We start from the raw sequence: 112,360 nt of genomic DNA, 5'->3' as shown, positions 1-112,360 counted from the left end.
TACCATATTATTGACTATATTCCCTATGCTGTACTTTACATCCCTAGGACTATTTTGTAACTACTAACTTGTACTTCTTAATCCCTTCCTCTTTTTCACCCACCCCCATTGGGTTCTTTTCTAACTGATGAGTTTTGAGAGCTCTTTATATATTCTCTTTCTCTCTCTCAATATAAATATTATGTGATATATATATATATATATATATATATATATATATATATTTATTTATTTTTAAATTTTTTTTTCCTCTCTCCCTGTCTGTAGCATCTTTTCATTCTTTTTTTTTTTTTTTTTTTTTTTTAAGGAGGGCACAGCTCACAGTGGCCCATGCAGGGATCGAATCAGCAACCTTGGTGTTATTAGCTCCACGCTCTAATCAACTGAACTAACCAACGACCCTATCATTTTCTTAATAGTGTCTTTCTGGAAGCAAAATGTAAAAATTTTGATGAAGTTCAATTTATCTTTGCTTTTATTTGTGGTAAAATACACACAATATAAAATTTACCATTTTTAAGTGTACAATTCAGTGGCATTAAGAAAATTCACAAGTGGTGTAAACATCACCACTATTTATTTCCAGGGCTTTTTTTTTTTATCACCCCAAACAAATTCTGTACCCATTAAGTAATATACCCCCATTCCCCCCTCTCCCAGCCCCTGGAAATCTCTATTCTACTTTCTGTCTCTTGAATTGGCCTACTCTTGATACCGCATATAAATAGAATCATACAATATTTGTCTCCTGACGGAGAAACTCAGCCACGGGAGAGTTCTTATGCTTATTTCCCTTAGCTGTTTTCTAGGTTCTTCTGTTTTAGCATGTGTCAGACCTTAATTCCCTTTTATTTCATTTTATTTATAATTGTGGGAAAACACACATCATATAAAAGTGAGCGTGTGAAGCGTGCTTAAGTGCACAGCTCTGTTGTTCAGCTCATTTACATCGTTCTGCAACCATTGCCTCTGTCTCCAGAACTTTCTGTCTTCGCAAACTGACACTGCGTCCCTGCTGAACACTCACTCCCTCCCTCTCTCCAGCCCTGGCACCACCATCGACTTCCGTCTCTGAATCTCACTCCTCTGGGGACTTCATACAAGGGGGATCACACAGCATTTGTCCCTCTGTGTCTGGCTTATTTCACTGCTCACACGCCCTCAGGTCTATGCATGTGGCATCAGGTGTCAGAAAGTCCTGTTTCAGTCTGAATAATATTGCACTGTGTGTATGCACCACATGTGTCGGTCCTTTCCTCCCCTCAGGACCCTGTGGGTGCTGCCAGCCAGGTTCGGCCAGATAAGCAGCAGCAGGAGGGCGCACGCCCTCCAAGGTGGAGGGGAGAGGAGTCGGGGGGCGGAGGGAGACGAATAGGAGGAAGGTCGCGGGTGGAGAGCGGACTGGAGAGCGGACTGGATAGCGGACTAGGAGGGCGGGGAGGACGGAGAGTGGAGCGGGGGAAGACAGGGCGGAGGAAGAGGAAGGCACAAAAGAGACAAGATAGAGCGCAGGCGGGACCCAACGCCAAAGCGGGGCGCAGGCGTGGCCCCGCCTCCAGGACCCGGTCCCGTCCCGCGGCCTGCCGGGAGACGTAGTCTAGAGCCTCTCAGGAAGCGGGACTCGGAGTCCCAGCGAGCCCCGCGGCGCGCCTGCGGGCCGCGACTCCGCCCCGCCCCGTGGCCTGCCGGGACTTGTAGTCCAACGCGGGCAGACGCACAGGCACTGGATGAGCGGCCGGACTCGGTGTCCCTGAGAGCCCTGCGCTGGGCCACGACGCCGCGCACCGCCCTCTCCGTCGCCGCCGCCGGCCTTTCTCCGGCCGTCGCCGCCGCCGCTGCTGCTTCGCGGGCTGGAGGGTCCGGGTGTCCCCCGGGCGAGCGGAGGCTGCGGGTGGGAGCCTGCGCGGGCACTGCGGAGCGGGCCGGGGGAGGCCGGGATGGAGTCCCCCGGAGGTGGGCGCGCTGCTGGGCGAGCCCGCGCCTGGGGCGGTTGGGGAGGGGGCCGAGCGGTGGCGAGTGGGGCAGGGGACGGTACGGGGCGAGGGGAGAGAGGGGCCCCGGCGGGGGGTGGGCGCCGGGAGCGCTGGCCTGGCGCGGGGCGCGGGTCCGAAGGCAGGTCCCGGGCGGGGCCGGGTGGGCGGGGCTTCGAGCGGTGCTCGGGTGGGCGAGCCCTTCGGGGGGCGCTGGGCCCAGGCGGGGCGGCGGGGCTGCAGTGGGGGGTTTTCCCGGGGCCCTTCCCGACTCCAGCGCGCCGCCCCCCTCGGGAGCTTGTTTCCAGGTGGGCGGACGAGGGGGCAGCCGCTTGTCCCCGACGCAGCCTCGCGTGCCCTGGGGCACCGAGCGAGCGGGCCTGCTCTCCCTCCAGTTGACTGAAGCGAGCGAGCCGGGTTCCCGGGGCCTCCCGCGGTTGCGACGGCTGCTCTGAGGGCGGCGCAGACATGGCCCACCTCAGGGGGTTTGCCAACCAGGTGAGGGTTCGTGTCGGGATTGTGGGAGTGGGAAGCTGTGTGTCCGCGCGCCTGGGCCGCCGGGGACCAGAGCAGCGACTGCCGAGTCCGACAGGAGAGGGCGCGGGAGGAGAGAGTGTTCGTGGGAAACCTGTGCTGCTCACCTGCGGGCAAAATGGGGCGCAGCCCGAGGCGCTCAGGCCGCTGGGGCTCCGGGCTGACAGCGTGGCTGGTGCAGCGTTTTGGGTGCAGAAGCCCACAGGCATCTCACCAGCGCGGTGAGAGGTCAGTGGAGGGCGTGGGAGGCCCGGCTCGGGAGGGGCGGGGTGGCTTGGGCAGGACCCGGTCTGCACCTCTGCTGGGATTGCGATGCCGGGCTCCACACGGCCGGGGCCTGGGCTGCTGTCAGTCCGGCGGTGTTGGGCTGGGGCAGGGACGCGGGCGGACCCCTCGCTGATGGGCGGTTGAGGGGGGCTGGGAAGGGGATCAGGCAGCTCTTGGGTAGGAGTGGGGGACACGCATGAGTGTTTCCATTGAGGGGCGGTGGAGTGCTGCCTGATGGTACTGCCCTCCTTGCTTTGGCTGCTTCTGAGAATTCCCGGTATTCAGCCACCTTGAGGGGTCTGACTCACTGGCTGACTCTGGGGGACCCTCTGCAGTGTGCCCCGACTTTGCCTGGAACGAGGGCCTGCTGCTGCCACCTGGAAAGGAGGGTGTGTGTAGGGGGGCAGTTGGGAGGCTTGTGGTCTGGACCTCCCCTCTTTTTTGTGAAAGAAAGTGTGATTGGAGCTGATGTGGAGTAAACCACCTGGTGGCCAGGTTTTCCTGTGTCCTCGTTATTAGTTGTTACCTAGATGCGATTTAAGCCAACTGCGTAAGGCGTGGGGGTGGCCTCTTACAGACAGGAGTCCCACTGCTGGCTCCCATGTTCTCAGTCGGGGAGCTCAGCATGCAGGAGGAGCAGGAAGCTGGTCGAGTCGTGCGCAGGGAGGAGCCGCCCGGAAGCCGCATGCAGCTGCTGGGCAGGGCTGTTGGGCAGAGCATCCTGGACCAGCTGTGGCCACAGATGGGACGGGGTTTGCTGACTGACGCTGAATGATGCTAACAGACTTTGCGTTTATGTTTGACATTTTGTGTCTGGTGGAGTATGTGGCTAAGGCGCTGGGAGAAAAGTCCGCCTCGAGCTTGTTTTCTAAGAGCTGGAGGAGTAGCCGCCATGGGCCCAGGGAGGAATTGGAGCGGGGAGCCGCCCCTGTACCGCTGTGCTGATGGCACTTGATGCTTGGCCTGGGTGTCCAGTCAGGCCCGGGGAGGGGGCGTGGGCGCTGAGGAGCTGGGAAAGGGACCCCAAAGGAAGGAAGCCCCCTTGTCCTTTCAGGGGCGGAAGACTCAGCCTTGTCGGCAGCGGGAAGCCTGATAGGTCTGCATTTTCTCTTGAGACGGCTGTCACTGTGGCCTCGTGGGTGGTCCCTGTGTGGAGCAGCGGGCGAGCTCCCCCACAGCCTGTGCTCCTGCTCTGATGTCACCCCGCCTACAGGCCAAATGGCTGGGGGTGCGAAAGCACCATGTGCTTACCAGCTGTCACCTGTCGTGTGGTGGTTGGGGACGGCTTGGCTCTTGTTTTGTGGGGTCAAACTAATGGCAGACAGTCTACCATGTGGTAGCCCCAAATCTGGCAGTGCCAGGGCTGACTTGAGAACAAGGGCCTTGACCACCAGAGCCAGTTGAGCCACCTGAGCGGTTGTCCAGACCACGTGCCTGGTCTAGAAGGGCTGCCGGGCCCCCAGACCTGAGAGCTGCGTGTCGTTCCTTCAGCCGGTGAGGCTGGGAGTGGGTCGTCCCTGTGATAGGCTTGTAGGGTCCGTGTTAGGCAGGAGTGTTCCTGTCACACCCTGTCTACTCAGTTGACTGATCCGCAGTGGTGCCTGAGGCTCGGGGCCCTACTTTCTGTGGAGCCTGGACTCTGGGTTAGGGGGTGCGCTGTGTTCTCCTGCTCGAGGCAGTGGAGGTCTGAGCGGGCCGGCTGGGGTTCCTTTGGCGACTGCGGGGGACCAGATCGGCTCTGGCCAAGGCCGGACAGGGGCAGCGAGGTCCCCACGTGGAAGCCAGTGGAGCAGGTTTTCTCTCCGTCAGGAAAGCCTTTTTGTGCTGGTCGCTCAGTGGTCAGCGGTATGGTAGGTCACACCTGAAGACCTGAGCAGCTGTGATTTGAAGCCTGCTTTCCCTTGACCTTGGCTTTGGGGTCTTCTTGGCAGCAGGCTGGCTGCAAGCTTCGCGGTTGTTTCTCTTCCATGTGAACTGGGCTCCCAGTTCCAGTGGGGACGGCCGCATTCCTTAACAGGCTGAGCCTCAGTGCAAGGGACACCTCACCACCGGCATGGGGCATCTGCCTCTGGCTGTGGCCTTGCCCAGCTGCCTTGTTGGGGAGGATTCTGTGTTGAGACATTGCTGCTGGCCCCCGGCCCCTGCCCGCTCCCCGCCAAAGCACCTGTCCCCGTGCAGCCTTCACTCTTCTGGCTTACATGGCGTGGCGTGTTCACAGGTGTGGGCCTGTGTGTGTCCCCTTCTTTTTGGTTACTAACCCTGGGAAGGCAGGTAACTGCATTTTCTGGTTGACATGCGGCCTCCATCTGCAGCCAGGCCAGCCCAGCACGGAGGTGAGCTCAGGCCCTGGGGAACCCTGAGACTGGGGAGACACTCCCTCCCTGGGACGGCCCTCAGCACCGGGCACAGCACAGCCGGCGGAGCGTGATTTTGCCTTCACATTGGCTTCGTGGGGGTGTGTGGGAGAGTAGGGGGGGCCTCTTCAGAGGGAGGTGTGCCTGATGCATTTGATGCCTGTGGGGCTTGGAAAACCCCTTCCACCTCTGTGGACAAGATGCCAGGCCTCCACCCCCAGCGCTTCTGGGGCCTGCCCAAGGCACCCGGTTCCCCCTCGTCGCTGGTCTGTGAGGACTGCCCCTGTCTTTCTGAAAGAGTTCAGTGTTCCCAGGAGCCCTGGGGGTCAGTGAGGATTCGGGTCAAGGGTATGGTTCTCGGCCTGGCCACTGTCTGCACCCGCGTCTCTGGCCTGTCAGGCCTTGTTTGTGTTGCAGTCTGAGGGCCAAGTGGGCCGTCTTCTGTGCTGTTTGAGGGTCCAGGCTCAAGCATCCAGAAACGCAGGGCTTTGCAGCTGGGTGCTGGTGTGGGGTGGAGCGTCCTGAGGACTGGGTCTGGGTGGCGGAGGAAGCCCTCTCTAAGGTGTGGCTGACAGGCTTGCAGGGAGAGGTCAGCTCACACAGGCTGGGTGTGTTTTCTTAATAGACTGTTTTTTAGAGCAGTTAGGGTTACAGGAAAATGAGCAAGTCTCCTCGGTATTAACCTATTATCAACGTCTGGGTTAGGGTCATGTGTTTGTTACAACTGATGAGTCAACGTCAACACATTATTAAGCTCACGGGTTTCACCACGTTCACTCTTGGGGCTGTACATGCTCCACCTGACAGCACCACACAGGGGTGTCTTGCTGCCTAAAGTCTCCGAGCTCCACCTCCTCGTCCCTTTTAACCCTCACTGTGCCTTGCTTGGTCTCCCCCACCTGAGGGGGGCCAGCAGGGGTGACCTTCGTGGCCCTGGCCCCTGAGCTGGAGCCAGGCGTCTGTGCTCTCAGGGTCTTTCCCTGGTGTGGAGGGTACATTTACGTTTTCTGAACAAAAAGGATGCAAGAAGGAACGAGCAGAGCAGAGAACGTAGGGAGCGCGCTGGCTGGCCTGGTGCTCGGCCCGGCCCCTGACGGCCCCCTCTCCCCAGCACTCGCGCGTGGACCCCGAGGCGCTCTTCACCAAGCTGGACCGCATCGGCAAGGGTTCCTTCGGGGAGGTGTTCAAGGGCATCGACAACCGCTCCAAGGAGGTGGTGGCCATCAAGATCATCGACCTGGAGGAGGCGGAGGACGAGATCGAGGACATCCAGCAGGAAATCACGGTGCTCAGTCAGTGCGACAGTCCTTACATCACCCGCTACTTCGGCTCCTACCTGAAGGTGCCTGCAGGCGGGGTCTCCACCCAGAGCGAGCGATGGGCCCAGGGTTCTGCGGGAGGCCAGGCCTGGGCCGAGGGGCCCCCCAAAACGACAGTCCCAAGGCCAGGCAGCTGTATGGGGCTACCTGGTCTCATCCTTAGGAGAGCCCTGGCAGTGGCCAGGCACGAGCAGGGTCTGCAGGCGCAGTGGCTCTGGATTGGCTGTGTGACCCAGCGCCTCGCCTGGCTGCACCATGTCCCGGGGCTGGGGCAACCCCCACGGGGCGGCATCTAGGAGGCCCGGATGGTAGCACTGGGAGCGAGCCCTGCAGCTGGAGCCCAGAGCCCAGCGCGGGCTGGGGGCTGCGTAGGGACACCTGGTTTGCAGGTGTCGAGGCCAAGTGCGGGCTGGGCAGCTGTTCTCCCAGCCTGGTTTTTGAAGGGTTGTTGGCACAGTGGACTTGGTTGCCAGTTTGAGCACTTGGCCGGTCTGCAAAGCTGCCGCAATGGGTGTGATGGGAAGGGAGGTCGGAGGCTGCTGGAGCCCTTTGTGGGAGGGCCCTTGAGGGGCCCCAGGGTGTGTGTCGTGGGGTCTGGGGGCTTCTTGCTTCCTGCCATATACATGCTGACAGGCACTTCTCTGGTCCCAGAGCACGAAGCTGTGGATTATCATGGAGTACCTGGGCGGCGGCTCCGCGCTGGACCTGGTGAGGGGCAGGTTGAAACGGTGGGCGGCTTGCCAGGGGCAGCACCACACAGGAAGGTCGCTGTGGGGTGTCCCACCAGCGTCCCTGGACCCACCGCCCACGGCCCCTGGGCTCCCAGGGTCCCCTCTCCTTTACTGCCCTGGTGTGTTAGGTGTTAGGAGCTGTTTGCAGCCCCACTGGTTGGTGCTGAGGGGTCTTGGGCCTCTCTGCTGCCTGTGAGGGACAGGTGGGTTAGTGCCCCCAGATATACAGGCTCAGGAGTGTGGCAGAGACCCATTCTCATCTGTTAGCTTTATAGCAAAGGTGACGGTAGCACCTGTTCTCTAAAAACAGGCTCCTCACAGCCACCTGCTCCGCATCTGAAACTTCGTTTTATTTCAAAGTAGTTGATGGAATAGGAAGCCCCGCCCTCCGCAGGGTCACCCGTCCTGTGGTGGAGGGGGTCGAGCTCAGGCCTTGGCGATGGGTCTGGGCAGTTAGCTGCTGTCCCGTCTGCCTGCAGCTGAAACCGGGCCCCCTGGAGGAGGCCTACATCGCCACCATCCTGAGGGAGATCCTCAAGGGCCTGGACTACCTGCACTCGGAGCGGAAGATCCACCGAGACATCAAAGGTCCCTGGGGCGCGGCTCCTGCACGGGCGAGGTGGCAGGTCGCTGTGCGGGGCGCGCTGGTGGCGCCGGGGTCTGGGTGTGGGGCCCTGTAGCTCAGCGCTCCTGGCCTCCACTCCCTGCGGCGGCTGGAGCCTGAGTGGCACCCCCAGGCCCGTTGCCAGACGACACTGCCAGCAATGGGCTGAGCTTCCTTAGTTCCCTGTGTCCGTACGTCACATACCAGCTGCGCTTCTAGTGTGAGAAGGGAACCTGTTTACACTGAAAGTGTGCGTTCTTATGTCGGGGGTGGGTTTGAGCCCTCTTGTGGGCCAGCCCTGCCAAGTGTCCCTCGGGAAGGACGTGGCCGAGGGGCCTAACGAGATGAGTGGTGGAGTGGGAAGGGCAGTTTGCCAGAAAAGGGCAGTTGCTCTGTTCTTGGGATCTGTCATAAGAGGCCAGCACTTGGGAGGGGAGGGGCCCTCACGCTGAGAGAACTTGCCGGCAGTGGCCTGTGGCCCTGGGCCCGTCTGCCTCCTGGGTGGAGACAAGCCGAGGTCCCGGGGACAGCCCTGAGGCCAGGTGGACAGGGATAGGGGCTTCATGGTTCCGAGTGTGAGGCCTGCTGTCCTGTGTTGAGCAGCTGCCAACGTGCTGCTCTCGGAGCAGGGTGACGTGAAGCTGGCAGACTTCGGGGTGGCGGGGCAGCTCACGGACACGCAGATCAAGAGGAACACGTTTGTGGGCACCCCCTTCTGGATGGCACCCGAGGTCATCAAACAGTCGGCCTACGACTTCAAGGTGGGCATGACGGGTGTGAGGGCAGCTGTGGTGGCTCAGGCCCCAGTGGCCAATGTCCTGTGTGGCTCTGTTCAGGCTGACATCTGGTCGCTGGGGATCACAGCCATCGAGCTGGCCAAAGGCGAGCCTCCAAACTCCGACCTGCACCCCATGCGTGTCCTGTTCCTGATCCCCAAGAACAGTCCCCCCACGCTGGAGGGCCACCACAGCAAGCCCTTCAAAGAGTTTGTGGAGGCCTGCCTCAACAAGGACCCCCGATTCGTAAGCCTGCAGTCTCCTGGCTCTGGGTGAGGGGTGGGGGGTGGGCAGGGCGTGGAGGGGGTGTGGTGTGGCCCTTCTGTACCAGCTCCTACCTCACCCCAACCCACCCCCCATCCAGAGTGGGCCCTGCCAAAGCGTCGGACAGCTTGTGGAGGGTGCTCACCTGGGGGGATGGCATGCAGTCCTGCCCAGCTTCCCAGTTGCCCCCTGCCACCCCGGGACCCTTCACTGAGTCCTCCCTGAGCAAGAAGGCAAGGCCACACCACACCCCAGCCGGGTCCAAGCTCCTCCCGGAGATTGAAGGGCAGAGCCCACCGTCCCCTTGCCTGCTGAGCCATGTCCGACCCCCGCAGCGGCCCACCGCCAAAGAGCTCCTGAAGCACAAGTTCATCACGCGCCACACCAAGAAGACCTCTTTCCTCACCGAGCTCATTGACCGCTACAAGCGCTGGAAGTCGGAGGGGCACGGCGAGGAGTCCAGCTCCGAGGACTCTGACATGTAGGGGCCTTGCTTGTCCCGCGGGCTCCCAGCCCTGGGCGCCAAGGCACCAGCGGGGTCCCTGCTCAGGGCAGGGAGGTGGGGGCCAGTTGATAGGGACCTGGGTGATCACCTGGGCCCTGCGGCCTGGGTAGGACCCTACCTGGCACTTAGGGCTGTGAGGCTGCCTTGGCAGCGGGGAGGCTGAAAGGCGTGTGCTTGGGACGCCCCTGAATCCCAGCACCCAGGGCCCTTGTGACTTCACCCCCCTCTGCAGTGATGGAGATGCTGAGGACGGAGAGCAGGGCCCCATCTGGACATTCCCTCCCACCATCCGGCCGAGCCCGCACAGCAAGCTGCACAAGGGGACGGCCCTGCATGGCCCCCAGAAGGTCTGGCCCACCAGGCCAGGCCCCTCGCATATGTTGGGAGGGTGGGGCCTGTCAGTTGACCCAGGAGGTGGCTGTGGGGTGGCACCTCTCCTGGGCCTTGTGCTCCCACAGGTTGCGCCTTCCAAAGAGGCAAGAAATGGGGTGGGGGCAGGGCACACCTGTCCTGACCACTCCTCCACCGCCGCCGCTCACCCCCTGTGGTCTTGCTCTTGCAGTCTGCAGAGCCTGTCAAGAGGCAGCCGCGGTCCCAGTGCCTGTCCACGCTGGTCCGGCCTGTCTTCGGAGAGGTGAGTGCGGAGCCGGGGGTCCTATGGGGCAGCTGGAGCACCGTGGTGATGGGGGCTGGCCCCACCTGGTACATGGGGTTTCCAGGTCTGGTGGAAACCACTGTGGTTTTACCTGTGGGCTGGGTATCCTGAGCGGGGGCCTAGAAATGGCTGGGACACACTGCCCTAATGGGACCCTTGCCAGCTCCATGGCCTCTGGGACCCCAGGGTGGCTCTGAACTGCAAATGTGTGGGTAACCAGAAGAGCCGGCACATCTAGTTCTTGGTGCAGGGCGTCAGGCCCAGGGCAGGGGGCTCACGGGCGACTGACCCCCAGTGGCCACGTGACATGGTGTTTGTCACCTTGGTAGCACCCCCAGGAGTATGGTGTAGCCAGGAGCTCCCACACCCTGGACTCAGGGCCAGCAGTAGGTCATGTGACCAGCTCCCACCCAGGAGGGACAGCAGCATGTGGGGTCCAGCATGTGAGAGCGTGGAGGCAGCAGTCCCTTCCTGAGGGAGGTGGGGGCATCTGGGCCCAGCAGGCGTGCTCCAACCCCCAGGAGCCTGGAATTCGAGGGCGAGGAGGTTGGGTAGAGTTGGTGGGGCAGAGGGACTGTCATAGTGGCCTTGCAGGCACTTGGGGCTGCACAGTGGGAACTTGTGGGGCTTGGCTTGGACAGTTGGATCAGGGGCTGGTCCTCACACTGGGCCCCACGTGGGGTGGGGCCTGGGGAGGTGGCAGGTGTTGGAGAAGAGGGTCTGGCTGGCATCTCCCAGGGCTGCTTTGCGCATGTGTAGTGGACCGTCTTAGAAGTTGGGACACTGTAGGCTGCCAGCCTTCGCACTGTAGTGAGCTTAGTAGGGAAGCAGAGTGCCACCCTGGCAACCAGGGCCACTGCCTGGAGCTCCGGGTTCTGTGGGCTGGGCCTGAGCTCAGGCTGTTGGGTAGGCTGTCCTGGGAGGCATGCGTCTTTCCGTTTCTGTGGGCATGAGGGGTGTGGCAGGGAGGACCATGCTGGCCAGTGTCCAACCCCGCCCCCAGGTCAGCTGGAGAGTGCGGCTTCTTCCAGCCGGTTCCCACAGCTTGGAGCAGCAGGGCTAAGGGGACTGCTGGCACCCTGTAGCCTCAACGGTCAGAGCTGGCAGTGTGGCTGTGCAGTGCACTCTGGGAGTTTTGGGGGTTTGTTTTCTCAAGCTCACTGGACCAGAGCTGAGAGTTTCTGTGACCCACAATTGGGAGGAAGCCCTGTGGTTAGCCGGGCCCCTCTTGAGAACCACGATCTGAGATTCCCCAAGAGGCAGCACCTGCCTTCAGGTGGCTAGGCTTGCATTCAGAACCCTCAGGTGCTCGGCGCCACCCAGCTGTCCTTAGCGTGGCGGTGCGAGGAGCGCAGAGGCTCTGGTGGGGTGGAGGCCTGCTGCCTGGGACCCCCAAGTGCAAGGTGAGGGGCGGCGTGAGCCTCTGACCAGGAGAGTGTGGAGTCGCCCTCTGCTCAGTGGTCCTTGTCGGGGGCCTCCACCCACGGCCTTACTCGGTCCCCACCCCTTCCTCCTGCCCACCTGCTCGGTGGTCCCTCCACAGCTCAAGGAGAAACACAGGCAGAGCGGCGGAGGAGTGGGGGCACTGGAGGAGCTGGAGAATGCCTTCAGCCTGGCTGAGGAGTCCTGCCCCGGCATCTCGGACAAGCTGATGGCTCGCCTGGTGGAGCGCGTGCAGAGGTGAGGGGGGCGACCTGCTTCTGAGGGCTGGGGCGGGGCGGCGGGCCCCTGCTGCCCACAGTGGGCCCGAGCCACCTTGTGGCTTCCCACAGGGCCTGCACTGGGGCAGAAGCGTGACAGGGCCTCTCTCCTCCAGGTTTTCCCACAACAGAAACCACCTGACGTCCACCCGCTGAGGCCACTGTTTTGGAGGCGGACAGGAGGGTCTTTGTTCGGAGCTCTGTGAGGATCTGGCTGACGTGTCACCGCCATGTGGGCCTCACTGTGGGCTCATGGCCCCCCACCCTGTGCAGAGGGCTGTCCCCCTCCCCCTCCCGCCGCAAAGATCCATGGGGAACCAAGCAGCCCCGTGGAGACGGCAGGCTCAGTCTTGTCCAGACCCCCTTGGTGGGGCGGCCGCTCAGACTGATGCGTGGAGACTGAGGCAGATGAGCCTTTGTCCCCACTCGGCCGATGGTGGCCATACATTTGCCTTGTGGTGTCACATCAGGTGCCGTGTCTTCTGTAAGCACGTGTGTCAGCCAGAATATTTTGTTTGTTAAGAAAACTGAACTTCCTTCCTTCCCTGTATATCCTGAGGTTACAGTGTTAGTTTTCATAGAACATCAAGAGGCTCCTGCCACTTTCAATAAAGACCTGAATTGGAAACGTGCTGGTGGTGGGTAGGGACCTGCACCTGGCGGGGTCCCGACTGCCCGGTCTCCCCCTTGGAGTGCCCAGTTTCTGGCTTCTGAGTCCTCGTCACAGCACATGGTGACCTTGGGGTGACCCCACACTGAACAGGGTGGCATGCAGGCACAGGGAGATGCCCTTTATTTTTAGCTACACGCACATCTGCATGAACAGCGCACACGTGGGCTTGCACTTGTTACGAAACACCAGGGTGCTAAGAACTGGGCCCTCGTGCTCCCAGGGCCACGTGGGCACTTTGGTTTCCACTCCCCCAGAGGTATGTGGGGTGGGCACCAGACTGGCTTCTGCTGGTCTTCTGCTGTGCTCCGCCCCTGATTGACCCAGACTGAAGGACAGGCCACCTGGGCCTGAGCACAGCACGTGTCAGGTGGTGCGGGGCCACCTGGTTCCTGTTCAAAGCCAGTCCCCAGTGGGGCCCTACTCTGGAAGAGGAGAGGGCAGGGGACTGCCACCTTTGGTCATCACACAGGAGCTGGGCCTGTGTTTCCACTTGCGGGCGTGTTCTGCACAGGGACCGCCCTGGGTCTCAAGGGGGACGATGCCCCCCCCCCAGGTGTCACTGTGAGGCCCACCCACAGTTGGTCTGTTGTTGGGAAGCCTGGACAAGCAGTTGTGGGGCACGTGCTGACCCCTTCTGCTCCCTCAGTGCGCTCGTTGGGCAGGATGGGCTTCATGCCTCCTCCTCGGGGGGCCCAGCCCTCCCAGGCGAGCTGCTGGCTCTCTCAATCACCTCCATCCACCTGCAGAACAGGGTGGCCTGTCAGTACCTCAGGATGCCCCCCAGGGCTTGCGCTCAGACCCCTTCCTGGCAGTGGTACCAAGTGGGCCAGCTAGAACCCGGGCCGCAGCGCCCAGCCCTCCCTCTGCAGCCCCTGCACGCACCTCCCACACGTGTACTTGCTCTCGGCCCGGAAGAAGTAGACGTGGGACCTGAACTGGAGCTTGAAGACGTGCTCCTTGTGGATGCCATCGGCCTCCCCAGGGACACTCACGCGGTAGCCCAGCAGCGGGAGGCTGGCCAGGGGGTAGTCATCCTGAGGACAGTACAGGACGGCCTTGGTGCGGCTCGGGCGCTCCCCAGCCCCCACACCACACCGGCCACCAGCGGGACGCTGGGGCCCCCAGCTCCGTGAAGCTACTATACCTGGTGAGTTTTGTAGAAGAACAAACAGAAATTGGTGAAGACCACCCAGAGCTTCTGCCAGCCATTACTGTTCTTGAATTTTCTTAACAGATACCCTGAAAGCTGGTTCTGACAGAAAAGGAAAATCATAAGTAACGGCACCCGAGACCCCAACCCCCAGAGCGCTCACGCCCCTGACCCGGTCGTCCCATGGCCTCCCCAAGCATCCGTGCTGCCCCCACAGGCCTCCTGGCGTGGCCTCGGTTTTACCTGTGTGGCCATGATCAGCTTCCTGCAGCAAAACTGCTCCTCAGTAGTTAAGCTAACAAGTCTCTCTCCCCCTACATCACGAATCCCCAGTGTGAGGCGAGGATGCCGTAACAGATCACATGGGCCAAGTCTAGAAGGTTCTTTCGTGTGGCGGGAGGCATGGAACTCCAGGCCTGAACAGGGTGCCCAAGTGTGCCGTCCACTCTGCCAGGGGAGGCCTGAGCTGCCCTCTCAGTGCTGAGCTGAGGTGGGCATCCTGGCCGAGGGGAGGCCTGCTCTCTACAGTGTCCCTCTCCTGCCACCCCTCCCGCCCTCTGGCCGGTGCCACCACTTCTCCCCTTGTACCCTCACCCGAGCACATCAGTGCACAACAGGGCCCTCTCCAGGACCCAGGCCTGCACCCACTGACAGATAGCTGAGGAGGTGTCCAGGACCACTGCCCCAGGCTCGCAGGGGACATACTCCCCCCGTCACATACACCCTATGTGTCGATCCCACCGTCCAGGCCCCCAGGTTCAACAAGCTCAAAACCACACTGAATGGGAGGTGACCTCCGCAGTGAGTGGCTGGAGTCCAAAGTGACGCTCCAAGTGATGGAGGCAGAGGGGAGGCGACAACCACCCGTGACAGGCCCACCTGAGAGCTCTGGGGTCACCACCCTCCTGGCTCTTGCCAGCACACACCCACAGTGCTGGCAAAGCCTGAGCTGCTCTGTCCAAGGGGCTTTTCCAAAGTGACTTCCTGACCAAGGGAGAGAGCAGGCTGCAGCTCAGCCCAGCCGCCTGGGATCCCCTCCCCAGCAGCCAGCGCGAGCAGAGAGGGTGCTGCACCTTGACGGCGGCGCTGTGGTCGGCTCTGGACACGCTGGTGTTGCGGTACCAGCACACGTGCACCGTGGCGTTGGCCCGGTGCTGGCCCTGCGCCTCCAAGGAGCTTTGGGCGCCATGAGCATCTTCTTCAGACTCTTGCTCCACAGAGCCCTCGTCGGAGGATCCTGGGGGAGAAGCCAGCCCGGCTCAGAGGACCCAGACCAGCCTGGGCCAGCGCATCAGGGGAGCCGCCGTGCCCCAGTCAAGGGCAGACAAAGAAAAACCACACAGTGCTTTTGCCAGAAGAGCTCGCGGCCCCTTCCCCCCGGGCGTGGCCTGGAACGTTCCTTATGAAAGGACCGTGTGCTTGGCAGGCAGACTGTGACCAAGGAAACCAGGCTATAGAAAAGCTTCCTTAGGCGTAGTGAGGACTCCCGGGGTCTGGGCCAGGACTCACTGCGGGGAGGCGCGCACGCCGTGCTGCCGGGCAGTGCCGGGGTCATGCCACCACCGCCCTTGGCCGCTTCGATCGCGGTGTTCAGGTCATGCATCCACTTCTCCTTCTCTAGCTGAGTGCTGCGGGGGGAGGGCCGAGGCTCAGAGCCGGCTGGCAGGGCACCTTGTCGCGCCAACCTCTCAGGGACAGAGGTCAGAGTCCCTGTGTCACCCCTGCATCCAGTCTTGTGGGTCCAGAGGGCTGTGGGAAATGCTGCTGGTGGCTAAGCCTGCATCCCCCTGGGAGCTGCTGGGGTGTGTGGAATGGGATTCTTTACAGGGTAGTTTGTTCCAGAAACAAGGTTAAGTTTGGTGCTTAGGTACAACATTGGTTCCTCGTTCATTCGTCACTAAGCTGCCAAGGTCCCTGGCAGTTACATGTCCGGTGCTCTCTGATGGCAGCCAGGACACAGCAGGGTGGAAACCAAGAGTCGGATGCCCGCCGGAGAAGGAGAAATGCACTGGGGACACCCGACTCTCGCAGCAGAGGGACTGCTCACAGCACAATGACCAAGGTGGGGCCCTCCCTGTCGCCTTTGAGCTCAGGTCGCCTTCCCGTTGATCTGATGTGGGGAGGTGAGAAAGTAGCCACTTGCTCCTGCTGCCAGGCTCTTCCCACTAGCCCGCTGGCACTGCCCCTTGACTTGAATGTGCCAAAGGGCTCATGCCCCTGGAGACTGACCATCCTCACAGGCCCCTCACAGGTCAAGTGCTATGAACCCGAGATGCAGGGAGCCCCTTGACAGCACCACAGCCAGTGTCTACGGGGACATTCTCAAGTCAGGCTGCCCCCAAGCTCCCCACCAGTGGAGAAGCATCGCTTAAGGGCATACGTCACTCCTACACCTGTGGGAGTGACACTCCCACAACTTGGAGGGGACTCTGCGTCATGACAGGGAGACCCCCACTCCTGGGACCCCAGGGCCCACTGCAATGCAAATGTGGAAGGCTCTTACCTGGCTGCCACCACAATTGTTTTCTGAGCTGCATAAATGGTAAAACAGTGTGGAACAGACCATTCATTCTCGCTTTCTTCTACCTGTGGGTGGGAAAAGAGGCAGAAGTCTGGACCAGGAGAAAGGCTGGCTGCAGCCAAGCTTGAAGCGCACCACAGGGGACGTGCCAGCTCTGTGCTGTCCAAGTCTACGCTGAATACGAGGTGCTATGGGAGCATGAGGGGCCCCCATGCCATGGCACCTGCCACCCATGTGGGTGAGCTGTGGGCCACAGGGCACCCAACTACTCACCGGTGGGTCCAGCACTATCAGCTGAAAATCAAGCACAGGAAAAAATGTTGAGAGTTATCATCACTAAAAAGAAAGTTGGACAATTAATCTTAAAAACTAGGTAACAAAACCTTATCAAATTAGGTTCAGAGAAAAACCTACACAGATTAATCTCAGTTATAAATGATTAAATGAAATAACTCCAAAATAAAATGTCAGCTAATCGACCTGAAAGCACAGACAGGAAATTTTCCTGTGACCAAGCAAGGCTGTTCTGGGACTGCAAGGATGGTCTGACATTAGGAAGCTGATAATAGAAATAACCCTGTCACAACGTTAAAGGGAAAAAAGTGATAATTTCTCTACAAGCTGAAAGCACCTTTGCTAAAATCCAACATGATATTTCTGGTAATATCTCTTAGATAGAAACAGAAGGAAGATGCGTTAACACAATAAAGATTATCTTTCTCAAGCCAAGAGCCATCGTCCTTTCCCAGGACCAGCCAGTTACGGATCATCTCACAGAATGGACAGCTTCCCTGTGCAGGGCCTGCCGACATCAACCACTGAGCCTTGCTCTCCACATAAAAGATCTGAAATTCACATGAACAATGGCCAGCAGGAGAAGGTGTTCAGATGTTAGCCTTCCCCTAAGTTAATATGTAAATTTATAGCTAAGTACCACATAACAATGTTTCGGTCAACAACAGACTGCATATATGATGGTGCAACAACAGCCTCAGATGTTTCGTGTTTCGTGTTCACATAAGATTATATTGGAACTGAAAGATTCCTGTCGCCTAGAGACACCATAGCTGTCATAATGTCCTAGCACAATGCATTCCTCACGCGTCTTGAGGTGATGCTGGCGTAAACACAACTATTGTGCTGCTGGCTGTATAAAAATGTAGCAGATATAATTATGTACAGTATGTACACTGATGATAATAAATGACCTTGTTACTAGTTTATGTATTTACTATGCTATACTTTTCATCGTTATTTTAGAGTGTACCCTTTCCACGATTAAAAAAAAGCTTGCTAAAACACAGTATGCTGTTACACCACCAGTAGCCTCATATGTTTCGTGTTTACTGTGTCTTTTGATTGCATTATTTTCTCTTGTGCTTGATGTAATCTCCTGTTGTTTTATAAATTTCGCGTAGCCAGAGTGTGCAGTGCGGATAAAGTCTCCAGCTGTGCACAGTCACGGCCTAGGCCTTCACATCCACTCACCCCTCACTCACTCACCCAGAGCAACTTCCAGTCGCAGGCTCCATTCAGAGGAAATGCTTACACACATGAACCATTTTTTATCTTTTTTCCCCCTATTTTTTATCTTTTATACCATATTTTTACTGTACCTTTCTGTTTAGATCTACACATACTTAGCATTGTCTCACGATTGCCTACAGGTTTCACTATTGTAACGTGCTGTGCAAGCAGGTAGCCCAGGAGTGGTGCGCTGGCCCATGCAGCTCAGGTGTGTGGGAGGCTGTACCACCTGGGTGTGTAGCTGCCTCTGTGGAGTTCGCAGAACGACAAAATCACCAAATGACACACTTCTCAGAACAGACTCTTGTCATCAAGCGGCACATGAACGTAATATAATTTCAATAGCAATCCCAGTGGTGGTTTTCGAAACAGTTTGATTCTAAAATTTATTTGGAAGAATTAAATACTTGAGAATAGCAAAAAACTTTTTAAAATGGAGGACGAATAAGGGGTGAGACTCACCCCCATAACTCCACAAATCAGAGAGTGGGGCTGATGCTGGGACAGAGAAATGGCACAGAATGCCCAGAAAGAATCCAAGTGTGCCAACAGGTTGTTTATATGGTAAAGGCAGCTCCTGAAATCAGTGAGAAAATAAAGGATCCAGAGAATAATGGGAAACCAACTACATGGGTAGAAAATGTTACATCCCAATCTACTAATAGCCAACAAAATATTTTAGGTAGATTAATTAAATGAGAAAAGACTTTCTGAGCTGGTATCAAGGAGAGAAACTGTAAAGGAAAAGATGGGCAGATCTGATTACATAAAAACATCCGAAGGGGCAGCCAGATGATTCAGTTGGTTAGAGTGCGAGCTCTCAACAACAAGGTTACCAGTTCAATTCCCGCATGGGATGGTGGGCTGCGCCCCCTGCAACTAAAGATTGAAAACGGTGACTGGACTTGGAGCTGAGCTGCGCCCTCCACAACTAAATTGAAGGACAAAGACTTGGAGCTGATGGGAGAAACACCCTGTTCCCCAATATTCCCCAATAAAATAATAATAAAAAACGTCCACATTCACTCCTTTAACAAGTATGTGCCAGATGCTGTTCTAGGAACAAGATAAACACAGTCCCCGTCCAGATGGAGTTTAAATTCTGCAAGGTATAAAACCAAACTGCAGGCAAAGGAAAAAGAAATAACTAAGTGGGAAGAGCATCTGTGACCTGGGAGGGTTGGCTGGCATCTTTATAAATGTTTCACAAATGTGTATGAAAAGCTAACAGACCACGGAGGCCAGAGTGACAGACACGCATGAGTACCTCCTAGAGGGAAGGCACAGGATGCCAAGAGACGGACTCAGCCAGCCTGCTGACTGGCCCAGGGTCACCAAACTGGAAAAGAGGAGGCAGAATGAATCCCCAATGCTCCCCAAGGCCGTGGGAAAGACGCCGATTCCGACACACTTATTGGGATGGTCAAATGGTGTTACGGCCAGGTAGCAGTCATACTCGAACCATGAAACCAAGTGTACACTATGCTTAAACAACGCCTTTGGGAATTTATCTCAAGGACATAATTAAGGATGTGTAGAAAAACCAATGCAATGGTGTTATTTCTAATTCTGAAAAACTAGACGCAGCCAGCATGCCCAGTACCGGGAACCAGTTAAGTAAACCAGCTGGAGCCTGGCTCCCCGATGCACTGCTCGTCTCTACTCAGTGAGGTGGCAGAAGCACAGGGGACACGAAAGGAATGTTTGTGATGAAGTGCGAAGCAAAACCAGTGCAGGTCACAAAACTGCTGGTAAAGGTGGGTCCACTGTGGTGGCAGAAACACAGATCCACACATGAAGCCAGAGGGCATGTCGCAAAAGGCCGACAGTATTCATTACTGGTTGGTAAAATTGTGAGTTATTTTCGGTTTACATTTTCAGTTATTTTTTTCTACAATGAAAATGTAATTTTTAAAAGTATACTTTAAAACAGATGGGGTCTGCTTCTAGAGATGGCAGATGAGCTCATTCAAACCAATGAAGGGCCTGTCACAGACACCCACAAAGGCTGTGGCGCTCGCTGGCAGGGGGGGCCGTGCTGAGGAACTCAGGCCGAGAAGGGCCAGACGCCCTTGAAGAAGACGGGTGGACATTGCTCTGTGCTGCGGTAATCGGACCAGGCGAGCCAAGCACGACAGAGCAGAGCATGGTCGGGCCCCCGCCCACGGAGACCGGGACAGGAGGCCTGGCAGGGCTGCGGGAGGTGCTCTGGGCCGATGGCACCCCTTTATGGCTAACCCTGAAATTGGCCTCCTGTCTTTGCTGCTCCCAAAGATGGGTTCCCGGCGGAATGCAGGTTAACACTGGAGGGCAAATGGAGAGCAAGTGGAGAGCACGTGGATGTGTGTGAGGGTTGCTCCACAACCTTCAAACACTGTCCTCATTGGGCCACAGAAAGCACTGAACACACAGGAGAAGGTGGACAAACTGGATCATGTTAAAATGAAGAATTTCTGCTCATCAGAGACATTGTAGTGTCACTTCACGCCGGTGACGGCGGGGGACATGGACACGCCCTGACAGGCGTGTGGTGTGCATAGTGCTCCCGGGGCAGCAGGACCGCTAATGGCCCAGGGACAACAAGGCAGCGGACATGGGGCTTGCGACTCTACATGAGGCCACACAACTGACTCAGTGGAGGGACCTCACAGTGACGTGGAGGGCAGAGGCTGGGTGCCAGGCTCCCTGGGAACTCCCGACCCGTCATGCATTGCAGCCTGCCCTCTCACAAGTGGTGATGGTGTCTAACAGTTTTAAAGCTGTGCGTGTGTGTGTAGTATCTAGTTATGAGGCCACGAAGAGCAAAAAATTGTCAGTGAAAGGAGATACAAATGTAAAAGCAAAAAAGTAAAAACCCTACAATCATAAGAACTGGTGGCTCAGTTTTCTCTCTCAAAAGCTGTGTCAGCCCCAGCTCTCCAACAGCAGAGTGGCCCCAGTGCCCGCCTGGGGCTTTTATTGTGTCTTCCACCAAGGCACAGGGCTCCCTAGGTGTGCAGCCGGTGGATGAGGTCAGCAGGTGCTGGCGGTGACCACAGGGCTGAGTCTGGAAGGCCCTGGAAGGGCCGCAGGGTAACCGCAACAGGTGGGAACAGAGTGAGGAGCCCGGCAGTGCTCTGAGGCAGCAGACCTGACCCCCCCAGAGCCCCGCCCAGCACTCACCAGCAAGCCGTGGAGTGGAAGAAGGCCTCGGATCCGGAAGTGGCTGGTCCCTGAGACACCTCTGCTTGTGTACAGCAACATATCTGAGAACTGAGCCGGGAAGCTTTAGACAAACACATTTCAAAAGTAACAAGGTTTGAACGTCTTAACTGTCAGACAAAGTTCAACTCCAAGGGCCCTTATGTGGTTATAGGATCTATTCAGCCTGCTGGAGATTTTTGGCAAAAAAGGAGTTTATATTTCATACAATCATTTCTGACCAGAGGTAACTAGTAACCACATGATGCAGCAGACGTCTTGGGCCAGTTACCCCTCATTCCAACTGCTCGGGTCTCAATGTACTGACAGGATGTGAGAAGGGAGTGGATAAAAGGAAACCTGGTGGCAGCAGGGAGAGCCTTGGCTCCCAGAGTCAAAGCTGGAGAGCAAGACCCTTCGAACTGGCCACTGGCAGGAGCAGTCATCCCTGTGGCTACAGGTGCACGGGCTTTTCTAGCCTCTGGCTTTTGCTCACCCTGCACACCGGTGCCCACAACCCACAATAAGGAAGGCGGTGGGCCCGGACTGTTTCCTGCGACCCTCACCTGGCTCCTGTCTGACTTTGAGGCTGCCTGCCTGGCCAACGTGCTGGCACAGCTCCCCTCACAGAGCCACTGGCATCCCACCTACCAGAAAGAACATTCTCTGCTGCAGGCCCTTCTTGGTGAGCTTGTGAAGGCAGCCCTCGCGGATGAACTCCTGCAAGATAGGATGAGGTCACCATTTGTGCTTCTCTGAGCCCATCCGGGTGAGGCCCATGCTCAGCGGTGGCCTCCTGCCCAGATGCCCAAGGACCCTCTGTGCCTTTCTACCTTCCTGCCTCTTGTCTGCCCCTTTGGTTCCTGTCCAGGTGCCAGTTAACTCAGTCCCCAGACTGTCTGCTGAGCACCTGCCGCTGCGTCTCACCGCAGGCCGGCTACGCTGGGGGCCACCATGTAAAGCAAAGGGTACTGTTCTTATTGAGGAGAAGCTTTGGAAGGTTCAGCCATGGAGATAACATCTGAGCTCAACTTTGGGAAAAACTGGGCAGGAGCAGCTTGAGAATGGGAGGGAGGAGGATGAGCACACCTGGCCCCCAGCCAGTACTGGCGGCTCATTCATGGTAGCGGCCGCACGGCCTTTGGAAAAAGCATCCCTAGTATTCACAGGCGTCACAGCCGAAGTGGGGCTGACGCTGCTGGAGGACCGTCCATGCTGTGTCCCGGGCAGTCCTTTGTGGAAAGAGGAGGGCCGGGCCCATGAAGGAAAAGGAGACAGGGCTTTGCCCCTCCCTCCAGAGCCTGAATGCGTCTCCAGGACTGGGGTGGGGGGGTGGGGGGGAACCATGTCCTTGTGCTTCCCCATCCATGCTGTGACCCAGGCCCCACACCTCTGCCTCTGACGACACAGATAGCAAACAGGCCCCAACAACATGCGCTGCGGGCGGAAAGCGAGTATCCTGGCAACCCCACAGACTTCTGGTTTCGACAATTTCTGGAGACCTTTTACTGTCTGTTACTCCTTTCAGACAAGTAGGTGCCTGAGCTTCGTGCCCTGAGCACACGTGTGCGGACCCTGTCACAGCAGCCCTCCAAGGACCTGTGTGAAGCACAGGAATCCTGGACAGATCCGGTCACGGCAACATGAGTACCAGCCCAAACGGAGCCGGCAGCCCTAGCAGACCAGGAGGTGTGCACAGCCGGGCTGGGCCACCTGTTAAGCTCTGGCCCTCACTCCAAACCCGGAGCCGGCGCTGCTCCCACAGGCGACAGGTCCCCGAGGCTGCAGCAGCGTGTCACCCTTGCAGAGCCAGCTTCACTGGCCCTCAGAGGCCCAGGGACCCTAAGCAGCAGCCCCAGGCCCACGGGTGTCTTCCCCACTGGGTTCAGCACCCTCCCCAGCCCTCATGGGACCTGCTCCACAGTCTGCCCCCTTGATACTTCACGGTTCTTCTTATCTTTCACCTTGTCGCCCACTTTCTTACCTGGTTGACAAGCCTTGCTCTGAACTGCCTCTGCTGAAACACCTGCTGTGGGTTGTTTCTGACTGATACACACATGTAACTCAGGGAGACCAGGAACCCTGGGTATGAAGATGAGGCTTTGGAGCTCTGACTAATAAAAACCATTACGGCCCAGCAGCTACTTCATGCAAGGCACTGGCCGGGCAGCTGACTGATATCAGTCCCCTTGCCATCACCCGGGACCCTCCATCTCAGAGAGGTGGGGCCCAGGCCGCATGGCTGGGGAGAGCTTGAATTCCAGCCTTGCCTCCAGAGCCCACCCGGTCCCTGCTCTGTGGGGCTACTTCTTTTTGTTTTTTTGTCCCTTCAGTGACAGTTCCCTGGGCCACATCTATAAGTCACGGCATGGGGCGCTGGGGAAGCCACCATGTGTAACAAGGGCCCTGCCGACCTCCAGGACCTTACAGCCAGCAGCATCACCAGAGCTATGGAGACAAAGGGAGACATGAAACGGAGCTGTCCGGCACCAGAAGCCCCAACTCCAGAAGGGCAGGCCCTCCGGATGTTTCAGTCCTAGTTCGTTTCTTTGAGCTCATGGTCCCACGCTCTCGGTAAATTTTACCAGGCTCACACAGAAACATAATTTACACATCCATACTCCATGACATGTATGTTTGTGTTGAGACAGGAAACATCCCCTTAAAACACTTTCCTTATGTGGATAGTACTGAGTTCAAAGCAAAACACACTAGTGATAGAAAGTAAGCAGCCCAGTAGATATGTATAGACACATGGGGCAGAGTTGGGAGTTCAGAAATAAATCCACACATCTATGGCCCATTGGGTTTTGACAAGGGTGTGAAGACATTTGAACAAATGGTGCTGGGACAACTGGACATCCACATGGAACAGAATGAAGTTGGGCCCCTACCTCACACCATCTATAAAAATGAACTCAAAATGGATCAAATGTAAATGTAAGAGCTAAACCATATGAAACTTTTAGAAGAAAACACAGGGGTAAATCTTCACGCCTTGAATTAGGCAATGGGTTCTTAGCTATGACATCAAAAGCACAAGCAACCAAAGAAAAAATAGATAAACTGAACTTTATCAAAATTAAAACCTTTCATTTTGTAAATGATACTATCAAGAAAGTGAAAAGACAACCCACCATACAGGAGAACATTTCAAAATAGTACTCTGGTGAGGGTCTGGTATCTATAGTGAATAAAGAATCTCACAACTCAAAGGAAAAAGACAGAAACCCAATTAAGAGATAAGCAGAGGGCCTGAATGGGCATTTCTCCATAGAAGGCAAACAAATGGCCAATAAATACATAAAGATGCTTGACATTTGCCATCAGGGACATGCCAACCACCAGATGGTGAGAATGAAGAAGAGAGAGGAGATAGGGAGAAATCCGAACCCCCAACACTCCAGGCGGGAATGTAAAATAGCGCACTTTGGAAAATTCTGGTAGCTCCTCAAAATGTTAAGCATAGAATTACCCCATGACCCAGGAATCCTACTCCTAGGGTACCCAGAGTTGAAAACACACGTCCACACAAGGATTTGTACAAGTGTTCCCGGCCGCACTAGTCACAAAAGCCAGAAAGTGAAAACCGCCCCGCGTCCATCAGCAGACAACTGTGTCCAGAGAATGGGGTACTCCTCAGGCACGAAAGGGAGCGAAGCGCTGAAACATGCCACATGAATGACCCTGGGAAAGATGATGCTGAGTGAGCAAAGCCAGTCACAAAGGCCACGCACTATAAGATTGCGTTAGGAGAAATTTCCAGAACAGGTAAATCCACACACAAAGCAGGGACGGAGAGGGGCATGGAGTGACTGCTAACAGGTATGGGGGTTCTTTTGGTGATGAGCATGTTCTGGAATTAGATAGTGGTGATGGGTGCACAACCTTGTGAATATACTATGAACCACTGAATTGCACTCTTTGAAAGGGTGAGTTCTGTGGTACATGAATTACCTCAATCAAAAACCAAGAAGTAAGCAGCTTGAAAACTTTCTCAAATAATTACTCACCCTGCCCGGAGCGATGAGGTTCTCTATACCAACCAAGTCCCGCTGCAGCTCTGTCAGCTTCTGGAGGTTCTCCAGCCGGACGAGGCTGTGTTGGAGCGTGGAGGTCACCTCCGTGATGACTTTGAGGGCATCTGTGTGAAGAGACCTCTCAGTATAGGCACCGAGGCGGGTGGGTCACGGGCGCACAGAAAAAAACTCTCCATCTACCTCTTTGTGGCAGGAAGTGGCATTTTAAAAAGGCACTTTTAATTAAAGGAACATTCTACCCAGACTCCTCACAGGACTGCCATCCATGGTTTTTGACTGCCAGGCACAGCAAGTGCAGGTCCCTGCACATGACCCGAAACTTGGACTTGTTCACCCTGCCCTGCTGACTAGTTAACACACAGGTGTGGAAAAAGAACTGCTTTTGCAAATAACCATTTAATGTTATGGGCAAAACAGTATTTGTTCTTTAGGAAAAATCATTTCCTACAGTTTAAAGTCTAAATCATTTGCACCTTTAAAGCACTGTAATTTTCTGCTTGAATGGAGGAGCAGATGCTAATCTTACAGTTCAAGCAAAGTTATGTAAATTTAGAATCAGGAATTGTACAGACGAAACACAAAATCAGACATGAAGAGTAGTCCTCAGAGCATGGGCCAGGCCACACTGGGAACAGCTGCTGGGCCAGACCTGGTCCCGCCCCGGGATGCAGTGACCACATCTTCCTTGTCTCCTTGTTGCAGCCACTCCTGGGGACCCTGGATCTTCCCATCAGGACTCCGGCTGACTGCCTGGCTACAGTGCCTTGTGGTCCCATGAACCACAGCAGATGTCCACTCCCCGGGCTCCGCCTGCCTCTCAGCTCTAACCCAAAAGTCTGCTAGAGCAAGGTTGTGTGACTACTGGCTCATTTCCTCTTCAGGGGAGGGGACAACACCTGCCTCACAGCTCTGATAAAGTCATATCAGGGAGCACATGGGGAGATGAGTTATTCCTTCATAACTGACACGCACTAAGAGCCTTGGTGCTGCCACCACAGGTACTGACACCTGGAGTCGGCTCCAGGCAGACTCCTGAGCTCCGGCCCGTCACCTGGCCTCGTCATCCCTCAGGCCCAGCTCAAGTCTTAGTGACACATTGTTGGTGGAGACTCTCTTCACTCTGCTTGTTCACTGCAGGCTGCCTGGCCCCATGTGTCAGCCCTGGGTGGCACCTTGCCCTCAGATGCCGTGTTTGCATGGAGTGTAGGGCTGGAAGGTTTCGCTGCCACATGGGTTCCGCCTTGCACTTGGGCTGGCCCTGGAAGCTGCCAGAAGCTGGGGATGCACTTCAGGCCTGATGCAGGGTTGCTGTCAAGGGTGCCACCTGTGCCTGGGTTTCCACAGAATCAGTGTGATGCTGATAAACCATCAACACACACTTAGCACACACTTATTTGAATGAAGGACAAAATTAAGATACAAGGCCACTTTCTCTAAGCCCCAACCTAAAGGTACCCCATTTTTCCAACAGGTTCAAGCTCAAGCTCTTGGGAAGATCAAAATGGCTGGTAACATCTGCACCCCAAGGGGCCTTCCTCTGAGGGGCTGGGGGAGGGCATTGTGCTGGGAAGGGACTCCGACCACTGTGGTCAGCTGAGCTCCATCAGCAGGATTCTCCTCACCTTCCAGAGATGGCTGGGGGCTGAAGCAAACCCGTCCAGTTGCCAGTTAGCGACACCATGTTGTATTAACAATTTACAAGGCACTTTCAGAAATGCAGCCTCATGTGGTTTTGGCATCAGCCCATGTGATGGGTTTTACCAATGAGGAACATGATGGTAGTGAGCTGGCCAGGAATGACCTCCCCTGATGACCTGGGAGGGGCCACACCTCCTCCCAGCACTGCCCGCCCACAGTTGACCATGGGGAGAAGGCTGACCATGGGGAGCATTTTAAGTGGGCTGCATTTATTTATTTTCTTGAAAATGCTTGGAAATGTTTTTGACAATTTTGTCTTTTCCTTTTTAGCAAACACGAAACACTTGCTTTTAGAATGGAGAAGAGAGTTGTCAATATTGTGTGATTCATTTTGTTTCTTGTATATTAGAAAAGTGTCTTATTTATACCCACTCACGACTATGGGAGACCAGCTAGAAGGAAATGCTAGTCTTTCATCTTATACTTTCAATGACAATGGCAAGTTTCCTTGTAAAAACCTTCTGACAGACTCGTGTCCTACACTAAATTACATTACAATTAGAAGTCACATTTGTAAGTTGAAAAGGTCCGGGTTTATTCCTTTGTCCTTTTAACACACACACACAAAGGACAAAGTCCATCTATGGCAGAAACCTTTAACAGGCCACCCTGGCCCAAATGTTTGCATTTTGGAGCCAAGGCTTCCAGGACAGACATGCCCATAGGCAGCACGTCACTCTGGGGGTACACTTCACCCTCCAGTGCAATTGTGGGGGCTCTGCCGTTGTCACAGCACACACTCCCTGTGATCAGACCTTCCCTCTGTCTTGCCCCAGGGTGGTGGGGCTGAAAGACCAGGACGTCTCCCCTCCACCAGCCCAGGGGTGGTGGCCAGGTCTGCCTACTGCATACTCGGATCTCTGGGGAGGAGCCAGCGCACCCTGCGCTGCCCAGGTAAGGGAGCCAAAGCCTTCAGGCTTGCCAAAGGGGCTCCTAAGCACACAGCCATGGCAGCCGTAGCAGGGTGGGGCCTGGTGCCGTACTCACCACGGCAGTCAGCATAGTCACGGTGCCTGGGAGCATAGTGCCCACACAGCCGGCTCAGCAGCAGGCGGTACTGCACCAGCCGCTGGACGGGCTTCAGCAAGAACGTGTTGAGAGGCAGGTAGCAGACTTTCTGGAGCTCGAACTCTCTGTACACTGTCTCCAGCTTCTTAAAGCGTTTGGTTGCCTTTTCCAGTTCTGTCAGGACCTCATCGTGCCTTTGGAAGTAGCTGGTAAACTGCTGTTGAGGCATGAAAGGGGGGCCTTTAGGTTCAGAGACCTGGGCGAGGGTCCAGTTGGCACGCAGCCTGTCTGTCTAGATGGCATTCCCAGTGTGGGTGTAAATTACTAGCTGGACACTCCAATGGGCAGAACAGAGAAAAATGGCCCAGCGCGTGTCAGCTGGGGCTTTCCAGCCTCCATGGAGTTTGTCCTGTCTCACCTGAGACGCCACCCCAACCAAACTTCATTGCAGACAGGAGGGCGGGGGCTTGGCCACAGCCACTCACCAGCACTCACTGCTGACTGGCTGCACGTCTCATGCGGTGAGTGGACAAAGGGCTTTCTCTCCACTTTATAGATGAACAACTGAGGCTGAGGGGGTTGTAAGGCACCTCGTGTGACACAAACATGAGCTCTGGGTGGGAGTTAAACAAACTGCGCACTCGCTCTGCCCTCAGGACCTGGGGGAGGCTGCTCTCACCCCCACTCCAGAGTGGAGGAAAGTGTTTGTCGACCCAGGTATACTGACGTTTTACTCCTGACAGCACAAAGTGCACACATGGATTTGGAGTGTTACACATATTAGACTTAGCTAGTCCCTATCTTCTGGAAGGTTTCTAATATTAAATCAGTTTGTTTTAGTGAACATTGCAGATGACTTACGTGGTATGATAAGCTCAAACAGATTTGTGTCTATTTTGATTTGAAATTTGTGTAGGTGCTTTTGGGATAGGTAGAACTTACTAAATAACCACCTGGCTCTAAAAACCAAAGAAGTGTCAGGGTAAAAACTGGGGCTCCAAGCAGGATGGAGCTCTTCTGGTGGGGCTCTCTGAAGACAGAAGTAAGCGATCCTGCAGCTCCCTCGGGTTTCTAGGTATGCAGTGGGGTCTGGAAGACGGTCAGAAATGTGGCTGGATTGGGTCAAAGTGGGGACAGGCCTGAAATGGAGGTGATAGCCAGCCTAGTGAATGGGCACAACAATAAAGGCTTGGGGACTTGGAGTGATGCAAGCAGGTGGGGGACTGAGGTGGGAGGGACTCCAGTTTCATGGCTGGATGCCGCAGAGCTGCCAGGATAGACGTGGGGGCAGGACAGGTCCATCCTGGGTCTGTTTCACAAGACTAAGACCCCTCAACAGTGAAAGCACAGCCTGCTGATTCCAACTCCTGTGATACCGGTCCTGACGAGGGGACACCTCACCTTCCCCACATGCTGACCCGGGCTACCTAGGGTTACCCCTTTTATACTTTCCCTGGCACATTTCCTTTATGGAACCCTAATGCCTTCGAGGAAAAAAACTGAACTATGAGCCCAGGAGGAGAGTGGAAACAACCCCCAATGGCAGCCCTGACAGGCTCCACGCAGTCCTCTGCAGAATGCTGAGCTCAGCCAGAGCAGCAACTGCACATGGGCCAAGGGGCTCATGAGCCATTGTGAATCACAGCACAGATTTCAGGGAGCCAACCCTCAGCATACTCTTCCTCTCTGAGGCTGCTCTGAGGATCGTAATTTCCTGACGAGAAATATGCTCTGAAGGGAACACCATCATGAGGGGAATGTTGTTGTGAGGAGAATGCTGTTCTGAGGGGAGCACCCTACTGAGGGTGATGCTGTGCTGACAAAAACACTGTCCTGATGAGAATGCAGCTCTGAGAAAAATGATGCTCTGAGGGGAAACCTGTTCTGAGGGGAGCTCTGTCTTGAGGGAAACACTTTCTTAAGGGACAGTGTGTTAAGGAAAACACTTCTCTAGGTGAATGCTGTCCTGAGGGGAATGCTGTCCTGAAGGAACACAGTTCTGAAAGAAACGCTATTCTGGTGGCAATGAACCCTGAAGGGACCGCTGCTCTGAGGAGAATGCTGTCTTCAGGGACACACTGTCCTGTGGGAACACCGCACTGAGGGCACTCTGTACATAGGGTATGAAGTCTCGATGGGAACCCTGTCCTAAGGGGAATGCTACTCTGAGGGAAATGCTGTGCTAAAAGGAATGTTGCTCTGAGAGGGGTGTGTCCTGATAAAAATGGCTTCCTGAGCCTCATGTGGCCTGAAGGGGAATGCTGCTCTGAGAGGAATGCTGTTTGCAGGGGACTCTGTCCTAAGGGCAACGTGGTTCTGAGGGGAACGCTGTTTAAAGGGGGACACTGTTTAAAGGGGAATGCTGTCCTGAGGAAAACACTGTCCTGAGAAGAATGTGTCCTGAGGGGAATGTTGTCCTGAGAGCATCACTATCCTAAAGGGGACACTGACATGAGGGGAAAGCTGGTCTTAAGTGAGTGTTCTCTTGAGGGGAACTTGGATGAGGGAAACACTGTCCTAATAAGAGGTTGTCTAATCAGGAACATTGTCCTGAGGGGAACAATTTCATGAGGGGGAAACTGTCCTGAGGGGAACGCTGTCCTTAGGGAAACACTGTCCTGAAGAAAATGTCCTAAAGGGAGCACTGCGCTGAGCAGAAAGCTGCTCTGAGTGCTGTCTTGGGGGAAACTCAGCTGAGGAAAACACTGTTCTGAGAGGATGTTGTCTTGTCAGGAACATTGTCCTGAGGGGAATGCTACTCTGAGGGGAGTATTGTCTGAAGGGACACACTGCTCTGAAGGGAATCCTGAGCTGAAGGTAATGCCATCTTGAAATGTATTCCATTCCTAGGAGAATGCTGCCCTGAAGGAAACGTTCCTGCAAAGGGGGTGGTGTCCTGGGAGGAACACTGCTGTGCAGGGAATACTGTCCTGAGGAGAACGCAGCCCTGAGGGGAACACTCTCCAGAGGGAAACAATGTGCAGTGCGAACACTGTCCTGAGGGGAAAGCTGCTGTGAGATGGGTGCTGTCCTGAAGGCAACTTAGCTGAGGAAAACACTGTCCTGATAGAACATTGTATTGTCAGAAACATTGGCCTGTGGGGAATGCAGCTGTGAGGGGAACACTGTCTTGAGGGGGACACTGTCCTGACGGCAAAACTATCGTAAGGGGAAAGGTGGTCTTACATGAGTGCTGTCCTGAGGGGAACTGAGCTGAGGGAAACACTGTCCTGATAAGATGTTGTGTTGTCGAGAATGTTGTGCTGAAGGGAATGCAGCTCAGAGGGGAACACGGTTCTAAGGAGAAGAGTGTCCTGAGGGAAAACTTCCCTGAAGAGAACACTGTCATGAGGGGAACACTGTCCTGAAGGAAAACTGTCCAGAGTGAAAAGCTGCTGAGATGAGCACTGTCCTGAGGGGAACTCGGCTATGGGTAACACTGTCCTGATAAGCTACTGTCATCAGGAATGCTTTTGAGGGGAACACTGCCCTGAGGGGAACACTGTCTTAGGAGAACACCGTCCTGAGGAGAATGTTGTTCTGAGGAAGACATTGTCCTGTGGGGATGCTGTCCTGAGGGGAAAGCTTTTCTGAAGGGAACACTGTCATGAGGGGGACAGTTTCCTGAGGGGAACAATTTACTGAGGAGACAGGTGCTCTGGGATGAGTGCTGTCCTGAGGGGAACAGTCCTGAGGGGGACACTGTCCTGAGGTGAATGCTGTCATGTGGGAAACACTGTCCTGAAGGGAATGCAGCTCTGAGGGGCACACTGTCCTCGGTGGAATGCCGTCCTGAGGGGAACACTGCCCTGAGGGGATGTTGTTTTGTCAGGCACGTTGTCCTAAGGGGAACGCTACCCTGAAGAGTCACAATCCTCTGGGTATGCTGGTTTCAAACCGTCAGTTGCTAGGCCTGGAGTCACCGCACAAACCCAAGCTACCTTTAAGTGATGCATGTTCCTGAGTAGGACGTCCCCGATTCGCTGATGACTGCCTGTGGCATGGGTATTGGAAGGTCCTTCCCTGAGTAGAGATGGAAAAATATGGTCAAAAACTTATGTAGGCTTATGAGACTCACTTCGGTTGATCTAGTGTGACCAGCTGTTCTAGTCATAGCCAGAAGGGCAATGAGCTGCTTCAAAGGGAAGCCGGTACTTGACAAACAATTATTACATTTTTGGACATTCTTGAAAGATGGTAATCAGGCAAAAACAGGATCATCTACTTTTAACTTCCTTTTTTACTTTTCTGGCATAGGATGAATAAAAGTGACTGTTACAGGCTTACTCCTCCCTACAAGTGTTAAAAATAGACTTCAATGAACTAATGGTTCTTGTTCGTTAGTTTCTGAAACCAGGACATTCCAGGAGGCAGTGATGGTGATGAGGGTGGCACTGCCCATGTAGGGACCCAGAGCGTGCGGGCTGCCCACATTGGGGTCCAGGGCCTGTGTGTGCAGGGTATTACCAGAGTGCCAGCCGCTGCTCCACCTCACGTAGGAAGCCTCTGTGGAACTCGTAGATGGGGTCTATGTTGGAGAAGAGCAGGGTCATCAGGTCTGCAGGCATGGCGTCCTCCTTGACCACTGCACTGCGGAACCACTGCGGGAAGAGTTCAGGGTGACTGAGGGAGCTCACCCCCGAGGGTCTATGGCCATAAGACACGGAGCACTGACCCCAGAGTCCTGTGAGGACAGTTCAAATCAGTGCTACAGCTGTCCTCTTGGCTGACCACCAAATTTTCACGATATAAGCAAACAATTCTGGATGAAAAGCTTCAAATGGATACCTTCCCAGTTTTACAAAGAATTGGACTCTACATGCTGACCTGTATTAGACATGTTTTTAAGGCAAATATATTTCACCGAACATGTACACTTAGATCTCATGATGACCAAGAGCTATTTTTTACGAAGGCTCTTCTGTCTCTGGTTTAGATTTGAGAAACATTAAGAAAATCAAAGTAATAAGGAATTGGGTTCCATACCACGGTAATAACTTCTAAATCCTTCAGGTATGTTCGTTCTGTAGCGAGAATCTCCTTTGCTATGAAATAGGCCTCATCTGCTCCCACACACTGCAAGAAGCACAAGACAGTGTGAGCACGTGTCGGTTGGCCATGTCACCCACGTTCCTAACACTTGCTCTCGTCTGCTCCAGTTAACATTGTCACGCAGTTGTCATCCATAATTCCTGAAGGGATTTACTTCTGAGTAAAAACATAAGGCAGTGGTAGCTCCCTCACACATTTTCTCATTTATGTTATTCTTTTTGCGAAAAGAATGGCTGTTCAAACATTGACACGTATTGAAGTGTATGACTGGTTCTGTGCAGATTCCACTGCCAGAGGCATGGCTGGTTAACACACAGATCCATGAGTATGTGCGTATGTATGTGTGCATAAACCAGTAAGGCCGACTCACAATGTCATCACAGTGCCGCCGGACAGTGCAGCTTCTAACTGTGCCCCATGTTCGAGCACTAGGTGGCTGACGCACTGGGTAGGAGTACAGGGCCAGAGATAGCCCAGCCCTGGAGCTCTGCCTGATGTGCAGATGCTGGCAGGCAAGTCAGTGATGACAATGAGGCACCTTCAGGAGCAGGAAAGCCCCGCTAGCCCAGCTTCAGCCTCCTGCAAAGCACAGGCCTACGCTCAGGCCAGGCCAGGGGCTACATCTTGTCCCACCCTGAGCCTCAGCCTGGCTGAGCCCCGCTTGATGGCCCCTTCTCCATCTTCCCTAGCCTGAAGACACTGGTCCTGCTCCTTCCCTGCACGCATGCCCTGTTGCTCCTCCACTAGGTGGAGGACTTTAGAGACCAACCGTCCCCATGGCTGCCATGCAAACAACCCCAACAGGCACCTGGGATGTGCCCAGGAACGGAGGCCCCTGTCCTTGAGCTGATGGCCTCCCAAGAGGAAACAGCACGAAGCAATGCACAGGCTAACAGGGAAGTTAGCCACCACAGCAGAGAAGTGGGGTGGACACAAAGCTGGGGGGGGCGGGTGGGCAGCAGTCTCTAGCAGAGCGACAGTCTGCCTCCAGGAGAGGGTGGGGCTGGTGGCTGGTGGGGCTAGGAGGTCACGGATGAGGGGGAGGAGTAGGAGGTGGGCAAGCTGGTTACTGATCTGGAAGGTAGGTGTCTTTGGGGTGGTGGCTGGGACCCCAGGATGAGCCTGGCTGCTGCACTGAGAGCACGTTGGGAGGGGCTAGCTGAGGGTCATCAGGAGGCCGCTTCCCACTCAGGCTGTGCAGTAGGGGAGGGGAGTGGCGTGATGAGGGGTGGGACCCCGACACTCTGAGGGTCAAGTGTTTCTATGGGTGGAGGTGTGGGAGATGGAGGAGGCCAGGATGACTGTGGTTTTGAGCCCAAGTCAAGGGGAAAAGCCACTGACCCCTGCAGGTGACAGGTTTGGGAGGAAACCTGCAGCGGTCAGGTTTGTACCTAGGATTTCATATGCTTTAGACTTCAGCCCGAGAGAAGCAAGCTGGGCAAGGTCTGCGGCTGAGAAAGGGGGACTGAAGTTTGGCGGCCCACATCTCCTTCCCTGTGCCCCCTGCCCACGGGATGGAGGTGGAGACAGAGGCCTGAGGGGTGGGGGCTGGCTGCAAAGCCTTGACCATGGAGGGGGCACTGGGCTGGAAGCCAGGCCATGGCATGCCACCTCACACAACAGTTCAGGGGCTGCTCTGACTGCAGTGGCTTCAGGGGGACCCGGGTACCAGGAGGAATGTCTGATGGAGGCCTCGGAAGGGCTGTACCCCACAGCTGAGGAACCTCACGTGTCTGCAGTGGCAGCCCTGGACAGAACATGCTGTCTTTGGCCCATTCGTGATGGAACAGTGGAGTGCTGAAGTCCTCACGATGACAGCTGCCCCATGTGACAGGCACCTGTGAGGCGGGGTGGTGGGGCACCACCCGGGGCCCAGCACCACCTGGCCTGGCTTGCGTGTGGGGACCTCCGCTCACTGAGAACAGGAGGTTCCTGGCTTCCTCTCCCTGGGCCAAAACAGTGCACAGCTCATTTATCTAACTCCTCTTCCCCAAACATTCCCTGGGCCCTTTGTTCTTCCTTGTGTGCACCCACAAAGCCGCCTTGCTGACTGCCTTGACCACAATGTCACCAGGCATAGATGAGGGCCCCGAGGCCACGGGTGCCACTGTCTTTGGCCATCGCCTGGGCCTCGAGCTCCGTGCTCTCTACTTGACCTCTGGGTGCCTGCCTCACTCCCATCCCTGACAATAAACAGAAACCCGCAGGGGGATTGCCTCCACTTTCCTAAACCTACACGCCCCACGCATCCCCCTCTTCTGGCAACAACACTCCTGGCTGGACCCCACCCACCTCCGGGACACTCCTCCGGGACCCACTCATCCATCAGCCCGAATGCCTCCCCTGACCGCCCCCAGACAAGACAGGTCCCCAGCAAACTCTCCCTTAGCACCAGACCTCCTCCCAGTCAGTTGGCAGAGGGCTCCCCCAGGTCCTGCCTGTTCCCACCACATTCCCAGAATCCAGCCCAACACTTGGAACCCACGGGTGCCAGAAACTGTTACAAAGGTCCCTGATGAGTCCCAAAAAGTGATGGGAGGATCTCAGGGTGAGATTTCACTGGGGTGGCCTGCCCACCATCCCAGGGGTCAGGGGAGTGTGGGCACAATCCCCCCCACCCCTCGCCACCCTCAGGCCTCCCAGCCCGGAGGTTTGCAAACACAGGCCCACCAGCAGCAAGCCCTCCACTTGGGGCGGTGCCCACCTTGTGCTTCATTTCCTCATTGTCCATCTTGGCTCCGCCAGCATCGCTGAGGACAGGGCTCAGGAGTGGGGATGAGCCCTGCTCAGCCGGGCCCAGAGTCACCTGAAACGCAGGGCTCAGGCTCAGTGGGCTCTTCCAGGTGGAGGGAGAAAGCTGAGGACTGTCCATAGAAAAGCCTGGAATTGAACGGGGCAGGGGATGGAGTGAGAAACGAGAAAGGGCCATCATGCGGCCCAGATACCACATTTCTTTCCAGGAGTTAGCCAACATTAGCCTGACACCACCACTAGGCACTTTCTGGAAACTGTAAATAAAGCTGCCATCACATGCAATTTTCAATGTGACATACAGTGAAAATGAAAACAGGTTGATGGCTGATCAATCTGATTTCATAGGCACCAACCACAGGCATTTGGACCCCCAGGACTCTGTGGTTCTAGGGGTTTCCCTTTGTTCTAGAGAGGATACAACTGAGAAAATAAGCCTATGGGACAGGACCAGCAGGGAGGGGCACCCTCTGTGTAAGTGCTAGAGACGTGTCAAAATGATACTAATACAGCTGGAAAAATGTCTCTTTTAAGGTCATTTGATCGTTCATTAAAAAAAACTGGATTATATAAAATGACAACTCATTATACTGCTTCCTACTTCCTTGAATTTTTCATTAATAAAGGTTTTATTTTGGTTTTCTAAATTATACCACAAAAGTTATTAATACTTAATTTGCTTCCCTTCTTAAAATAATCTTTGCTTTTGACTAGACAGAAGCCAACATTTTGGCCTAGTTCTAAGGAGGCTAATGATGAGGTTTATTCCATCATAAATTTTGTAACAAAGAAATTTTCTTATCCATTCTTTTTTTTTTTTAATTCTCAAAGGTTTATTTCTAATGTTTTCCTGTGGGAAATCAGTAACTAGTAAATGCCGTATTTTAAAGATACTGTTAAAGCAGAGTTTTCTGGAAGAAATTTAACGGCTGTTTTAAAGCTCTTTAACATAGAAATTCCCTTAAGTTTCCAAACATACAGTGTTTTAACACCCGAACTACCATTATTTCTAACTATGATTAAGTCAGTTCACAAAATGCTGGCATAGAAGTAACTCGATTTGCACCTGTGGTGCCTGCTCACTTTGCCTCCAATACCACACCAGAGGTTCCACATGCAGTTGCCTACAGAGGCTGGGTTATAAAACCAAAATTTGGTTGATTTAGCCTAAAGCGTGTAAGTGTGTGTGCAGGATGGTGTAGAGGAGTCTCTCGGGCACCCGGCAAGCCCGTTTCCTGCTCCCTGGACGGGCGTCAGCACTGAACTAGTCAGGCAGCCCTCCAACGCAGCCTGAGGTCTGGAGGGGGTCCCTATTTTCACATTGACAAATCTGGAGCTCGGGACCCCACACAGGTGCTTCCGGAGCTGAACTACCAATGCAATGACGGCAGAGATTTCCTCTGGAATTCCTCACAACCAACAGCTTAAAACATGAGGAAACATTCATTCATATTAGAGAACCTGGACAAAATAAATTATTAATGACCAGTTTATCAGAATTTGCTTTTATTACATTTAAAATATGCTAAGCAATCTTAATACAACATACAATTCCTACACTGCCCCTCCCTCAGGCCTGTGCCAGTCCTGGACACAGATTACTTCCCATGTAGAGGAGAGTCCCAGAGGTGAACTTTGAGGGTTTGCACTCCAAACCCTTTGTCCCTAAGAAGCCCAGAACTGCAGAATGAGATACCTTCACACACTGAAAATTCAAAAAAAAGTCTAGAGTTTCTTCTTCACAAGTGTATTGTTCCAGGTATGAGAGCCAAGGTGTTTTATACTCATCGGTTATGAAAGTAAGTATAAGGCCACAGTTTTACTCCTATGTCTTCCAGCACCCTACTTGGCACCTCCCTCAAAGATAAGCAGTCCCATAGCAGTTACTCATGGACAGTTTACCAGAAAGTTGCTGCAAAACTAGACTTTATTTTTAAATAGAAGGTGAAGATTGAGGTGATGGTGTGACCACTGAAGGAAGCATCGTATGACGAGCTCTCTGATCTGTTGGTCAGGGCCGACAATAGGGCCATCAGGTTAAGAATGCAACTCCCAGTAAACAGCACCTTGGTAAGGCACTCGTGAGAATGGAGAGGCTGCTCACTTGGGACATTTAAAGTCATTACTTGATGTTATCACTGTAGATAGTAGTTCATGAAAATCGTCAAATCACAGGTTAGTGAATAGATTAAAAAGTACCACAAACTGCCATTAAACATTTGCTTTTATTAAATCTGTTAGTTATAACAAAATACTATGAATCATACCTGCTTTCAATTTTGTAAACAGATCCTAAAAGATAAAGTCAACAAATCTGTGGGGAGGTATTTTTCAAGCAAGTGGCCCATTCGAGTGTGCACCCTACATCCCCATGCTCGATCCTGTGTGGGCCAGTCTTTCTACTGTGTTTGTGAGTCACTAACACACACTCCACACCCAGAAAACAAGCGTGGGGCCGTGGCTGTGCAGGCGTGTAGTCCCAGCACTGCTGTTTGGGCTGTGGGACGTGAAGGGTGCTAAGCTGACTGCTCACCTGCCTTAGAACGTCCTGTCGACTTTGCTAATGCACGTTAGCAAACATGGATGAAAGGCAGGTTCTTAACTATTTTTAAAATGCTAAACATCAAGCTTTAGAGATCACAAAATATTTTGCCTTAACTAACATGGCAAATAATTAATCTTAAATATCTATAAAAACAGACCCCGTGTCTAAGGCCCTCTACTGAAAAACAGCCAGAAAGAGTCACCATTGTTGTGAGTTGCAAGTACTCACTACAGAACCCACAGAGACAGAGGGGTACACTTCCATCCCACCCTAGTATCAACAATGACCAATTCCTTCACTTGTAGACAAGGAATTTTTACAAATGCTTCAATTTCCAAAATTACGTTATTTGAAATGGACAGATAGAAATGATAGTTATGTTTTACTGAGCTCTGCATTTCTGCAGGAGTGGATCAAAACTGCCCACTTGTGTTCAGATAGGCTCTGTTCTCAAAGGTGCAAGTTACATGGTTCCATCATCTTCCAAAACACGTAGAATTAATACTCTTGCAAACTGTCAGCAGTGAGCACCTCTGGCAGCTGATATTTTTGTGGCATTCGTTATTTCCAAAAATTCCTAAAAATTCACCTTGGAATTTCTGAAACGTCATTTTAAAAAAGCACACTATTGTACTTCGCTGCTCACCTGCACTGTACTCGTCTAACCAGGGCGTTGTATTTAGAGGAAAGTTACACTTCCTTTCATTTTACACCTTTAAATTCTCTTCTTCAGCTCTCTACAATAAACAGTACATTCTTGTCTCACAGTGGAGGAAGAATCAGCTGCAGTTTGGAAGATTCAAGGTTAATTTTGAAGGTTAACATGATAGCAGGAGGCGTAAGATCTAGAAACTCCTTTAGCTTGAACAATGGCTCATTAATCCCCTAAAAAGAGGAAAAGGCTGAATTGTCGAAAGAATCCAGGTAAATAAATAAGTGTGACTTTGATGAGTTGGCAGAGAACTATTTCTGGCTCCACTTTTGCACTAGAATGTCATGAGTCACTTGACACAAAATCTGGCTAAAAAACAACAGTGGGAGGTACAAAAATGCCCCACTACCAGTTCATGTCTTACTGTGTGTTCCCTGCAGGTCACCTCCCTGCTCCTCTTCCCCAGCCACAAAACAGCAGGTGGCAACCTGACAGGTGGCATGGCCTTTCCATAGGGCCGAGGCCTACACAAGGCAACTCCCAGGAAGCTTGGAGCAGGTGCGTGGCACACAGGGCACACGCGGTACACGTGGCTGTGGTGACTTGAAGTTCAGAGGGTGACATCAACACACACAGTACTCCCAAGAAACATTTTTCAGAGTTTTTTCTTTTGTTCTAAATAATCAAGACTCTTTCCTTGTTAATAAAAATAGGTGCCCCAACATACGATACAGTGACACTTTGGGCCATTTGTCTAGGTTGCGGTCTCCTCTGTGTATATGCATGGCAGTCTAGGGAGCCCTGAGTCTTTGTTCTAATAAATGACACATTTTGTGTAAAACTTTGAGAGGCTGTGACTTACGGATCCTCTGAACTACTGGAGCGATAATGGCAAGGTCCCCCAAACCAATTATTCAAAACTGCGAAGTCTGTAGGTGACATTCATTAGGAAAGAAATGCCCTCCGAAGGCCGTACAATTCTTACCCTCCTAACAGGTCAACCTCTGGGTCTAAGGAGAAGTGCTCTGGAACAGTTTATTGAAATCTGGATTTATCACTGAGGTGCCTCCTCGAGGATCTGCTCATTTATGTCACCACTTCACCCCCGAGTGTGACCACTGGGCAGTGGTGGCCTCGGCCAAGGAGTAGGGCCGGCCTGATGTGGGAAGGAACTTCCCGCCTACTCAGGGCTCTGGGGAATTTGTGCTGACAGGTGGAAGGCCACTGCCACCAGCGCTGCTCTAGTGTGTGACAGCATAGGCGCCTCCCGCCCCCAGCCACGCTGGGTGCCAGGTGTCCCGAAACCTAGGGAGGAGACCAGTACCCACCACCCAAGTGTCTGTGCTGCTCTGAGGAGCCTGTTCTCTCCAGGTTCGCGGAGGCTGCTGCCCAGGCGGTGGGGGCAGCACCCACCTCTGATCGATGACCTGAGTGGGGCTGGGGACACGCAGATGGCTCTGTGGCGGCAGCAGAAAATGTGCGCTGGCCGAGTGGGAAACTCAGGTTCAGAGCTGGAGTAAGACTCGTCCAGAATCTGAGCAGCGGCTGTACTTTGGGTCCCGGATTTTACTGGTGGTTCTGGCCGATGGGGAAAGAGGGCAACGATGTTCTCATTTCAGAATTAAGAAGCCAACAGCATGTGTTCTGTGCACAGGACAAGCCCAGGGACCAGGCGGTTCATCCCAACGTCGGCAACAGCGCAGCCTCGGCCAGCGGTGCCTCAGGTGGGTGCACGGCCCACGGCAGGCGCGCTAGCCCCACCTGTGCATGCTGGCCTGAGCAGAAAGCACTGGAAGAGAGCCAAGCAAGGCGCTGAGAAAAGCGAGGCGCCAGCCCCCCCACCCCTCGCTGGCCTTCAAGGGATGTCACCATCCACGTCCGAAATAGACAATCGCATCATGGTGCCTGTTTGTTGCTCAGAAAGAAGCCTATGAAGCGGGAGACAACAAGGAGGATGTAAAAATATGGAGCTGTTTCAGGATTCATTTTAACGTGCAAAATAGTCTTTAATTGTGTAAATGGAAACTGTAAGCAAGTAGAGGGAAAGAAAGCTAAAAAGCCCATTTAAAAACTCATAGCAAATATTTCCTTATTTTATTGAATAAACAATTAAAAAATTCTGAATTAGTACATATATGCAAATTTATAAATGGCAATTTCAATGGAAAACAAGCTTTATAAGTACCACAAACCAGGCAACATAATGTCTCTAAAAAATGAACAAGTTCAAATGCATAATGAAATGCCAGTTCCCTTTCTCTTCATTTCCCAGGGAAATGTAGATGCTTTCATGCAAAAGATAGCACCTAAGGACACGGCAGGCATGGCTACTATGTGACGAGAGGGGCCGACAGTGACCAGCGCACTGCAGCTAGCTGTGACAAACTATGTACCTTCAGGACAAGGGCCAAGTAAAACCCCAGCTGAGTAAGACTCCATGGCCTTGAGAAGACACTAAAATCCTCAATTGTAAGTGCCTGGGCGGATATTAACATTTTCATCTGTGAATTAACTGTTCTAACAATGGCTTTCTTTGTTTAAGTCCCATGAACCAGGAGGGGATAACCGTTCTGTGAAGACATAGACTTGGCATCAAATGTCACACACATAACACACAGGGACAGAGCTCGTGTACTACGCGTGTGTACATGCTCACAACCACTGCATGCGTGACGCTTACAGCTACTCGTTCAGGGCAGCAGACAGTGGAGGAATCGTAATATTCTTGTACACTGAAGCAATTAAAAAAGACTTTGCAAAATGACAACAATGGGAATGACATAACCAACAGGCTTAAGTTTTTCACACTGAACTGTTTTTGGTGTACTATTTTTATTGCCCACCTTTTATCATCACTACTACTTTCAAATGTGTGTCCAGTGGAAAAGGGACTCCTAATGTAATTCCACACTTGGAGAATTCCTTTGTAATACAAAAAAAGGCCAAATGATTTAAAAAGTTACATAGCACACACCATTACCTATTTTAGTGTCAGTCTTAGTGACATGAAACTGTACTGTTGTTAGGCTTAATATTCATATCCTGGCTTATGTATAGTACCTGCACATGGAAACTTAAATATAAAAAACAGACTTGATAACTAACAAAAACAAACATTGGCCCCAAATCAGAGTGTTTCGTTAGAGGTGGACTTAAGGGGGACAAGAAGCACTGCTGCTGGGGGCCCTGCAGGGTGGGGACTGCAGGACTACTGTCAGCTGCCACCCCAACACACCCAGACGGCCCTGTCCGTCTGGAGAAGGCCCTGGGTCTCGCTAAAGAGATCGACAGAATAAGAGAGAAAACTGTCAACACTTAGCAGGCACTTTTCAACTCCACACTCTCAGCAAATTGGCTGCCAATGTAAGAAGTGTGGTTACAAGTCTCGTGTTTCATTCAAGTTTGCACAACTGTCCTACAATCAGGTATCTGCTCCCCCCCCCCCCCAGGTGGTGTCACTGCATAACACAAGTGCTTTCAGCATCAGTAGCCATCAGCAAATGGAAGAAAGGCCGAAGGCTGGCTCAGGGCCCAGAGGCCTCGATCTGAACTGTTCTGGATATTTGAACATTTACTATAAACCATCTCTACTAAGACAAAGTGGAACAATGTCACTAGAGATGTGAAGAGGCAATGTGGTCCTTTGGGCTCACTTTCCCTTGGTTTCTAAAAAATTTCCTCTGGGTGGAAGGTTACAACCCACTCAAAAGTGAAAGGGGGAGCCCTGAGCAGTAACTCCAAAAAAAGCCACAACTGATTTTTAAAGAAATGATTTCACTATAAAGGAAAAAGTATAAACTGAAAAACATCATGAGCATGCTGGGAAAGAACTTAAAAAATGTCCCCCGATTTCGCCAAAGCTAAACCTGAGTCTGAAAAGAACTCCTTCACCAACAGCGTCCACAGTGTCTGGGGCGCTGGGCTCGCCCTAGAGTTGTGCTGTCCCACGCGGAGGGGCCAGCCACAGGGGGCTGTGGGAATGTGGCTGCTGTGAACGAGGGGCGAGCGGTCAGTGCAGTGCCAGGTCCAGCCTCCAGGAGTGCAGAGGCCTGCGGGGCGGCCAGACTGTGGGACTCGAGGCAGGACCACTGGCTTCTTCTACAAGTCATGGCATGAGAGGGGCTCTTCTAAATGACAGGGCACCTAAGAGCTCTCACCACATGCAGCAAGCGGATGGTGTCTGGATCCCCACTTGAACAAAGCAAGCGGGAAGGGCACTTCAGACAACTGGGTGAACTTAAGTACATCCTGGCTATTAGGAGATACTGAGGGATTACTGATTCTGTGCGATGCTGTCTGCATGAGTTATGGAAGAAGGTGTCCTTATGTGTCAATACATGCAGAAATTCTGAGGAAGGTGGTCAGCGTGTCAGGGACCCACTTTAAAATCCTACAGTGAAATCAGTCAGACAGAAAAAGTCGAGAACCATATGACTTCACTCATGTGGGATATAAAACTGAAGGCAACAAAGGAACAAGACAAGCAAATAAAAAAACAAAAACTCATAGACACAGACAAGAGTTTGGTGGTTACCAGAGGGTAAGGGGGTGGTGGTGGTAGAAGAGGGTAAAGGGGGTCAAATATATGGTGATGGAAGGAGAACTGGCTCTGGGTGGTGAACACAGAATGCAACATATAGATGACGTATTATAGAAATGCACATTTGAAACCTATGTAGTTTTGTTAACCATTGTCACCCGGAAAATTTGAATGAAAAAAAACCAAAAACATCCCACAGCAACAAAGCACAGAGAAGAAACGGTGGAGGGCACCAGTGTGGTCAAGCATTAGAGACCCTGTGTGGGGAGGCGGGTTCGTTTGTTCTACTCCTTTTTCTGCTTTCCGCTTTTGTATATTTGGAAACCTTTCTAAACAAAGAGCCAAACAATCATCTCCCGAAAATAAAGTTTCACTGAAGAAACAAACCAAACCCTTTTACAGGAAGGCCCGGGAAGAGGTCAGATCTCCGGGACAAGAGTGTGACGGGCGTGTCCCCACCAACCGGCAGCCCTGGTGCACCAGGGAGTGGTCACCCCAGCCTGGCAGCGGAGGTGGCTAAAAGCCACCACCCAGACACTAGGGTGGGTTCCCTTAAAACACCCAATATAAAAGCGACAAGGGACAACTTGGTTCATTCAGAGCACCATTAGGCACAGCAGAGGAAGGAGAGAGCGGCCATGACATGACTACTGAGGTCCAGGAAAAGCATTCTACACGTAACATGGTGACTGCTCTTCACCACACCCATCCAAGGTTTGCTTTTCGAGTGACAAAATGTCCCTAACATGCGACTTGAATGATATCACGCTTACTATCAGTCACATCATCAGCCAAACCCTACCCAGTGCCTTCCTCGTGTAGACAGTGGGTCTGAGGGACGCAGGCGGGACAAACGACAGCTGCACACTCTCCCGGCACCCGCCCTGCCGACCAGGGTGTGGTGAGGCTGTGTGTGGGTTTAAGGCAGCTACAAACATGGGAACCTCCCCAACACACTTAGCCAAACCCCTGCTGGTACCGACTGACCCTCCCAAGAGGCCTAGGGCAGCTCCAAGGGGCCCTGGGCATACACAGCAAAACCATCCCGGCAGGCGGAGTGTGCCACCCGGGAGCATAGGCGGGAGGCTTAAAGTCACCCTGGGACATCTGGGAAGAAAGTTAACCGTCAAACATGGCATTGCTCTACTAGGTCAGACCAGAAGGGATCAACGACAAAAACCCAAAGACGAAGCCCAAGGCGTGGACCTGAAGAATGCATGTCTGTCCAGGGCTGGTGTGCTGGGCGCTGGGCTGCATGCCAGCGGCCCCCTCGTGTCCGCAGGCCCTATGAGCACCAGCTCCCCTCTGCAGGGGGGTAGGCTGCACCACCGCGGGCTGCCTGTGCGGCCACCTCCCCTGGCTGCTTGTGCGGCCTGTGCCACTGCCTCGGCTAGTGACTTTGTGTCCCACGGCACCGGGCCTACAGGAAACATTCCTAAGGATAGCGCAAGCCCTTGCCATTCGGGGGTCCCCGGTGCTTAGTCTTCTCTAGTGAAAAACCTGCTCCAGGAGCCCAAAGGAGACGGCTCTCTGTGCTAGCTCACACTGCGACTCTCAGGTTGACCGGAGTCTGGCTCTGCTTTTCCTGCAACCAGATAGGAATTATAGCCCCCAGTAAGCTAACTGTTCAGTTGCGTTTTAAACCAATGCCCCTCCAAACCTGCTTTTGAAACACAACACTATTTCTGGGTCTTAAGTCATTAATGGGACGATGCCTTTGGCACTGTGCCCCCCAGGGCAGTCGCAGGGACCCCGCTGCGTGCAGCTGAAGACCACACAAGGGAGGCTGCAGCCTCTGCGCCCTCACGAAATCCGGCTCATTCGAGACTGTGCGTGGCTGTCGTACAATCAAACAAACCTCCCCCCACCAAGCCATGGTGGCCGCACGCCTCATCTTAAAAAGCAGCATCAACAGGCAGACTACACACATTCCATTAAATACCAACACGGATGAGACCTGTGTGGCACGCAGAGTGGCCGGCGGTAGCTTCTAGTTGGATGGAAGCACATGCCACACAATGAAGCTACAAAGACCAACCCATCAGCTCCCAGGAAGACAGCCAGAGATACTCATCTATTTAAACTGGATGCATCGTTTCAAACATCATTCCGAGTGACAGTGTCAATCATGACATTCGGAACAGAAAACTCAATCAGAGGATTAGGAAGAGAAAGGATACCTAGTGGTGGGCACAGCTGCTCTGACACCTGATGCCGACAATCTGAGCTCTCACCACACGGAGCAGGTGGAGCCCTCCTGTAAAGGAGCCAGGTTTCCATCTATCTGTTCCCCTGACTCAGATCCTGTATGTTACTCTGCAAGTTGAAAATGACTCTCTCCCCACTTGTCTGCGCAAATGGGCCGCTGAACAAAAGGCTCATGTCTAGGGGGACCTCGGACTCGGAGCCCCAGGAGTCGGTGTCAGAGCCGCTGGAGTCCTCGGCTGCTGTGGGCGGGTAGCTGAGCTGCTCTAACTGGTCCACGAGGTCAGAGAACTGGAAGGCTGAGCTGGCCTCGGAGCGCAGCGAGCGGGCAGGGAAGTTGGCCATGGAGCTGGCCTCGGACTGCTCGGCGGAGCTGGGTGTGCGCACAGACGAACCGGGCAGCGGGAGGTTGCTGAGGGAGCTGCTCTCGGACCGGTTGTTCCTGAGGGAGCTGCTCTCGGACGGGCTGAGCAGGCTGTGCATGAGGCTGGCCTGTGCCTTCACCTCAAACAACTCCGACGTGTCTGAGGGGTGCACGTCGCTGCCAAAGCCATGCTCCTCCTCAAATTCAAAGGCGTGCTCCCCGTGCACGGGCGCTGCCTCCGTGGAGTACCTGTCGGGGCTGGACCGGGCAGAGCCTGGGCAGCCACACAAAGGGGCCTGCGGGGCCAAACTGCGGTACGGGAAAGAGAACGCCTCGGAGCCCCCGGCAAAGAAAGAGATGTCTGCCGGATCATCATCTATGAACTCCTCGGACACCTGCAGCTGGGCGTTTGTCAATGTGAAAACAGGGATCCCCCCACTTCCCAGCCAGCCACATGGTTGCTCCCCTTTGGAGCGGGGTGAGCCCACAGTCAAGTTGCCCTCCCCACGGTCATTTCTCCCAGCAGCTCTGCACTCCCTGCCAGCCTCCCCTGCACCTAAGCCTAAGGCGGTGCCAGCGTGGCCCGCAGGATAGCTGGGGCTGCCACTCCTCACAACACGACAAAACCCAACACCTTGACAAGGCCGGAGCGCAGGGTGCCCGGTGGCCGGGGCCTGTGTCGCATCGGGGCCTTCCAGCGCGCCGCTGTTCCTCTCTGCTGCCGGCCTCTTGACGTGGGGAGCCTGGGGCCCCATTACGGAGCTGCTGCTGTCCTTGATATCGGGCAGGCCGGGAGGGGTCAGAGGGGAGGCAGGGACCGAGCAGAAGGAGGCGTTTGTTGAAGATGGGGACGAAAAAGTCCTCATGCCCTCGGTGAATGAGATGCTCTGGGGATCAAAATCAAGAAAAGAAAAATGGGAACATAATTTCACACATTACCATCAGAAAGTTGCAAAGCTAACTGGGCCCTAAGTAGTACAGCCACACATTTGTATCACAACTTCTACAGAGAAGGCAACTGATCAGACTTCCCTGTTAGAATTGAAGACCTGTAATGCCGACAGGCTTCCAAAAGGACCCAGGACCATCCGCCTATAATCCCTTATAATTGCAGTTCTCTCTCGTATGGAAGCAAACGTGTGCAGCATAGAAAATTTCCATCACTACAAACCAGACACATGTAGTCATGTCTCCTGGGCATCCATCCCGTCAGTCATCGTTTCCCCAAGGGAACGTTTCCCCGAGGGGTAACAGGCAGCTAGAGAGAAGTGAGCCATCCATTCAGCTTGCAGATCCTAAAAGCAAAGTGCTGACAGGGAGACACGCAGGGTTTTGCGGCCCCTGGCACTCATCTGTCATAGGATCACCGCTAGGGACGCAGCGCGGCAGCGCAGTCACATCAGCAACGAGGCCAAGCACCTCTGCCAGCGCTGTTCCTGGCCAGTGCCGGTGGCACGGGAGCCCGAGGCGTCTTGGAGGCACTGGAGTGGCCCCAGTACCAAAGGGGCAGCAGCCAGAGACCAAGTAGCCACTGTGTTACTCGCTACCCGATGGGCGCCCTGCACCACGTCTTCACCCACAGTCCCACACGCGATGACTCGCAGTGAGCCCTCTCTATTGGTTATATCACTTTTCACACGTCACTGAAGCACAGTCATGCTTCCAGGAAGCCCGATACCCCGTGTACACACACAACATCAAAAGGGTGGTTAGACCAAAATATAACCAGACAGCAACTTTGTGCGCAGGGAACAGCACAACACAAACGGATGCAACGGTAGAAGAAGGCCCAGCATCTAACCTCTTAGGAACAATAACACAGCAGGTCACAGCCCATAAGACTAATGCTTTCACACGTCGTAATATCACTTTTTCTTAACCATTCAACCATAGTCAATATTCTCTTGTGGCTTTTAAAAGATAGTATCAGAGAACGAAAAGCTTAGATATAATTTTTAGACTATTTGCACTATTTTAGACTATTCATGAATTTGAACTTTGTTAAAGAAATAAAAATAATTTTAATTTCAATTGACTTAACAAGGACTTCCTAAATAGGAAACATACCTAAAAGAGTTAAAAAATATTTTTATCTAAAAGACTCAAGGAAAAAAAAAAGTGTTTGGGACACATGCACTTTAATACATGAGGTACAACTGTTGCTTCTGGAAATACTGTAATGGAATAAATGACAAATTGTCAACAAAAATTAACTGTGCAGAAATAAAAATTATAAATATAAAACTATATAGCTGCATGAGGAAACAGTTATGTTATTCCACAGAAAGAGCAAGGTTCTACCTAAAAATATGCTTACATGTGGAAGTTAATATGGAAATAGGAAGCAATTAAAGGGAAGTAGATCTGAAACACAGGGGGGTCACTTATCTCCCTCACAATGGCACAGAACTGTTGGTACCACATTTTGGGACACTGTGAACAAATGATTTTCTATGAAGTGTTTGTGTGTGCCTGTGTTGTATTCTTTGTTTTAATACAGTTGTAATCATGCCAAACACATAGAGATATAAATTGTGTCCTGGTTTCCACCCTTAAGTAGCAAAAAAGGCCACTTAGGGAAGCCAACTTAAGTCAATCATTTCCCTAAGTGGCATTTAACACTGTTTCACGTTCTTATGAAAACAATATTCACTCAGTTGTTTTCCTGACAACAAAAGGCAGTGTATGTCCACTGCAGGAAACTCAAATAAATGAAAAGCACAAAGAGAAAAGTAAAAACTGCTGACAGTGACCAGAAAAAATAGTGACTGGAGCCCTATCACTTGGTCATTGTGAGGTTTACTCCTCTAGCTTGTTTGCTCTGTATACCTATTTGTCTCTTTAAATAAAAATGAGACTCAATTTCCACAGGCCACTTTGCAACCTGCTAGTTTTTCTTAGTGACATATTCTGCATGTGTCCCTGGTCACACTGTTCTTCCCAAACAAGACTCTCCATGGCTCTCGAGTTGTCCATGAAATGGACACACGCAACTCTGCACTGGTGAAGTCATCCAGCACAGATGTGGCTGCGCGGGGCGTCTGCGCGGGGCATCTGCAGCGACCAGTTACAGACACACCTCTCTGCACAGAGCTTTCCCCTTACTTAGGACTCCTAGGACTAGAACTGCTGAGCAAACGACACAGCTTTAGGGCTCCTGTTACAACACGGCAAGACTATTTTCCGCAAAAGTACAGGTGATTGATATCGTGTCTGTTTCAACCAGAGGGACTAACCTGCTTTGGCAAGTCAGCAGTCAGAGTACGGACAGTCATCCGAGTCTTGCTTTGTCTTCTGCAAACAGAGAACAAGTTGTGAGCCACCATGCCTTCCTCTCCCGATTCCTGTTTTTAAAGCAGCATGTGCTGTGCTCATAAGATCTCACATAAAAACAAGGTTAAGACTGGTAACATGCCATGAGGCATCTAACTAGAAATGAGCAGGACAAGAAAACAATGGTTCAAATAAAACACAGATGTCCCAGAAAAGGTAAAGCCATCCCCCAACACTGAAGGAAAAATTCCACGTGCAAAGAAACGTGAACTTTCAGATTCGAAGTTTACCATATTATGTAAAACATTCTGTGTAAACTAAGCTATACAGACTAGAAACTGACAGTAATATCTGTTTCTGTATAAAGATATTACACATCCATTATCTTAAAATAATAAAAGAAACAGAACTCACGTGTCAAAATACATGTTTATGTATTTGAAATGAATCTTATTCAAATGAAGGTTAAAAACACTTAAAACATTAATTTTAAAGGCACACACTTTAAATCACAAAGACTCCACAGAGCTCACCTTTCATATGGGGTTCTTTTCATCCCACCGACTTTGACACAATCTACCAGTTGTTTCTGAGTTCTTCCACTGTGAATACAGGTTCAGATTTTAAAGAAAAGAATTAACAGTAATTCACAGCATTAATTTTTCACAAAGGCAAAGGACAATAGGTCTAGTCCCTCCTCTCTCGTAAGTTTACATACATATTTTAAAGTTATGCTCTGTAATAAGCATAACTGCTTTTCCAAACAAAGTTTTTATTTAGCCTATTTTCCCCACTATTTTATCTGCTATGCTTTCTCCAGTTTTCCAATAGCTGCCTTCTGTACATAATTCTCTGAAATGTCTGGCAACCCTTTTTGGTGACTAGAGACATTTCTGTTGTCAGCTCCACAAGGCACGGGAGCCGTGTGGCGTGGCCCCACCTGTATCGGAAGGAGGAGCCCCTGCTGAAGAAGACGGCTTTAGCTTTTGGCTTAGGTTGATCAAAAAGTCTAAAAAAGGTGTGATACTCCACACAAATCTTCCAGAAGTTCTTACATTCATCTCTACTACCCAACAAGAATTCCAGTGTGTCCTGGTAAGGTCCCTAGAAACAAAATACAAAGGTTCAAGTAACTAATTCAAGAATAAAATCTAGGAAGCAGGTCAGACAACAGGCTATTCCAAGGTTAAAAATTAGGAAAATGTTTTTTTGGAAAATTGTATATATATATATATATATAGACTTCTGGTTCCATTTATGTTTAAGAGAAGAAAAACACTATGTACACATTCATTATAAAACTACCAGAAAATTGCAGTCGTGAGCAGTCACACACCTGCTGACACCTAGCTGACTCCAACGCCCTTCCACGCCAGTACATACACTTGTCTGCCATTACGGTACCGTTTTCCTGTGGGGTTTTGGGATGCGTTGAACGTTTAGGACACGCAGTTTTTCAAGCGCACAAACATCACCGTGAAGAAACTACCACATTACCTCTCAGGGTTATTCCTTAGCACGAAGTCCCAGAAATGTTACACTGAACTCAGGAACCAGGCAGAGTTTTAACCTTCTGATATGTATTTGCCAAGTACTTTCCAGAATGACTAGAATACTGTGGCTCCTGTAATTAGTCTTAAAAACCTAAGTGTTTAGGGGTATAAAATATAACTTTGCAACTGCAGCTACAGACACAGCTCTGAATTTTAAAATGTTAGGCTATTCCAATTAATACCTGCTTTGGGCAGCGATTCTCTTCTTTCCACATCTTACAGAGTAACTGTCCGAAACAGTATTTTACTTACAGAGAAAAAAGCAGCCTTACTGGCATTTTGTATGTTTTGGCATTTCTTGCACTTTCCTTTCATCCCCAGGAGAGACATTTGAATAGCAAACAAAGAAGCCATCCTTTCAGGCCTTCGGCAAAGGCCCTTGCTAATCAGTGCCTTTAGAAGCTTAGGTCAAACCTTTCTTCTGGGTTGGTCCCCGCTCTTATCTCCCTCCACTCAGTGCCTGAGCCAAAGTGGCCTCCTTTAGCTTTCACGCTGCCCCATCCCCCCAACCACTGTGGGTCGGCTACATCTACTTTATTTCTTAACTTCCTTTGTACATTGGAAATGTGACAATTTGAACATCTCTGAATAGTATGAAGTACTGGCTTTTCCCCAACTATCGGATTGCATAGACATTTACCTTTTTCCATTTTAACTCATTTCCATAAATTCATATGCAAATATTATTTTACTGACTGATAATCTCAAAAGAAAGGAGTATTTATTTTCTGAAAATCAAGGCTCCTTCAATTAGAGCAGGGGTGTCCAAACTGCGGCCCGCGGGCCAACTGCGCCCGCAATCCATTTTTAATTGGCTTGCAGCAAATTCCAAAAATATATTTAGCTTACTTAAATAAACCAGGTGAGGCAATACGTACTTCACTTCGAGTGAGTGGCCCGGCTCTTTGTATATTTTACCGCATGTGGCCCTTGGTAAAAAACGTTGAAAAACGTTTGTACACCCCTGAATTAGAGCTAGTAGAGGGTCAATTTCTGAATCAAAGAGACATGGGAATATGGGGAACGCCCCTCAGCTCTCCCTGGACAGAAGCTCTCCACTGACTTGTTGTCCGGCTTTGGATCCCAGCTGACACTTTCAGTGCAGCTTCCTTACCTGGAGAACAAAGAGGCTGCAATGAGCCAGTAGTCTCAGTAGCCCCTGGGGGCCTGTCAGACAGGCACATTCTCAGGGCCGCCCCAGACTTGCCAATCTGAACCCCCTTGCTGCTACACCCTCAAGGGGAGACCTGCTGGGCCGGCTAGGTCCCAACTCGAACTTGCCCTTAAATTCCTGTGTGCATTATGCGGAAGCAATGTGTCAAGTAATTACATCACTCAATATCTCAGCAGAGCAAATTCTAATTTAACAAGTGCTCAAAATAATACTTACATGGACCTCTGGGTGGAGTTTGATCAGAAATCTTTTCCTCTTGAAGCTGAGTTTGCGGACCCTGGACCAGTTGAAGGTATTAATTTTGGTGGTGCTCTGAAATTCAAGAGATGGACACTTAGGAACACATTTGTAATCTAGATAGAGGCACACACAATTTCTCATAAACTAGAGAATGTTTAAATTACATCCTTGCCAGACAGCACAACAACCCATGTGGTATTTTACAATTATATTTGGAATGATTCTGAATTAAAATGTCACTACTTATACTAATCTATCTGTCTTAGAAAGAGAACTTGATTTCTTCGCTAAGGCTTTATTACAAATTATTGTTAATCAACGTTAGTATTAAACATTTTTGAAGTTCACCGCTGCAAGGAGGGTGGTCAGGAAGGGCCAAGGTAGAGGCTGGGCAGGGCTGCTTTCCCAGAGCTAAGTTTCCTGAAAGGAAAGAAGGAAAGCTAGAAGGGGCCTGGGTGCTGACAGAACGAATGATGTGAGTGCCTCACACCCCAACAGCGATGGGCTCACGTAGTACATGGCTCTGGGTTTCTAACTGCTACTCTCCACTAACAAGACCAGGGCCCTTCGTCTTCCAGGGTGAAGCAGGCAAAGTACAAAAAGAACCCAGAATCTTCTGCTGTGTAAGAAAGTGAACAAATGCTCCAAAAATGAGGGGGCACATGTCATAAGGACACAGGAGCCAGCTTGAAAGGATTCCCAGTGGCCAAATGTGGGACAATCTAAAGATCAAACTAAATGACAACACATTGCCAAGTATACGATTATAATATAAATCAACGCGTCCACAGTGATATAAAGAAACTAAACAGACGGGGAGAAGACCCTTCTAGGAGCACAAAGAAGGGAATTTACAAAGTCATCATTTGGTAGTCATCATTTGGCAGCCATCATTTTAATCCAACCAGGAAACAGTGGGATGGAGGTGCTGATATTGATATAGTTTCAAAGTCTCTCTCCGCAAAATGTTTATTAGCTGCAAAGAATAAAAAGTAACTTTTTTTGCAGTAGAGAAGGTCCATGTTGATATCACCAGCAGCGGGCCAGACGGACACCATGGGGCATGTCACAGGCCGTACCAGGCATATCAGCACTTCTGTGATGCGCCCTCCCGAGGAGCTCGGCCAGGGTCTGATCATAAACAAGTACTGGACAAGCCAATGTCAAGGTCAGTTCTAGAAAATGACCGGCCTGTAACCTTCCAAAACATCCAGGTCATGAGAACGAAGGAGAGGAGGAAGCAAGTTCCTGGCTAAAGAGACTAGGGAGACATGATGGCTGGGCACACTGTTTGATGCTAGATCGGATCTTTTGCAGTAAACAAGATGGGGTAACTGGTAAAATCTGGACAGGGGTGGGGAGGGTCTCGGGTGAAGGAGCTCTTTGTACTGCACTTGTAACTCTTCTGTAAGCTCGAAATTATTTCAACATGAAAACTTTAAATGTACTGAAATACTTTTCTGGCATTTTCTCTTCTACTCTTGATTCCCTGGTGCAAACTCGAGATGGGGACAGCAGGTAAGGAATGTCTTCCCTTCAGAGGAACTGAAAAAAAAGCAAATTGCAGCCATAAAAAGAATGAGGCACTGAGACATGGCACAACATGGACCGACTCTGAAAACAAGGAAAGAGCCAGGCACAAAAGGCCACGTACTGTATGGGCCCATGTGAAACGTGCAGAGGAAATCCAGAAAGACAGAAAGCGAACGAGAGGTTGGTCAGGGGCTGCCGATGGCTGCATGTGGGGAGGGGAGGTGATTAAAAAGTTCTGGAATGAGACAGTGGTGATGGTTGCACAATTATGTGAATATACTAAAAAGAACCAAATGTATACTTTAAAATGGTGAATTTTATGGTATGTGAATTATATCTCAATTTAAAAGAGTCCTGATTTAAGAGATGTCCTCAAAGCCAAGATATACATGTCAGGGTCTAACAGAGAATTGAGCATCCTAGATCCCAAATATGACCCAAACACTAAATTACTCTAATTTCTACTCAAAGTAAAATCTTGAAGGATTTTCAATGATGTCTCAAAGAAAAAAACAACACCCCAAAAAACCACACACACAAAAAAACCCAAAAAACGCAAACAAAACAGCAACGAAAAAGTTGTTTCTAGCTGTTTGCTTGCCTTTCGTTTCCCTTTTGCTCAAAACAAAAAATTACAAAGGCACTTTCAATCTGGAAGTTCGTGTCTCAAGTTCTGAATTTTTTGTCTCATGTACTGTCTAACACCTTCCCCTGCTGCTTTTTGGTTCCTGCCTTTAGAATTCCTGGATATTGGACCACCTCGAACACTCCTGGAATTTTCTTTACTTTTCTCTCCCATTGTTCGTCCTTTATCTTTCATTCTGCTGTGTGGCGATTTCAACTTCACCTTTCAAACATTCTCGCTCTGCCAACACTGCCATTTTGTGCTCACATTTCTACAAGCACTCTTGATCTCTTATGTTCCTATGATCGTGTCCTGCTCTTGTTTCAAGATGCAAGGTTTTCTCTTAGGTCTGTGAGGCTTTTTGGAAAATGTAACACAGTTAATACATTACATTCTACAGGTACCAAAATGAGTCCATAGTGAGGTCTCCCTCTCACCCCTTTCCAAAGCGGGCCAGCTACCATCACCTTCCTCGAGGCGACCAGTGCCACCTACTTACTTTGAGTGGAACAAACAATGTGGTGTGTGTGCACTTTTCCTTCTTTTCCCCACAAGCAAACTACATACACAGTTTTGAATCTTTTCTCCATGTAACAATACATCTCAAAGACTGTCTCCCACATGAGGACATAGAGAGCCTCTGCATTCTTTGTACAGTCGTCCATTCCCTAATATGGATGCTCCATCGTTTATTTAACCAGCCTCTTCATGATTAAGTACCAACACTTTATTATTACAAACGAGGCTGGAATAAAAAGTTACAGGAGGAAAAGTTTCACACGTCTGATAAAGGAGTGTTCCCATTTCTCAGGAGCAACATACTTTCAAATACTCAGGAAAGAGCGTTATGTGTGTGCCTATGTGCTCGTGCATGCTTGCATTATGGAGAAGAGAGGGAGTAAAATGCCTGTAACAGCTGAATCTGGGTAAAGGGCACATGAGGGTCTATGTGTCATCCTAATTTTTACCATCTGTAAGTTTGCAAGTCCTTCAGAGAGGAGGCTCTACAATGTTGGCTGGCAGCTGTGGCTGGCAGCTGTGGGGTTTCTGGAAGGCTGGTCAGACTCTCCGGAGCGCAGCCTCCTGCCTCACAGATGGCATCCTGCTAGCGTTCCAGGGCACTGTGGCACCATTCAGACCGCAAGCTTTCCCCTGAACCCCCAGTGGGGGCTCAGTGAGATACCTCATCTCTACCTTCTGAGCTGCACTCTGGAGAGGAAGACCCCTGCCCCCTGCCAGGGCCGGGAGGGGCTGAGATTATTCCTCACATGGACCTCGGGACGAACGCAGGTTTCCGTCTCCAGTCCCAGCCTGCCCACTGCCAGAAGTGCCGCTCCCCGCTCTTGGGGACACCATGGCCTGCTCCCCAGCTTTCCCACTGCAGGCCATTGCATTTCAGTCTTTTCCACCCATCCACCTATTTCCTGACTTCCACAATTTTGGTGATATTCTTCATCTTCTGTGGTTTCCTTTTCTAGTCTTGGTTCTTACTGATTTAAACTTGAAAAGAAAAATAATTTGCTGCTGTTTTGGTGGCAGTCTTGAGGGGGTCGAAATAAATCCAATCAGCTATCTCTAATTTGAAGTCTCTAAGCCCTTGCTTTTACAACTCACTCCAGCCATAAATTATGAGAAACATGACAACAGCTGGACTCAGGTGGACATTTGACTGGCATCTCATGCAATGCAGGAACAATGACACCAAAGTAGGCAGGGCCTCTGCCATGGCATGTACTCTTCTCTTGTCACGTTTAGTACAGCACATAGCACAATCACCATTCTAAATTCAAAATTAAATTCTTTTTTGACAGGACACTGCAATTTGACGGCTAGGCAAAGAAAAAGAAAACAAGTGTGCTTGATTAGGGAGCCTGAAGACCAGCCATTCAGGTGACCACAGGCGAAAAGGAGCCACAGAGGGAAGAGCTGCCAGTGCAGGTTCCCCGGGAGCAGGCCTCAGACCGCTGCATTCAACAAGAGGCACACAATTTACGCAGGCCAGTGACTGGAGAGCGCCCGAGGGGTCACAGCCGGAGGTGGACAGTTACCTGGATGGGTAAGCAGGTCGGGGAGCCTGTGCTCCAGGAGTTGTCAGATCTGGTGACACCACAAACCCCTATACACACATACTTAACTGCAAACAGAACTCAGCGGCCATTTATGTAACTGTCTCCTTATCCAAACACAACTAATACAAAATTCCCTGAGGCCACACTGAGCGTTCCCACAGGCAGCAACCTCGGATATTTTCTAGTCTGTTCCGTCTCATTCACTTAAATGACGCCCGTGACCCACTGCGAGCCCTCACAGAGCAGCAGGCCCAGCCGAGGCATGGAGACTGCTCCAGAAAGGGCCAGAGTCTCGGCTTCAGGTTCCAAGGGGGCGATTGCTGGTTCAACATTAGAAGGGGCAGTGGGATGTGACTAGGTGCCCTGAGGGCAATGGGCTCTGGGACAGTGAGGAGGACAAGACAATTTCTCTGCTGGGTGAGAGATCAGATCAGATGACATGTCAGGCTCCAAGTCCAAGACCTCATTCATCAGAACAAGAATTTACCAGTGTAGGTAAGCACCCCCAGCTGGCCGCAGCGCCCACGGCTGACGCTCCCCGCCGCCTACCTGGAACACGAGGACACCCATGTGGGAAACCGCCAGGTTAATCTTGGCTCCCTCCCTGTCGGAAGCCTTGTGAAACCTGATGCCGTACATTTCCAACTTTCGGGCAACTTCGAGCACCTGGAAATCGGACTCAGCAGGCGTCTGGCCCCTGTGATAAAAGACAGCATGATCACAGCACTGAAGACAACTCTGTTTCTGAAAGAGCCAAACGTATACTGACGTGATCAGAAAAACAGGGTTAAAGAAACCAGCAAAAGGGCTTAGCTTCTCCGCGGTCGATTGTCCGCAGTGACTTGATCCACTTCAAACACAACAGACCGCAACACAGACCAGAGACACGTGCCCCCTTCCTTCTGCTCTGTAGTCTATTCCCACGGGGTAGGGTGTTTGCTTTGCATTCACTAGGCGCTCAGGGAAAGTGTGCAAACATGACACGCGGAGGCAAATTTAAACAGAGAAAATAACACAGGTAACACTAGCAGCTCACTGAACCCATTTCAATCCTTTAAAAAAGTACTTTTATGATGTACAGTCTAACCATCAAGGATACACTTCTATGTGAAGGAAATTATAAAACTGAACAAAAGAATCACCAGCAGAGCAACTAGTTTTTACCCACGTCCAGGTCCCCGTGTGCCAAGTGTTTCCCAAGTGCACGGTCGTGCCCCCAGCACTTGAACATGGCCTCGTCACGCCCACCAGCCTCTAGGCGGGTGGCTGACACTCAGACGGAGGAGCACCCACGTCCCAGGCCTGAACCCTACTCGTGATGACCCGCTGACAACTCTTTTCCTTCTGACTTCCAAATGTCTGAGCTCTGGACCTTTACAGAATAACACAACTGTGTGGGTTACGCCATTCCTGTGAGCTCCATTCTTTGACTAAAATTTCCATTCTCTGATTTGACATAGATGCCTGACTACCAACTTACATTTTCATAAATCATCAACTGGAAGGGAGACCAGTGGGACAGAACTGCTTTCAGGAAGCCCTGGTCTGGAGGCCACACTGTGGGGCTGGGTAAGGGAGTTGGAAGGGCTCTGAGGTGCCTGCTGGAACTGGGAACAGTAAGGGCAGTTCTGGTGACCAAGAGAGAAAAGAGGACAGTGCAGGGAAAGCCTCAACCTTCTTACGGACAGGACACCTCAGCCACCATGAGCGATGTGGGAATGTGGACAGTGAGGCCCCTCTAATAGCATCTCATGGGAAAGAGGGGTGTTCTTGGAAACTGCAGGAAGGTGACCCTTGTTACAAGCGGGGAGAAAGTGAGCCAAATCGTGTGTGTGCTCCAGTGTTGTGTGGAGGGTAGAACTGGTGAACAATGAAATTGGCTATTTAGCTGAAGAGATTTCTAAGCAAAACATTGAAGGTGCAGCCTGGCCCCTCCTGACTTAGAGTAAAACACGAGAGAAATGACTGAAAGACGGACTTGTTAAGCACAAAGGCTGTAGAACTGAAGTATCTGGAAAATTCTCAGCCTACCCATATTGCAAAAAAGGAGAACACTAAGGGTGTGGCCCAGCGACTGTGTGATGAGGAGATCAGTGTGGCCAAGCCATCTCCAGGAACTCAGGACAGGAAGAAGGAGCCGGAGGCCGCCCCTCCCATCACAGGCCAGAGTACAGGGATCGATGGGGCAGGGCTGTCCATCTAGGTCCCAAAGGACAGGCTGCCTGGAGCTGCAGGGGGACCCCCGCCTGGGAGAGCTGTGGTGGGGGTGGGGCCACGACAGAGAGCTGCTGCAGGGCCTCCTGGAGTGACATTGTCACCCCAGTGGGCCTGGAGAGCAGGGCATCAAGCCCAGGAGGATTATTCTCGGGTCTGAAGGTTTAATGTCATTTGTCCCGTTAGGTTTGGACTTGCTAGGGACCCATCCCCCTTTTCTCCCATTTCTCCCTTTGGATGGGACGTCCATCCCATCGCTGTATCTGGAAGCACATGACTCGTCTGGTCTCATAGGTCCGGCTGGAGGGAATACAGCCTCAGGGCGAATGGCCCCTGGGGTCTCACCTGCACCTGATTTAATGAGACTTTAAGATTTGTGGGTTGTCAGGGTGAAATGAATGTAAGATGCATGTGAGAAGGACATAAATTATGGGTGATGGGGTGGAATGTTACGGATGGAATGTTTGTCCCCCCAAGTTCCCTGCTGAGCCTAATCCCCACTGTGAGGCCTTCGGAGGTGAGCGGCTGGAGCACTCATGAATGGGGTTAGTGCCCTTATCAAAGGCCCCAGACAGACCTCACCCCTCCCGCTGTGTGAGGAGACAGTGAGAAGACGGCTGGCTAGCACCTAGGAAGCGGACCCCTACCAGACCCACATCTGCCAGTGCCCTGATCTTGGACTTCTGGCCTCCAAAGTGGTGACGAACAAATGTTGGTTGTTTATAAGCATCCACCCCCTTGGTGATGTCTGTTCTAGCAGCCGGATGGAGCGAGACACCAGCTTTTGAATCTTTTTCTGCGAACTCAAAGATCCAAAGGAAATGTGGTAAAAGTCAAGAAATGCCTTCCGCACTGTCCTGCTCAGGGATCGTGGGGTGTTTCCAGTGGGTCAGGAAGAGAAGCCTAAGCTATGAAGCCATTCATCAATTTCAATGAAGGCACGTACTGTCTTGAAGACACCTACACAAAGAATGATGAAAAGAAATGACAGATGTACAATAAATTTCCGATGACTGTGGAAGACAAAGTTAGCACATCAGGACCACGCGAGCGGGAGACAGCCAGCCAGCCCGGAGACGCTGTGGCTCGCTCGGACAGAGTCCAGTTTGGTTCCTGTGGAAAGCTCATCACTGACTTCTCTCACCGCTTCCTCGAGTTTTCACAGCAGCCACACTGCGACACATATGAACAAACACAAGGACACACATGCACACACACACATGCATATGAACGCACATGCATACTGCACAGGCACAACCAGGCAAAGACACACGCACGAACACATACATGCATATAAACACACACATGCACAGACCGCCAGCCTTCCCTAAGGTCTAGCTCTTTGTTCCCTCCACAGGCAGGCTTTTCAGTGTCACCACTCCCTGTCACCATTTCCCCACCTCACTCTCAATGTTCTGGTGCCTGCGTCCACCCTGAATCTGCCTGAAGCCACCGAGGCCTACAGGCTCAGTCACGTCGCTGAGCCCAGACATGCTGTCTGGTGGTGGCCGCTTCCTGAAGCCTCCCCTGCGGTCCGTGGCCCCATGCTCCTTTCTCTGGCTGCTCATTCCCTTGACCCATGGCCTCTGTGTTGGCCCCTGCTCCACACATCCTCCCAGGGTGGTCCTCTGGGTCTGCCCTGGGCCCCGCTCTCTCTTCCATCTTCCTCCCGAGGGGAGCTTACCCTCTGCGCAACTTGACCTCCCACCTCCCAGATCCATTTATCCATTGGGCACTGTTGCCTGCTGTGTGTGTGGGGAAACGTCACAGTGCAGCACCCACTACCCTTCCTCCACGTGTCCGGCCCTGTCTCTGTGTGTCTCGGCAGGAAGGAACCCTGTCCCCAACTCCAGGGACAGATCCTGAACAAGTGACTGTCTCCTTTGGGCTGGCACTGGGACAGGGTTCTTGTCCGGCTGGTCCTCAGGGTCTGGCTGTGATACTTGGAGCTTCCCAGTCAGAATAAAGGCAACACTTGAGAGAAGCCAAGCCAAGGGCATCCTGGAAACAGAGCCAGAGCTCTAACGAGCCCCAGTCCCGTGGCTTCCGTAGGGTGGCCCAGGGGTGCTGAACCGTGACACCGAGAGGTACCCCAAACTGTCATACCCAAAACGGAGCTCAGGCCTTGGCTCAGTTTCGCCATATGAAAAAGCGGTGACAACAGCACGTCACACATGGCATTGAAGGATGACATGCAGCCTGGCGCAGAGCCTGGCTCGCCATGGGCACTTGTACTTGCTCCACCGTGAAACCAGAGCTGCGGGTGCCATGCTGGGTCCTCCTTCCCACAAGTCAGTCCCGCCAGCACCTTCGCCTCCTGCCCGTGACTGGAATGCCCCCTCGGCACCCTCTCGACCCTTCTATCCTCACTGTTCCTCCCCACTGCCTGCCATTCTAGCTCATGTGTCACAGGTTACAGTGATACATTGTGTACGCAGTGCCCGCCCCGGTGCCAGGCACCCCTAGGTTCTGGTGGGTGGCAGTGCGCATGCAGCCCTAGCGGGCAGAGTGTCCCTGACTGGGAGTCCTGCTCTGTGCTGCCCCCGCCACCCAGTGCAGTGACTGACCAACAGGAGGCCCCCAGCCCACTGCGGAAGGTGCTGGCTTCCAGCAGAGCTCCCCTCCACGATGCCACCTGGCAGAATAACCTGGCACCTCACTGGCTCCTTCACAAGGGTCAGGCCAGCTCATCCAGAGTCCCCACCAGGGAGGGCTCGCTCCCCTTGGTGAGGTCACAGTCCCCATCCCTGGCTCTGCCTTCTCATGGCCCTGCCCCCATCTCTCTTCAGCGCCGCCCCCCCCCCCCCCCCCCCCCGTACTGTCCCTCACTTCAGTCCAGAAAATCCCGACTGCCAAGTCTCAGGCAACCGAAGATGCGCGCTGAGCTCTCAGAGGGCCACCTCTGCCATTCGCAGCCAATTCTGACTGACTCACTGACTCACGTGTGCTTCCGATGGAATTCTAGTATCTTCTCCAAAGAGCGCTCCTGACGGGGCAGGTATGTGTGAACTCGGAGGTGCTCGCGGTCCTGGGCTTCGTCATAATCTCCAATTTCCGCTGAGATAATAGGTCAGTAATTTTAATTTTTAAATAAAGCAAAATACAAGTGTTTGTACATGCAAATACACAAATTACAACTAGAAAAAATTATCCTAAATCTGTACTAAATTATATATCCTTAAATAAACAAGAGTTTATATTTGATTTTTCCAAATATTTTATCTTATCAAAGGCAAATAAACAGCAGCTAAGGAGAATGTTTTGGGTTTTGAAGAACAAACACGCAGCTAAGGGACTCTGGAGGCAAACGGCCACGTGACTGAGTGTCTGGGTTTTAAATCACATTTTATCCACCGGTTGTGCCGAGACTATCATGACCAGGATGATGTATTTTAAATAGTTTCTCCTTCAGGGCCTCTCAAATTCTTAAGGAACAATGTCTCTAATTTCATGTGTTTTCAGGCTATAAATGTTTTAAAAATAGTAGTTAAAGCCCCATAATATTAAGCAATATACTTTTTTTTTGTTTCAAGACAATTTCAAATGCACAGAAAGGTTGCATGCAGAGTGTCCCACTTTAGTGTGAATTTTCTACCAACCAGGACTTCCGCACTCCTAAGTGTAGCACAACCACCCAGATCAGGACAGGACGGTGATCTGCGGTGATCTGCAGTGACACCCGAGCCTCAGGCCCTATCTGTTTTACCAACTGCTTGTCTTTTACGGCAAAAAGGCCCAGTTTATAATCGTACGTTGCATTTGGCTGTCATGTCTCTAGCATCCTTCAATCTAGGCAGCACCCTTCAAAGGTGAAAATCCTAGTCGGGAAAGTTGTTATAACATAACTAAGCTGTACACAGAGCCCTCAAGCAAGTGTCACAGAAAAGCCACCTGCCTACCTGAGAAGACTTCAGGCTAAATAAAAAATAACTACCATATTTTGCCGTGTATAATGTGCTCCCATGTATAACGTGCACGCCATATTTTTGGCCCAAACTTTGTTTTAATTCCTCCCCCCCTTTTTGCTTCCCCTCCCCACACCCCCGTTCAAGCCGTTGTTTCTCAGTCTAGTTGTGTAGGACACAGCTCCCTGGCCCCTGCTGGTGTTATGAGCCTTGTGTTCCCCCAGCAGTCGGTCGTTGGTCAGCCACTCACAGAAGCTCACCGCCGCTCACACTGGCCACCAGCTACTCCTAGCAGCACAGGGTAGCCCACAGCAGCACACAGCAGCCCAGGTCCAGGGAGAGCCGTTGTTCACAATCTTAGCTGTAGAGGGCTCAGCTCACTGGTCCCTGTGGGAATCGAACCTGTGACCTCGGCGTTAGGAGCACGGCGCTCCAACCACTTGAGCCACCGGGCCGGCCCTCGTTTTAATTTTTTAATTCAAATTTTTATTTGTTTATATTTAAGTACTTGTTTTTTTGTATTAGATAGCAATTTTAGCATTTACTTATTTATGATTATACTGTTAACTTATAAGCATAAATAAAAGAATTAAAAACATTTATATAGATACAGAATTATACTACCCATGTATAACGTGCATCCTTACTTTTCCCTCACAAATTTGGGCAAAAAAGTGCACATTATACAGGGCAAAACATGGTAAGTCACTTTGAAAACTTATCTCAATGAGGGTCAACAAGCCCCACAGCGTCCGATGGCAAACCACTGATAAAATTTGCTATCTGAAAGCATGTCAGGGAAGAGCCCAGTAAACTGCAAACTAACCCATATACTTATTAATTCCTAAGCTTTCTGAAACTTCCTGCCTTCTAAGTTCGGAAGCACGCATTCTGTGGCAGGAACAGGGTGGGCCGGCAGCAGTGTGGATGTCTCCTTCCTTCTATCGCGCCAGCTGGCCAAGCACACACCTCTTGTCAGAACCTCTCCTGACATTTCTCGTTTATCTTTGAAGCAACTATGGTTCTTCACAGACTTCCGAACCATCTCGTGCTCTGTGCGACATACTAAGAAATGTTCACTTTTCCCTCAGGGGGTAACGCCTAACTTGTCACCAGAGGGGCTGTGATGGTCACCCCAAAAAGGCCTCTTTCTGGGGTGCTGAGAGTCCAAGTCTGGCTCATACTCTGAAGAGGTTTGCAGTAAAATGCACGAAGGATCAAACGTGAGAGGACCCGAAAGAATGCACGAGGCCCACGCCTGGTCCTCATGCCTGTTTCCTAGTGCAGACTGTTTGCCTCCAGGAATCCCACTTGTAGAAGTTAGTCTTCAGCTTATCAAAACATGTGCAACCTGCCCCCCCCACCCCCACACACACCCATCACACACGCCTCCCTCAGGCCTGGAGACACTACTAACACTGCAAAAGGTGGGAAGTGAGGAGGGCCGCCGTGGTGTCTGTGCAGCTCAGACGCTCTTCCAGGAGGTCTCTCTTAAGTTGCAGGGCAAACAAGTACCTAGAAGGGAGTGCAAAACATCAGAGAGCAACTCCAAAGGTTCTACAACACACTCCCCTTGCCTCCGTTGCAGGACAGCACACAGCTCCAGGAAGCAGCAGCAACTGGTGACATTAGAGCAGACAGTGAGCAAAGGACAAGTGACAAGTAGTCCTTCACAAGAGCTGAGGGACACAGTGCCGGACGCAGGAGCGCTGGATGTGAACGCACTTGTGCCTTCCTGGCACACACACCCTACAGCACTACACACTTTGGGGGAACTCACAAATCCACGTTACTGCTGTTACACACACAAGTGCACTCATGATTTTGTGCGAAAGAGCAGAAACATCCAATTAAGATACAGCTTAGAATGTAGCTAGGAAATTTTTAAGCAGACTGATACCGTCTGGTCTTGGCTAGCATCTGAGGAACAGGCACTCCTGAATACCACCAGTGGGGGTATAAGTAGAGAAGGCACTTTGAAAATATTTATATATTCATTTATTCCATCAACAAATAACTACTGAGCACATATTATGGTCTAGGCACCGTTCTTGGATCTGGAAACACAATGGTGAACAAGACTCTCTCTCCCCTTTTTGGAATTTACACTCTAGTGCAAACTGTTCAACTTTACTGTATTCCCTTAAAATTTAAATGTGCAAACCCTGTAACGCAGCAATTCCACTTCTATGGACTTTTCCTCCAGAGGCGTTTTCAGAGTTCACAAAGATATGTAGACAAGGGTGTTTATCTGCAGTGTCATAAGAAGAAAACTGGAAATAACCCACACATGCACCAACACGAGGATGGGTACAGCCACATGTACACTAATAAGGAAAGATGCCATGGTCTGCTAGGGACACGTGGGTAAAAACCAACTGAGCTGTAGTTCCGTGTGCACAGTTTGACACTGCTCGTGGCACAACAGTCTCTTTAAAGCCCTAGGTCGACTTGTGCTCTGCTGTGAATTCACCTGGAAAACACACTCCCGTTAGCTTCTGGGAGAGTGAGCGGCAGGCAGTGAAGGGAACGTTCTGCACTCTGCACAGCTTGATGCTAACATTCTTCTTCTCTTACCACAAACGTGTGTTTTTTAATAAAATTTAAAAAAAAGGACCTTCTGCACAAACATGGCTTGGGCTTAGGGCCCAGAATTTAGGTAACACTTCTAGTTACTCATCATTTTCCAGGTACATATATTTATAAGTTATTCCCTCAAAAGGGATTTTTTGGTGAATGTCAGGTATTTAATATGCGATTAAGTTCTGTGTTCACGCTACAAACACTTTGGCCACATTGGGGGTCATTTCCTCACCTGTCAAATAAGGAGCTGAACGACTGTAATCTCAACATTTCCTCCCAGCTGACAGTCTATGGTTTTGTGATGGTAAAAGACCTGCAAAACCCCTGGAAAGAGGCTCCTAGGACATCTAGGCTGCAGGCATGAGTCCATGTTTCATAAGGAAGGCCTGACAGTTACACCATCACATTCCACTTCATTTCACATCTGACCTGGTGCTTTATTCTTCATTACAAAATTGGTACAGAAAAGACAAGGAAAAAAAACCTTCCACAATTCCGTTCCCCAGAAGAAACAACTGTAAATGTTGTTTTCTTTCAATGATTTCTGCAAAGAACCAACCTTGAATTCAAGAGCAGCACAAAGAAAAACCACGGGAAGTTTTTGCCCACCCACATTTGGTACTTCTCCCAAGTAAATGTATTTTGTTGACAAGTAAATATACAGGCAAAATTCCTAAGAACTTTATGCATATGTATAAATCTATGCCCATTTGGGGATGTCTGTTCAGCCGAACCCTAATGCCCCATTTTTTATTCTCAAATTTGTCTCACACACCTTTCTTCCAAGTCCTATTTGCATTTGTGTTTGTGCAAGGGTTAATTGCCAAAATGCTTTAACTTTTAACGATGACACACTGATTACAGTTTTTATGTGCATCGTGGGCTCATTCGTTCTTTGTATAAATGTACCCTGAGCACTTGCGGGAAACACAGGTGAATTCAAGGCCCCACTGAGAGCGGCTGCAGTTCAGAATAGGCTCTTTACCGTGTGTATTCTTCTTGCAACTGACCCGGATCAGGTGGGAAAAATTTCACCGCTAGGCGAAGCATTGCATTCTTTGGCCCTATAAAAAGAAAAAATTTAAACTTCACAAATAAGGCCAATCTCTGATTTGCTTTCGTCCCACATATGGTATGGCTGAGCTAGTGCTTTCAAGTGGACTGTTAAAGGGAATCTTTTCAAATGAGATATTAAGGAATTTCCTAGACACGAAATTATGAGTCCCAAATACTAGTCATATATATAAAAGAAAAAAGTTTAAATCTTTTGTGTTTAGCAGAGATTACTTAAGGAAACCCTAAAAACGGGTGGGAAACTGCACATTAAATTTTGAAATATATTCTTATTTATATTTTAGAATTAAAATAATGATAAAAAAGGGTGTTCACATGATTAATAGTAATAACTAAAAAATTAGTTTTAAAATCCTTATATACTTCACTGAAAGAAAAATCATCACTCGCTATACTGATCTAGGACAACCTGATTACCATAAAGAAAAAAACATAAATTAGCTCATCTGAGTATCTTAGCTTTATTGCAAGTTTCTAATAACACAGCCATGTAATTTGCACCAAAAGAAAAGAGCAGTTTTGCTAACATGCTATGGCGACCTAAACAGCCCTAGCTTACCAGTGAATAATGAAGTTACTTCCACACATCCTTTTCTCCTCAGTTTAGGACCAAAAAAGTTCCAGGTGAATTCATACTAGAGATTTCATCCCTTGCAATTACGTAAGAACAAGGAAGCATTACTATATGCCTTAATTTTTAAACTGTAATAGAGACTAACAAAAACAATTATGTTTATAATTACAGAACAGTATTAACTATTTTGTTCAGAATGCCAATTAAAGGAAGAACCTCAATGTCTTTTCACAGCTTAGAGAGAAATCGCATACTTGTTTTTGCATATTGGTCACATAAAGTGATACCAAGAAGCATGTCCTATTACTTCCAGACTCAAGGCAAGTAACTGGGAACCACGAGAGAAAGTACCGCCCACCCCACATCTATTATATTTAAACAGCACAGTGACTTCCAGGTTCCCTGCTGCCAGCGCTCACTGCACTGCCATCCAGAGCTGTGAAGTGAACATTGGACATGCCCTGAATTGGGACAGAATCTTAAATGAACAGAATTTTAAAGAGTTAAAGAAAAGCACTTACTTCGTACTTGCCTAATGACGGGTTTCATAGGTTCGAGCCAAATCTAAGGAGCATTTAAGAAAAGAGAACAAATCCATTATGTGATTTCTCCATTTGGTATTTTACAAAATACAAAAACATAGTTAGGAGAGACGTTTAGGCAGCGATATTGTGGCCCTCCTGCGCACACCCCAGCCCAGTTCTGGCAGAACAAACTGAGGCCTCGCAGTGCCTGCTCTGAGACGCTGGGCTTCACGGGCACCTCCACAGGTCACAGGATGCTGGTGCGACCACGTGCAGGAAGGGCTTCTCAATTATCTGGGGTGCCGGTGAAGGCCAAACAAATACTGCATACACACTGCATCTACCAACAAACTGATGAGACGACCACTGCGTAACGGAGTGGCCAGAGCTCCACTGTGCTTTTCAAACTAGGCGGTTGATTGTGGTTTCTGTAAAACAGTCCCGCCTATATTAATAAATATCAGAGCTCTGCACCTCTAAAGATTCACCTGTTAAATGAAATGAAGTGCAACCAGTTTGGTAAAACAGTTTGCTCGAAACCCACTACAAAATGATTCCCACGCAGTATGTGCATATGGAGAGAGGGTTCCTTGCACGTGTGCAGGCAGATGGAACCAATTGAGGGAGGATGCGAGCAGGTTCAGGTCACAGGCAAACATAGTCCCTGCAGCTGGACCGTCCTAGTACAGCTGTGACAGTAGGGACGTGCAGTGACCAAATATCTTGCTTATGTCACTACAGTAGGTCCTCTGTGACCCATGGGCGCCACGAGCACTTAACGACACACCTGGAGCCTCTTCCCAAAGGCGGATGAGAAGCACGTACCCAGAAGGATGGAACGTTCTGGAACTCCAGCCCAAAGTAGTCGTACTCCATCAGATTCAGACGCTTCCACACTTGTGTCAGTAACACCTGGCCATCAGATTTCGGCTGTGGGGACAGGTGAGAAAAAGCATGAAAAGGATTACATGACTTTAAAGGACAACTGATGCACAGTGGCACACAGTGACTCCTACACGACGACACCATGACATCTCATTCCCGCTTCACTTCACCTTCCAGGACGGCTTACAAAGCATCCTGCAGCAAGCGCCGCAAACAAGTGAGCCTAGGACTTTGTGCTCGGAAACTGACACCAAAATAAAGCTGAAACATTCCTTCCATTTCACATTCTCAGTGTCTTCAGTCATACTTCTTTGTAACTTTCAGCTATAGAAACCATTTTCGGCCTCAGTAATAAACATTTTATCAAATTCTGATTTTTACTAAATAGGTGGGTCTCACAGTCCATGTTTACATAAGATCTCAATGAATGACTTATTACTTGGTAACATTTCACATTAGTGAGAAGAGCTCGGACTAGTCTCAAATGAGGTGGGGCAACCAGCTCTTCATTTACAAGAAAAATGAAGTTAGATCCCTGGTTCACACTGGCCCCAAAAAGAAATTCCAGTGGACTAAATACTAGACTAAAACAGAATATTTCCACAATCTTGGGATAAGTAAGTCTTCCTAAGCATAGCAGAAAGGAAAAACTGAGAGATGCGATTAAATAATAATGAAAAACTTCTGAATAGAAAGACACTGAACAAAGTTACAATCTAGAATCATACTGAAAAAAAAAGATAATTTGTCTCTCAGATTGCTCTTATGAATCAGGCGAAGAAATACAAATGGCTGTTAGGCATACAGAAATAAATGAAATAAAGCCCTCTAGTAATAAATGAAATAAATGGTGAGATACCCTTTTTCAGACACCAAAGAGTGTTAGAAGGATGATGATGGTGACAGTGGTGTGGCCGTAGGGTGACAACCACATCCACACACCGACGGGAGAGGGAACACTCACATGATCTCTGGGATAATTTGAAAACACCCCAAAACTTAAAAAGTGTACAAATAGTTAACTATAATTAAAATATATATATAGTCACAGGATGTAAAGTACAGCATAGGGAGTACAGTCAATGGCATTGGAACAGCTTGTATGATGTCAGATGGGTAGTAGACTTGTTGGAGTGATCACTTTGTGAGGGCTGTGAATGTCTAGTTATTATGTTGTTTTGTACACCTGAAATTAATAAAAACAAAATAACATGCAATTCTGAACTAAAAATAAAATGCACAAATACCTTTCTCCAGCAATTCCACTTCTAGAACTTTCTCCTACAGATATTCTCACACAACTAGACAGAGCTACATATGCAGGGGCAAACTGAGTAAAGAACTGGTAAAATAAAAAATGGTGCATCCATAACTGAAAGTTATGAAACCCTTAAAAAAAAAACAGAACCCTGCCTGTACTATCATGAAATAAAGTCCAAGACTAGTTTAATCAACAAAAACAGTTCCCATGTCTCTACAGTGTATGTGATCTGATCCCACTGCATAAAACATGCACCCTCCCCCCCCCACTTATATATAATAGAAACAAGTCTGGGAGGCTGTACACCCATCTTTATTTTTATTTAAAAAAAAATTTTTTTGGGAACAGTGAGTTTCTCCGGGGCCCATCATCTCCAAGTCAAGTCGTTGTCCTTCAAGCTAGTTGTGGAGGGCGCAGCTCAGCTCCAAGTCCAGTTCCTGTTTTCAGTATAGTTGGGGGGGGGACGGACCGCGAACCCCACCACCCCATGTGGGAATCAAACCGGCAACATTGTTGTTAAGAGCACCTGCTCCAACCAAGCTAACCAGCTGCTCCACTACACGATCTTTTTTATTTTTTTTTGACAGTTTGGGCACACAGAACTTTATTTTTCAGGTTATCCCCTCACTTAATGACTTTTAACATCACTGCTTCTTCTGATGCTTTATTTTGATATTTCCACAGGCTTCTGTAACTGAGAATTTATTCAAAGTAAGATAAGTTTTCTACAGGTTAGTAATTCTTTTCAAGGCACATATTTCAAGATGTAGACCCACATCTTGCTCTAGACTCTAGAAGATGGAAGATTTTGACGCAAGAGACAAAGAATGGGTCCTTTCCCAATGCTACAGGTTGCATTTGCAGGACAGAATCTCTGGCTCTAGGTTAGAATCAAACACCTGAGGATATTTTGAGTCTATATTTGGAAATACCTTTCCAACACTGAAGGCTGAAATATGCTGCATTTATGCAGTGCCATCTGCATTTATACTGTCACCTTTGAGCTTGGGAGCAAAGATTCATGCAGCAGCAATGGCCACCATGTGCTGCTTCTCCATTTCTTGATGAAGTGTCCACTTTACTTTCCTCTGGACAAGTTGGGGGAAGTGCACTGAGATTTTAAATGTCAGCTGCATTCACGTGAAACAGAGGTAAGGGATGCTCAGCCACCGTCAATGTCCAATCTGGATGTGGCAAGAGCTATAGCAGCTGACCACACATTTAAGGGTGTGAGTTCTACAGTGACTCCCAATGACTGTGCTGCCTGCGCCTCGGAATTACCAGAGGCAACTGGGTTCAAGGAGGCTTATGTGCAGCTATAAAGCTATGATCAGCCCCAGCAGGACCACGTGTTGTAACTGAATCAACAGAAACCGTGGTTTGGCCAAGGCGTGGTCATGGAGAGATGGAAGCAAATCCTCTGGCCTTAAAAATCAGTCAGGTGGCCCAGGAACAAGACTACGGACCCGGAAGCTCTGGAAGAGGAGCATAGAGACTGGAAGTTGGCCCAGAGCGAGCCTGGAGGTGGAAACTATGAGGTCCACGGTCAGGGGCCACCCAGCCCAGGGGTGATCACTTCTGACTTTAAAGGGCCCGTGCTCATCGGGACAGTCATCAGTATGCTCTTGTCAGCCAAAATTTTCTCAAATTGTCTTGGGATCTTCTCAAAATAGATCCAGAACTGTATCACTAACTGGGATAGAGATAAAGGCTCCCAGATGTGTGCACACCCATCTATAAAGGTAACCACTGCAGAAGGACGAACAGAGGTGGGGGATGGGGATGAGGGCCTTCACTTTCATCTAACTTATTAACTTTTGTAACGTCAGAATTTTTCATTAAAGGCATGCCAGTTTTGTAATTAAAAATAATACATTGAAGTGGGGGAGAGGCAAATCTCCATTGTCCTGAAGGGTTTACCTGACAGACTTCCTCGCTGCGTGTCCAAGGAGTGTTCCCGCTCCTAAAATGAGAGCTCTTATTGAAGAGATCCAACTGCACCCCGCTGTAACTAAGAGAAACAGCACGGAAGAGGAGCTACAGCGAGCTCACATGGCAAATGCAACTTGTAAAGGACAGCAAACCTCGTGGGTCTGTCCCTCTAACACCGGCTCTTCGGAGCTCCTCTGATGTGGCCGGTGGGCACTGGAGGGGCTGCCAGCGCTCTAGTGGGCACCAGGCTCTCAGGTCCCCTCGAGGTAGGGAGCAGTTCAGAAATTGGGGAAATCCTGCAGTTTGCTACAACCAACTCCTGTGAAAGCTCCACAAGCCCTGGTTATAAGACCACCCTAGAAAGTTCTCTCAAAGCCATGCGCCCTCTCCATGCTTTCAGCCCCCTCCACCAGGATGACCACCGCGATCCCGCCTCACTGTTCTCCCCGCTGCCAGAGGGGATCATGTCACTGCAGGACTGCAGGCGGGGTGGGGACGGGAGGCGCCACAGGCTCCGCCAGGAACACAGCAGCCCCAGCTTGGTAAGCAGAGCCGTACACGACCTGGCCTCACCTGTCCAGGGATGGCCTGCACTCCCAGACTGCGCCCTCACAGGACGATTCCCTGTCACTTCCATCTGTCGGCCTCCAACATGTCCCGAGCACCTGGTAAGGCACCTCACCGGTGGGGCCCCGACAGCAGCCAGCTCCCCAACCACCGTCTCCCCTGGTGCTTGCACTTGCGCTCTCAAGTTGCTGTCTACACATCTGCCTGTTTGGGCGCGTTCCTCCCACTTGGTGGGGACTCTAAAGGGCGCAGACTGCGCCTCACCCTTGAGAGTCATCCGTGACTCTCCAAGGTCAGCACCTGCAGCTGTGCCACCAATGGCCTAACCGCCAAGCCATAGGCCACTGCTCTGCTACCCTCAGGCCTTCTCTCTTCTTTTCCAACGGCCGAGCCTGCCCCGTGGCTGCTTGGGTGTTGGGTAACAGCCCCACCCATGCCACCCACTGCCAACCGACCGAGTCCTCACTGCTGGTTTCCACAGGTCTCCCATTCCAGGAGACCTGTATGCTGGGACTGAGGGCACCGAAGCACATCGAGTAGGCAGCACACGCACGCGGGCATGGTCACGATGCACCATCATCCTGCAGGGCCAGCACCCAGAATAGGGCCCATAAGGTTGGGTACAAAACCACAGTTTACATGTGTTTGTATTTACACACACACACAACACATACACACACATTCATACACCTGCATGACACACGTATGGACACACATGTACGGACATGCATACATACATACACACATGAACAAATATGAGGTCAGACAATTAAGTTCGCAAACTTGTCACAACGCTGTTGCTAATCATTTTTGGTATCAGAGGGATTATTCATTATGAATTTGTACCAACTAGACAAACAGTTCACCAAGTTTACTATTTGGAAGTGCTGAAAAGGCTGCGTGAAACAGTTAGACGACCTGAACTTTTCACCAACAATTCATGGCTGTTGCATCACGACCATGCACCAGCTCACACAGCACTGTCTGTGAGGGAGTTTTAACCAGTAAACAAATAACTGTATTGGAACACCCTCCCTACTCACCTGATCTGGCCCCCAATGACTTCCTTCTTTACCCGAAGATAAAGGAAATACTGAAAGGAACACATTTTGATGACATTCAGGACATCAAGGGTAATATGACAACAGCTCTGATGGCCATTCCAGAAAAAGAGTTCCAAAATTGCTTTGAAAGGTGGACTAGGCACTGGCATCGGTGCATAGCTTCCCAAGGAGAGTGCTTCGAAGGTGACCGTAGTGATATTCAGCAGTGAGGTATGGAGCACTTTTTCTAGGATGAGTTCATGAACTTAATTGTCTGACCTTGTACACATGGACACACACATGGATATGCATATAAACACACACAGGTATGATACACATATATACGTACACATGTACAAATACACATACAGACATGTATGCACACGTCTATGTGTATATGTATGTGTATATATGTTTATGTGTATATGTGTATATATATGTGTATGTTTAACCTCTTGAAGTAAATTTTACTAAACTAAAAAACTTTTGCCAAGTCAATTATCCTATGTTCAGTAACAAAAGGAATTTTGTATTCTCTGTGTCACCTGGAATACATACTGAGCTCCTACAAAAACCATCAGAATCAGGTGTTTTCGTAAACGAGGCAGGAACAGACATTTCCAAACTATTCAAATTGATCCAAAGCACAGTGTTTCTGAGTGGGGGAATTCCTTCTAAATCTATTTGATGAAAAAGAACCCCCAAATTCTAAACAAATCCACATACACACAACCTACAGAAAAATGTCCATTTATGGACATCAATAAAATTATTCCAAGTAAAATATCAGCCAACATAAACCAAGCAACAACTGAGAGTACTATATGCCATAACCAAGTAAAATTATGCAAAGACAGAGCATAGTTCAGTATAACGTCAAACATTCACCACTATATCATATTAATAGACCCACAGAAAAAAACACAATCCTATGACCGTCCCAGCATCAGAGATGCTGAGAAGGCATCCGATACAATTCAATCTCCACTCCTGGCATAAATTCCTAACAAAACAGGAAAGACATATGTGATTCTTCAACACCTAACAAGACAAGGCCACGCCTCCAGTACACCCCATCACTACTATGTAACACTGACATCAAAATGGACAAAGAAACGAGAGGTAAACAATCAGAAAAGAGGAAGCAAAACTGTCATTATTTGCAGATACGATAATTAACTTTGAAAATCTAAGAACATCAACTAGAAAACTATTATGAAAAATATGGAATTCAGTTGGGGGGGGGAATTACTATACAGATATCAATAGCCTTCACAGACACAATTAACCACCATTTTCAGGATAGAAAGGAAGAAACAACCACATTTGTAACAGCAACAAAAAAGTGGAAATATCCTGGAATAAATCTAACCATAAAAGAAAGCTTTATGGAGAGAATTTTAAAAACACTATTACGAGAGAGAAGGGGGCAGCAGAGAAGAGGTGTGAAGAGGGGAGGGCACACCACGTTCTGGAGAGAAACATCCCCCCCGAGATGCCAGGCCCCCTTGAATTATTCCACAGATTCCATCCACACTGTCCTGATAAAAGTACCAAAGGATTCCTTGAGGAACCTGAGAGGGTGATTCTAGAGTTGATATATTTTTTAAATGTAAAAATGGCTAAGAATATTCTGAGAAAGAAAAATAGGGGAGGACTAGCCTTATTAGGTATTTGAATTGTTGAGAAAGCATAGGAATTAAAATGTTTCGTACGGGTGCAGGTCTACAAAGACAAATCAACGGAACAGAATAGTAGATGAAGAACTATATCCAAGTACATAAAATACTGGTGTCTGATAAGAGTGCCATTTCAAATAAACAGCGGGAAGGAAACAGATTTTTCAATACATACTATTAGGTACCCATCTGGAAAAAATAAGGTTGTACTCTTACCTCACATAATAATTTCAAGGTGAGTAAAACATCTAAACACAAAAACATCTATTCATCAAAGTACTGCAATGAGATAATTTTGTTTTGTGCTCTGGTTGGGGAGAAGGCCATTTTCAGCACTCCCCAGAAGCTAAAAGCCATAACAGGAGGCTTCAGAGACTGAAAACACAAAAATAGAAAATGTCTGCCAAGACAGAAACACTGTAAAGTCAAAAAGACTCCTTCAAAGACAAACCAGGAAAACAAAAATTTATAGTTCCTATTACAGACAAAGAGCTAATTTCTTTAAAACATAGCAAACTGCAAAAAATCAGTGAGTAAAAAGATTATGGGGGCGGCCGGATGGCTCAGTTGGTTAGAACGCGGTGCTCTTAACAAGGTTGCTGGTTTGTTCCCACATGGGCCACTGTGAGCTGCGCCCTCCACAACTAGACTGAAACAACTACTTGACTTGGAGCTAGCTGATGGGTCCTGGAAAAACACACTTAAATAAATAAAAGTTTAAAAAAGAAAAATTAAAAAAAATTATGAACGGAGTAGAAAAATGGGCAAAAGAACAGGCTGTTCACAAAACAACCCTAAATGACGTTTAAACACACAAAAAGAGGCTCCCTGCACCCATAATGCGAGATATGCAAATGAAAATTGAACTGCGACTCCAAAGTCTCAAAGTCTGAAAGCAGGCCGGTATCGGTATCGGTGTCGGGAGTGTGGGAAACAGGCGTGCCTGCAGGCCGGTACCACGCCTGTGGAGGCCAGGCTGGAACTACCTACCAGAATTTTCACATGCACACCATCCTCTCGAAAGCCCCACTTCTCAGAAGCTTGCACACACATCGAGATTTGTTACAACAACGCTTCCAGTAGCCACGGAGAAGGACGCCCTACACCGACCAGCACAGGGCAGGCTAATGCCTTGTGGCACATCCATGCCTTTCGGGGCATTTAGATGTAGGCTGTTCTCTACGCACCAAAACAGAAAGGCCTCCAAGACACACTGGCAGGGCCAAAAGCGAGCTGCTGCAGAGCAATGCCTATGACATCTCTGCACGGGGGACACACAGACACAAAGGCGCAGACACGCATCAATCCTTGGAAGGAACACAGTAACTGGGAATGGACGGTGGTGGGCTCCAGAGAGCTGAGCTCTGTGACTGCACATTCTTCTACATTTTTTGAAATTTGTATCATGAGCATGTACTAACCTATTTTTTTTTGTCGACACATTTTTTTCAACAATAAAAAACATAGGCTGAGCATGGGTGGGGGAGGGGCACTGTTTGCACACAGGGGCAAGTGCAGGATGTTAAAACCCAGGTGGGGTGAGGGATTATCCTTAGTGAAGGGGAAGTCAGCAGAGACAGCAGCCCAGAGTGGGGTGGCTGCCGAAGCAGCGGCAGGGAGCACTCCGTGGGAGGGGAGCCTGGCAGACAGGGCCACAGCCCCTCGCCCTGCCCAGCGAGCGGTCCTGAGATCAGCAAACTCGGGAAGCAGGGAGCACAGCCTGCGCACGCATCTTCCCTGGAGGAAGGGCTGATGCCAGGTCTGGGGCAGGAAGAGGACAAGATGAACCCAGAACATTTTACTCCAGAAAGTAGGGAAGTGCTCAGAGCAATGCAGATGTGTCAAAAGGATACAGATCAGTTCTCAACGGTCAAATCTAGGACAAATGGAGCATCAGATGAGATAATGACATGATGGGCGGAAACCCACTGAGCAGAACAAGAATGCACAAGTCCTTACTGATATGAATGAATGACTACACTGCCAGTCTGACGAGCATGAGATGTTTACGTGTCTCAGAGTAAAGTACTTACTAAATCACAGAGGGAAAAACAGCCCCTTCGCTGTGGAGAAGCCTGGCAGGTACCACCTTAGCCAAGCAGTCAAAGTGAACAGCCCCAGGGGCGCGACAGGACGCCACGTGACAGGACGCGCGGCACCCAGCACCCCTCTGTGCCACCCTGTGCCCTAGTCTGTCCGGGCTGCTGTATCACAGATGGGGAGGCTTATAAACAACAGGAATGTCTTCCTCACAGTTTGGAGGCTGGAAGTCCAAGTTCAAGGTGCCTGCAGATCCTGTGTCTGGGGAGGGTTCCCAGACGGCAGTCTTCTCACTGTGTTCTCACATGGTGGAAGGTGCAGGAAGCTCTGTGGGGTACCATCTATAAGGGCACTAATCCCACTCACAAGAGCTCCACCCTCACCACCTCCCAAGGCCCCACCCCCTAACACCATCACAGTGGGGGTTAGGATTCCAATAGATGAATTTTGGGGACACAAATGTTCAGTCCTTAACACCCTGCCAAAGAGGCATGACCTGAATCCAATAAGGAGGAAATAGCAAAGAGCTCATCTGAGACTCACCTGCTAGTATCTGCTGTCATCTTCAAAAGTGGTTGAGGTGCTCAACCACTTTGAGCACCTCTTGTAATTGAAGAAGTCAAAAGTCACGGGCTGGACACCAGTGACGTGACTGTGGCCTGGGTCCTTTATTATAACGGACACTCGTGGGACCAATAAGAGAAACTGAACGGGGCCTGGGGGCCTGACAGTGGGAATGGGCCTGTGTTAATGCCCTGAATTATACTGATGAGGAGCCTCCTTGTTTGTAGGAAATACACTTGCAGTATAAGGGTGCTGGGCACCGTGTTGGCAACCCACTGTCAAACAGTCAGGAAAAAAATTCTTTGTACTCTTTTTGCATTTGTTTCTGTAAGTTTAAGATTGCTTCAAAATAAAGTTAACCAAAATGTAAAAATACAGACTCTTAGCAGCTGAAAACAAAAGAACCTATGTATGAACTATAAGAATTAAATGAATTTAGCGAGGTCACAGGATATAAAGTTATTACACAAAAAGCAATTGTTTCTATAAACTAATAATAAACTAGAAAGTGAAATCTAAAAAATGCTATTTACAGTGGCAAATAAAATCAAATGCCTAGGAATAATTATGAAACATTGCTGAGAAAAGCTAAAGACCTAAATAAAGGGAGAGATGTACTCAGTACCTTCCAATCTATGAACATGGTACACCCTCCATATAGATGTCACTTCTCCCCATGTCATCTATAGATTCAGTGCAGTTCCAGTTAAGATCCCAGCAGCTTGGGTTTGTGGAAACTGACAAGCAGATTCAAACATTACATAAACACCAAAGAACAAAGGTGGAAGACTTACACTTTCAGATATCCAGACATATTCTAAAACTACAGTAATTAAGATACTATGGTATTGGTGCAAAAATTGACCAGTATACTGAACCCAAGAACAAGTCCAGAAACAGACCCAGACACGCACAGTCATCTGGATTACAGCCAAGGCACCACTGTCATTCAGCACAGGAAGGATGGTCTTTTCAACAAATGGTATCGAGGGAAGTGACTATCCACATGGAAAAAAGTGAACATTGACTCCTATCTCACACCATGTGCGAACATTAATTCAACACAAATCATGGGAAGGTAAAGCAATAAGCTTGAGGTAGGCAAATAGTTCTCAAACAGGACACAAAAAGTATTAACCACAAAAGAATGATTGATAAATTGAACTACCTGAAAATTATAAACTTCTGTATGTCAAGACTGTTAAGATAGGAGAGACGCAAGTCACAAACTAGGAGGTATTTGCAATACAAAAATCCAACAAAGGTCATATACACATCATAAGGAAAAGAGAAATAATCCAATTAAAGAAAAACGAGCGAAAAGACTTGCATTGCTGAAGCTATTCATACATATATACACACCGTGTGACCCAGCAATTCCAGTCTTGGGTATGTATGCAACAGAAATGTCTATTTATGTACACCAAAAGCCATGTTCAAGAACGTTCACAGTAGCTTTATGTGTAGTAGGCAAAAACTGAAAACAGCTGAAATGTTAATCAAACAGGATGGATAAATAATACAAAGGGTGCCAAAAATAGTTATACATATTTTAAGAAAGGAAAAACCTGTATTAAAATTGCACTGATGGGAACCACTCTGAGCACCTCTTGTAATTGAAGAAGTCAAATGTGACTTGTATTCATCTTTTGTTATCGGTATATGTTATTAAAATTTTAATACAGTTTTTTCCTTTCTTAAAATGGGTATACATTTTTTTGGCACCCTCTGTATATGGTTTGTTTATACAACAACCCAGCAATGAAACAACAAACTAACCATGGCTAACAACATTTTCCTGTCAGTTCTGGGCGGACTGGAAGCCTTCCAGGATTCAGGGTAGGATCCATCACTGTAAGTTCCCTGGAAGCTGTGTGCAGATAAAACATCTGAACACAAAAACCGACAGTAAACACCCTGGAATAACTGAGGGAGAGGAGGGGCAATAACAGTGTTAATACTAAGGTTCATCCAGGGAATTAATGACAAGGCACTGCTCTGACTTAAGGTGTTAATGACAGCCACCACCACCGACAGATCTCAGAGCACACTCTCCAATTACATGAAATGAAATTCAGGACCTGGCCAAACGATTTTATGGCAATAAAGACCAAAACAGTGGCCCCTTCTGGGGGCCGTAACTGACTGGGCGGCACAAGGGAGTCGCTGTACCTCCATGTGGGTGGCAGGTGCAACACACAAAATTCATGGGGCTGCGTGCAGAAGGTGCGCACACCCCACCGTGTGACTTACGCCCCAACAAGAGAGAAGTTACAAGGAAAACAGGTAAAAAGCCCTTCTAGTTCACAGGCAGTGATCTTTACCCTCGCACGTTAATCCCCTCCGTACAGTCAGAGGGGCACCCTACATTGCTGCTGGGGGACCGCACCCGTCGCACATCATAGGGCCGCGGGCAGACGGCTATGGGGGGGGCGGGGAGAATGCCTTGCCTTCGGCCAATGGGTCTCTCCAACCTCTACCTCCGAAATCCTCACCTGCTTAATCTCCTCCAGACACAGTCCAGTTTGTCAAGGTCCTTTTTCAAACAGTCACTCAGAATAGAACACACCCAAAAAACAAGTGTAGTCGAGTCCCTACACAGTGGAATTGATTCACTTGAAGTGGGCGCTGTATGGACATTTATTATGGAGAGAACAGACGTCACTCTCCACTACGTCACAGCACCAACACATACATCCAGTTTAGTTCATAAACAAATCATTTTTCAAAGTACTGAACGCAAAAGAGAAAATTTCTTAGACCATATGTTTTGAATTTTGTTCAATAACTAACAAAGCTCTGCACATGTAGAGATTTTCACCAGAACGAGTTCTCCTATGGACAAACGCTAGGTGGTTCTTAATGCTTCTACTCAAGTTATAAAAGAGGTCAGGAGGTTCTTTGGCCCCCAGGCTTGTTTACAGATGGGCACTCAGTTGTCTGGTCAGGAAAAAACCAATCTTAATAACCGGGAAAAAACCTTCCGTCACGACCATAGCCACTGAAGTCCCACTTGGCGTAACTTATTGAAAGATGGGGCGATTCATCAGGAGCAAAATAGCAGGAATGTGTGCAGTATGATGCCGGTCACATGCAAAGAAACCTTCTCCAAACTGGACGTGCACTGGGAGCCAGAGCGGCCTCTCCCGGCTGCCCCCAGGCTCTCTGTCCCTGTTGTGACACGAACACACAGTTTTCAGGTATGTAAAGAATTGCAGGAAGATGCTGACCAGTTATTTTTCAAACCTAAACAAGACTAAACCAGAAGAAAGAGTTTAATTTTAATAGTAGATTTTAGCTAACTGTGAGGAAGCTTGGATGGTCAAGGGGACAAACTGCAGAACCGTTTTGCTGTGTTGCCTAATCACCGCTGAAAGAGCAGGGACAGTCATCAGACGGAGAGTGGGCGGTCTGTGCCCTGAGCAGGGCTGTCCCGACCCCTTGCTGTCAGCACCGGGAACCAGTTCCGTGGAGCAGCTGGAAGAACACAGACTTTACAGTGGGACCCTGGCTGTCACGGGGTGGGTGCACTGAGCCTGGGTTTTCCTCACCTGAAAAGCAGGTACTGTTCTTACTCTGGGAGGGTTTTATAGGGACACAATGAAATGACGCTCTGCACGATACTCGGCACGGCCCATTCCCAAGTCCAAAGCCGGTGGCCGGTCTGTACACACAGACCAGCATCAGATCAGCACAGAGCACCTTTTAACAGCGCGGAGAGACTCACACCCTCCCCAGTGCTGTGTGTTCATCCAGCGTCTCGCGAGAGAAGGGAGCAGACGAGATCGAGAGCCCCTGCACCCACCCTATGATGGGGCACGTTACTCCAAATGGCAGCCTGCAGTTTATTTCTCCTGCCAAAATGCATGTAAACATGAAAACTCACTATCCTTTCTATAATGCATTTGAAAGTTACTTAACTTTAAGAGTCTTTTTCAACATTACCTGCCAATGAGCCTTTTCACAGGTTGATCCCTCTTAATTTTTCTAGGGGCATCAAGACCAGGACTGAGGGTCATTAATGTTAGTCAGCTCCGTCCTCCGTGTCCCCAGTTGTGTCACAGGGCCTTTCCTCCCCACTCACATCTTCTATACTTAAATTTTACCTCTGTTCCTAAAAGTGCAGAAATTCACCATCAGTTGGACTGCAGTACCTCCTGTCTGTTCCCAAAGGAGCAAATGATCAGATGACGCGAGACTCGTCTGCACAGTAATGGAAAGGCCTCACAGCCACTTGAAGCGCTGGTATCATCAGACGCCCACCAGGGAAGGAAAACTGCCTTCACAACCGCTTCCCAAACCAGAACCGTATTTCAAAGGCTAGGCCATAGGAGAAAAGGCACTGACATCATGACATACAAAATACAGGTGGAAAACCCACAACTTTCTGTTCAGTGTTTCCATTTTTCCAGTCGGTCACAGCACTCAAGCTCTTCTCCAAGCTTAGACATAAAGCATATTGTTAAAAATTTACATCAACAAAAGTACCATTAAAGATTTTGTCTGGATGGAAATGGGCTACAAAAGCTTAGCTAACAAAGTACTTCTTTATTCTTTGTCTTAAGCACTGTGGGAAAAATTCTTCTCGAAAAAGCTCGATTTATTTCTTCCTTCAACTTGTTTGTTTCATGTGTCCTTTTAGTTCATTTGCCAAGTTAAAATGTGTCCATCTATCTAGATGCCCCCTCCTATTGTAGAATTCTTAGCTCTACTGTCAGTTTCATTACTTAAGATTTTCCTTGTCTAATAATTAAATCAGCCCAAATTTCCTTTTATAATATTATACTGTGCAATGAAAATAATCATGAAAGCTCACAGGAAACTGTAGCTACATTCATTCTACGTTCTTCGAAAGGTCCCCAACATTTCGCATGGGCGTTTCATTCTCACTCTGGCACAGTCTGCAATCTTAGGTTTTCACGCACCCCTAAAGTACTGCACACCAGAGATCTACCCCAAATGTGCGGAACGCCGTAGAGACCTGTGTTAGCTCAGGGAGTGCCACACTGTAACGGCCACTTCTGCTTCTGCGTCACGGCAGAAGTGTACTCCCACGCACTCGGTGTTCCTAGCTCCTAAAGAGACCCTCCCGCACACAGACCATCTCTAACATGAGAGGAAGGCACAAAACGAGCTTCTATGTCAGCGGGCCCATTGGTACCCAGCTTCTCCTACACCAGTTTCTCTTTGATTACTCAAGGAAACATGACAACTGAAAGTCCCCATGTTTGGATCTGTTGACATGAGCCTGGGGAGGCAGCCTGCAGACATCTGTCCTCTAGAAGCCGCCTTGTCAGTACAGGGCACTGGGGGCACCCTGGGAACAAGGGACTTCAGGCTTGCCTGCTGCAGTGGCACAGCTGCTAGCCGCTCGCGTCCCTGCCAGCTGTGTGCAAGGGGCCCAGCAGCTTCCCGCTCCAGGGTTCTCCCTTGAACTCTGGTCCCATCAGTGGGCAGTCCCTGCCTGCCATCCTGTTCCATGACACCCAGCAACCGTCTCCACCCCCACGGGCGTGACCCCAGCCCTGGGGGAGGAGGCCTTCCAAGTTGGAGCTAGTGGCTGCTCCCTGCGGCCGGTCCCGTGTTCTTAGTCCTTCCTTCCCTCAGTAGATGACCCGTTACTAGTCAGTAATTACTTCCATTGTGTTTCCCAGTTCAGGCAAATGCTGAACTTGTCTCCTGACTGGACCCTTGAAAATGCCTGTGGTCTGCAGGCCTCAACATCTTTACTCTGGAAAGAAGAGTTCTAAAACTGGGGAGAAAAATTCAGATCTGCAGGGTTCTCCTGCCATGTGCCCAATCTCCAGCTGTTAGCACAACACAATGGTGGCAGAAGCTCGGCATGGCCAGGTGAGGTTCCAAAGTGGAAGGGGTTCCCGTAGGCATCTCTTCTGCTAGGTCCCCCCTTAAAACTCTCAGTTCACCAGGAGGAGAAAATCTGTGCCTTCCAGAGTACTCACACATGGGAAAGGTGGGTGGCAGCCTGAGACACGGGCGGTCATGACGTCCTTACCCCAGCGGCATAGATGGGGTGGAGATGTGAGTGCAGATAGACAGCCATGTGAAATACTGTCCCGTTAGGGGACGGGCAACTCAAGTGTCTTCGCACCAGGTTAAGAGCACACCAGAAAGGATGCACCCGAGCGATCGAGGCCATTCTGCTGCATCCAACCTGTTTCCTCACCACATTCACACATAGTATGTACACCAGCAGTCAAACAAGGTAAGTTTTGGGAGTGGGGAGACCAACCCACAACTGTTTTGTTCTTGTCTTTAACTTAGCACCGGGAACAAAGTGAAGCAGGAGGGGTCTTAGCCCAGCAGCCAGTGACGGACGCAGTCAGCCTTCCAGGTTATCTCTTTCTTCCTTCCGCATCAACAGAAGAGTTTCTGGTCGGCGTGCCTGTCCTTACTTGTGTGGACTCGTGAAAACGCAAACAACACAAACCTGTCTGCCAGCGTGCCCTGCCCACTTACCTAGCCATGGCCCTGCGCCAGGCAGCTGGCATTTTCAGGAGGTGAGCTTGCCTGAGAGTCAAGCCTTATAAAAGGTCAATGAAACCAGTACCGATTAGTCTGGAACCTCATCTGCAAAGTACGCAGACAACCAAGAATGACCAGACACGTAATGCAGACTCCTAAAACAATGATGTCAACCCGAAAAGAAGAAAAAGTAATTCCCAGTGAATATAGCGAATGTGGTATAGCAAAGAAAACCTCATTTAAAATATTAAGATCCTCGAAAAGGTCAGTGTATTCATAAAATGAGGAGATTTTGGATGGAAAAAAAGCAACTAAGGAATAAAAAGGAGAAATAAGGAGATGACTCCAGAAATTAAACCTCAACAGGAGGCCTGAATTATAGCATGGATGAGATGCAGTAAGGTGGAAATCGGAGCCAGTGGTGTGGAAAAGAAACAAGCATTCTTCTTGAGACAGAAGGAATGAAAGTCCAAATTCAGGACTGTCCAAGAGAAATCGCAAACATTCTAAGAGGAGTTTCAGGAAAGGGTGACAGAGGTCACGGGCCGGGGGTGGGGGAGCCCAGAAAGTATGTAGTGACTCTTCTCTCATATTCTAAGTGGTCATTCTTCAGTATCTTGCAGAAGCATTCAAAACCAGAAAAAAAAATCAAAAGCAAAAACAAAAATGTAAACTCCCCTTTCAGCAAAACTAGGAAACTGCTATCTCCTGAGTCACAAACTTCGGGGGAGGGCTGCCACCAGCAGCAGAGCCAGCGTGTGGGGGCACATATGGGAAGACGCAGACAGGTGCCAGGGCGCAATTACAGCAGAGGCCGTACACAGCAATGGCGAAAGGCACACACAACTTGCACCATGTTTGCAAAAATGAGGGGAAGAGCCTTGGGTGGCAGAGTCAGAGGCCCATCTTGGACCATCGGGCTTGGCAGAGCACAGGAAGCAGGACCAAACAAGACGCCACAAGCAGGCTACATGTGTGGGACATGGTGTGAATGAGTGCACTGCAGAAACCCCACTGCCAGCTACCTGCACTGGCTGAGAGGAAATAAAGGCTAAACTAACTCACATGTGAACCTCAGCTCATTAGATAAATTTCAAGTTTCAACTAGTCTATAATCAGCCAACCACACAAGACCTCCTCAAAATAGCCAATCCATGAACAGCTTATCTGCTTTAAAAATGGGTGCTAAAAGGGCCAGCCCGGTGGCTCAGGCAGTTAGAGCTCCATGCTCCTAACTCCGAAGGCTGCCGGTTAGATTCCCACATGGGCCAGTGGGCTCTCAACCACAAGGTTGCCGGTTCAACTCCTCGACTCCCGCAAGGGATGGTGGGCTGTGCCCCCTGCAACCAGAAAACGGCAACCAGAAAACGGCAACTGGACCTGGAGCTGAGCTGCACCCTCCACAACTAAGACTGAAAGGACAACAACTTGACTTGGGGAAAAAAAGGCCTGGAAATACACACTGTTCCCCAATAAAGTCCTGTTCCTCTTCCCCAATAAAATCTTAAAAAAAAAAAAAAAGGTGATAAAATAAAAAACATCACTGTAAATATTCAAAGATATTCAAGATAAAAGGAGGAAAGAAACAGAAAAAGACAAATGTCAGATAAACACTCAGCAGAAAAATGTTGCCTCTTAGCAGATGAAACTGTGACCAAAATTTCATCATGAAATTCAGAAACAGCTAATAAGGCAACTGCCTCTGTAATACAAGAGCACAAATACAGAGATATAAGAGCTCTAGAAAGAGAAGAAAAGAGAACACCTATTAAAGGAAAAAGGATCACCTGTGTGAGAGTTCCTGTGTCCCGTGTTCTTGCCATATAACCTTGGTTAACACTTTAAACTGGGTTACTTGTTCTTTTATTATTGACTTCTCAGTTATTTAAAAAAATATATTCTAGGTATACATTCCTTATCAGATATATAATTTGCAAATATTTTCTCTCATTCTCTTCACTTTCTCAACAGTATTTCTATCACAAATGTTTTTTATTTTATTTTAATGAAGTCCAATTTATCTATTTTGTCTTTTGTCATTTGTGATTTTCGTGTCACAGCTAAGAAACCATTGTCTAACCTGGGGTCATGAAAATGTATTCCTAGGTTTTCTCCTAAGAGTTTTATAGTTTTAACTCTAACATTTAGGTTGTTGTTCCATTTTGAGTTAGTGTTTATGTAAGGAGTGAGGTAGGGGTTCAACTTCATTCTTTGTGTGTGGATATCCAACTGTCTCAGCACCATTTGTTGAGGACTATGCATTGCCCAATGAATCGGCTTGGCACCCTTTCCCTGAAATTTCATGAACTGATCATAAATGTAAGGATTTATTTCTGGACTCTCAATTCTATTCCACTGATCTGCATGTCCATCCTGATGCCAGTGCCACATGGCCTTGATTCCTGCAGCACTGCAGCAAGTTTTGACGTGGAAAGTGTGAGTCCTTCAACTTTCTTCTTTTTTAAGATAGTTTTTGGTTAGTCAAGGTCCTTTGCATTTCCATATAAATTTAAAAATTAGTCTGTGAATTTCTGCAAAAAATCCAGCTGAAAGTTTGACAGGGATCACGTTAAATCTGTACATCAGCTGGGGAGTAAAACCCATAAGTCTTCTGACCCATGATCATCTTTCCACTTATTTAGATCTCTAATTTCTTTCAACAGTCTTACAGTTTTCAGTGTGCAAATGTTTTTTTATTTTTTATTAATAGTTTCACTGGAGTTCATAATACTTCTGTTTGGAATTCAGCTCAGCTGCCCCTGGTGATCCTTAGAATCTCAGCTACCCTAAACGGGATGGAAGTGGTGTGATGAAGTGCAAACCAAATTCCTGGGCTTGCACAGCCGAGGTTTACATTTCATTTTACTGACTTTTCCTAGAAGCACAAGGAACAGATGTTAATAAGTATTTATGATATTTTGGTAAACACCATCCTAAAATGGAAGTGAATAATAACGTTTCCAAGTCTAATCTTCTCCTTTAATCTTTAGGTATTTATTGAAGGGGGGAAAAGAAATCTCGGTTTCTTCTGTCACTTGGTTCTGGGGTTTAAAATTTCTCTTTAAAGATCATGTTTTTCAGAAAACACAGACTAAGATTTATTGAATTTGTTTTTCATAGCACATAAGCTTCCCCTTCCCCTAACACTTTTCAGAGAAAACACACCATTTAGTTATATCACATAGCAGTACTTCCAGTGGACAGGCCAAATGCTAATGCAGAATGCAACAGAGATTCAACTACTTTAGGATTTCACATATATTACTGTGTTTAGTTTTTAGGGAAAAAATTGCAATGTAAAAAATGGTATGTATTTTTGTGGCTGGATTCAACAGAAAATACTCTATATTGAAATTTAAGCTTTAAAATATAGGAAAATGGATGGACAATGCAAAAAGGAGGATAATTTGACCCTATAAATAAATCAGTGGGTCGTACTTTAATTAGAATTTTATTGTGCTTGGAAATTTGCAATTATTTTTATAATTATACTGGGAAGGAAATAAAGACCTCTCTGGGCTATTCCTTTTGGAATTTTTTTCTACAGATAAAAAGTTTAACTCAAAATCTCCAGGTGACTAATTGGCTTTTCAAAACTCTCTTTTTATGGTTTATAACTACAGATTTCCCCTTCAAGAAATCAGTAGTTGACTACCAGGGAGTGTACAAGTTTTGAGGTTCTTTTGTTCAATTTATTCCCACGTATTTTATTCTTTGTGATGCCATTGTAAATGGAATTGTTTTCTTCATTTTACTTTGGGATTGTGCATATGCACTGAAGAAGGTCTGGAAGAATTAAATGGGTATCAGTTCCAGAGAGGTATACTGAGGAGGAAAGGATTTCTTCAGCAGAAAAAGCCCTAAAGTATGTATGGGCTGGGATCCTGTCTGCCACTGTGGCAAAGGGTGTTATATAAACTACAAAATTATACACAAAGGAGTATAACACGTGCACAAAACATTCCAGTAACAACGGTTTGGAAGCTCCTACAGATGTTTTTGTGTGTTCTCTTTAATGACTAGTCAAAATCTCTCTAAAAATAAAAGCCCTTCATTACTGCAACCCAGGAGTCAAGGACAGAGGATAGTTTGAAAAAGCCGCCTCCTTGGCCAACAGTGTAACATCTCATAAACTATTGTGAACATGACAGCGTCAAGGAAGGCCAACACGAGTGCCTTCTGGAAGGTCATGGTGGTGGCCACCCTGCAGGACACACAGGGTCCTCTACTCCTGTGGCCCCAAACTGCTCCTGAACTTCCTCCCAAAGTGGCTCTGCCCTCGGGCACCCGTCTCAGGCCCAACCCTGGCACGGCCTTGGCCCATGGAGCCCCGCCTGTCCTACCAGCCCGCCCTGCAGGCTGCAGCTTGCAGACACCATCTGAACGGAGCTACTGTGGCCACCTCCCTGTTCCTCCCTCATCGTGCATCCAGCCCTGGCTGGGCTCGGATGCAGAGTCCTCAGGCCCTGGCACATTTCTGTGTCTGTCCCCGGGCCCTGGGCCCGCTGCTCCCACCACCCGAGGCCGGCCCCCACTGCCGCCTCCCCTCTGTGTGCAGCCCCACGGTTCTCTCCGGAGCACGAAGGGCTCGGCATGTTTGTTCCTCTTGTCTGTCATGGCGCTCCCACTGCATAAGTGCCATGAAGGCTGAGCTCACTGTACCCCAGCTGCTAAACGGGGCCTGTGCTGGACCCAGTTAAGATAACCAACTGGCAAGTTTCAGCTCCATGACCCTCTCTGAGACTGGAAATGAACGTCGCTCGCCACCACACGGCTGTGGTGATGGCATTCTTACTGGATACCGTTTCTATTCTTTTCTCTGTGCTAGCCTGACTTTCCCACCGCTGTGTTATCTAACACAGTGTGCACACCAACCTTGCGGGGGGGGGGGGGTGTGGGGGGGCGGGGGCAGGGTTGAAGGGAGCTGGCCTTGGAGCTTCGGTCCCGCAGCTGGGTAGCTAAGAATAAAAACGTCCACATGTCTGCCTGGTACCAGCCCGCCATGTTCCGATCAACCTTCCCAGACAAAATCATCGGTTTCAGAAGCTGGGGCAGAGTCACATAATGGCTGAGTACACTAGAAATACGTAAGAACTTTTGTGTAAAGCCTATATTATCCCCAAATTTCAGAGGCCGAATTACTGACTTCTTCTGAGATCAGACCAAAATAAGTTCTAAGGCAGTGTATGTGCCATATTTAGGATGTTCATGTGGGAGCAACGACAAACATCTGGCCGTGATACTTTCTGGAATTTTGACTATTTTTTCCTGGCCAGAAAGAAAACATTAAGTTTTTACTGGAATAGCAACCTAAAGTCTTCTAGCATGGAACTTCACGACTGAGAATCCATCCTCCTACTCGTCACATATTTAAGCAAAAGGTTTTGCAATTCTTAAAAAAAGAAAAGAAGCCCACTCTAAAATTGTGAAATATTTTAAGGAAAAGGGGAACGTGAGCAAACAGACTAACAACAATGAGGAAAACACTCGGTCCCCACTTGCCAGCAAAGGCACAGGGCGCACACACCCAAACTACATCCCGGAAGTTGTTTTAATCACCAAATAGCACGTTTTCCACAATACCAACTTCCAGATGAGAGAAAAGCTATGACTTGCCTTACTTCCTAAACCTGAGTCAGGAAAGGAGAGGCTGTTGGGATCTCTTGTCCTGAGGCAGAGGAGGCCTCATAGGAGGGCTCTCAGTCCCAGCCCCGCCTCTCCCTGCATGGCACCCAGGGACAGTTTGGAAACCTCATGGGGAACACAGCTTGGAGCTGGAAGCATCTGTACGCCGTGACTTTGCACACAGGACAAGGCAGGCGGACACATGGCTTCCAGATGGTTTCTTTTATGGCTCAGAAAAAAGACTTTCTAGAACTCAGGCCAGATTTCTATTTTCAAAACCACAGAATTCACTCAGTCAACTGAAAACAAATCAAGATTTTACTAGATCAAAAAAACTGGCCACAAACTGACCTTCGGGTAGCTTAAAATCCCATCAATAAACGTCAAACATAAACGGCTCCACCCTCAATCGGCTGCACAGATTTCTCCCCCTCTCTCAGCACCAGCACAGCAAGTGACGCCCGCATGAGGAGGATTCGACGTCCTGAGCAGCCAGCACGAAGCAAAGAGCATCACTTCACTGCCATACGAAGCCCTGGCGAGCACGTTTCTTGCAGCAAATGAGTGACACAGAGGAGGGTGATCCCAGACACTGTGGCTACTGCTGACCAATGAGATGGATATTTAAATACAGTGTGAATGAAAGTTCCTAATTCTCTGAATTTACATGACAACTCTAAATGAGACTTTTAAATGTTTCTAAAAATGGTACCAGTAAGCTTCTGCTCCTTGCCAGGTTCACTGTGGCTGGCCCTCAGCTGAGCTTTCTCCGTGGTCCTCGCAGCCCTGGGAGGTAGAAACGTCCTTCCATAGGTGGTAACTGGGTCCAGCAAGGCTTAACTTTACTGTTACTGACAACCTATCCAAGGAACCACCCCAAAGTCAACTTTTTAATGGTACAAATTCTCCTATGTTTGGCTCAAAACCTTCCTCTTTAGCCATTAAAAATAACTTTTAAAATTTCATCTCAAATCATGAGATACCACTTCACACCCACTAGGATGGTTAGAATCAAAAAGTCAGACAAGTGCAGGCGAGGATGTGGAGAAACTGGAACTGCCAACGTTGCTGCTGGAATGTAAAATGGTGCAGCCACTTTGCAGAAGAGTCTGTCAGTTCCTCAAACCAGTAAACAGTTACCGCAGGACCCAGCGATTCCACTCCTAGTTAGGTGGCTAAGGGACAAAAACGTGCGCACGAGTGTTTATAGCAGCATTAATCACAACTGCCAAAGGTGGAACGTTCATCAGCTGATGAATGAGGAACAAAACGGGGTGTCCACACAATGGAACATTATTTGGCCATAGAAAGGAAGGGAGTGCTGACCCAGGCGAAACGTGATGAACCGCTAGAGCACGCTCAGTGAAAGAAGCCACTCACGAAACTAAAGGCCACATGGAATTGCACTCACATGAAGCCCAGGACAGTGACACTACAAAGTAGTTACTTTGTGCTTAGAGCTGAGGGGCAGGGAGGTGACAGCTACAGGGTGTGGGGCTTCTTCGTGACTGACGAAATTGACTGTGGTGACGGTCGCACGTATCTGTGGCTAGACTAAAAAAACCTAGAACTGTACACTGTAAACGGGTGAATTGTATGGTATATAAATTGTATCTCAATAAAGTTATTAAACATTTTCCGCTTACATTTACCCTTCAACACTACTAAACATTGTTCGGGAAAGAGGAGACGTTAGCTTCTGGCTTCAGGTCATCCTGACCTCCCAGCAGCAGAGCTGATCAAGCGCCGTGTCTAGATCTGGAAAGGAAGCTGGCACACGACGCTGTGACGCGCCGCTACCAACGGATTAGGGGAGCTTATCTTTGTGCGAACTCCACAAAGGCAGCTACACACCCAGGCGGTCCAGCCTCCCACACACCTGGGCTCCTGGGCTACCAGCCTGCACAGCACGTTACCGCACAAAACCACACGACATTAAATCAGCACAAGAGAAAATGATGCAATGGAGAGACGCGGTGAACTCCAGACGTACGAGGCTGCTGCTGGCGTTAACAGCACACTGTGCTGCAGCAAATGTTTTTTTATAAGTAGAAAGAGTACGCTTCTAAAACAACGATAAAAAGTATACACAGTAAACACACAAACCAGTAACATGGTCATTTCTTATCATCAACTATGTACTTTACATAACTGTCTCTTACACTGTTCCGTGACCGGCAGCACAGTAGGTGTTTACACCAGCGTCACCTCAAACACGTGAGGAAGGCGTTGTGCTGTGACGGTAAGATAGCCAGGACGTCTCTAGGTGAATGACTCTTTCAGCTCCATTGAACCTTATGGGACCACTGTCATATATGTGGTCCACCGGTGACCGAAATGTCATTTTGTGATCAAGACTGTACTGCTTGCCCAATCAGCTCCACCAGCTTCTCTGCCAGCGGTTTTAGCTCTAAAAACACCTGCCGTCACAGAGTGGTCTACACTGACAGAAAACCAAGTTCGTTTGCACACATGGAGAGATGGGAGATATAAATAAAACTGGGCCTTGCTGAGCTCGCCTTCTGAAGAAAATATAATGAAGCTGGCAAAGGCTGTCTTACTTGTTGAAGATAAACACGAAACACGTAACCACAGACTCTGTATGGAAAAATAGACAGGACCCAACAGGGCATCTTTAGGCCAAGTTGCTCTATATTTTCACTGAAGCAAAGTATCAGCATTTCAAAAATAACTAAATGTCAAATTCTTCCCTAAGTTAAAAAGGTCCCATAAGTATAAACCTTTGATACGAACTGGTGGATTCTACATGATCCCACACAATGCCAGTGTTTAGCCACTATCTATCTGTGCACGGAAGCCAGTGTTTTCCAAGTTTTTATCAGCTCATCAACCCTGCAAGTTTACAGATACTACTACTTAAGACTTAAGTGAAAAATAAAGCAAACAGACATAAGATAGGTGTGGATGGCCAAAAAACCCAGAACAAGCAAAAACACTTGAAACCCTGAGGTCAGAAAACATCCCATAGAGGAAAAAGTTCAAAACAGTCTTAAATAAGGCACGTTGATCCAATCTAACTTTTTTGACTTTTAAATCACTTCATATTTGATTCAGTACTTTATTAAATTTTACTACACTTTGTGATATTTAGCAATATTTTTTGAAGAATCCAATCTAACTTTTGATTTCGTTCATTCAACACACATTTACAGAGCAAGGCACTCTCCAAGCACTGAAGGTACAGCAGCGGATCAGGGGAAGCCTTACCTCCCGGAACATGCCTTCCAGTAGGGCAGGCCCCAGGCCAGCTCTGGGCCAGGGAGGGTCCTCACTGGGGCCCCGAGACCCACACAGCTAGGGACCTCACTACTCTGTACGCCCACGCTCCATACTGCGAGTCTGCACCATCCCACAGATCCAACAGCAAATGTCACTCAACCACAATCTGTGTCTGTCCATTCAAATATAAAGGTGTGGGGTGGGGGCGGGAGTGGGGAGACAGATGACCAGTGGACGAGCGGTGGGAGGTCCAGGTGGGTAACCAGCCTTGACCTTGGATCTTTAGGATCTTTGGAGCTGCGGCCAATGGGAGACACTGGGGAGAAAGGAGCAGGGCAACCCTGCGTGCTCCAGCCAGCCCCTTCTGGAGGGCCGTGCAGGAAGCACGTCCAGGGGCAGGCCGCTCGGCTGGCTCAAGGCAGGCCAGCAAAGCGTTTCTAGCACGTGGCAAACCAGCCCAGCCCCGACACCAGACAATGGAGCTTCACAGACAGTCTTCGTTCCAGGACTGCATTCCTGATCCACTGGCAACAGCTGCTGTGGCAGCCTACAAAGGGCCACCGCTTCCTGGGCACGCCCCATCAAGGTGGATCTGCTTCTTCACCTCTGAATCTGGGCGGGCCGGGCAGCTTGCTTCATCGGTAAAAAGTGGCGGAAGCTACAATGCAGGAATTCCAAGCCTAGACCTCAGGGACGAGTTTCCACTCCCCAGAACATTTCCATCAGGGTGAGCAAGGCCAAGCTGGGGCTGGAGGGAGGTTCCAGGTGAGGCCCCAGACTTGTGCATAAGGCCATGCCAGACCACCAACCGCCCAAGGCCAGCGCCGAGCAGAACCGCCAAGCCAACTCAGACATGCTGCAAACAGGAAATATTTGTTGTTTTAAACTATTTGTTTAAAATATTTGTTGTTTTGGAGTGGCTTGATACCTAGCAACGCTAACTGATAGTTGCGGAGGGTTGGATACTTGGAAGCAAAGTACAACTAACAAATTTGAATTTTAACTCCTCGTAAAAGGTATGCATCAGTGGGTAACACCACTTAAAACGTACCCTATCCAACTAAGGATATGCAACAGCAATCTGATTCTTTACTTTCTGGGAACTTTCCAGGTATATTAAAATAACAAACATGATGGTTATATTTGATCAATATAAACAACAATCCCAATTTAGGAAAATCTTTACAAGCTCTAAATATTCTGAAACCTTTACAAAATGCCAGCTCTGATTTCCTTAAGTATAAAGTGACACAGATACTCGTTAAAGTGAATTTCTCAGAGAAGCATTACATCCTATTTATGACAACAATAAATGTGTGCTTTTTTCTTTTTTGGGCCTAGTTTTAGTAGATAAAGACCATTAAGCCGGACCAAAAAAATGATGCTCTAAAAGTAAATTGTATGCAGTTTGTTTCTTCCTTCCATCCTTTCCATCTTTTAAACATTCTGAACCTGTCATAAGCCTCAGCAAGAGTGAATGCGTTTATCATAGGATGGCTACTTGGTGGAAATGCTTGCAAACACTTGGCTGGAAGAGATTTGGGAGCCCAATGAATCCCTAGACCTTTAACCTATTTCCTACAAGCGATTCTTGAAGAGTACCTTGGTGAGACAGGCAATGCTGTCAGAGAATCAACGGCCAACCACTAGGGTTCAAAGGGTGCCTATTTCAGACCACCTTCTCTTGCAACATGGGAATGATGTGGGAAGTTGGACAGACAGGTTCAACCAGTTTCAGTTACCACTGCCCTGATGAAATGATAACTTGACTTCCTCCTCAAATAAGACCTTCCAAGAGGCATTCAGGGTCCCGAGTTCAGACCCTTGAATCTAGGCACCAGCTACCTGTCATGCTGTGCCCCAGGCTGAGCAGAGGATTGCCTCCCAGCAGCCCCTGCTGGCCCCTCCCGACCGGTACCCCCTCCACCCTCACTTCCCCTCTCAGGCAGCGCGTTCTGCAACTAGTAGGCACCACCAGAGCCTAGCAGAGCTTTCCTGCAGGCCCAGCACAGCCTGGCGCACAGCTCGATGATCTTTTTATTTTCTGTGTAGCATCGTGACATTTTGACAGAAAAACCCAAGCACAAATCAACCTCCTTCTCAAGTTTAAGTTAATTCTCCTGTCCTTATTTTGTGACGTCAAGAGCATGAAAAGCTTCTAAAGATATTAGTGTTATGTCAATATGAAAATATTTAAGAGAATGTATTTATGCATTACATATGAAAATAATTTTTAAAAAGAACATTCATTCTGATGTCATTTAGAATATCAGAAAAAATGTTTCCTAACGTATTACACGGGTCTAAAACATGTTATTAAAATATATACATACACATATACTGGGGGTGCCAAAAAAATATATACACATAACTTGTATTCATTTTTTGTTATTGGTATATAGTATTTCAATTTTAATACAGTTTTTTTCCTTTCTTAAAATGTGTAGACGTTCTCTTGGCCCCTCTGTATAACTGTTTTGGCAACATTATCAGTGCACTAATATTAGGTAATTTTCAAAATAAAAGTGTTATTCTTTTACTAGAAACTAGAAAACAAGCTCTATGCGAGCCCCGTGCCACACATCTCAGTCTGCACCCCAGCCACCCCGAGAAGGGGGCTGCAAGCACCCCCACATTTCAGACAATGAAGCTGACACGTAGTGAGGCTAAGTGACAGCCCTCAGCCAGGCAGCCAGGGATGACCCAGGAAAACTTGGGCAGAAGCCACATGCTTCCAGTTTGCACCGTACAGCACAGAACCAGCCTCTCGAAAGACAAGAATGGAGAGATCACAGGATGGCAGAATTTTAAAGGAAAGACAGGAGAACCCATTCTCCAAACTCAAAGGAGAAACTCAGACTCACATTTCCAAGGATTTTACTGTGTGTCACCAAAGTCACTCTTGGTCAACTTCATAAACAAGCACATTCCAACCAGCGAAGTGGAATGTGGGACGTAAGACTTGACTTTCAGAAAGTGTAAGGCAGTATGCCTCCCCAAACCGCGCTTCCTACCTCAATGGCAAACACTTCCACGGTGTCGTCCAGCAGCTTCACTCTCAAGTGCAGGTGCGTCTGCATCCTGCCTGGTAGCCCTGCCGCTGCCGCAGCCGAGGGAGCCTGCCCAGGCTCGAGGGTGCTCACTCCCACAGAGGTGTGTGCGCCCAAGCGGCTCCCGGGCGTCTGCAGGACTCTGTACGTTCCTTCTATCTCTCCCATTCTTCACCAGCGAAGTGATGAATATGCTAAAACCAAACCACAAGAATCGTTACCAGTTATTTAGATATTAAAACACTGAAAAAAACCATCATGCCCACAGGACTTCTCCGCATGATTTTTTAACTTCTGTGAGTCTTAAATTACATAAAGATAAAGAGAGAAAAAAAGACTGTCTTCTACTCGTATGGATCAGCGAAACATAAAATAATGACAAGCAACGCCCCAGTAACAATACTTCCCAGGGAATCCTGTGAGCCAGGCGGCAATTTAATGGACTGAACCTGCAAAACCATGTAAGCGAGCCCCAGCGGCATCCCCTGGCAGGGGCAGGAGGTGACCGACAGCCTGCATCTCTCAGGCTGCCTGGCATCCTGGCACATCGCCCCCCACCATCCACAGTGGTATCTACTGTGCTGACCACACGCGGAAAGTGCCGGACAGTGCGTTTCAGCAAAGGTAAACACTTGCGACATGGCACAGCACCAACATGTGCCAGGCAGTGCTCGGCAGGTCCCTTATCTCTGCTGACAGGGTGGGGAAAATGCCAAGAAAAGTAGCTGACGACAGCCAGGCTCGTCTCTGCCTGCTTTGCAGGCCTTGGTTTTTCTAACTTGTGCCTCAGGCTGGAGTGGGTGCCAGCGGTGATGCGGGAAGTAATTTCCACAGCACTGAATGACAGCCGGAGTGAGCGTCACGAGGACCACACACCTGGTGTCAGGAGGCACCGCCTTCTGCTGTCCTCACCATAATCTTGTTATCATCAGCACCTACCGCCCACTTAACAGATACTGACACTGAGGGTCCCAGAGCACCAAGTAGCTGGCCCAGTGTGGCACTTGCGCCTCTTTCAATGCTCCTTGTGCCACAGGAAAGGCCTCTGGTTTTAAGCTAGTATGCCGAACAGGGCTAATCACCTTTTCGTTTCCAACAAAGAAAGAACAGACAGTATCAGTGAGAATCTAGTAATACTGGCTTGCTTTTAATTGTATTTATTAATATAGTTACCTTCCATTTTTGGAAAATTTCCTTCTTAAAAATATGTTTGAAAGTCAACTTGAAGAAAAACATTTAATATTAAAGTATAGCATAGCCAAAATGAATGCCAAGGTTGAATCAGGAAAAAACGCACCTGCTGCAAGTTATTTGATTTTGCTTAATCATCCTCAAAAAGTCTTCCAGCAGTCCGCAGTCAATGTTTTAGAGAATTAATCTCACTAAATTCCAGGTCCAGTCCCTCGTGTGCTAACGTAACTGCTCTGAGTCCTCTAGCCCTCTCCTCTTCCTCATGCTTATTTTGTTATCAAACTCACGAACTTTTTATATTTTGAATTAAGTTCAAAAAGCTTCTCAATGACCATTTGCCAAGCACTCCTGCTGTACACTTAAAGTCTACACAGCGAAGGTGCCCTTCCCAACCCACGTGGGAGAGAATCTCCACGCCAGACAAGCAAGAAGACGAGAAAGCCAAGCCCCCTGGGAAGTGGACTGTGAGGGGTGTGGGCAAGTGATGAGGCTGCGTGACATCAGCCAAACCCATCGCCGTCCCAACTGCTGCACAAACGAAGGGACCGCATTTGGCTCAGGCTGGTGGTTCCCCATCACATTCAGAATTCTCTCTGCAGGCTGTATGCCCTGAGAGCAGGAACTACGAGGTGTGATCAAACAATATGGTGTGTTTAAATAAAAACACATTTATTACAGTAAAAAAACACATTGCCATTAACCACCCCCTCACAATACGCTCCCCTGGCTTTTAACACACTTAGCCCATCTGTCTTGCTACCACTTTCTGAAGCAGTTCTGGAAGTCCTCTTCCGTGAGCATCTTTAGTTGCGCTGTCATGGCTGCCTTGATGTCCTGAATCATTTTGACTCTGGGGAAGAGCCAGAAGTCGCAAGGAGCCAGACCCGGTGAATAAAGTGGAAGAGGACACACTGTCATGTTTTTATTTGAAAGAAATTGCCGTACTGATGTGTGACACGGAGTGTTGTCATGATGGAGAATGATTTACACACACTTTAAAACACACTTTCTTTCAACCATAGCTCACACCCAACTAACTGCACCAAACAAGCTGAAACTTGTCACACACTGTTACTAAGGTTCGACGCGCCACTTCCTGTATTGAAGATCCCTGCCTTTCCATTGGATGGCACTCGGCAGCAGCATTCACCGTATTTTACGATCACAATGGAAAGGCTCCGCGTTACACATCCCTTCTGGTATGGCAATTTATGTCAAATAAAAACATTACAGGGGCCGGCCCGGTGGCTCAGGCGGTTAGAGCTCTGTGTTCCTAACTCCGAAGGCTGCCGGTTAGATTCCCACATGGGCCAGTGGGCTCCTCTCAACCACAAGGTTGCCAGTTTGATTCCTCGAGTCCCGCAAGGGATGGTGGGCAGCACACCCTGCAACTAACATTGAACACGGCACCTTGAGCTGAGCTGCCGCTGAGCTCCCGGATGGGTTCAGTTGGTTGAAGTGTGTCCTCTCAACCACAAGGTTGCCGGTTCGACACCTCCAAGGGATGGGGGGGCTGTGCCCCCTACAACTAGAAAACGGCAACTGGACCTGGAGCTGAGCTGCACCCTCCACAACTAAGACTGAAAGGACAACAACTTGAAGCTGAACGGCACCTTCCACAACTAAGATTGAAAGGACAACAACTTGACTTGGAAAAAAGGCCTGGAAGTACACACTGTTCCCCAATAAAGAACTGTTCCCCTTCACCAATAAAATCTTTTTTAAGAAAACAAACATTACGGTGTGTCCTCAACTACCTTATTCACTAGATCTGGCACTGTGTGAATTCTGGCTTTTCTCCAAAGTCAAAATGATTCAGGACATCGAGGCAGCCACGACAGCACAACTAAAGACACTCATAAAAGAGGACTTCTTCAGAGAACTGCTTCAGAAAGTGAGAAGAATGACGGGACAAGTGTGTTCGAAGCAAGGGGGAATATTTTTAGGGGGATTAATGGCAATGTGTCTTTTACTGTAAAAATTTTCAAACATTCACTGTATTTTTTTTTATCACACCTCATAAATTCTTACTGGAATGTTCCCAAAGTCTTCACTTCGCTGATGTCACTGGTGAAAAGCACAGCCTGCCTGTCTCCTAATGCAATACTGCACTGAGCACAGTAACAAGGGACAAAGACTCCCCACAAACACTACTTCAGAGAATCAGTTTCCATGCCGCTGATATAAAACCTGAGACATACCACGTTCTGAGGACATGAATACAAGCTTTTGCATCGCAATCTCACAAACTTGAGCAGTTACTGCAAAAGGGAGAGAGCCCACCTTGAAGGTGTCTCCAGGGTGCAAACAAATGCTCACGTTCTTGGTCAGCTCAAACGACCAGACACGGAGCCACCAAGTTAAGTTCTTCTCAAACAAGCTATGGGGTGTTTTCCTGCGGGCACCAAAGTGATCCTTCCCTTCTAAGTAAAGCTACAGTTCTGAATACACAGATACAATCAGAATGTACTTTTAGAAGTCACCTCTCTTAGTTATTCCTTCATGTAATTCTTTTATATTTTTTCTCAATTTTAGATGGAAAAAAATGTCTTCAGTTTGTCTTCTCATTATAAGAAAGTCATGTCTAAACACATAATTCTAAGAATAAGAAAATGGCAAGACCAGCCCACAGTGTCCAGAGGGGTACATCTGGGTGAGAAAACCCGAGGAGAATGTGCAAGGAGGGTATTACGAGAAAAGTTAGGGCAGTGGGCCCTCTTGGTGACAGGGGGTCTGTCACTGGGAGAGGGGACAGGAAAGGAGTCTCTGGTGTGGCTGGCACAGTTCTTCTAGTGCTTGACCAGGACAGTGTACACTTTATAATTCATTAAGCCATACATTTGATTCACATGGTGGTGATTTTATAGTACAAATATATTCAAAACAGCATACTTTTAATTTAACATTGTTTCATCTGTCACAAGAACTAAAGGCATATTAGACAAATGAAGGACTTATTCAAGGAATACGAAAACACGGCTGCCTAGAGGAAACTCCTCTGAGCAGCAGACTTACATCCTGGCTATTCTCATCTAATCCACAGTAAACATCAACATGGCTGAAGCTGACTCAGGTCACAAGACACTCTCGTTCCTTACGGAGGGCCATCAAAGGAAGACAGGTTCACTGAAGAGTTAATGACCCCATGAGGTACCCTGCTGTGATATTCCAAAGGAAACCCATTTGCTATCCCACAATACCCTGTTCCCCCGAAAATAAGACCTAGCCGGACAATCAGCTCTAATGCGTCTTTTGGAGCAAAAATTAATGTAAGACCCGGTATTATACCTGGTATTACATTATGTTACATTACATTATATTATATTATATTATACCTGGTCTTGTATTATAGTAAAATAAGACTGGGTCTTATATTAATTTTTGTTCCGAAAGACGCCTTAGAGAAGATTGTCTGGCTAGGTCTTATTTTCGGGGAAACACGGTAGTAATGTAGCATAAAGTACCCATTTAATAATTACTCAACCTTAAGTTTAACAAAGCTTGGGAAGTAGGGAACTTAATAGAAAACTGATATGCAATGCCCATGCTGTGACTATCAGTTAACCTTGGTCTACCAATCTGTGTTAGAACAAGCAGCAAAATGGACACTTCCTATAGAAACGTGCACCTGCTCATCTATCCAACAGTCACTTTCCACAGACTGACAATGGGAAAAAAAAACCGAAAGGAAAACTGTATGCACTGAATCTGTTTTACACAAATTACTACCTAACAGAAATGACTGTTTCGTGTGCTCATAAGCAAACATGACAAACACCGCAAGGCCGACACACCAAGTGTTCTGCAGCCCTGGGGCCCCAAATGTTGCATGCAGCCCCTGCTCACGTCTCTGCTGCTGCCAGAGAACTTTCCAGAAGTCTAGAGGGAAGAGGCAGTGCAAAGACCCAGAGACCTCTGGTTTATTTTCCCATCTTCCTTCCATGTGGTCTTCCCTCCTAAAAGCATTTCTGGTGGCTGGATACAATCCCACCACTGACCTTACTGCTGCTAACTACTATTATACAAACTCAGCTCCTGTGCATCCACCCTCATTAAGAAACATTTAAAAGCCACCTGGAGAAGTATTTCCATCTTGAAGTTGGAAAATTTTGGCTCAAAAATCTGCTAAAGCTTTGAGTGATGACATGTCAATGTAAGTTTGTAACAAATATCCCACTCTGGGGGGAATGTTTACAATGAGGGGAACAGTGCATGTCTGGGGGCCAGGAGCACAGGGGAAACTGTACCTTCACTCAACTTTGCTCTGAACTAAAAAATGCTCTAAAAACTATTCTTTTTTAAAAAAGGTCTGCCACAGAACACATAGCTCAGTAGTGACAGAGTCAGGACTCCAGCCCACTGTGGACTTGGCCACCAAGCCTTCCCCCTCCCACTGGAAAATCAGCACATGGCTCCCAAACAAGACACAGTCCATCGTCCCCACTAAAGGAAACTGGCTAAAACTTCTAGAGCAACAAATCCCCCTCCCTTGAAATCTTTTTGGTTGCTTCTTTTAGGACCAAAACACTCACTGCAGGTCCTGGACTAACGTCATTTCGTTCAACGTCGTTTAATTATAACGTTGATGAGGAAAAAAAATCAATTCCCGGCCGGGCCACTGTCTGTGTGGAGTCGCACGTTCTCCCCATGTCTGTCTGCGTGAGTTTCCTCGGGGACTCAGGGTTCCTCCCACGTCCCCGAGATGTCATGTTGGGTTAAATGGGAAATTGACGTTGTCCCCGTGTGAGTGGGTGTGGGTGTGAGTGGCCCTGAGCTGCCGGGAGAGGCTTGGGGCCCCTGGGGCCCTAACTGGAGTAAGTGGGTTGGAAGAGAATTACCTTGTTCCTATTTGTCCTTCCCAAACGTATGTAGAGCTCACACTTATGTCAATATTTAACATTAGAAGTGTTTTGGGTCTTTATTTAGAGGCTGGGTGATGTTTCTGTGACTAGAAATATGCTGTAGGGACTTAGCTCATGTTCCTATCATCGGCCTCTGGTCAAACTGGTTTCGTTAACGTCATTTCCCGTAAAGCCGCAGTTTCCAGGAACCTATTGATGACGGTTGGTGATGACTCACTGTACTGAACGCTGACCAACTCAGGAGGCAGAGTGTGGCACTTAACCATGTTCACCGCATGTGTCTCACAAGCCTGAAACCCACTGCACTGTTAGAACGAACTTCCACTGCTGCTGATATTCAAGTGGAATTCTCACCTAGTTCCTGGACACTGAGCTGTATTACGTCTCTATTACAGTGAAGCAAGAGATGGATCTTTTTTTTACTCCCCTTTAGTAGGCATGGCTGGTATTTTTTAGAATAAGCAACTAAGTAATGCAATCACTGTCAGGAATTGGAGGAAAAACAGTTACAACTTGTCCTGCAAGGCCAGGCCTCAGAGAGCTGATGGGCAAAGGCTGGCCACCGGAGGGCAGGTGGCCACCCACGCCCACACACCCCGGAATACAGCTTGCTGGCCACTGAAAGCCAACCTGGCCAGAGCACCATAGAAACCACGTTCAGTGTCGGAGACCGGGGAGGGTGGAGCAGAACTCACCTGAACACGCTGCTCCAGCAGGTGCTTCGGGATCTATGTCACCTAGTGAAGCCTAGGGACTGACGAGAGCCCAAATCCAGGGCAATGCTGTCCCTCAAGCACCAGGAAGGGCAGTGTAAGTCACCAACCTCAGAAACCTCTGGGGTTGGAAGGGCGGCTCACACAAACAGAAAGGTGTGACTAGCTGCAACCCAAAGGCCGAAGGCCAAGTGAAAAGGCGGGCACTAGACAAGGGCAGCAGGAAGGGCGGGGCAGAAGCCAGGAGCGCAGGCCTGAGGGCAGCAACCCTGGGGTCCAATCCCTCTCTGCCAGCCATTAGCCAGCTGGGCCATTGCACCACGCCCAGTGGCACTTATTCTGCAAGGTGATGGGGGAGGGGTTCCTTTCAACTCTGGGAATCTATGATTCCGTGCAAAGACAGATCAATGTGAAAATAAAATGAAAGATGTGTTCTTGACTCCAATTCATTTACAGGATTTAGCAGCCAAAAAATAACGAAACCTCGTAAAATCATGTCATCCCATCCTTCCTACCTCACCATAAGGAATAGTAGCTAAATGTCTGCAAGCAAAGGAGGATCGCTTTCAAAGTCCACACTACAATGTAAACACAGATTATTGGTCCAAAGAGATAACTTTGGACAAAACCAATATTTGCAAACCTTAGAATTCTAGTTTTCCTCCCTAGGTTTTTAAAACAATAGCTTGAATACTAAACAGATGTCAATATTTTTGACCTTCTTCCATCAGGTATTCTCACTTTACACTACAAAAAAAATCAATTAACTGAAAAGTAACGTTTTAAGAGCTGAAATGAATCCAGATAACTGACTATTCTCAACACTTTCTTTTGGGAATGAAGCCACCCAACTTAATGTCAAAATCCTCACAAAGCAAGGCAGGAAGATACGCTGCTTTGGTTTGAAAGTGAGTAAAAGCCAGGTGCAAACGCAGGTGCATGGTACACTAACATTAGTTAGAAGAGGAGGAATATAAACACACGCATCTGCTTATATTCAAACAACAACAGAAGGATACACTGAAAACTAAGGAGCATGGTTAGCTATGAGGGGTGGGGTGTTGGGAAGACAGTGATGGAAACTACTGCTCCTAAGACACACTGTTCAGTCATGCTGACTTGGGAACCTTGTCAATGTTTTTACATGATGAGAAAGCAAAATGAAATCAGTGTTTTAGAAAAGCAAGCCCTAAAAATTCAAACAAACTAAACAGATGATCCTACCTGTACATTAAGACAGTGATTAAACTACAAAGAGAATTCGTTCACGTGACTTTAAAACTCAGTAACTTCATTATACATCACTAGTGAAATAGTTCCTAAGGATTAAATGACTACAAGTAGAGCCGGCCCGGTGGCTCAGGCGGTTGGAGCTCTGTGCTCCTAACGCCGAAGGCTGCTGGTTTGATTCCCACATGGGCCAGTGGGCTCTCAACCACAAGGTTGCTGGTTCGACTCCCGCAAGGGATGGTGGGCTGCGCTCCCTGTAACTGACAACGGCAACTGGACCTGGAGCTGAGCTGCGCCCTCCACAACTAAGACTGAAAGGACAACAACTTGAAGCTGAACGGCACCCTCCACAACTAAGATTGAAAGGACAACAACTTGACCTGGAAAGAAGGCCTGGAAGTACACACTGTTCCCCAATAAAGTCCTGTTCCCCTTCCCCAATTAAAAAAAAAAAAATCTTAAAAAAAAAACTACAGGTAAACCAAAATGTGGCACATTCTACAGGAAAAATGACCTCACTTCTTCAATAAATGGTCCCCCCCAAAAGGGGGGGCAGAATGAAAACGGTTAAAGATGTTACCTGCCAAATGCTACGTGGGGGCCTTACTTGAATTCTGAGTCAAATATTTATGGAACAATCAGGGAAATCTGAATACTAACTGGATATGAGATGATATTAAGTACTGGTAATTTCCCGGATGACTTAATGGTATTGTGCATATGAAGACGAACAAATTCCTCTCTTAAAGATATACACAAAAGTATTTATGGATGGAATGAATAAAGTCTAGGACTCACTAAAATAATCCAGTGAGGTGGAGAGCAGTAGTGGGGACATAGGCCAAACAAAAAAACCCCAAACTACCATCCATATGTGGATTATTGAAGCTGGGTTTGATACATTGTTTTCTCTACTTTTGTGAATGTTTGGAGTTTCCACAAGTTAAAACAACAACAACAACAACAAGCCCCCAAACAAAAAACCAGATCTAGCACCAATTTTCAATGTATCTAAGGATCCAAGGAACCTCTGGAATAGTGCACAGCTGAGAGAGAGGGAATGTGTGAGCCTCCTACACTATGAAATGCTGGCCCAGTTCCTTCCCGTCCATGGGAAATCACAACCACAGAAGGAAGCTGCTTGCTGAGGCCACAAGACCCAATCTGTGGGGAGGTGAGACCAGCATCCAGCATCCTGGCTCCCAGGCCTATATAATGCAAATTCTTCAAGATTAAAAAAACGAAACCAAAAAATTTGACTGAAAAACCCGTACACCCGTGCATTATAAATTCACTCTTTCCTTTGTCACTTCCATTTTGTTAGTGTGTTTTTCAGTTCTAAAATTCCCTTGTTTTTCTTTATATCCTCATTCATTCATTTATTGCCAAGACTTTCTATCTTTCCATTTGTTTCAAGAATACTCTAACTTCTCAGAACAGTTTAATAATAGTGGCTTTAAAGTGTGTTTTGGTTTTTTTTATTGCAACGGTAACTTACCACAAAGTTAGCAACTTAAAATAACAGCCTTTTAGAAGTTTGGGTGTAGGGTGGACCAGCAGAGCTCTCTGCCTAGGGTCTCATGAGGTCTGAGTCAAGGTGCCACCCAGCCTAGGGTCTTACATGGGTGCTCTCGGGGAGAACGCTCATCCAGTTCTGTTTGGGAACACAAGGGAGGCCCCCAGTCCTTGCTGGCAATCAGCAGTTGGTTGTTCTCAGCTTCTGGAGGCCAGCTGCATTTCTTGGCTTCCTCCATCTTCAGACCCGTCCGAGACAGTCTGGTGAATCCTTAAGCCTCCACTCTCTGCCGTCCCTTTCTGCTGTCAGCTGGGGAAAGGGCTCTACTATTAAGGGCTCACGTCATTAGATGAGGCCCACTGGATAATCCAGGACACCCTCACTCTTTTCAGATTAGCTGATCGGTGTCCTAAATTATACCTGCCCAGCACTTCTGCAATGTAAGCGCACATATTCTCAGAAGTAACACTAGTGTGTCAAGGTCATGAGGCCCAAAGGCTTGGTCAGATAATTCCAACACCAGCAGCATCTCGGCTTTATTCTGGCTTTTCTCTCATGAAGTGATATTTTCCTGGTTCTGCACCTGCTGGGTAATTCTGGATTGTATCCTGGACATTTTAAATAGTGTGTTGTTCTGAGACTTTGGGTCTTGTTGAAACGCCATGGAGAATGCCAGTATTTTTGATCTAGCAGGCGCTGGCTGAGTTCAGGCTGCGTCCCACCCAGCCTTCTGTGGGCTGTGGTCTCAGCATCAGTTCCACCTTCAGAGGCTGTCCTCCCTGGTCACCAAAACCCAGGGGCCAGCATGGGTTCCAGGCGGTCCACCCTGTGACGCGGAGTTCCCAGTCTCTGGCAAGTTGCCTGGGGTTAGACCCATGTGTGCACAAGCTCAGCGCTGAACCCCTAACTTTATAAGCCACGTTAAGGGCCACTTTTCCAAGCCCCTCCCTCTCTGCGATCTCCCTGGTGCACTTTCCAGTGACCTGGGGCTCCCCTGCCTAGCTAGTCCTCCAGCTGGAAACCTGAGGCTTGAGTTACCCTGCTCTGCCATTCACTTCCTGTGAATGCACCATTGCCTGGGACCAAGTTGCAGGAGGACAGAGAGAAAAGGCAACGGGGTTCCCCCCACTCCCTCAGTTTTGGTGTCTGCAGGCTCCTGCTGCCACAGGAATGAGTGAAGAGACAGGGAGAGAGAGGAGAGAAAGGGGGTGGCTTTCCCCCACTCTCTCTTCTGGAGCCCAGAGGAGAAGGCTTCTCCTCCAATTCTCCCGGTTCACACATTGTAAGTCTATTTCCTTCGCCAGGTTAGGAAAGTTTTCCGTTATCATTCCTTCAAATGAATTCTCAATCCCTCGCTCCCTCTCTTCTCCTTCCGGTAACCCTATGATGGGAATGTTATGATTGATGTTATCTCACAGGCCGCTTAAACTATCTTCGTTTATTTAAATCATTACTATTCTTTTTCATTTTTGTTGTTCCATTTGGGTCTTTTCTGCTACGCTGTCTTCCCAGTCACTGATTCGATCCTCTGCTTTATCTAGTCTGCTGGCGATTTCTTCTAGTGTGTTCTTCATTTCAGTTGTTGTATTCTTCCCTTCTGACCGGCTCTTGTTTATGGTTTCTTTGTCCTTCTTTTTGCTTACTTATCTGTTTGTTGAAGTTCTAAGTTCCTTAAGCACTCTTAGTATTAGTATTAATTAGTATTTTAAACTCTCTCTGGTAGATTCGTTACCTCCACTTCATTTATTTCTTTTTCTCGAGGTTTCCCGTTCTTTTATTGGGGACGCATTTCTTTGTTCCTCATTCTGGCTGCCACTCTGTAAGTGTCTATGTATGAGGTAGATCTGCTATGTCTCCCAGTCTTGGCCTGGCGGCCTTACGCAATATGTGTTCTGTAGGGTCCTGGCACAGTCTCTCCAGTCACCTGTCCAGGGTACTCCAGGATTTTCCCTTGTGTGGGTTGCATGTGCCCTCCTGTTATAGTTGTGCCTTCATTGCTTTTGACACATCAGTGGGCAGAACTGACCCTTAGGCTGACTGGCTGTGGGGTTTGGCCACATCCACAGCTTATAAGCTGCTGTGTAGGGGCTGACGCCTCAGAAGGGGACTCGCCCCCACGAGCTCCTGTGCCTGTTGAGACCCCCCTTTTGGGTGTGCCACTTGGTTAGGACAGACTTACCAAGTAGTGCTGTCCTGTGGTCTGAGGCTGGCCTCTGGGTGTGTTGTTTGTGGTGTCTCTTGGGCGGGGTTCCCATGCAGGCCAATTTCAGCATTGCCTGTGACTGGCCTGACATTTCCTGGTACTGTGTTTCCCCGAAAATAAGACCTAGCTGGACAATCAGCTCTAATGCATCTTTTGGAGCAAAAATTAACATAAGACCAGGTCTTTATAATATAATAATATATATATAACAAATAAAACAAATATAATATAATACAATATAATACCAGGTCTTACATTAATTTTTGCTCCAAAAGATGCATTAGAGCTGACTGTCCGGCTTGGCCTTATTTTTGGGGAAACATGGTAGGGGCCACAAAGCTCTATGTGGCTGGCTGTTGCCTGTGCTGGACCTGGAGATGCATGGGGGTGACCACGCTGAGAACCAAAGCCAACTGCCACCAGTATCAGGCCTGGGACAGCTTAGGAAAAGGCCTAGGGCACCCTTAGGCCTGTCTGTTGCCACCTGCCAGCTGCCCATAAGGCTCAGCCACTGAGAACCTCCAGTGGGGCGTGGGGCCAGGTTGCCACATGCTGAAAGTGCCTCTGGTGATGCTGTGTGAGTTGGAAGGGACGGAGTACCAGGGAGTCACCAGAGTGTGGCAGGTGGAGTTCACAAGATCAATGCAGATTCAGTTCTTGCACTAGCACCAAGCCTGTGGCCACTCTGCAAAATGCCCAGAGAACACAGCGGCCACTGCTCCCTTGGGCCTGCAGATCCCTGAGAGTTAGTTGTCTACGAAAGGCCACAGCTCATGTTGGGATTGTTTGCCCGCCACCGAAAGTGTCTCAAATGGCCACACAAGCTGCTGTGGGTTGTTTGCTGTAAGAAGAGCCTCATCTAAAGCCTAGCAATTTAAACAATCTGTAAAACTACCTAGTGTTGCTTCCTCCTTCCCAAGCACATTCCTTCTAGCGGCTGGAAGATGCACTGAGCACCCTCACCCCATGTGCCTGTATTGTGTTATCTGGGAACAAGCAAAGGGCCAGGAACTGCCCCCGCAAAAGCAGCTTTTTATTCTGCCCCCGGTGTCTGGGCTCCTCATTTGCACTAGCCCCTTCCAAGGTCCTACACAAAGTGTGCCTATGGTCACAGCCTTTTGTAAAATGTATAAAAAATATTCTAACTGCAATTTGCTAAGACTGCTGCCTCTTTCCCCTCCAACTTTGCCTGTCCCGCTTTCCCTCTATGTCAGGTAGCTTAGAAGGGGCTGTCTGTGTTTTGGGGATCCAGCTAAGAGCACAAGTTGGAGATGCATTTGGTTTGGATTTAATGGGATTCATTTACGTTGTCTGCAGTTCTTTCCGGGTATATTTAAGTTATTAACAGCCATCTCAATTCAGGGATGGCTTCCTAGAGTACTGCTATAGCACTGTGCCTGCTCCTCAGACATTTATGAAACAAAGGGATAGGGCTGGGGGACTGTGGCACCATGAGTGGGTCCAATGGCGCCTGGCACTGGAAGCGTGTGGGCAGTGGGAGAGAAACAAGTTTGAAAAACTGCAGTGCTCGCCTGTCAGAAAAGTAATTGATAATGTAGCATAATTATAAACATACCATAGATTTTTTAAAACTTTTTGAATAGAATTATGCAGAACAAAATTTCCAAGACACAAACCTGTAGCTATACTAGAAACAGCAACTATGTCTTTATGTGAAATCATATTTTATGCATCCTATCAATAATAAAAAAATTTACCAACTAGAGGAATCACTAAATTCTTTCTAGTCTGTTACATGAAGAGGTACTTAAAAAGTATGTAGCCAAAGAAAAAGTATTACAGCACACATCAGGTAATTAACAAATATGCTACTTTCCTGGATTTTTTCATGTTTGTATCACCAGTCAGATTCTTCAAATCTGTAACTTGTCTTTTCTCATTCTACATATTCACTTTCAAAATTAATTTTTGTTTGTAACATTGGATTCTTTTCATAAAAAAGCCTCCTTCCCCTAATTATATAAATTTCAGGTCCATAAAACTTGGCACCCACCCTTGCCCCAGATGTAGTTTGATTAATTTAATTTGAATATTTACTGAGCACCTAGCCTGTATCAAGCAAGTAGAAGGACATAAGGACAGGGGACCATAAGAGACAGAAAATCCCTCCCACTAGGTGGAGGAAGACAAACAAAGAAGATAGTATGTTACATGGTGGTTAAGTGCCATGGAGAAAGTAAAGAAAGCAGATGGGAATTTGATGGGTGGAGAGGGAGGTGAGAAGGCTTCACCAAGAAGAGGGCATGTGCGTCAGGACTAAAGAAGGTCCTGATGCAATAGCCACTATGTCCTGAGTGACCGCCACTGCTGGGCAGCCATGCCACGCCCTCGACCACATCATCTCATTTAATCCTCACAATCCCCACTACACAGATCAAGGAACTTGAGCTCAGGAAGGTCAGTGACTTGCTGGTAGTCACTGAGCTCTGCAAATGGCCTCAACCCCTCCCTGATTCCACGGTGTGCTGTCTCCTCTCTGCTTTGAGGGACCCCAGATGCCAAGCACAGGGCACACAAAGACCTAGAAGAGGAGACAACTACGTAAATAGCCAGCGCCCCCTTCCCACTGCATTAATAGAGCAGAAACCATGAGGCAACACTGAGGAAGGGGGTGTTGTTAGCCTGACCCAGACAGGCTTTCCTGGCATGAAGTCGGAGCTGGGCCTTGCAGGGGACACATCAGGTAATTAACAAATATGCTACTTTCCTGGAGACCAGCTGGACAAAGCGCTGTGTGTGCACAGACACGGCACTGCTGAGCAAGAAGGGAAGGCTGAGTGTGGCTGGGGCCCTGAGGGTCATGGGGGGCTGGGCAATGAGGGATGTCAATCGGTGCGGGCGTCTGGGTGTAATCTCATACCTACCTCTGTGCTACAGCTGGGAAGCAACGAGCAGGCTGAGCTGGGGAGAGGTCATCACTGCCTCTGACATTATAGGACCTTTTTGCCTGAATTTTCAAATGGCTATAAACTAAAACAATCCCATGACTCTAAAGCAAAGCTCCTCATATCATCCTAACTTCCCTTCTGATCCTTGTCTACGTCCTCACAGATTTTTACAACAGTGTAATTGCTGTGTCCACATTCTTCCGCCTTTTGGGTTAAGGAATGCTTTGGAACACATTTCTATGGATCAAACTGGGGCTACGTGGGTCTGAAAGGGCTTCGTGGAACTATCCAGCATCACTCAGCTTTGGCAATCCGTTCACAGCCTTCTCTGCAAGCAGGGCAACTGCTTAAATGCTGCCTGCTTCTCTTGACTGCTCAGATTCATCTTGCACCTGACAACATAATGGCTAATGTTTATTAAGCACTTACTGTGTACCAGGCATCTTGCTAAGAGCTCTTCTACTGAAGCTTAGTCCTCACAACAACCCTGTAAGGTAGGTAGATTCTAACCCCATTTTAACAGTAAGGAACCCGAGGCAGAGATAAATTAATGTCCTACAAACTTCCTTGTTGGGAAAGGAATTAGCACCAAAGGAACGTGGAGGTGTGCTATGAAAACAGCCAGCAAACTGTGCCGTGCAGGAGGCTGCACGCTAGTCTCTAGTCCAGTGCAGAGTGACAGTGAGAATGAGCAACCTGCCACGGGGGGACCCACACCACTGCCTCTGTTACAAAGAGGCGCTGCCACCTGGCCACGTCTCCTTCCCCGATTGAGAGAACCAAACAAAGAACAGGCACGAAGTGCTTCACAATCTGAACACAGTTTTATCTTCTGGTGTGCAGCACTCAGGAAAACTTTTCAAAAAATTAAAATTCTATGTGGCCAACAGTAAAGGTTACTCCATGCCCACCGACCTCAAATGTCTTCTGCCATCTCTGGCAGCGAGGAAATCTGTGTGGTCTGTTGTAATGCAGTCTACATACAACCAGGGCTCTAACTCAGTGTCACCTGATGGGTATCAAACATTTCCACAGTGCTCCCGCCAAAACTACCTCATGGAAACAAAACAAACGGAGCGAGAAAAACCACCCTTTTAAGATTTCGCCCTGGGTTTTCAATCTTCCCACCCTTTCTTTACACTAGGGATGACCATTATTTCCTTCAACACGCCGTGGTTTAATTTCTTTTTCACAGCCATTACTGACCAGCACATGAAAGCGGCAGAGGCTGCTGCCACCGGGGTGAATGAAGAGTCTGGTCCCAATTGTCACGATTTTCCTTCAGCAGCCTCCCCACTGCCTCAGGAGTGTTTCTAGAAATAACTTAACGGAGCGCAAACATTGACGTCTCACACAGGATTCCCAGCTCTAAGACACAACTTAAGGGAAGCCAAGAAGGGCGTGGTCACACGCGGGGGCGCCACCTGCGGCGCCGCGCCGGCCTCCACCGCGCACCTGGATCTCCACAGGGGGCATGCTCCTCCCCGACACCTCCACACCGGGCCCTACCCGGGTCACCTCGCCCGGGGGCCTCCACGAGGGACCCTCTACCGGCCGCCCGTGGGCCTCCGAGCGGGACCCTCCCCGGGGTCTCCCCGCGGGGCACTCCCGCCCCGCCCACCTCCGAGCCTCCAGATGGATCCCCCACCACACCCCGAGCCTCCAGCTCCCCACACGCAGGCCCTCCTCGCACGGGGCCCGCCGTCCTAGAAGGCCTCTGAGCCCGTGAGTGGACTCTTCTGGTGGACCGCAGTCCCGAGGTGTCCAGGCCGCCGCGAGTCTCAGCGCCCTCCTCGCCCAAGGCCTCGGCCCTAGGCTTCGGCCGCCCGCCCCCGCCCCCGCCCCCGCCCCCGCGTCCTTGCGGCCCCACGTCCTCACCCGCCGGCCCGGCCCGCGCTGTCGCCTGCAGCGGCCTCCCGGTCCTGCGCGCCGGCTCCTCCCGCTCCCGACTGCCCGCGGGCCTCACCGCGCCGCGCGCCCCGCCCCCGCTCCGAGCGCCCCGCCCGGGACCCCGCCCCCGCCCCCGCGGACGCACCGCCGATTGGCTAGCCTGGAAGCGCGGCACCGAATTCTGATTGGTGAAAGACGGGGAGGGGACGGTGAGAGGCAACCCTCGGAGTCGCGTGCAAATCAGCAGAAAGTCGGCTCGCTGGGCTGGCTGCTGCTTAGGGTGGGGCGCGGTCTTGGGCGGGGCCTCGGCACGGGAGGTGGGACACTGTCCTGGGCGTGTCTTCGACTCGGGGGTCGTGACGCTATCCTGGGCGGGGCCTCGGCTCGCTGGGCGGGACTCTGTCCTGGGCGGGTCCTCGGCTCGGGGGGTGGGACGCTGTCCTGGGCGTGTCTTCGATTCGGGGGGCGGGACGCTGTCCTGGGCGTGGCCTCGGCTCGGGGGGTGGGACGCTGTCCTGGGCGTGTCTTCGATTCGGGGGGCGGGACGCTGT

General features: G+C 49.4%; 2 protein-coding genes across 12 annotated transcripts; one reads left to right on the top strand and one right to left on the bottom strand.

Annotated features, from left to right (window-relative positions):
- Positions 1-1,751: 1,751 nt before the first annotated feature.
- STK25 (serine/threonine kinase 25) lies at positions 1,752-12,307 on the top strand. Of its 3 annotated transcripts, none has more exons than XM_019711691.2 (12): positions 1,752-1,891; positions 2,366-2,468; positions 6,237-6,467; positions 7,096-7,152; positions 7,655-7,763; positions 8,383-8,540; positions 8,616-8,801; positions 9,155-9,300; positions 9,557-9,671; positions 9,887-9,958; positions 11,523-11,659; positions 11,796-12,307. In XM_019711691.2, the coding sequence occupies exons 2-12, from the start codon at positions 2,439-2,441 to the stop codon at positions 11,833-11,835; spliced, it is 1,281 nt and encodes a 426-aa protein (XP_019567250.1). In that variant the 5' UTR covers positions 1,752-1,891; positions 2,366-2,438; the 3' UTR covers positions 11,836-12,307. The 3 variants fall into 3 exon arrangements, with proteins under 3 accessions (XP_019567250.1, XP_019567249.1, XP_074172669.1); XM_019711690.2 differs by having other exon boundaries at positions 1,808-1,953; XM_074316568.1 differs by having other exon boundaries at positions 1,808-1,953; positions 8,616-8,827; positions 8,920-9,300.
- A 142-nt stretch (positions 12,308-12,449) lies between these two features.
- FARP2 (FERM, ARH/RhoGEF and pleckstrin domain protein 2) lies at positions 12,450-112,062 on the bottom strand. Of its 9 annotated transcripts, none has more exons than XM_074316527.1 (28): positions 111,955-112,062; positions 95,260-95,489; positions 67,752-67,856; positions 66,924-66,966; positions 65,740-65,818; positions 63,589-63,686; positions 61,209-61,323; positions 56,602-56,749; positions 51,802-51,897; positions 49,799-49,962; positions 49,392-49,460; positions 48,822-48,879; positions 46,220-46,472; positions 35,233-35,408; positions 32,463-32,552; positions 31,944-32,077; positions 31,418-31,499; positions 27,456-27,693; positions 24,744-24,874; positions 21,382-21,450; positions 20,713-20,802; positions 16,297-16,317; positions 16,006-16,088; positions 15,012-15,130; positions 14,576-14,739; positions 13,497-13,604; positions 13,235-13,386; positions 12,881-13,092 (listed from the first exon to the last, which is right to left on the bottom strand). In XM_074316527.1, the coding sequence occupies exons 2-28, from the start codon at positions 95,461-95,463 to the stop codon at positions 13,023-13,025; spliced, it is 3,159 nt and encodes a 1,052-aa protein (XP_074172628.1). In that variant the 5' UTR covers positions 95,464-95,489; positions 111,955-112,062; the 3' UTR covers positions 12,881-13,022. The 9 variants fall into 9 exon arrangements, 7 of the variants coding, with proteins under 7 accessions (XP_074172640.1, XP_074172628.1, XP_074172615.1 ...); XM_074316514.1 differs by lacking the exon at positions 111,955-112,062 and adding an exon at positions 111,798-111,899; XM_074316530.1 differs by lacking the exon at positions 111,955-112,062 and adding an exon at positions 111,798-111,899 and having other exon boundaries at positions 13,497-13,598.
- Between the last annotated feature and the right edge of the window lie 298 nt (positions 112,063-112,360).

Source organism: Rhinolophus sinicus, linkage group LG01, assembly GCF_036562045.2.
Source record: "Rhinolophus sinicus isolate RSC01 linkage group LG01, ASM3656204v1, whole genome shotgun sequence".
In the NCBI taxonomy this organism is placed as follows: domain Eukaryota; kingdom Metazoa; phylum Chordata; class Mammalia; order Chiroptera; family Rhinolophidae; genus Rhinolophus; species Rhinolophus sinicus.
The sequence above is the reverse complement of the archived record's forward strand: the minus strand, read 5'-3'. Positions and strand labels throughout refer to the sequence as shown.

What these genes read in the sequence shown, in the direction of transcription:
- STK25 (XM_074316568.1), top strand. Translation starts at nt 2,439, where the DNA reads ATGGCCCACCTCAGGGGGTTTGCCAACCAG. An exon ending in AGTCGGCCTACGACTTCAAG is followed by an intron (nt 8,541 to 8,615) that starts GTGGGCATGACG and finishes GGCTCTGTTCAG; the next exon opens with GCTGACATCTGGTCGCTGGG. An exon ending in TCCGGCCTGTCTTCGGAGAG is followed by an intron (nt 9,959 to 11,522) that starts GTGAGTGCGGAG and finishes GTCCCTCCACAG; the next exon opens with CTCAAGGAGAAACACAGGCA.
- FARP2 (XM_074316527.1), bottom strand. Translation starts at nt 95,463, where the DNA reads ATGGGAGAGATAGAAGGAACGTACAGAGTCCTGCAGACGCCCGGGAGC. An exon ending in ATGAGGAAATGAAGCACAAG is followed by an intron (nt 32,553 to 35,232) that starts GTGGGCACCGCC and finishes TGCTTCTTGCAG; the next exon opens with TGTGTGGGAGCAGATGAGGC. An exon ending in TGACTATGCTGACTGCCGTG is followed by an intron (nt 24,875 to 27,455) that starts GTGAGTACGGCA and finishes CTCTTCACACAG; the next exon opens with ATGCCCTCAAAGTCATCACG.